At 32.1% G+C, this 125,744-nt stretch overlaps 16 protein-coding genes and 2 long non-coding RNA genes across 21 annotated transcripts; 12 read left to right on the top strand and 6 right to left on the bottom strand.

Moving 5' to 3' along the window:
- Window positions 1-3,512: 3,512 nt before the first annotated feature.
- On the bottom strand, window positions 3,513-10,237 carry LOC105127699 (probable auxin efflux carrier component 6). The gene is made up of 7 exons (XM_011029079.1): window positions 9,772-10,237; window positions 8,403-9,046; window positions 6,137-6,338; window positions 5,952-6,037; window positions 5,335-5,492; window positions 5,083-5,159; window positions 3,513-4,125 (listed from the first exon to the last, which is right to left on the bottom strand). The coding sequence occupies exons 1-7, from the start codon at window positions 10,197-10,199 to the stop codon at window positions 4,059-4,061; spliced, it is 1,662 nt and encodes a 553-aa protein (XP_011027381.1). The 5' UTR covers window positions 10,200-10,237; the 3' UTR covers window positions 3,513-4,058.
- Window positions 10,238-18,054: 7,817 nt separating this feature from the next.
- On the top strand, window positions 18,055-20,986 carry LOC105127701 (probable beta-1,4-xylosyltransferase IRX10). Of its 2 annotated transcripts, XM_011029080.1 has the most exons (8): window positions 18,057-18,514; window positions 18,583-18,729; window positions 18,836-18,900; window positions 19,005-19,074; window positions 19,185-19,403; window positions 20,035-20,178; window positions 20,268-20,403; window positions 20,485-20,986. In XM_011029080.1, exons 1-8 carry the CDS (start codon window positions 18,143-18,145, stop codon window positions 20,712-20,714), a joined length of 1,383 nt encoding a protein of 460 aa, XP_011027382.1. In that variant the 5' UTR covers window positions 18,057-18,142; the 3' UTR covers window positions 20,715-20,986. The 2 variants fall into 2 exon arrangements, with proteins under 2 accessions (XP_011027383.1, XP_011027382.1); XM_011029081.1 differs by lacking the exon at window positions 20,035-20,178 and having other exon boundaries at window positions 18,055-18,514.
- Window positions 20,987-21,486: 500 nt separating this feature from the next.
- LOC105127703 (thylakoid lumenal protein (Mog1/PsbP/DUF1795-like photosystem II reaction center PsbP family protein)) lies at window positions 21,487-23,360 on the top strand. Its single transcript, XM_011029083.1, has 5 exons — window positions 21,487-21,951; window positions 22,258-22,361; window positions 22,485-22,596; window positions 22,744-22,971; window positions 23,058-23,360. The coding sequence occupies exons 1-5, from the start codon at window positions 21,630-21,632 to the stop codon at window positions 23,120-23,122; spliced, it is 831 nt and encodes a 276-aa protein (XP_011027385.1). The 5' UTR covers window positions 21,487-21,629; the 3' UTR covers window positions 23,123-23,360.
- On the bottom strand, window positions 23,174-25,499 carry LOC105127702 (Pentatricopeptide repeat (PPR-like) superfamily protein). The gene has a single exon (XM_011029082.1). The coding sequence runs from the start codon at window positions 25,404-25,406 to the stop codon at window positions 23,736-23,738; it is 1,671 nt and encodes a 556-aa protein (XP_011027384.1). The 5' UTR covers window positions 25,407-25,499; the 3' UTR covers window positions 23,174-23,735.
- Window positions 25,500-35,175: 9,676 nt separating this feature from the next.
- On the top strand, window positions 35,176-37,716 carry LOC105127704 (bidirectional sugar transporter SWEET1-like). Its single transcript, XM_011029085.1, has 6 exons — window positions 35,176-35,274; window positions 35,460-35,496; window positions 35,607-35,702; window positions 36,214-36,493; window positions 36,949-37,068; window positions 37,208-37,716. The coding sequence occupies exons 1-6, from the start codon at window positions 35,241-35,243 to the stop codon at window positions 37,388-37,390; spliced, it is 750 nt and encodes a 249-aa protein (XP_011027387.1). The 5' UTR covers window positions 35,176-35,240; the 3' UTR covers window positions 37,391-37,716.
- A 9,252-nt stretch (window positions 37,717-46,968) lies between these two features.
- On the top strand, window positions 46,969-49,227 carry LOC105127705 (bidirectional sugar transporter SWEET1-like). The gene is made up of 6 exons (XM_011029086.1): window positions 46,969-47,074; window positions 47,252-47,288; window positions 47,387-47,482; window positions 47,995-48,274; window positions 48,730-48,849; window positions 48,989-49,227. Exons 1-6 carry the CDS (start codon window positions 47,041-47,043, stop codon window positions 49,169-49,171), a joined length of 750 nt encoding a protein of 249 aa, XP_011027388.1. The 5' UTR covers window positions 46,969-47,040; the 3' UTR covers window positions 49,172-49,227.
- Window positions 49,228-62,925: 13,698 nt separating this feature from the next.
- Window positions 62,926-71,133, top strand: LOC105127706 (transcriptional corepressor SEUSS-like). The gene is made up of 10 exons (XM_011029087.1): window positions 62,926-63,329; window positions 63,795-65,308; window positions 65,390-65,509; window positions 65,824-65,872; window positions 66,032-66,246; window positions 66,351-66,419; window positions 67,500-67,597; window positions 68,322-68,415; window positions 69,563-69,632; window positions 69,824-71,133. Exons 2-10 carry the CDS (start codon window positions 64,133-64,135, stop codon window positions 70,768-70,770), a joined length of 2,838 nt encoding a protein of 945 aa, XP_011027389.1. The 5' UTR covers window positions 62,926-63,329; window positions 63,795-64,132; the 3' UTR covers window positions 70,771-71,133.
- A 507-nt stretch (window positions 71,134-71,640) lies between these two features.
- LOC105127707 (thioredoxin M-type, chloroplastic-like) lies at window positions 71,641-72,805 on the bottom strand. The gene is made up of 2 exons (XM_011029088.1): window positions 72,420-72,805; window positions 71,641-72,095 (listed from the first exon to the last, which is right to left on the bottom strand). The coding sequence occupies exons 1-2, from the start codon at window positions 72,640-72,642 to the stop codon at window positions 71,779-71,781; spliced, it is 540 nt and encodes a 179-aa protein (XP_011027390.1). The 5' UTR covers window positions 72,643-72,805; the 3' UTR covers window positions 71,641-71,778.
- A 734-nt stretch (window positions 72,806-73,539) lies between these two features.
- LOC105127708 (mitogen-activated protein kinase kinase kinase YODA-like) lies at window positions 73,540-74,275 on the top strand. 2 transcript variants are annotated; one of them, XR_842686.1, is made up of 4 exons: window positions 73,540-73,729; window positions 73,857-73,919; window positions 73,996-74,155; window positions 74,237-74,275. XR_842686.1 is itself a non-coding variant. In XM_011029089.1 (3 exons), exons 1-3 carry the CDS (start codon window positions 73,655-73,657, stop codon window positions 74,086-74,088), a joined length of 231 nt encoding a protein of 76 aa, XP_011027391.1. In that variant the 5' UTR covers window positions 73,540-73,654; the 3' UTR covers window positions 74,089-74,263. The 2 variants fall into 2 exon arrangements, 1 of the variants encoding a protein (XP_011027391.1); XM_011029089.1 differs by having other exon boundaries at window positions 73,996-74,263.
- A 13-nt stretch (window positions 74,276-74,288) lies between these two features.
- Window positions 74,289-75,026, top strand: LOC105127709 (uncharacterized). The gene is made up of 2 exons (XR_842687.1): window positions 74,289-74,670; window positions 74,762-75,026. It is a non-coding gene; the product is annotated as an uncharacterized LOC105127709 (long non-coding RNA).
- Window positions 75,027-75,640: 614 nt separating this feature from the next.
- Window positions 75,641-78,355, bottom strand: LOC105127713 (ribosome maturation protein SBDS-like). Its single transcript, XM_011029092.1, has 5 exons — window positions 78,142-78,355; window positions 77,873-78,002; window positions 77,591-77,791; window positions 77,334-77,501; window positions 75,641-76,332 (listed from the first exon to the last, which is right to left on the bottom strand). Exons 1-5 carry the CDS (start codon window positions 78,273-78,275, stop codon window positions 75,895-75,897), a joined length of 1,071 nt encoding a protein of 356 aa, XP_011027394.1. The 5' UTR covers window positions 78,276-78,355; the 3' UTR covers window positions 75,641-75,894.
- LOC105127714 (uncharacterized) lies at window positions 75,641-87,932 on the bottom strand. Its single transcript, XR_842688.1, has 3 exons — window positions 87,922-87,932; window positions 81,600-81,602; window positions 75,641-75,789 (listed from the first exon to the last, which is right to left on the bottom strand). It is a non-coding gene; the product is annotated as an uncharacterized LOC105127714 (long non-coding RNA).
- Window positions 78,508-81,523, top strand: LOC105127712 (small RNA degrading nuclease 5-like). The gene is made up of 6 exons (XM_011029091.1): window positions 78,508-78,559; window positions 79,261-79,321; window positions 79,441-79,532; window positions 79,610-79,791; window positions 79,872-80,167; window positions 81,205-81,523. The coding sequence occupies exons 2-6, from the start codon at window positions 79,290-79,292 to the stop codon at window positions 81,341-81,343; spliced, it is 741 nt and encodes a 246-aa protein (XP_011027393.1). The 5' UTR covers window positions 78,508-78,559; window positions 79,261-79,289; the 3' UTR covers window positions 81,344-81,523.
- LOC105127710 (scarecrow-like protein 1) lies at window positions 82,284-85,161 on the bottom strand. Its single transcript, XM_011029090.1, has 3 exons — window positions 85,088-85,161; window positions 84,343-84,390; window positions 82,284-84,224 (listed from the first exon to the last, which is right to left on the bottom strand). The coding sequence occupies exon 3, from the start codon at window positions 84,170-84,172 to the stop codon at window positions 82,415-82,417; it is 1,758 nt and encodes a 585-aa protein (XP_011027392.1). The 5' UTR covers window positions 84,173-84,224; window positions 84,343-84,390; window positions 85,088-85,161; the 3' UTR covers window positions 82,284-82,414.
- Window positions 87,933-100,592: 12,660 nt separating the features above from the next.
- Window positions 100,593-102,776, top strand: LOC105127715 (transcription factor LAF1-like). The gene is made up of 2 exons (XM_011029094.1): window positions 100,593-101,053; window positions 101,624-102,776. Exons 1-2 carry the CDS (start codon window positions 100,888-100,890, stop codon window positions 102,457-102,459), a joined length of 1,002 nt encoding a protein of 333 aa, XP_011027396.1. The 5' UTR covers window positions 100,593-100,887; the 3' UTR covers window positions 102,460-102,776.
- Window positions 102,777-106,262: 3,486 nt separating this feature from the next.
- On the top strand, window positions 106,263-112,329 carry LOC105127716 (carboxyvinyl-carboxyphosphonate phosphorylmutase, chloroplastic). The gene is given in 9 exon segments (XM_011029095.1): window positions 106,263-106,546; window positions 106,637-106,710; window positions 107,206-107,288; window positions 107,393-107,417; window positions 107,563-107,582; window positions 107,807-107,903; window positions 107,906-107,961; window positions 111,469-111,640; window positions 111,912-112,329. Coding segments are annotated over 9 exon segments (870 nt in total). The 5' UTR covers window positions 106,263-106,403; the 3' UTR covers window positions 112,112-112,329.
- Window positions 112,330-117,699: 5,370 nt separating this feature from the next.
- On the top strand, window positions 117,700-123,628 carry LOC105127717 (uncharacterized). 2 transcript variants are annotated; one of them, XM_011029096.1, is made up of 2 exons: window positions 117,700-118,805; window positions 123,503-123,628. In XM_011029096.1, exon 1 carries the CDS (start codon window positions 117,760-117,762, stop codon window positions 118,792-118,794), a length of 1,035 nt encoding a protein of 344 aa, XP_011027398.1. In that variant the 5' UTR covers window positions 117,700-117,759; the 3' UTR covers window positions 118,795-118,805; window positions 123,503-123,628. The 2 variants fall into 2 exon arrangements, with proteins under 2 accessions (XP_011027398.1, XP_011027399.1); XM_011029097.1 differs by lacking the exon at window positions 123,503-123,628 and having other exon boundaries at window positions 117,700-118,471; window positions 118,658-118,923.
- LOC105127910 (uncharacterized) lies at window positions 122,483-123,345 on the top strand. The gene is made up of 2 exons (XM_011029391.1): window positions 122,483-123,179; window positions 123,245-123,345. Exons 1-2 carry the CDS (start codon window positions 122,483-122,485, stop codon window positions 123,343-123,345), a joined length of 798 nt encoding a protein of 265 aa, XP_011027693.1.
- Window positions 123,629-125,744: the final 2,116 nt, after the last annotated feature.

A 125,744-nucleotide genomic window follows, 5' to 3' on the forward strand; every position in this document is an offset into this window, starting at 1 on the left:
TTGAAAAGACAGTGGAGCACTCGAGCTGCACACTTATCATCAACAGAGATTTCGAAATTATTTATCTAAACCTAGGAGAAATAAGAATTTTTTTTTTTTATTTATTTTTACGGGGTGTCTGGTCAGCTTGTGCGCCACGACTAATTTTCATAGCCCACTAAATACCCTGTAAACCTAGTAGGCATATAAGGTATCGCGAGGGTGACAGAAGTGCATACCAGAACTCGAACCCAGATGTAGTGAAAAGAAACAAGTCCTTTCTATCGCTAGACAAGTACTGAAATACTAAAAGAAATAAGAATTAATAATGAAGGATGGTGATTAAAAAAATTACAAACACATAGAAAAATAAATCCACGAGCAGTCATTTAGAATTACAGGCCACCAGCCAGGACAACAGGCGGCGCCCCTGCTGCGCACGCATTTAATCCAGAGATACTATAGTTTTTAAACCCGGCCCGGTCCAAGGATGGGGTTCTAGATTTTGACCGGATCATCCTGATTAATTTTTATTTTTTTAAAAAAATTAAAACGATGTTGTTTTAGTAAAAAAAAAAAGTCAACAGGTTACAACTGGATTTTTAACCGGGTTTTGTCAGGTCATCCGGGTTCCGAGTCAACCCGCCGGGTCGTCCGGGTCACGCCGGGTCATGACTTACCTTATTTTTTCATCAACCCGGCCCGGTTCCAGTTCCGGGTCATCCGGGTCCCGGGTTAACCTACCGGTCCGGGCCGGGTTTTAAAACTACAGGAGATACATATGCATTTCTTTTTGGTGATCATGGGATAGCTTCTAAAAGTTTCTTGGCAGTATAATTATAGTTTTATTTAAATAATTTTTTATATAAAACTATATATAATTAATATTTTTTATTTTTTAATAATTATTTTTAACATCATTAAATTAAAACAATACAAAATATATTAAATTTTAATAAAAAATAAATAAATAAAATTAGAAATACGGTTCGCACCGCTTTCCCAAACAATGTCTAAGTTGCTATCAAATGTCGGTTATAAATTCGTTTGTTTTTATATTTTAAAAATATTTTAAAAAATATTTTTTTATTTATTTTAAATTAATAAAATTTTAGTATTTTTAAATTATTTTGATATATTAATATAAAAAGGATTTTTGTGTGCGTACATTCCCCTTCTACGATTTGTCATTGTAAAGCAGTGGATTCGCGTCTTATATTTAAATTTATTTATTTTTATGTTTTAAAAATATTTTTTTATTTTTAATATTAGTTCATTGAAATAATTAAAAAATTATTTAAAAATATAATAAACTATTTTTTATTTTTATATAAAATTAAATTAAATTTTTTAAATAAAAAATATTTTAAAAACAGAATTTTATATTAACCATTAAAAAAATCATCATTTCATGTCTTCACTGTTTAAGCACAATCCTATCCAAAAGCATATCGTAGAACAAGACACTAGTCACGCAGACACTCGAGAGCCTCAGCGCGACTATATCATAAAAATTAATTAATATGCTTGATTTTAATTTTTTGGTTACTGGCTTGTGGATTTGATTTTTCGTTCTCTTGTCAGGGTATAATTTTTGCATAATTAATTTTCTCTTCTATTTGTTTTCAGGATTATTTTTTTTATTAATTTTAGAAACGTTTTTTATATATATTTTATCCAAATCTTAAGTTTTTTTTCTTTTGTCATTAATGTAGCTGCCTTGTTAGAGGTGTGCTGGGAACTTTAGTAAAGCACAACCATTTGCTGGTTTGGTTTTCCACGTTTGGACCATCCATGTTATAGTCATAAGAAGATATCGAAGTCGAAGGACAACAGCTACGGTAATCTACATTAAAAAACATCTTCTTGTCGTTCTCAAAACAAACCAAATAATTAGTTAAGGGAGGTGAGATGATTTATTCACAGTAATTCATTTGTCGTCACAAGGATAGTTCGGTATTTTTACATTTATAGCATAGGAAAATATCTACATCACCTTCGAAACAATTTTTTTTTTAAGATTGGTATCAGACTGTTTTTATATTTTTAGTTTTTCAAGCATAGTAAAATAATTTATATAACATTAAAGTTGAATTTTCTTTAATCTACATTAAAGGTATTTTTTTGTTTTTTTAATTTTTTTTTGTGATTATCAGGTTAATAGAGAGGCATATTATAATTTTATAAATATAATATTATGAAAACATTAAAGTGGATAACGACAGTGCATGGTGGTGCTTGTGCTATTCGGGTGGTATGTACGATGTCGATCGGTCACCAAATGCCAACTTCAAATGCAGCATTTAGATTTTTTCTGTGGCCCCTCCATTCCTATACAATGCATGTGATTAATGAACCACTATTTTGGTGTTTGTGATTTTTTTTCCCTCTCTCCTGTCCTCAATTCTCGTGCCTACCTCTACAAAATCTCCAAGTGGCTATCTAATTAATTTATTTTTATATTTTATACATATTCTTTTTATTATTTATTTTATTTTAAATAGTTTGTAAGATTTTTTTATTCCATCCTCCTTTAAATTTATTGTTTGTCAAATTTAATTTTTGATATTGTAATTGTTATTTATTTTATTTAAATTAATTTTTACAATTGATTTTTTTTACACTTTTATTATTTTTAAATTTATTTTTATATCAGATTTAATTTTTAATTTTTAATTTTATTTTTTGTTGGTTTTCTTTTAAATGATATATATATATATATATATTAATCTCATCTTTTAATGTTAAATTAATTAGAATTAAATTTTTTGATTGAATTTGAGTATAAAATTTCATAAGTTCTGAGCCATGAAATTAATCTAAGTTTAGATTTTTCTATGGGTCTTTTTTTTGTTTTTTTTTCTAAATTTATATTTTTTTAGTTTTATTATTTATTTAATTGGAGATTTTTTACTGAATTTAAAAATAACCTTGATTATTTTGGTTTTTTTTCATTTTTTGTCAAAAATATCTTGTTTTTAAATTTAATTTAATTAATTAATCAAATATTAATATTAATATTTTACTCGACTAAATATAAATAAAAATTCGTATTAGGAGATTTTAGCATCAACCCATTGATTATATATAAAAAAATTCTATTCTTTTTTTTAATGAGAAAAAAAAAAGGAAAAAAGAGAGCAACCCGTGGGCCCATGACTAATGAATGTTGATACACGTTCTCTTTCCTTTTTCCTATTTTAAAATCCCTAAAAGTTGAATTAATTAATTAATAGAAAACTAAGTCCTCCAATTGTAAAGATACTTTTCATTAAGTTTATAAATTTCAAAATTAAGTTACTGCCCATCATATGCACAAATAGCTACAGAAATTCACTAAAACATGATATCAACATCATTCCCTGCTATGAAAATTAAATGCTAACGGGGGGATTACATGTATTCAATTAAACTCATGAGAATATCACTCTTCAAGAAATAATATGATTTCGTTGGCTCCTACTTAGAATCATGATCAGTCTTTGCGGGTAAGATGTGCTTTAAGGATGCCATGTGGGGGAAATAAGAACAGTAACAATAAAATCTTCTCACTAATTGATGTTAACAGGGATGCAATTGAATAAAATAAAGTGTCTTGATTTGTTGGTTAGGAACTTGAATAGAACCCTTACTACCAACAGGGACTTATTTGTAGTTACCACCCCCATGAGAAAAGTCTTACGTTTCCAGCTACTGGAATCCACGTTTATCCGCACAATCCAAATCGGCGGAGTAGTTTTTTTTGACCGGCGACAGAAGTCAAGGAGCCCTCGTTATAAAAGCACTGGATGCTCGATTTTTCCTGTGGATTTTTCCGTCGGATCGAACGAGAAGTCCACAACAGGGCCCCGGAAATTGATTAATGTATGTTTTTCCCTGGTTTTGGAATTCTGACCGTTTGATTTTGACAGCTGTATTATTAATGCACCACAGATGTGGGCGGGTTAGCATCCTGTGATGACATTACATTGTGCTGTGACATGAACGTGGAGAAATTGTTTCTTCGGGAATAATGCCTTGGATTCTCCATATATGTGAGCTTGCTTCAATGCTAATGATGACCTAACATTTCTTTATCCTCACAGCCCTATAAATATATAGTAGAGGAGGGTTACCGGTAAGGAAACTAGCATGCCGAAAATCACCCTGCAAAAGTAGAAGCACAGTTAATTCCCCATTGATTGTCAAAAGCGAGTCGAAACACCATTTCAATTCCCGACTTTCTTTTATTACAAATAGAATGAATTCGAGATCTCTTAAATAACAGTTTAGCTATGGCTTATGAATATATATTTACTTGATAATATATTAAAATAATATTTTTTTTTATTATTTTTAATATCAACCAATTAAAACGATACAAAAACAATAAAAAATTACTTTAAAAAAAAATTAAATTCTAACACAGAAAAGGGGTTAAACCTCAATACCAAATGACTATTTGAAAGAGAAGTTTTCAACTCATTAACCGGGTCGTTGTCAAGATTGCGTTCAGTGTCAAAGAACAATGTTAAAAAATCATTAGATGAGACTGCGATATGATTAAATATTATTTGCTTGAAGATAAAGAAATCAAAATTGAAAAAATCTGGATCCGGATCGATTACTGTGTATAAAATGCCAAATTCTCATATTATTTTCATTTACCACCACTTCTTGCCGCATAATTCTTGTTTGTGTTCACTTACAACAACTTTCCCATATAGTAAAATCCTGAAGGACCTCTTCTAACTCCCAAATCTTACCCTTCTGTTTACTTTAACCAGCAACACCTTAAAATTATGGCTTCCATGATTTGTTGCTCGCTGCTCAGGTGTTAAATTTTTGTTTGATCAGGACAGCACTACCTACCTTTCAGTTAGAAGGATGTCCCGAATCCTAATCCCTTTATTTCCATGTTATCACTTGATGTAAATTCTTCATATGGCATATTTTTTGCCGACACAGTTGCGTTTCCCATAAATGGCATGGAGCCACGGACAATCAACGTATGTCCTCGTAGTTGTGTAGGCATCAGCTTAATCAACAATATCAGAGTAATCATGTACAAGATATATGAACTTCATTTGGAATCTCAAAGTAAAGGTCTAGCTTCTGTCTTACCCTGTGCTCATTATATCAGGATGCAACCCGTATTCTCTTGCAAAGACAAATGGCACAATCCCTTGTGAGAGAGCTGCCTGGCATTACACGGTAACAATATTTCAGACTCTGGCTGAGAATTTCCCACAAAAAAAATTCGCTGTGTATTTAATCTTCACCGATTTTATCCATCAATCATGTATGCTCGCAGATATGAAATAATCACGAATAATGAATGCATCTGTTCTTTATTAACCAAGCGTTGCACCATACCTGCACTATGGCTGCACGGAGGCGTTCCCCTCTCATTCCAACAGCAAGCGAAGCGGTTGACATTACGATGGGTCCACAAATGAATCGGATTACCATTGCAATGGTCGCCCTCTTCTTGCCACAGACAATAATCCGAGGCTGAAGAGCCATGAACAACCCTGCAATTTTTGGAACGTGTCAATCAAAATGCTACTATTGGGGTGTCTTAAACCAAAACATCTCAAATTAATGACCTGGACGTGCATGCAATTTTGGGCCTGCCATTCATGGGCCAGTAACATGTGCTATATTAATGTTGCTCTGTTTATGATGCTAAAAATTGGATGAGTTGTTCAACTAGACTATATAGATATGTTTATAAATTAATCCTACTTGTGAAGGGAAGCTCCTTTGACTGGTAAAAATTCACATAATTAATTTCGAGAAGAATAATGCTATACAAACATATAAATATTTTACACAAAATTGATGTATCTGTTTTTCTTATGTTTAACAGTTCATTTATTATTTCTATGATCTACATCTCTAACTATCACATGCAGCATCAGAAATCAAATTGAATTGAATTCACCCGTGCATGGATAAGCATACTGGCTGGTAAAAGGGGTTCCATATACCTAAACTGAACATAGCCATCCCAAGACCTGCATCTGAAATTATTTTTATTGAATATTTCACCAAGCTGGGCATTCCCACATTCCATCTGCTCATTTACATGGAAATCTTTATCAATAAAAACTAATGTGACGAAGTTTATAGATAAAGAAAATTGGCAAGGAGAGTACTGATACGAGGAACTCACTTGAAAGAGACTAAAGACCAAAGAAGCCCCAAAACACTTGAATATGTGTTGGGATTGCGAGAGAGCTTCCTCCCTACAACAAGAAGTATTAGTCTTAGCATGACAATGGCATGTGGCATTTCTTGGCTGGTCACTGCTTCCTTCGAATTTGTTTCCTCTGGTGCTGGAATTTTACAACAGTCTCTGAAGCTGATTTCTTTTTCTGCGAGGTTAACAGATGTATGATAATCCAATATTAATAGCCCCATTTCATCCTAGAGAATATACTGGCTTAAAGTCTACCGTTCAATTGGACACGGATAAAAATAAGATCAAACAACAGAAGAAACACCAACGAACTGGAACTCCAACATTGCCTTGAGCCTTATTAGCTTTGTGGAAAAACATCAATAAAAACTACAATCCCATCGTGTCATCTATAATTAAAATTTAAGGAGTCAAAAGAATGAACTAATTTTTTTTCTATAATTTGTATTAGAAAACAGAAGGTTTAATTTATTTACAAGTTCAAACTTAAAAGTTGAATTGAGATCCAAAGTTTGTTTTTCAGTGTTATGTAGGACAATGGAACATATATAATCATCACTTTGAAAGTTTTCGTTGAGGACGATTTAGTGATAATTACACCGTATAGTTAATTAGTTTGTTTAATGGGATTTGGTGTTATCATTAGGATAAGAATAATTAGATTCTCTATTAAGAAAGACGAATCAGTTAGGCAATCAAATAGCCATTCTCTGTCATTACACACGTGCTCTCGACCTGTTGATGGTGCCTACCAATAGAGGAGATGATTCATTAGAAATTCATTGACCACTACTCCTTTTTCTTCCTTTTCTTTTTCTTGGGGTGGTGGTTAGAGCCACGGAGGGGCCACCTGCCTATTTGCGTGCTTAATCATGTGCTGGAAAAATAGGAAGAACGTTGTTTCTAAATCTAAAAAAGAAAATGGGTAAAGCTTAGATAATTAATCAACCAATGTAAGATGCGGAGATTAGTGTCGATTAGACTATAGATCAATCGGCTTTCCCATTTTTCTTCACTAAAGGTTTTGGAATAGGTTGAGTGTAGGTTATTCCTCCAGTATTAAGAGGAACTTGATGAATACAAAATAGTTCACCAATTAGGATGGAGTTCAGCTATACTCAAATCATAGTATCTGGGCACTTCATTCACAAAACCTTGTATAAAAACAAGTATCTAAACTCATACATGTAAATGAGCGTTGTAATTAAAAATTTACCTCTACTGTGCTTGTTGATGACTTCTGAGACACAGTTATCAGGTTCTAGTAACGTAACTACATAATCTCCTGGTTGTTAAAGATTGGCTGCATCCACTTGGCCAGAAGTTACCGTGCTTTGGACATTATCTATAGAGATCCTAGGCACTCGTTCTTTCTCTGTGAGGTTTGAAACCCCCTGAGGACTCCTGGCTTCCCTCCTTTCAGGGGGGAAGGCGGGGAAGCATTAGACCTCGGACCAATCCGAAGGGGAGACAAGACACATCTCTTAAGTCTTTATACGTGATACGCATTCAAGGTTTGGGAAGACAACTGATAAGTTCATTGATTTTTGTTTGTCTTTTTTAGACTTAAATTTTTTTGAAAAAAGGTAAGTTTGATAATATGCGAGAACCAATGTACTTAAATTCAGTCGATGATCGGATCCTTATATTTTTCATTGAGATATCAAACTCAATATATACTTAGATATAATTGTTAGTTAAACCCAAAGAAATGTTACCTGTTAAAATATCAAATCTAATACAACTAAATTCAGCCATAGTTAAACTAAGAAAACTTAAACCTATAATATGCTAGACCTAAATATTTGGATTCAGTCTTCAGCTATACCCAAAAAGATATAGATCAAATCTAAAATACTTAACTTCAGTAATTAACTGAACCAAAGCATTTCAAAAAAATCATCTAAATTATAAGTATTGATAAATCGCTATGCCTTTTTATTTAGATTTAATTACATCTCCAGGATAAATAAAATAATTATATGAATTATGATAATCATCTAAACACCCATATTTTTAATGACCATTTAATTTATAATATATTTTTTTATTTGATTTGATTAATTCTGGTTTTTATTTTTAAATTCTAAAATAAAAACCGAACTGATTTCTTTTTATTTTTTAATTGAAATTATCCAATAAGTTTCGTTTAATTTAATTAATTTCGAGTCAATATTTACACAAAACTCAAACGACATCGTTCACGAAAGATGAGAGAGAGGGAGTTTAATAGCCAAACCTGCAATCTCTTTGCCGCCGCCATTTGGACACATTACCGGTGACTCACCCCATACTAGCCTGAGCTCAGGAACCGCCGGAGATGGATGCCGGGATATTTTACCGGCTACTGGAGATCTGACACAGAAAGGTGTGTTGGTTGCATTAGTCAAGTCCCATTCATTAAAATTGGAAGTCCGTGGCGTGGGTTGAAGTGAGTAAGCATCTGACGACGCGTATCCTGACAACCTCGGACTCGTTCCAGACCGATGATATCCAAATCCCAAGTCACCATTACAAAGCATTATCTCATTGTTGGGTCCATGACTGAAACGACCATTATAACCATGGTATTCTTGCAATGGGGCAGGAGTGCTGACCGAAAAAACTTCGGCGCTGGAGAGGTTTGAGGGTCTAGGAGTAAGGCATATGGAGGATGATAGAGCAGAGTCGGGAGCCGATGACGTGGACCGTCTGATGCGGACGCGAAGGCGTCCGTTTCCGTCAGTTTCAGATTCTGTGCGAAGTGGATCCCTGCCGTCGAGGGAGATGACATCATTGTCGAGTTCGATTTTGGAAATGGAGGCTGCTTTGGGGCCAGGGAATTGGGTTTTGATCAGGAGGGTTGCAGCCCTGTATTCAAAGAGGAAGAGCAAAAGCGTGTACCTGCAAACCCCAAGTTATCTTCAAAATTAATTACCATTTCCAAATGTTTGTGTCTATGGAATCCTATACTATTGTTGTAAATTTCTGTCAGTGATGGATTCTTGAAATTCCAATTCTGGCTGATTCTTCACTTTTACCATTAGACAAATATTGTGGACTTCAAAGGGAAAAGATGATGTCGCAGTACTTTATCTGGTTGGTTAATAATTTTCACTCTCTTTTTCAAGAATTTTGAGACATGTGAAATGTTGTTCGTCACTTTGAATGCTTTTTGAGGTAATTAATAGAATAAACTTCCTGTGAGGAGGCATCGATGCTTTATCTTTTTGTGTTTACGAACTTTTTAGCTACAGTTTTCCTACGAAAAGAAGTAAATGAGTGGAAACCAAATGACGATTTGTGAGGGTGGAGATGAATTAGCAAACTAGAAAAAGGAATATCCATCCCACAATTTGGGATGGCTATTGAAACTTGTTTTTGAATTTTTTTATTTTTAGATTATTTTAATATATTAATATCAAAAATAAATTTTAAAAAATAAAAAAAATATATTATTTTAATATATTTCTAAATAAAAATTACTTATAAAAATCATATATATCATGACTTCTGACAGGCAGCTAGTCGATGGAATAACAAAAAAAAAAAAGGCTCGTGACGGAAAAGGATTTTTATTTAAAAAAAAAAATGAGAGGAAAATCGGAACTAGAATATGTTCACAATACCATATTATACACTGGAGAACAACCACTTGCACCATGAGGCTCTGAGTGAAATCTCCATACATGGCCTTGAGCAAAGGAATGCCCATGACAAGTGTGTTAGGCAAAGTAGCAATTGAGAAGAGAGTGATGAGCCAATCCAATCCTCCATTAAAGAAAACAACCCATGCTGACAGCAGAACAAGGACCAAGACTTTCGAAAGGGTATCAGCCAATATGAACCTAGTGTCCATCTGGTATGGATTATTTTGAGCTATGAAGTGGAAAGACAGCACCGGGACTGCAAAAACAGCAACAAATCTGTTGATCCCTGAGCACTGCTCCGGTGTGAATATCTTGTACCGTTTAACTGACCCATACGCAACCAGCATTGCAAAATACAGAGGCACCATCGCACACATGACCTTGTAGAAATCACCTGCAGTTATCATCTCTTGTTTAGCACCAAGCACTAATCTCTCAGCTTGGGTTTGTTGGGGTTTGCCTGTGTGACCATGCCTGGGCGTTTATATAGGAAATTCATGGACAGAATTGCCCATAAAAGATTTGCTAATTAACTTGGTACGGTACTGTGATTAGCGGGAATTATGGTTGGTAAGCTCAATGGTTGACTTTGTTTTGTGGTGTTTCTGTCTTTCCATGTGGCAAATATGAAGACCATTTTGACGGGAATAGCCGGATTGCTGTCTCCAGATATTTCTTCTGCTTCTCCGACGCCAGTTAGTTACGAGGAAAGATTGCGAATGTGTCTAATTATTTTATTGATTTAAATTAGATTCAACCACTTAATCCCCGCGCTTTCGGTGTGGGTTTGATATAAATTTTTTAAAACATAAAGAAAACACATGTACGTTGTTAAAGATCTTTTGGCATGGTCACTAATTCTTTAAACTTATATAATATCTATTTAACTTTCCTATTTATATTTATTAACTTTATTTAATCAAATTAATTTCTTATATAATTTTATAATAAAAAATACAAAAATTAATTTATCATCAATCCAATATTATATAATAAATTTTTAAAAAATAAAAAAAATTAAATAACACGCCTGACACAACTCGAACTCGTGATCTTACAGGTAACCTGCATGTTTCAACTAATTAACTTAAGACATCACTTTGTTCTAAAACATTTGAAATAATATATTAACATGCTTTTAGTTTTTAGTTGAGAAAAAATATATCACACCCATGTCTCAAACTAGTGATATCACATTACTTTTAAATGAACTTATAAACCCCGGTTAAGAATTAGGTAGAAAAACAATCTAAATTTTTATAAAATAGATTTATTAGAAGTGCCGAATAAACATTGAACAAACCAAGTACAAAAAAAAAAATTACCTTTGATTTAAGAGCATGTGTTAAGATTTTTTTAATGTTGATCAAATCATATAGTCGGATCTATTACAAAATTACAAAACAAAACTTGTAACATATACAAATTAACATGTTTATTATGTATATGAACAATAAAACCAACCTTCAAATTTTTTAGTTTTCATTAATAATATCATGAAGTATGTGTGAAGTATGTGTTTGCATGTATTTTGTAATGAATTTTTGTGTTTTTATAAAAGTGCTTTCAAGGTTTTTTTGAATGAACTTGGAATTTTTAACTCAAAATAATTCAAAATATTTTGTTGCATTCCCGAAGACATTTAAAATGTATTATAAAAATAATCAAATTATATAATTCAAAGGTTTTTTAGTGCATTTAAAAAAAAAGGTGAAGTAACATAATAGAAAAAATATTTAGAATATAGTACAGTTTCACAAGTTACGGATGGAAACTAAGATATGTGAGTCGTAAATACCATATTTGACTCTTATTTTGTAGTTGTTATCTATGACACATGAGTCATAAATGTATCTGCGACTTTATTTGAAATTACTATCCAAAAAGCCTTTTTACCTTTTATCTTTTTCCTTTCTCTCCCCCCTTTCTTTTCATCATGAAACACTCTCAAAATACTACAACATCACACATCTCCTCTCTCTCTCTTAGCCATAGATCATCACCCCTCATTCTCTTTTTATCACGACTTATTCAATTTCCAGCCAAAACATCCATCATTGGTCTCCACCGCCACCTATATTTTATATTTAAAGATATATTGAACACTTCATTTTATGTAATTTGTGCTAATGTATGTTAACTTGATTTCATACAATGTTAGGGTTTTTGAATTAAAGATTGTGTTAATTATATATGATTTAAGTTGATAACTAGGTTATTTTGTAAAAAAATCAATGATTTTGTATTATTGTTGATTATGAATTAACAAAATTATCATGAAAGAGTTAGCGTTAATTTAATTTAAATTATGGATTATATTGAATAACATATAAAATAAAAATATTAGCTATGAAATACATGTATTTGATTGATAATTTTGTTATGGTAGCGAAACTTGGTAAATGTAGGTTTTTGCCGATTAATTTGATGGATTTAGGTTTTAGCTAATTACATTACTATCATGGTTTTATTGATAAATTATATACTTTTCTTAACACTAAGATATTAACAAATTAGAATTGTATTTTATTGTGTTATTTGATACAATGTCTGGTAATTTATAAAGTTATGAATTCTTGGTCGCTGCATTAGACATACCTTTTAATTAGTTATCTAAAATGTTATTTGATCAACTTAGTTAAAATATATTTGAAATAGAAAATGAAATTATTTGGAAGATGTTGTAATTTGGGGTCAATAAAACTCATCGTGTTGGTGTACCAACATATAGTGACAAGAATATGAATTCATGAAATTTTAAATACTAATATATAATTGTAAATATTGATTAATATAATTCTGGTCATTAGAGTATATTCATATCAAACATTTAAAGAGTTGAGATAGTAATATATTTAACATTATCACTTAGAGACCAATATCTATTGGTTCTAGATAATAGTTAACATGTTACGAGAATTATGGATAATGTATAAATATTTTAATTTTTTTTATTTAATTTTGTTATTTATAATTAAAGATAGTATACATTACTTGTGATATTGAAAACTAGTTATTTAAATCGAGCAAGTGTGGTTTTTTTAGACATAGAGTTAATAAAAAAAAAGTTTCAATATTTTTTTTGCATGTGCAATTTTATTAATTTCTTTTTAATTGCGCTAAGTTTCCAAAATGCTATATCATTCGTCTGTATATTTTAAATATATTTGTTGGCTCTCTCTCTCTCATTATAATTAACATGGCACGATATACCTTGGTCAGAATATTGCAATCGCAGCCTTCGGACATCTGTCAAAAAGTCACACAGGAATTTGACAGGAAAAAAACCGGTTTGGATTGGAAAAGGAAGGAGAAAGTCAAACAAGGTTAAAAAGAGAGACAGCTTTACTAGCAATAATCATCTTTATGATACTGTATTGTCAGTAATCATCACCCAACAAGCCAGAACACATGGTGATACATCAATCTGGATCACACGATTGGGCGGTTTGTGCTATCGTGAATCATCACGCATGCATCACAGCAGAAAAACAGTCTGTTGAGAAGCGATCATTCTGTCTCTCAGAAATCGGGAAAACCCTTATTTTCTTGCAGAGGAAGAACAGTACATCTGATTATTCATGATAATTTCTACCCCTTGTTCAGCATGGGCATGAAAATAAACATGTTCCTTGACTGGAAGATGATCATATAGAAAAAGCCTCACAGAACCATCCATCTGGATAACTGGCCTTTAATTTCCTCAGTGATCACTCGTCGATACCACCAAATTGAGAACAGTGGCCTCAATCTCGATGAGCTTCCTGTAAGCCAAGAACTATCCTTTTTCTTGCATCAAGCAGAGCAGGATATAGAAAGAAATCCCCAAAATCTAATTCCAATGATCGCACAAAGGTGTGCTGTGGTGGGTTTAGACACGTACGTATAGCAGTGCTTGAGTTCGTCTTTCACTGTGGGGGCGGTGAAAAGCTTGTTTGTTGGGTCATCTTTCAATTCTCATAAAGCTCCCATCCTTTTCAAATTATTAGTCAATTGATGACAAGTGAAGTTTAATTACTGACTGGTTCTTTACTACAGAAGCAACAATAGTCACCGCACACACCCATGCGAGAACCCCCTGGCAAAAGATCTTGTCATGATATATAATGGATATTCTCGCGAGTGTAAAATAAAAGCAAAATGCTCTATAATTAATTCTTATATTTTTTATAAAATATTAATATTTTTTTTTGCTTAAAAAATTAGTGGGTCTGATTTTGATTAAAAACAGAGAGGAACTATGCTTTGTTTTGAAAGCAAGATACTTTTATATTTATTTGTTTTGCATCCTTTTTATGTATGTACCATGCGTTTTATTTTCAAAACAAATCATATTTTAAAAAGGATTATAAAAAGTGTTGATACGATTGTTTTTTAAAATATTTTTTATTTAAAAATATATCTAAATATTTTTTTAATTTTTAAAATTATTTTTAATATTAATATATTAAAATAATCTAAAAACACTAAAAAAATATTAATAAAATAAATAAATAATAATAATTTTTTTAAAATATACTTTTAAACGAGCATTGTTTATAACACAACAAAACTTATAGATATAGTTAGTTGTCAGATCTCGGTGAATTATTTATATAATATTTTAAAAAATTATTTTGGCATAGGTTGGTGAGTCACAAATAAATGCTATTTAAAAAAAAATTCCCAAACTCTGGAATGCACTCGTATGTCAAACAAATTCATTTTCATACGGAAAGATAATGATATAGTGATTGTTTAAGGAGCTATATGTAAGCTTTAATTATAATAGTGATGGTTTTTTAAAGTATTTTTTATTTTAAATTATATTAAAATAATATTTTTTTTAATTTTTCAAAGTATTTTTTACTTATAAATATATTAAAATAATTTTTTATATTTTTTAAAAATAATTTTTTTATGTAAGCACATAGATTAAAAAAAAAAAAAACTGCTTCCATTTGCTCTCCAGCACCACTTTATATATATATATGTGTGTGTGTGTGTGTTGACCGAGTTAAACTTCTAGTCTTCAAAAAGATTACCGAAATCACCCAGAGAACAAAATTATAGGTGCCTCTGTGCACTTAACCAAAACAAAGCGATACCGCGAGCGCTGGAAAACATGTTTTGTCATTTACGGCGACCTTTTCCTAATTTACCGCCAAAACACCATGCTTTCAAGTATGCCTGGTAACGTGGTTAATTATTATTAAAATTGCTAATATTTTTTATTTAAAAAAATTATTTTATATTTAAAAAAATAAAAAATATTTAAATATATTTATGAAAAATATTATTAAAAATAACTAGAACACACTCTACAGTTGCAAAAAGAGAGAGTTGAATTTTCGCCGCATAGGATCCGTTGTTCACAGCACTTAACGATGGATATGATTGTCATCAACCATTGACGTAACTCCTCCCACAAGGGTGATGATGACTATCCTTGACTTAATTAGCGTGTCATTATCGTATATTATAATCTGTACTAGATAGATATTAATTGCAATTCCATACGTGCTGGAGCGTGCGAATTGAAAGGAGGAATCTGATGGGGCAGGGGCCATGGGAAACTGTGAAATGAATGCCACCCCTGTACATAATCCAGCAAATTCAAGGCCTCCTCTTCCTCTTTGTTCGGTTTTAGACATGATAGCGAAACGACGTGTGGCGTGCTGTCGGCCCCACAATCTTCCTGATTGTCTTTGCCGCCCCCATCAACCAAATCTCAGTATCTGATGTATCATCCACCTGTACACTCCTCTGCGTTGCCTTGCCGGTTTCATTCCTCTGGTCTTGAATTGGGCTGTAACGCTTATATGGATATTGAAGGCTTAGATAAAATCGGTATGGGCTCCTAGAAGCCCCTGTGGCTCAACAAGTCCAGTCCACTATTAAACTAAACTTGAGATACGCAGAGGACCTAGCATGACAACACCTTTGAATAAGAGGTTTATTAACATTCCATAGACCGACTAGTCAAACCTAGTCATCGACCACGACGACAAAACACACGTGCATTGAATTAGGGCATGCCTTCTTGTTTGTCCCAGGTTCTCTGAAGATCACTCTGGTTATTGTCATCATTAGCAAACAACCCCCAGAACCCAAAACTAAGGTGTTTTTGCGGTGGTCTGTTGTCACCGCAGGTTCCCTGATGATAAACATATTGTTTATCATACCCTTGTATAGAGACATCTACGTGGATTCAAAGCTATACAAATCGTCTTAACATTAAGATAAGTTAACTTCCTTTTACAGATAAAAAAAACTATCTTTTCCATTTTACTCAAAACCTAAACTTTAAAAGAAGTAATACAAAAACTACTTAAGTTCCAAAGAACATGAAAATGAGTTATTACTTAAAAATATAACAACTCTTTTATCCATAAAGTATTTAAGATATTGTTTACTACTACTTCATATTTATAATTTATAATAATTTAATTTTAAAAAAGTTATTCAGAGTAAAAAAATATTTGATCTTTATATAATATTCACATAAACCATAAATAACTTTACATGTGTCAAACAAGATTCTTGAGATTTTTTCTTAAAAAAATATTTATTATTTTTGCTACATATATGTGTTTTGAAAAACTAAATAATTTTATTAGAGTTATTATTAGACAATAAAGTTGTTAACGAAATGTTTTAACTATTAATGACATTGATTTCAAATTAATTTTAGGTATAAAAAATATTTTTTTTACAAGTATTTTTTTCTCTTATTTTTTTTTAAAAAATAAAAATCTTGAAAAATGTTTCGTAAGATTTTGTTTGGAATCCACCACTGAAATAAAAAAAAATCATATGGCTTGGTAGAGGAGAGAGAGTAGTTGAACTCCAATAGAAGAAGAAAAAAATCTTAGTTGATATTGATTTTAACTATGAAAAAAATTAATTTTTATGTTAATAAATTTCATTTAACGAGGAAAGTTTCATCTATGTGTTTTTGATTTTTTCTCCTTATTTAAGAGGATAGATTTTAACTTATAGAAGGTTCTTTTCTTTTTCTAGATTGATTTTAAAATTTAAAATTAATTTTTTAATTATTTAAAATTATAAATAAATTTATCAAAATATTTAAAATATTTTTCATACTTTAAATTAAAAATATATTGAAATTTGATTTTTCAAGCAAAAAAAACCCAAGGCCAAAACTTCCCAAGAGTCCTCTGAACAATGGAAACTAGACTAGTCGTAGACACATTATCTACTCTATTTTTCTCTTATATACAGAGGTCTAACACTTGGACCCACCCTTTTAGGTACGGGGTAAATAAATTAAAGTTTTTTCCTTATTGTTTTTTACCCTACATTTACAACTTGGTCCATTTAAATAAATTGACTAAAATTAATTTGATTTTTTTATCATGATGTGTTGTTGAAATTCCAAGTTTTTTTTTCATTTTTTTTTATTTTTATAAAATCATATATTTTTAACATGTATGATCAAGCTCTTTTTTGTATATAAAAACTATAAAATAAGCCAGACGCGCAATCCCATGCTTGCTCCTGGCCTATTATTTATTTATTTATATATATAGTTTTTCACTATTTTTTATTTTTGTCCTATATTTTACTTTCTATTACATTCAGATAGGACATAAGAATTATTTGAAATTTTTTTATTGGGTATCATTATTGTTTATTCAATGAACTGTAAAATAATTAAAATATTCTAAAAACATAAATAAAAAATATCATACAATTCAAAATATCACAATAATAAAATTATATTTTAATTTATTTTTCTTAAAAAATTAATAAAATGCATTATTTATAAACACATTATAAACCATTCAAACTTAAAGTCATTCTTAACATTTTTAGTATCTATATTTTTAGATTCTATCTTTTTAAAATATTATTATATTTTTTTTATCTTTAAAATTTTTAGCTCAAGTATTAAGAAATTTTTATATCCATCAAAAAAAATATTCTATAAATACTAGTTATGAATTATCTTGGCTTATCAAATATTATCCACTATCAAACATTAAAATTTTTTATTTCAAGTTATCAAATATCTCAACTAAAAAAATAAATTAAACTAAAAAATTATCTAATTATCTCATCCATCTTCATTTTAAATTTCAGTACGAATGAGAATAAGATCAAATCATTTACTAATACACGATCGGAAGGTAGGAAGTTTGCCTTTCTGTTAGTTTTTTTTTTTAATGAATTTAAATTGAGCTATAAATATTATATAACCATAGAAAAAGCTTTGACAGTGGGGGCATTAATACATTGATCCAAAACGACTTCGTTTCTCTCTTTCTTCAATTTTCTTTCCTCCTCTTTATCGTCACTCGCTACACCGAAGATCCCAACTCCACTTCACAAACGCAGAAAACAAAAAATGGGAAGCCCAAACAACAAACCCGCCAGAATCTTCTCTCCTCACAACCACACTTCACCACCATGCACCCGCACACACCAGATCGGCGCTCTCCTCTTAATCGCCACCACTTTCTTCCTCACTCGCCTCTTTGATCAAGCCTTCCCTACTTGCCCTCCCTCCTCTTTGAATAACGACCATTCATCACCAAATGTCGTTCACGTATCCGACGGTGGATCCCTCTCCTGGCCCCAGCGAGGCTACGGGTCCCACCACTCCCTCAAGATCTACGTCTACGAGGAAGACGAAATTGACGGATTGAAAGAACTCTTGCGAGGCAGGGACGGAAAAATCTCAGCTGATGCTTGTCTTAAAGGCCAGTGGGGCACTCAGGTAATTTCACTCAAAAACCAAGGGCTATCTCTTGTTATTTCTCTTGCCATTTCTGATTTTCTGGACAGGTTAAGATACACGGGCTGTTGTTAGAATCAAGATTTAGAACGAGAAAGAAGGAGGAAGCTGATTTATTCTTTGTGCCTGCCTATGTTAAATGTGTACGGATGATGGGTGGTCTAAATGATAAAGAGATAAACCACACTTATGTCAAGGTAATTTTTTTTGAAGTGTCAATCTTTTCACTTATTTGATTCGGACTGAAGCAGCTACATTTTTTTGAAAGTAATTTGAATGTGTTTGTTAATGTTAATTTCTCAGGTATTAAGTCAAATGCCGTATTTTAGACGATCAGGAGGCCGTGATCACATTTTTGTCTTTCCTAGGTATAATAATTATTTGGTGTCAGCTTGAATTCGTTTCGAGATTCGTTAAAATGCTTATCACATATGCATTTTTGATCCATGTGTGTACTTTTACACGATTGCAGTGGTGCCGGAGCTCATTTATTTAGATCCTGGGCGACGTATATTAATCGTTCTATAATTCTTACTCCTGAGGTACCATTTGTACTTCTTGACATACTGAATTTATTTGTTTTAGTTGGTGATATTATTATATTGGTCTGAAGATTATTGTGTAAAGAATGTTGGGCTGTGTGTTATTGTAGGCGGACAGGACTGATAAGAAAGATACGAGTGCTTTTAATACATGGAAAGATATTATCATTCCTGGGAATGTTGAAGATGGGATGACTAAAAGAGGGCTAGCAATGGTTCAACCCCTACCTTTATCAAAGAGGAAGTATTTGGCGAATTATTTAGGTCGTGCACAAGGGAAAGTTGGTCGCCTGAAGTTAATAGAGCTTGCGAAGCAGTATCCGGATAAGGTATGTTTTCTTTTTCTTTTTTGTAACTAGATTAGGTATGTTGTCTTCTGTGAATTATTGATTACCCAAATGAGGTTGTCTCCATGCGTAGAAGGACGTCTAGGATTTTTCACTGTTGATTTAATTTTGGTTTCTGTATGGACTTGGAGAACAAATTCTGAAATATTCATATGGTTCAGTAGCGATCTTTTTAGCTTTTGAAACTGACCATGCTGAGCTGATTGGTCATATGTAGAGCATGTTTTATGTATCTGTGAGAATGGTCATAGTAGGAACACTCATGTTTTTGGTTTGGATGTCTATAGGGAGGGATGCATATTCCAGACATAGACATAGTATCGGCCTTTTCTCGTGCTCATTTCATTGCATAATTTTGCACTTTCAAGCTGAGTCCAGTCTTTATATTTCTTTTGGCAGTTTAGGTTTGTGACTGAATTGGAGACACTTGCATGTTGTTCTTATGCATGTCCTTAGGAAAAGGAACAGAGTCTTTATGACTGTTTGTGGGTTGTCAGTGCAATCTGCTTCGCATACTCAACCCTGTAACTTTGTTTCATGAGATGATGAGTGCTGTTAGTGCTCACATTTGTTTACCAGTGATATAGCATATACATAATGACATCATAAACAGTTGGAATCTCCAGAGTTGAAGCTCAGCGGCCCTGACAAATTTGGGAGGATGGAGTACTTTCAACACCTGCGCAATGCCAAGTTCTGCCTTGCTCCACGTGGAGAGTCTTCTTGGACACTTCGGTTTTATGAGTCTTTTTTTTTTGTCTCTCTCTCTCCAATTCCCCCCCCCCCCCTGTGCACACAAACACACATGGAGCCCAGTTGAAGTGATTTTATGTTTTTGCTAAACAGGAGTGTGTCCCGGTTATATTATCAGATCAAGCAGAATTTCCTTTCCAAAATGTGACTGACTATACCCAGATATCAATCAAATGGCCATCTACTCGAATAGGGCTTGAACTTTTGGAGTATTTAGAATCAATTCCAGGTCAAATTCAATGTGCTTGCTTCCTTGATCTTCTGGATGTTTTTCTTGGTTGTACAATCTAACTTCGAGTTTGTGTTTCAGATGAAAACATAGAGCAGATGATAGCTGCAGGTAGACAAATAAGATGCTTGTGGGTATATGCTCCAGAATTTGAGTCCTGTTCTGCAATGCAAGGAATAATGTGGGAACTTCAGAGAAAAGTACGGCAATTCCACCAATCAGCTGAGACATTCTGGCTGCACAATAGAACGATTGTTGATAGACACTTGGTTGAGTTCTCAAGCTGGGTTCCTCCCATGCCTTTGCCCTGATGATTTTTGAAATGCTTGTAGTTCCTTTACATCCCTGATACTTTGATTTTGGCCATTTTCTTTTGCTTTCATTTTGCCAAGTGCCACTAATTCACGCCCTGTAGAACATTTTTACCTGATACTCTTTTTTTTTTCTTTTAATTTTTTTAATTAAATATGAAATTTATGTATAGGCATTATAGACAGTGCATAGACTTGAAGAGAAATTGTTGATGATAGCGTAGACGACTGTGTTTTTGTTGAAATGATACATTGGTGGATTTTCCTTACGATGTCTATGCATCCTGTTCCATCTCTTCCATCATATGTTCATGAAATCTGGCATTTGGCTATAACATTGAAGGTGTACACGACTAAACTATAATTCAACCTGAAATTAGGTTTACGTCTGGGCGCAATAATTTCCATGGTTTCTCTTTCAAGGGTTTGGCCTTGTGCGGTTTATATAAACAAACGGCTCCGGTCACCGTCCTAAATTCCCAAGCTGCAGGTCATATGGTTCTCTTACTGTGTTCAGGTTCATGGTGATTTCTTGGCACTGAAACTTCTCGAAGGAACGGGTTTTCTTTTAAAAATACTCGGGTGTTTTTGAGGCTGTAAATATACCTTCTCAATGAGCGAAATAGTCTTATTTTTGGGTTCCAGTCCAAAAGTGAACATATGGATATGCCACGTGTGAGGCTAGAAGTGCTGATTTTTTTTTTTATCAGAAAGAATCCGAAATGTGTACAGCTATTGAACCACGTCCACAAATAGGCACTTTATTTAATTTAATTTCTTCATTCCATCAGCAACTAGGCACAGGATAAATCATTGGGGCACAACTTTTAAACAGTGAGCCCTGCACTTTAATCTTCCGGAGAGAGTACAAATCGATATCCTCATTTCTCTACCAGTTTTTAAGGTGCAGAGAAGATGGGAACCACCTTACTCACCAGCTGTGGCCTTCAATGGAGATATAATCACCAACAAATAGTTCCTGACAACCATCTGCTTAGTCATTCACAAGAAAGCTTCCCATCAAGAGCTAAAATAACAGCAGAATCCAGAAAGAATGGCTTTCCTGATGGAGAAAATGAGAAATCCGCCGGGTTTTTGAAGAGAAGGTCAGTTTTGGTTTCTGGGGTTTCTTTGGTTTCAACTTCAGTTTTGGGATCTGCAGGAGAAGGGCTGGCAGTTGTGAAACAAGGCCTTTTAGCAGGAAGAATACCTGGCTTATCTGAACCTGACGACCAAGGTCGGTTTTCTCAGTTCTGCTTCCGCATGGCCATTTGAGTTCTAGATCTCTCTCTCTCTCTCTCTCCCCCTCCCCCCATGTAAACAACAATATGCAACAGTTGGTAATAAGGCTAATTGAATTGAGCATATGTAATATAACCTGCAGTCCCAAATTCAAATTTAGCATCTCGGGTAAATTCCACACGTAGCATGAAGCCATACAAAGAATGCTAACTTAACGAAACTCCTATGAGCTGCATTTCTTCCATCCTTTCTTGATTGTGTATGAATGGTAAACTTCGTTATGCAAAACATGCTCAGACAGGTTGGAGGACATACCGCAGGCCAGATGACAAGTCTGGGGGGCATGGTGTTGGATGGAGTCCAATCATCCCTTATCTTTTTTCTGTGCCTCAAGGTTGGGAAGAGGTGACTTTCTACTCTGAAGAACTGAACGCCAGATTTCTTACTTCAAATTTAAGTCTTTCAACTGATTTAAAATTATTGTTTTTAGTTTGTATGCTTTCACTGAATCAGCTTGTTTACTAACAGGTTCCAGTATCAATAGCAGATCTTGGTGGCACAGAAATCGATTTGAGATTTGGCAGCTCTAAGGAAGGACGCCTTTTTGTCATTGTAGCTCCTGTTCTCAGATTTGCAGATAGTGAGTTCCAACCCCCTTAGCATTCATTCCACTGGGTGCTTCCTAACTTAACATCCCCCCACCCCACCCCACCCCCTTCTCTCTCAACCATGCTAGTATGCAGTCTCCATGATTTCAATTATTCCGGTTAACCTGTGATTTATACAGATCTAGGTGAAAATGCTACAATCGAACAAATTGGACCTCCAGAGAAAGTAATTAACGCTTTTGGGCCAGAAGTAATTGGAGAGAATGTAGAAGGGAAGGTTCTAAGCATGAATGTAGAAGAACATTCTGGAAGAAGATATTACCAGTACGAGCTAGAGCCACCTCATGCACTGATCACTGCAACTGCAGCGGGAAATCGCCTCTACTTGTTCAATGTCACTGGGAATGGTGAGGAGATAATACTACATTTATGCATATCTTGTTATAAAGCTTAAAAATAATGAGCTAAATTATACCCTACATAATTTTTGCAGGTCTTCAGTGGAAGAGGCACTACCAGGATCTGAAGAGGATAGCAGACTCCTTTCGAGTTGTCTAGGCATGCTCTTTTCTAGATTTAAGATAGCCAAGGAGCAGTCAGCATTTTTCACCAACATTGTAATTTTCAACAAGAAAAACAGTTACAATAGTGTATTTACAGAACAATTGAGTTCCACGTATTATCTTACGCAAAGGAACTTTGGGAAAAGCTCTGTAGAGGTTGCAACAAAAAAGAGTGCATTTAAGGCACGGCTGAATTATTTTACACAAAATAAACTATGATCTATATGATCTAATCTTCAAGAAAAGCTCTCCTGATGTTATCTGGAAGTTGATTGATGCATACACAAGCAGAATACTTAAGCAGAGAGCACTAGAGCTGCTGTGTTGCATCTTCTACTGACAACCATTTGCCAAACCTTTGCCTTCACAAGTCTATCATGAATCCAGGGGATGGGGTCCCTATCTAATCAAAAAGCAGAGCAGAAGAATCGCCATATATTGCCCACATTCTTCTTCAAGTGAACCTCCTTTTGTCCTATTTATAGTGACAAGAGGGTAGTGCAACAATGTCACTGGAAACTTCACCCGGATGCCTAACCAGTAAACCAGATATTTTATTGGTTCCTGTAAACCATGGATTCAATCTTTAATGGTAACAGTGACCTAGATCAGATATGAAACTGTTCTGTATTTTCAAGCATAAGTGAGCTGCGTCCAGAAGTCTTTTGAAGCCCCCTATCCGCCATGACCATACTCACCCTTCCAGCCTTCTCCCAGCAACCAGAACCAGCATATATGTTCAACAACAAAGCATAATGAGGATCATTTCCAGAATCAACACTAGAATCCGATGTGCAAACATCTTCTACCACCTGCTCCACCATATCATTATCCATATGAATTCGACAAGCTCCAAGGAAAGCACCCCAAACCGTATCATTTGGTTTCATTGGCATACTCTTGATCACATGATAAGCATCCTGTATTCTTCCTGCTCGCCCCAAAAGATCAACCAGACAGCCATAGTGCTTGATACTTGCTGACAACCCGTATCTCTTCATCTTAGAAAAAAATTCCAAACCACCTTCTACAAATCCCCCATGGACACAAGCCGAGAGAACAGACAGAAAGGTTATTTCGTTAGGCTTCTCATTTGACTCTTCCATTCTCCCGAAGAACTCTAGAGCCTCTTTGGTTTTCCCATGAACGGCAAAGCCTGATATCATAGAATTCCAACAGGCATTATTTTTATTGGCCATTCGTTCAAAGATCAATCGTGCACCAGTTAAATCCCCACATTTCGAATACATATCCACTAACGCATTCACAACAAACTCATTAAGCTTCATCCCTTTCGCACATATCATCTTATGCACATCTTTACCAACATCCAGTAGACTCAACTGGGCACAGGCAGATAAAACACCCACTGCTGTAACTTCATCAGGCTCATAACCCTCATCTTGCATCTTCCCAAAGGCATCCAAAGCTTCCTCACAAAACCCATTATGCGAGTAACCACAAATCAAAGAATTCCAGTTCACCAAGTTCCTAACTGGAACACGATCAAAAATAGCCCTCGCCTCCTTAACATTACCTATCCTACAATACCCTGAAATCATGGACGACCAGACAAAGAAATTCCTCTGAGGCATGCCTTCAAAAAGCAATCTTGCAGCTTCCATCTCTCCTTTGCTCGCATACCCATCAATCATCACAGTCCACGTCGCCACATTTTTCAATTCAAATGGTACCTCATTGAACGTACGCCTAGCGGCAACCATATCTCCACTTCTGGCAAACCCATCTATCATTTCAATCCAAGAAACCGCATTTCTAGTCGACATTTTGTCAAACAAAACTGATGCTGATTTCATGTCCCCATTCTTAACATACCCACTAATCATGGCATTCCATGTCACAACATTTCTCTCAGGCATATACTCAAACAGCTTACGCGAATCGGGTATATCACCACATTTTGCATACATAGAAACCAATGATGTCCCAATATGTACATTATAATCTACTCCGTGCTTTATTGCTTCACTGTGCAAAGATTTCCCACAATTCAGCACGGAAACATAAGCACAAGCTTTAAGGACTAAAGGTACTAATCCCAAAAAGTACACTCCTTTGCTGCGGATTTGATTGTATAAAACAATAGCTTCTTTGTATGATCCATTAGAGACGTGTTTTCTTATACAGGAAGACCAACTGGGGTTTGTTGTTGCAAGGCAAGGTTCAGAGTTGTGATATTTGTAGTATTGAATTTGTTTTTGAGGATACTGTATGATTTCTTGTGGTATAAAGTTGTTTTCTTCATGGCTTGTGCACATAGGGCTAGTGTAATTTTGGAGTTGTTCCAAACAGGAAATGAGAGACTTAGCACCCTTGTCTTTCCTAAGCTACTGGGACATCATTGATAAGACCTTCAAGGTTGGAAATTTTTCTCTGGGAATCCTAATTCTTTACAAAAATAAGCCTTCAAGTTTCAAAAGTTTCCAATTTGATCCCATTTCCTTACAAAATTACACCTTCAACCTTAGATTTTTCACTAATGAAATGCAAATCTTCTTACCTTAAATGACCATTTCTTTTAGTCAAGATTTTTTGTTTTACAGAATTGCTCTATCAACTGCCTCGTATGTTTTTGATTTGTTTTAATTATGCAAGTGCCGCTGATGAAGTATAATTTCCTAATAATTCTTGTTTGGAATAATTGCATTTCAAATGGATTTGATGAAATCTTTTTATTTTTATATATTTTCAAAAAATATTTTAAAAAATAATCATAATTTCAAAAATCTTTTTAAAATCCAAAAACCACCGCTTGAGGGCAGATTGCCAAATTGTAATAACTAAGATTGGAGGTTAGGCTAAGACCGCAAGCCAACTAATTTTCTTTTTACAAAAAAAATAATTCAACAAATATTGTCCATAAATTTTGCATAAAACTTTGCAACAAGCAGTTAGCCGAACCAAATCTTCTTTAACATAAAAAGGATGATGAGAAAATGCAAATATTTAAAAAAAAGAGTAAGAAAAATATGAACATGATGTTCACTCAATTGAGTTTAATCAACTTAGTTTATTTATTAATATAATTAAAAAAAGTAAAAACAGTAAATAAATTGAGTTAAATAAAAAATTTAATAATGATTTGTAAAAAATAAATATTTTTCAATATTATAGAAATATATAATATTTTTAAAAAGTTTTTATAATCTTATTTGATAACAAAATAAAAATAAATAAAAACCTGATAATTTATTATAATTGAAAATTAAAAAAATTAAAAATTTAATTTTTAATAAATTAAATATTAAAAAATAAAATTAAAATAAAAAAACTCAACTTAAATCCACTCTAGTTAATTTATTAAATTCAAACATAGTAATGATACTAAAAAATAAAAAAACTCAACTTAAATCCACTCAAGTTAATTTATTAAATTCAAACATAATGATACTAGAATAAACTGTGGCCATGGTTACGTCTTTTTGAGTAAGCATTGTGATGTTAATCTATAACAGATGTTCCAATCAAATATAGAATTGAAATGTGGAAAAGATGCAATTGGATTTCCTGTCTGGGGTTAATAATTCAACAAATATTGTCCAGAACTTTTGCATAAAATCCTGAAAATTCCTGTCGGTAATGGATTCAAGTCCACTTAGCTTTCATATTCTTCTTTACCATGAAACCTTAGGATGGGTGTTTTTCATATATCATTCATAGTTTTGATGATTAGGCCTAGATTTGTAGGCTTCCACTCTACTCGAATCGATCCAAAGGGGCCTCTCGCCAGACCTGTGCCAACCGTCAGTGCTAATTTTATTCGTCTCTTTAATTACTTCTTGAATAAACATGAAAATCCTTTCACTAAAGAGTAAAGACAAGTCCCTCGAGAGAGATTTAATCATTTCCTGAAGTCTAATATAAGGTGCTTGTTTATCGGAAGATAGTGGAGGTCATGCTCCAGTGCGAGGCGATGTCAAAATTGAAAACTGTGTGCTATATTATACGCGGCTGGCTGCTTATTTTCCAGAATAGAGCTGTGTAATTACCGACCAGTAGCGTTCAAATCACTGGATCAAATTTTAAGAAATTTAAATGAATAATAAAATTCGATCATCATGAAAGATGTAACAAGGAACTTCAAATTATCCACAAGCCAATTCTGTGAAAGAGAAAGTGGGGGTTGATTACTTGATTCGCATATGATGTGATGGATAATGGTCGTTTGCATCGATTACTCTGTTTCCCAGTTCTCGTGTAACCCTTCTACTTAAATATGGATACGGCATCTATTGGCGATGTGCGTTTGGAAATCAAAGCATCCATGGTTGGTCCTCAAAAGGAAAGCAGGAATTCCATTATCTGCCCAAAACATATGGAAATTATGTTGATATGTTTTAATTGATTTAATAAATTTAAAAATAATCTGAATAACCAAAAAAAATATAATATAATTTTCAAAAAATTTCATCTTGTTCATACTGTTGTCAAAAATAAAATTTGTGGAAGTATTTGGTGGCTCTATCAATTTGGTGGAATCAACCATGGAGTTTGAGCTGTTGGGTTTTCTTTTCTGGTCTGATCATAGGAATTGCAGTCTAGGATCATTGCTCTGATACCTTGTTAGAATTCGTAAAATTCCATATGAATTTCCTTTGAACTAAACAACAGAATATACAAGGGGATATATTTTTACAATATACATGGCTAAAATAATGGTTATTTTAGGGATTTGATGCAGGAGCATCAATATCTATATCTATATCTATATATATAATTGTTATTATTATAAAATATAAAAATAATCTCACAGTTAGGCAAGCAGGTAAAAGGATTGGTTCCATTGCATTTTGCAGAACCTCTTGTTCCAAATCTCTGACAGTAAGTACACTTAATTAACGATCTGCCAATGTCGACCGCTGGGAATGCAATGATTATCGCTTATGGAAATTAAACCTGAGAAAGTTTTTTTTTTTGAAAAGTGAATTTTTAGAAAAGTAAATTCTAAAAAAGTAAATTCCAGAAAAAATGAATTCCTGAAAAGTAAAGTATTTTTCGATATTTGGTAATATTATGAAAAATAAACTGGAAAACACTTTCCAGTGTTTGGTTATGTCATGGAAAATGAAGTGGAAAATAATTTATTAATATTTTATTTTTCTCAAGTTTATTAAAATAATAAGAAATAAATTTTACAAATTAAAAAGTTGAATAATAATGAAATTAAAAAAAAAATTCATAAATTATCTCAAATAAAATAAATAATAATCAAAATAATAAAGATCAAATCTAAAAAAAAAGATGAAGAAATTAAAATAATAATAATTAACATTTCATAAAGTATTTCAAATAAAATAAATAACAATCAAAAGAACGAGGACCAAATTTGATAGAAAAAATTTTCAATAAAAAACTAATAGGAGAAAAGCAAATAACAATTATAAAAATGAGGACCAAAGTAAATATAAAAATTAAATTTTAAGAAATGAAATTGAAAAATAAATATTCAAAACAAAATATATATATAGCAATCAAAAGTTTGAGGATCAAATTTGATATAATCAGCAAATAATGATATTTCTAAACTTTTCACAACTTCCGGAAAGTGTTTTCCTCTCAAATTTTTCAGGAAAACACTTTCCTGAAAATCAAGCCAAATTTTCCTTTGACTGGAAAGTGTTTTCTTTTTATCAACTTTCCTAACAGCAAACAAACACAAGAAAGTTTGGAAAGTGATTTCTCAGAAATCACTTTCTGCAAAATAAACACAAGAAAGTTTGGAAAGTGTTTTTCCAGAAATCACTTTCCAGAAAACAAACGCAGCTAAAAAGGAAAACACTTTCCTGAAAACTAAGTAAAAAATTTTTTTGACTAAAAAATATTTTCGTTGACCATAAAGTGTTTTCCGTTAACTAGAAAGTGTTTTTTGTTGACCGAAAAATATTTTCTATTGATCAACTTTTTTAATAACAAATAAATACAAGAAAATTTAAAAAATAATTTTTTAAAAACTGTTTTTTAAAAAATTAATGTAAAACAAATCAAGTCTCATCATGAAACTAGACATCGCCAAAATGGGTGCCGCGTGGAGCCCATTACCATTGATGTCTCAATCAATCATCAAATTGATCTCTTCCTCCAGATTTACGGTGGCTAGAGTGCTTGTAAACATTTTGTCCGTAGGAGAATGGATTTTGTTGGTGGCGCACATGGTCTGTCGTCCTCACGAGACTTCAAGTTCATTTTTTATTATTATGATCAAGAACACGTTTCTCTATACATTTTCTTTTGAATGTATAAGATTATTTAAAGTTATAGAGATAAGTTTATTTTATATTTTTATTTTTTTGAATTTTAGAGATATTATTTTTGCATATGATATTGTTGAAAAATAATAATATTAATTAGATCTTGGATCTTATATTCTAATAATTTAAATACTATGAAGGCCTGGAGGTGGATTTCTCCACCAGCTCATATTGCCCCCAAAGTAGCAACATAATCGGAGGCGACTTTGTTGCCTTCCAGTAAATTGTCTTTACTCCTAAGTTCCGAGAACGGTTTAGATAAAAGCTGATGATTAAGTTTAGCGTGCATGGTGATTTTATAACAATACTTTTTAATTAGAAAAATATCAAAATTATCTACACATATTTCATTAAAATCATAAAAACATAAAGTATAAATTATTAATTTAATATTTTTTAATTAAAAAATAATTTTAAAAAACCGAGACTAATTTGTTAGAGTGACAGTGCATTATGTGTAAATTTGCAATTGGTGGGACTGGCCGGTCCAACTATGAATCTAGCAGGTCAGGATTATTGGAACTTGCATTATCAGCCAGTCACTTTCTGGCATGACATGATTATAGTTTTTGGTGTTTCTTTTGTAGCCTAGTGTGAATTAATTAGCCCTGAAAATAACATTTTCCCATGGTTTCGTATTAAATTAATCAGAATTATGATCGTATCCTGTACATTTATGGTGAGTTATTAATTTGGATACTAATTAACGAAGGTTTTTGCTCTGAAAAAAGAGACGGTGGGTTTCTGAACCAATACAAAATTGTAGAACGAAATTGTATAAGTTACAGATCAGTTCATAAACCAGATATTTCATATTTGCAATTTATGACACAGTTGTCCTCAACTTCATCGGTGATCGCCATGCCTGGATCCGTCCAGCTAAGCAACAAATATATCATATCACAATACAAAAAAGGAAAAGAGAGAGAGAGATCTTTCGCAATGGTGATGGGTTTTTTTATGAGCCAATGGAGCTCTTTGAAACCGCAATGAAAAACAACAGGTCACCTTTCCATGTTTATTACTACATTTATTTATTGACAGATTTCAAAAGGGACAAAATCTACGCTGTGCTGTATTGTATACCCGCTTTAATTTTTGAATGAGGGTAGCCCACGCAAAATTAAGAAGAACAGTTTTAATTATCCAGTCATGGTGAGGAGCAAGTTTTTTAATCGAAAGTTGGAGTTCTTTCAGCACAAGGATAAACATTGATCTAGTACACAAGTATTCTTCATCTATCCTACATGCTATCAGGAAAGGGAACCGAAACAACCAACCATCCACTGCTGCCATCTCCCAAAATCAGTGACAGTTTAAGCCATGCCTCCGCTGGTGGCTGTCCTGATTATCTTGAATAGAGCTGCTAAAAAAGAAAAAAACATGATCAACGACTAGGAAATTTTCGGTTTCTCACAATAGAAATACGCAAGCACACAACATCACTGTTCTTGTTAATAGAAGTCATGGGACGGTGTAATAGCGAAGGTATTATGTTTTAGTATCCAGGAGATTTTCACTATATTGTAAATATTCCGCTGTATTTGTTTTGCAATATTTCCTTCTTTAGCTCTTGATCATGACGCTAATTAAACTTGTGTACACACACACACACCTGAATGAATTGAGTCGAAACCAGTCTGGACTATTTTTTTTAGTTCTTGAGTTAGCCATCCTTTGTTGTGTTCTTGTAGAATAGCAGAGGATGTTGTAAATTTGGTTTTAAAATATTACAAGTGAGTATATTTAAGGTCAAATTAAATATGAAGTCTACTTATATTTTGAGTAAAGGCTTGTTGAAAATTGCTCTCCAATTTAAGTACTTTAACATAATATATTAATATGCTTAAAACTATTTGTAAGTGAATGAAGAATTAATTTCAAAAACCCTTTGCATGCTTAACATATATGCACAAAGCATGTTCATGTTTGTCATTAATTTGAAAACTCTCAATCATTCTTGGCAATTGGCATTTAAAGCTCATATATGCACATAAGCTCAGTTTTCGTTCATTTAATAGGTTCATAACCGATTGGTTGGGTTTGCTCCTTTACAAAGACAACTCTTTTACCAAATGAAACTTCCACTATATGTATGGATCAGAGAAAAGCGATTAGTAGAATAATTAAGCTCAAGAAATGAATTGAATTAATTGTAAAACATCAAAGGGCCTCTCGTGAACCTTGACCTACACCTTATAAGCAGCAGCTAATAATTAACATACGATTGTCCACCTTTTAGTCGCATCATGAATCTATGAAAATCAGCAGCCTAGATATATTCCATCTTAAGTTTTAGGTGGTGGATTTTTACTGGCTAACTCTAAAAAAGATTTTTTAATTTGTTAAAATAAAAGGGTTGATTTTGATAAAAATTAAAAAAATATTAAAATCATCAAGTGTGGTTAAGTTGGCCAGGTAAGTTAAGTTCACCTAGTTCAATCTAGTTTAATCATATTAAATTTAAATTAATGCAAAATAAAAATGCTACGCTGCAATTCATTAATGAATTACGAGGTCAACTCAGTTGGCTTTAATAATCATATGATATTGTGGCATACTTACATGCAATTTGTTTTTTTCAACCGTTAAGATATATAAATAAATGTCTGTTTTATTAGATCTTACACATCGTATTCGCATACAAATAAGTGTATTCAATGCAAATTACTTTCATGCACATGGTTCTTGAATTTGAACAGATCCATGAATATATAAATAATAAGATAAAACACAACTAAGAAAACATATATATATTTTACTTTTTCAAATTACGTACAAAGATACGGGATATACAATAGAAGGAGCATATTTCTGCCAACTTCTATGGTCCACTAATGTGTACCCTAATTCACATGGTTTAACTGTCAACAAGCTACTATTTTCTGCTGCAATAATAATGATGACGCTAACACTCCATTGAAATGCCTCTCCAAAACAGGCTGAAAGATTGACCGGCAATTTCCACCACCTATTTCCTTTCCTATTGGCACTCAACCTTGTAATAGTATCAGTTCCCCGGTGTCGACCAAGAAGGGTAAAAAAACATTGTAGTAAAAAGAGTAGCATTTCATTTCATTTCATCAGTTAGGTCGGCAGGAGCAGAATAGCAGATAGCGCCCAGTAGACTGTGTTTAGGGGTCTTGCACATGTCATGTCTAATTGCACACAGTGGCTAACCTCCGGCTAGTTCTTGTCATGGTGGTTTCCTGGTTTTTTCTTTTTTTTTTACTTTAATCTTGCTCTGCATCTTAATTTACGAAAGCTCACTCAAGATTTTGATACGTAAGATTGCTGTCATGCATGCATCATACATGAATTAATTCATGAAAGCTCGCTCAAGATTTTGATACGTAAGATTGATGTCATGTATGCATCATTATAACAAAAGCTAAAATAATTTTAACCGTTCTCATTCATATGTTACCGTGGATTTTTTTAATAAAATTAATTTAAGTCCTATAGACTGTGTTTAGAGCATTGATGGTGATTTGTTTTTTAAGATTTTTTTATTAATTTCATTTTTTATATTTTGATTCTGGATTGACAATTATTATTATTTTTTATTTTATTTATATGATGTTGAGTTATGATTTTTTTTATTCTTTAAAATATATCATTAATGTTTAAGCATTATTTTTTTATACAGTAAAAAAATTAGTTTAGCTCACAGCAAAAAGTAGGCCAACTATTTAGTACATGAACTAACAGAGAAGAGGAATTTATTGTTCCCCTCCTAGCTCCTTTTTTTTTATTTAAGATTTGATATTTTTTTAATTTTATATTTTAATATTAGGCTTTCATATCCGAGTCTAATGACTCAAGATATAAATTTAGTGGATTAACTTAGTTTTTTAAAATTTTTAAAGTATAATAAAATGATCTTAATAGACTCTAATCAAGGTTTTTAAAACTAGAAAACATGGGTATTTATCTTTTCATTTTCTTAAAAACAGTAAAATGATAAGTTTACAATTTAAATAAAAATAAATAAATAATATCTAGTAGTCTATTGGTATTTTCACTTTGGTTTTCATGTTATTACCAGGTTCATTAAGCGTAATTTCATCTTTTTACACCAATTTTATATTATTTAAATGAAAAAAATTATTGGCGTGGGCGACTTACCTGCTGATGGTTCGCAGGGATCCACGAACTTTGGATAACACACGTGATGTCTTTTAGTGGTAAAAAAATGCATTTCTTTTATGTCATTAAATGCATCACCATGTTCTCTTTTTGTTGTGAGGTGCATGTTAACTTTGTTGAGGTGGTTTATCGTTGATGGGGACTCTCTCTTTCTCCTATCGTTGATGGGGATTCTTTCTCTCTCTCTTTCTCGTCCCTTGAATATTACAAGTGAATCCTTTTTATTGTTGATATTTTAAATTTGATCCTTATTCTTTTGATTGTTGATTTTAATTCTTGATTTTTTTGTAAAAATTATATTTGTTTTCAATTTAATCGTTCAATCCTAATTTGTTGTATGTTGTTTTTTTCAATTTAGTCTTTATTTTTTTTTATTTCTCTTCCTTATCCTTTTTGTAAAAATTTTATTGATTTTCAATTTCATCATTCAATCAAAATCTATTGTAAATTATGTCTTTCAATTTGGTTCTTATTCTTTTGATTTTTTTTTATTCAAATTGTTTTTATTTTCAATTTCACTCTCCAATAAAAAATTTATAGTAGACTTCTTCAATGGATGATAAGATAAAAATCGGTAATTTATTGGTCAATAAAATTATAATGCCATATTAAAATATTTTTAATTCCAAAACTTAACTTAGTAGACGAAGCTTTAAAAAATAATTTATATTATTAACTTTTCGTGTATACACAACGGGGACTGTTTTCATGATGAAATGAGAGGAAAATATCATTTGAGGAATCATTATTGCGTTAAAGAAACAACGCTTTAGCTGCGGAATGGACGTTGTTATTAAAAATCATTGGGGATAAGTTAATTATGCTAGTTGACTTCTACAAATATCGAAGAAACTCAAGCTGCATTGTATATATGGTGGCCGTCCTCACTGGCTCAGCAAATTAAGGAGGCCGGCTAGTTGTGGAAAGAGCTGAAGTTGCATGATTATGGCAATCGGGATAATACTGGGTGGAACTTTAAGTTTTGCTGTTTAAGACAAATTAAAGAGAAACTGTGATTAAATCTTCCAAGAATAATAATAATAATAATAATAATAATAATAAAAGAAGAAGTTCGTGTAAAATCAAATCAAATTTATGTCCTTTTTTACCATTCAGCCGCCTAATACATTAATCTTTTCTTCAAATGGTTTTTGCCTTCACGAGACAGTCACTTCTTCACCTTATCCCCACCTGCAAACACTGGCCTCAAATGTGTGATTTACTGTATAAATCCCTTATGCACAGCTAAGTATAATTAGCACAAACAGTTATTACAAACACTCGTTAAATTTTTGAAGGAGAAAGGGGTGTTAGGTTTTTTAATGCTATCATTGACACTGGCTTTTGAACCGTAATGATAAATCTATGAGTATAATTAACAGAAACAAACTCATATTCCAAAAAAAAAGAGTTGGTTTTATTGCGTATGACCTTTGTTAACCCATCTCATGTCATTTTCATCCTCCATAAGCAACGCCCATTAATTAATGTCAGCACCCGGTATTGCCCGGTCGGTAAGAGACCAACGGAGCAAAACAAAAGTACTGCCTAGCTAGCGGTTATTTTCTTGTTTCTATCCTATAAAACCCAATTGCTTCTAGCTAGCTCAAAGAATCTCATTTCCATTTCCTAACAAGTCTTCTATTTCTTTGTAACAATTGTTAGGTTTAGATAAGGTTTCGAAGATCGAAGACAATGGAGATCGCGCATTTCTTATTTGGAATCTTTGGTGGGTTCTTTTTAATTCATCAATCAACTTTCTTTTGCTCTTGGTTTTCTTCTTCTTCTTCTTCTTCTTGTTTCCTGAAGAAGTTGCAAACTTACTGTTCTTAGTGTTTTTTTTTGTTTTTTTTCTTTCCAGACGGACTAAGACTAATTAGCTGTTTCTCTCTGTTTCTTTCTCATCTGTAACAGGAAATGCCACTGCATTGTTTCTCTTCTTGGCTCCAACGTATGCACCGGACTTGTTCATTTAGCCCTCTCTCTTTCTCTCTCTCTCTCTCTCTCTCTCTATTAGGTTAAGCTAAAGCTAATGTGTATTTATGGATAATTTGTCGATAGGATCACGTTCAGGAGGATCATAAGAAGCAAGTCTACAGAGCTGTTTTCCGGCATTCCATATGTAATGACCTTGCTCAACTGCCTCCTTTCTGCCTGGTGTGTGCTTCTCGTCTCTTCAACTACTTATTTTCTTTTCGAATTGTGCTGTTTTACGCTTTCCAGGACAGTATTTTGGTTTAGCTTTAGAAGGGTAATCCTGTCAACTAATTGCTTTTGTTTATCAAGAATAACCCAAAAGGAAAAAGATCTAGCCATCTTCGGTATATCCTCAAACCAAATGATATTTGAAGCAAACCAGTGCTGATGTTTTTCTTCCTGCTATGTTTTTTAATTAATAGTCTGTTAGTACTGTTTTGCGGCTTAATTTACTATATATTCTGGTATATATTAGACACAACGAACAAAGCATCGTACTGCTGCCTTTTCTTCTATTTTCTCCCTTTGATTGATGATTTAGCTGATTTCTAGCTAATCAGGATCTATTAAGTTTGTTGGATCAACTTGAGTTTTTTGCATGTTAATTCGGGTAGGTGCATCTTTTATTTCCGGTTACGTTAATTTTGTCGCCTCGCCACCCGTTAATTGCTGATATTGTACTCTGTGGCAGGTATGGAATGCCTTTTGTGTCTAAGAACAACATTCTGGTGTCAACAATCAATGGAACTGGCGCGTTAATTGAGGCAATTTATGTCTTGACCTTCATCATCTATGCACCGAAGAAGGATAAGGCGAAGTTCATTGGCCTCCTCACGGTTGTGCTCACCACTTTTGCTGGCGTGGCCTTGGTGTCCCTTGTCGTTCTTCATGGCAAATCCAGGGAGATATTCTGTGGCTTTGCTGCTGCTATTTTCTCAATCATCATGTATGGCTCCCCTCTGTCTATTATGGTACGTCAATTTACTCTAATTTTCTTCACGGTATATTTGCTGTTCCTGGCCGAGAAAAGAGAATCATATTCCTTATAATTTGACAAGCTAGCTCCTTTATTATTATAGTTTTGAGCGTGTGCATGTGTAATTTAGTATTAATTGACTGCTGACGTTCTGTAGTGTGGGACATGGTTTACTTTCTCCAGAAAATCAGAAAACTGATGGTTTTGTTTCTCATGCCAGTCAAAGTGTATTTTATAAGCTGCGAATAATATCGCTTCTTCGTCGTTTTCTCATTTGGAAGGGGAGATACAACCTGTGTGTAGGATAATATTGTATTGTATGAAGTATAATATTTTAATTAAGCACGTGGTACCAACCCTTTATATATAAAAGGTTTTTCTACGAAGTTATACATGCAGTGCCCTTTTTTGTTAGATAATTATTTTATGTGATTTTTCTTGTACTTGCAGAGGACAGTGATTAAAACGAAGAGCGTGGAGTATATGCCATTCTTCTTGTCTCTTTTTGTCTTCTTATGTGGCACTTCCTGGTTTGTCTTTGGGCTACTTGGTAGTGACCTTTTTGTTGCTGTAAGTAAATTTTAGTTATCCCTATTAATCAAATTACTGATCACGTTAGACTAGCATGCCCAGTGGGGTTCAATGTTGCAAAAATCTCATCGTTTTATTTTACTGGAAATATGCATGTCGTGCCATATATCTGTTACAGGTCCCGAATGGAGTTGGCTGTGGTCTAGGGGCATTGCAGCTGATCTTGTACTTCATCTACCGGAACAACAAGGGAGAAGCCAAGAAGCCCGCCCTCCCTGTTCAATCAATGCAGATGGGTATCGCAAAACTCCACCAAGAGAAGCAATTGGTTTCCAATGGATCCCATGTTGATAAGGTGTAAATGACTTCAATATTGCGCGTGCAAGCTTAATTTATAAGACACTGGGACTGCCTCGATCCTAGTTTACTTGACAAGCGCGATGTTACCTAGTTTGCTGCATGCAAGTTTGATCACTTGTCTTTGTTCTCTTCGAAATCCTCTTGTATTTTCTCTCTCCAAATAATTACAACGCCAACTTAAATGTTGATGCTATAGTAACGAAAAGTAGCGCGCTTTCTGTGGGTGTTTTGATGGGTTATCATGTGCTTGAGACTACCTCTTTGTCAATTTCTGTTAATTCCGAATGGATGCAACACGCTATGGTCCCGGAAATTGCTTTAACTGCAACGGTGCAATTTCTCTCTAATATGTGTCATTTCCTGGTAAAATGGATTGGGAAAGGACCCTTTTATTCTTTTTTTGTTTGTTATCTTTGTCCGTGAATGACCAAAAGATGTGTCATTTCCTATTGTTAATCGTCATGCTCTGTGTATGTTAGGCATCCGGTTGTAGCAAAATTATTCATCGGAAATTAATAAAGAAAAAAAACACTTTGTTCCTTTGTTTCTTTTGGTTCTTATTGCTCTGTTTTTTATTTGAAATATCCTATCGATGACTTCTTTAAATTTGATAGTGTTCATAGCACCAATAAATCATCTAATATTTTACAAGAAGAACCTAATTTTAATCAACATCTAGGTTTAATATTCTTAACTAAATTTAACTATCTTCTTTGATTAAAAGCTATGACAATTGCTCTTAATAAAAAATCAAAACTTGGTTATGTCAATGGTCATATTAAACCCCTCGATTATTCTTCACAAGCCTATCAAGCTTGGTAGTGCAAGAATTAACTTGTCATGTCCTGACTATTCAGCTTGTCCTGACTATTCAGCTTTATAGAGAATCATATTGCTAACATATTCAACTACTAAGAATCCTTATTAGAACTATGTCAGGCTATGAAAGAAATATATAGAAATCAAAACAATATAGGTCGTGTTTTTCAAATTACAAGGGATCTTTCTAAGATGTTGTAAGACAACAAAACTTATGTTCATATGCTTAGGATTCTAAAAGGTATATGGAGTGAACTTATATTGTATCGTCCTTACACTATTGATGCAACAATATTGAAGAAACAAAAAAGAAGGCAAGATTTTTCAATTGTTAACTATCTTGGTCCATACTATGAAGATCTTCGTAGTTGGATTCTTATGACTTTTGATCTTCCATCTCTTGCTAATGTGTGTGCTTTAATTTTACGAGAAGAAGTTTAAAGGAAAGTCATGAATCTGAAGTCTAAAATCTCTTTGTCAGAAACCCGTGCATATGTTATTAATTATCCGATGAGAAATGATAAACCTTACAAAGGGAAATGATCAAATTTAAAGTGTCATCATTTGTCATAATCATGGCCATCCTATCTAACGATGTTGGATCCTTCATTCAGAGCTAAAGCCTAATTTTAAAAAGAAGAAGAGACATCAAAAAGGATATGAACATAAGGCTCATGTTATTGCTTACTCCATTAATTTCCTTCCTAGTAATGTTATTTTTACCAATCCATCAGTTCTTTTTAATGACTTTGCTGCCTGTCTTCAAGAGAATGGGATATTGATAACTTTTGGTTTTGATTCCATAGCTCTTATTGGTAAGTTTGTTGTTTTCCTAGAAAACTCTGCTGAGTTATCACAAGAGAACAAGAGAATATTAAAGGGGTTTTGACTGCTTTTAAAACTACATTAGTAAGGAGTACATTATAATTTTTTAGTTATTGATTTAAATGTCACTGATCATATCACTAACAAAATGACTAGTCTAAATCATTTTAAAAAACTTTTACCGTATCCCATATATAAAGCTAAAAGAGCTAAGTATTTCTCTTTTTATTTTGCAATGTAAAATTATTATTTTACCCCTGAACAACATAAGTTTTGGGGGTAGTTTAGTAATTTTATAAGGGTTCAAATATCATTCTCAAATTCATGAGTCATTATAGTAATCTCATATTTTCATGGTATAGTGAAATTACTCAGTTATCCTTGAAACTTGTTTTCATTTAATTATTTTAAGGGGTATTATTAGTTTTTTTACTTTTTTAAAATATTAGAATTACTATATTAACCCTAAAATCAAATTTTCTAAGCTTTGTAATAAGGGGTGTTTTTGTCATTTACTATTGGTTTTCAAGTTATTATTAAGTTGGATTAAGAGAGATTCGATCTTTCTCTATTTAAAAAAAAAATATGTTGGCACATAGAACGAGCAAATATGTGGAACGGCTCTCCACTCTTTGAGTGATGCATGAGTTGTCATCCGATGGAAGAACACCAACTTCAGTCATGGTGTTTGAATATACACAACGTTTTTTTTTTTTGCATGGAGAGGCATGTATGGTGTTTTGAATGATGATTTGACTCCAACTGCCCTATTTTTTTCTTTTTCTTTTTCTTTTCTTTTTTTGTCTCTCTCCTCTATAATGAATTTCATGTTGGCCATTAAAAAATCAATTTCTCTTATTTTATGAAATTCTATATTTGGCACTCAATATTTTGATTTCTAAGTTTGATTCTTATTCTTTTTATTAAATTTTAATTTATTTTTAATTTCATCTTTGGATTCATAATTTTGATTTTTAATTTCTTCAAGTTTGTTCCTTATTGTATTGATAACCATAGAGAAAGCTAATAAATAAAAAATTATGTAGCTCGATTTGTGTTTTTGTTATTTACTATTGGTTTTTCAGTTATTATTAAGTTGGATTAAGAGAGATTCGATCTTTCTCTATTTTTTAAAAAAATATGTTGGCGCATAGCACGAGCAAATGTGTGAGACGGCTCTGCACTCTTTGAGTGATGCATGAGTTGTCATCCGATGGAAGAACACCAACTTCAACCATGGTGTTTGAATATACACAGTGCCCTTTTCCACATGGAGAGGCACATGTGGTATTTTGAAAGATGATTTGACTCCAGCCGCCCCATTTATTTCATTTTTTTTCCTTTTCTCTCTCTCTCCTCTACAAAATTCCATGTTGGCCATTAAAAAATTAATTTCTCTTATTTTATGAAATTTTATACTTGACCCTCAATATTTTGATTTCTAAGTTTGATTCTTGTTCCTTTTATCAAATTTTAATTTATTTTTAATTTCTTCAAGTTTGTTCCTGTTGTATTGATAACCACAGAGAAAGCTAATAAAAAAAATTATGTAGCCTGATTTCAAATCAACTCAATGTTAAAGGATTAAGTTGAAAAAAAAAGTAAGAGAAAAATAAACCGAGTTAACTTGGGTTAATCTTCCAAACCCAGATCAGGAGACCAAGATAACATTATAGAAACAAAAACTTATATATAAAAATTATAATTTTCAATCAACTTAAAGTTGAAAAATTAAATTGAAAAAAAATAATTTAAAAAAAAAGATAATAAAAACTCAAGTCAATAAAGTTTACCTGTAAAACTCCCAACTGAGTTCATAAGGCAGTGATAACCCCATAAAGAGAAAATCAAAAAATAATCATGAAGTTCAATTCTTAATCAACTTAATTTTAAAGGATGAAGTTAAGGAAAAACAATCAAAAACTAACAAAAACTAAATTGAGTCAACATACCTAACCTGTAAAACTTGTAGCTCGAGTTATAAAACCAAGAAACTCCATATAAAAAAAAATAAAAACTAATTGTGAAGCTCAATACCTAGTAAGCCTAATGTTAGAGGATAAAATTGAAAAAACAAATAAGTTTGGTATAAATAAGTTTAAAGGGCCAAAGTAAAAAAATAATATTGGCTTTTTATTGTTGTTTGTTACAATAAAAAGCCAAGAGCTTTTAGTATATGTTAATAATAAATATAAAAAGAAACACATAATACACATGCTATTTTATGTAGTGTTTAATAAATGTTACTTTTCAGAATGCTATTTTAGCTGATGTTTAATAAATGTTACAATGAAAAGCCAAGAGCTTTTTTTTATTTTTTTAATATTTATTATTGACATCAGCATATCAAAACGATCTAAAAAAAATTTATTTGAAGAAAAAAATTAAAAGTATGGTCACGCTACAATAACAAAAAAAAAAAGTCTCTTAAACACTTAATGAGTCATGCTCACTAACTTCTGGTTTTTTCTTTCTTTATGGTGACTATAAAAGTCATATTATGTAACTTTTACTAGATATTTGACCCGTGCTTCACTACAGTTCATAATGTTTAAAAAAAGAATATGGGTAGACAAGTAATTTTGATATATTTTTTTATATAAAAAAGTTCAAAGTGTAAATTTAAAAACTTATCTGGGCATCTAATCAAATAAATCAATAGTCATAAATGTAAATAAATAAAAAATTTATCAAAAATAACTAAAAGAAAAACTGAAAAATTTAAAAGATTGATATAAATCAAGATATTTAATCTCACAAAATAGGACATTCATCCATTTGTGTTTACTAAATTTTTTTTATTATAATCAATAAAAAATCATAGAAATAGAAAAACATATGAACCTGAGTAAATAAAATAAAAGAAAAAATATATTATGTAGGGCCAAACATATAAGAAATATGATTTCAAAATAAATATTTTTAAAAAATAAAGCTTAATTATATAAAATAAAAAAAAAATCAAAAATTAAATACAAAAAAAAAATATTTTTTTATTAAAAAAACTTCAATTTAAATAAGGCCTGAAAAACTTGTGGTCTAAGCCATAAAACCGAGACATGTTTGTATCTACTAAATTTCTTATATTAAAATCAATAAAAGATAATAGAAATAAAAACATATATGAAACTGAGTGAATAAGATAAAATGAAAAAAAATATATTATATAAGATAAGACATATTAGAAATATTATTTCAAAATAATTTTTTTAAATAAAGCTTATCTGTACAAATATAAAAAGAAATTCTTTAAAAATTAAATACAAAAAAAAAATTTGTCAAAAAATATATATATTAAAAAATGGCTTGAAAAACTCATAGCCTAAGTCATGAAATTGGAATAAATCAATACAAAAAAAATTAGGATAAAAACAAAACCAATCTTTTAAAAAAATGAAGTATGATAAAATCATAAAAAAAATGTAATAAAAAAATATAATCCCTAACCGTATCAACTCTTTAAAATTAGTGACATATGTCATCAGATTTGAGGCATGGCAAATGAAAAAACCATGAAACTCAATCCCCAACAAATCAAATGCCAAGGGATGAAACTGGAAAAACATTTATCACACACAAAAATTATAATTCAAAGAATAAGGATGAAAATAAAAATAAGAAATAAAATAGAGGGTATTAAAAAAATTTAATTGAAATGTCAAATTGCTAAGAAAAAAAACTTTAAGAAAATGAAAAGGAAATCAAAAGAATAAGAGCTAAATCAAAAAAAACAACATAAACTTTGATTAAATGATAAAATTGAATACAAAAAAACTTTAATATAAGAGATAAGGGGAAAAATCATAAATTAAAAGAATAAGGATCGAATTGGAGAAAACAATATATGACAAATTATAATTTAAGGACTAAATTGGAAACATAAAAAACTTTTTTAAAAGATCTAAGAACTAAAATAAGCAATAAAAAAAGGTCTAAAATTATAAAAGAGCCAAGGACTAAAATAAACAATACAAAACTAGAGCACTAAAATTTAAAAAAAAAAAAAAGAGGACAGACATGCAGCTTTCTATAAGGGAGAAATTTTAAGCCCTTAAGAATTAAATATATATATAAATAATAATAAATCAATTGGTTATATACAAAGTGAGGGATTGTTTTGGAAATTTAATAAGGACCTATAGACTAAATTGGTTTCAATTAAGGTACCAAATGATAATAAGAGTTTGAAGAAATAGCTAAAATAATAATTTAAAAGAATGGAGGGGTAAAATTATAATAAAAAAAAATCAACTCTTTTGTCCAACACTAAAAGGCCAATTACATAACCATGGAGAAGACAAGAAGATTTTCTTAAGTTTTTGCATTTTCTCTTACAAAAATTATTAAGAAAAAGGTGCTTTGTTGGGGTAGGAACGGGTTATAAGGGAGAAAAAGACCTAAACACCAAGAATAATGATATTTATAAAGACTTGATTAGCTACCTTGAGAGTCAAGATAGCAAATGATATTAATGGATTATATTGATATCGACATCACATGAAAATTAATTGACTATTATTAACATGAAAGCTAATAATATCAAAGGATTCTTGACATCAACATCACCAATGGATAAATTAAGATGTTAAAAAGATTAGTGATTCTAGAATATCTAATGATATCAGTAGACTCCATTGATACTGACATTACCTTGATATACGATTAGTCGATTCTAGATAAGGAAAATTGATGATGCCGATGAGATGTATTGGCATCTATGTAAGAGTTTCCATTAGATTTTAAAGCAAAAAAAAGAAATGTATTAGATTAGTTGTTCTCGAAAAACTAAAGGAGAGGGAATGTCTTGATATCAATACATTTTCATAATAAGAATTTAACTTCCTAAGGGAAGGAAGCAAATGATGTTAGTGATTTAGATTGATATTTTTTTTAAACCATTTGTTCTTAAATTATCGAGCAAAGATAAGGAAAAAAGGTATAGCAATATTAATTTCATTTCATATAGAATAGATATCAATTTACTTGCTTCATTATTTATAATGTTTTATTGCATTTTCTTTCAGGCCGTCTCATTCGTAACAGGAGTAATTTGCATCCTATATTACTTTTGTTGCCATAAACTAAGCATGGGGTGCAATTTTATTTTATTTTTTATGGAAATTGTATGTATTTTGCTTAATTTTGTAATAACTTGATTAAACTTCTATTGTATGCATATATGCAAAATGGATCTTTTTATGATGATATTCCTATAAATTTATTTGTATATGTATTAGTTTTTATTCTATTAAAATGCATAATAAATCGTGAAACCATTTTTGTAGATTTTAAGGATAAGATAATAAATATTTTTATAATTTAAGATTCAAGATGATTAGATCAAATATGAGAATTGTAAATAGAAGTGTAACATGTTATAGTTAATAATGTGAAACCTCCTAATACAAGGAAGTCTGACAAAATTTTAGTAGACTAGAAGAAAAAAATTCCCACATTTTATGTACAAATATGTTTTCGTAGTTGTTCTAGTAAATGAGAATGCTATAAAAAAAAAAGAAAAAAAAAATAAATGATCACCGGTGAAAAAATACTCATCAATTGTCATAATACGCCACACTAGAAGAAAAAGAGCAATGCAGATTTAGCCACTGGAAGATGGTGTGCACAAACGCTGCTCATGTGTCAATATCGCAAGTGAGGTTCTGGCCTAGCGGTGGAAGGGGTTTATCCCCTTCCTCCGCACCTGGGTTCAAACCTCATCATGCACGCCTGTCACCCCCGCGGTGCCTTATCTATTCACTGGACTTGCAGGATGTTCAGTGGGCCGTGGGGATTAGTCGTGGTGCGCGTAAGCTGGCCCGGACACCCAACGTAAATCAAAAAAAAAAATCAATTATTAAGAGCAACTCATCCAAAACATCATTTATGATTCTAGTATTAACAAAAACACCAATATGAAAAAACAAAATCACCCCTAAACTCTTGTCTTATATTTTTCTGATTACGAGGGCATGAAAGTCATTTAATAATTTTGTAAAAAAAGAAAATATAAACATCCTTTGCCAACTATTCAATTTTTTATGGGGATAAGTGAGTAATTTCACTATTTAAAAAATTAAAAAGACAAAAATAATCCTTTACAATTCTTTAATGACCAATCAATCACCCTCGGAACCAAGACACCCCAAATTTTCATCAAAAAACAAAATTGTAATTTAACTATATTGCAGTGAATAATTCTGTGTATGAAATAGTGATTGATTTTTATAAAAAAAATATATATTTTTTCTCATTTGTTAATTTTTTATGCCCTCTCTCTTATTTCTTAAACAAAACGAATTAGCTTTATTTTTAATTGTTTTTTGTTGTTTGATACTTCAAAGAGTTTAGTTTGATTATTTCTCCTGGATTTTCTTCCTCTTGTATTTTATATGAATTAATTGTATTTAAATGAATTTTTTATAAGAATAGAAATTGTTTTCTTATTAACAACAATAATTACCCACAAAGATAAAATGAAGAAAAACATTTGAAATAAAAATTATGGTCACTGTCAGGTTGCCACCTATAAAGACCAGAAGTTTAAAATTTTATGTTGAAAAATAATACTTGAAAGGACAGAGAATGGAGATTTAAAAGGAAGAGTCAAGATATGGCTCTTTTCTAATAATTTAAAATGAGAACACGATACACCTTCTAAAAAGGGCATGAAAGAATTTTCTAAATACAGTACTGTTACTAGGTGAGGTTTTTAAATAATACACTCTTATGAAATCTAATTATTATTTTTATATAAAAAAATGAAATCAAATTTGCCGCCTAGCGCAAGCATGTAAATATATGAGAGATTCATTAAAGCTTAAATTATCTTGTTTTATTTTTTAAACATAAAATAAAAAATAATTAATTTTAAACTCGTAATGAATTAATTAATAAAATTATAATACCTTCTCAAACAATATTTTTAACCTAAAAATGTAGTTAACTTAAAAATATAAAAATATACCTTCTCCAAAAAATAATTTATATTATTAGTGCATTGTATGTATCAACGGGGACTGTTTTCATGATGAAATCGGAGGAAAATATCATTTGATAAATCATTATTGCGTTAAAGAAACAACGCTTTAGCTGCGGAATAGACGTTGTTATTAAAAATCATTGGGGATAAGTTAATTATGCTAGTTGACTTTTACAAATATATATCGAAGAAACTCAAGCTGCATTGTATATATGGTGGCCGTCCTCTCAGGCTCAGCAAATTAAGCAGGCCGGCCAGTTGTGGAAAGAGTTGAAGTTGCATGATTACGGCAATCGGGATAATACTGGGTGGAATTTTAAGTTTTGCTGTTTAAGACAAATTAAAGAGAAACTGTGATTAAATCTTCCAAGAATAATAATAATAATAATAAAAGAAGAAGTTCGTGTAAAATCAAATCAAATTTACGTCCTTTTTTACCATTCAGCCGCCTAATACATTAATCTTCTCTTCAAATGGTTTTTGCCTTCACGAGACAGTCACTTCTTCACCTTATCCCCACCTGCAAACACTGGCCTCAAATGTGTGATTTACTGTATAAATCCCTTATGCACAGCTAAGTATAATTAGCACAAACAGTTATTACAAACCCTCGTTAAATTTTTGAAGGAGAAAGGGGTGTTAGGTTTTTTAATGCTATCATGGACACTGGCTTTTGAACCGTAATGATAAATCTATGAGTATAATTAACAGAAACAAACTCATATTCCAAAAAAAAAAGAGTTGGTTTTATTGCGTATGACCTTTGTTAACCCATCTCATGTCATTTTCATCCTCCATAAGCAACGCCCATTAATTAATGTCAGCACCCGGTATTGCCCGGTCGGTAAGAGACCAACGGAGCAAAACAAAAGTACTGCCTAGCTAGCGGTTATTTTCTTGTTTCTATCCTATAAAACCCAATTGCTTCTAGCTAGCTCAACAAATCTCATTTCCATTTCCTAACAAGTCTTCTATTTCTTTGTAACAATTGTTAGGTTTAGATAAGGTTTCGAAGATCGAAGACAATGGAGATCGCGCATTTCTTATTTGGAATCTTTGGTGGGTTCTTTTTAATTCATCAATCAACTTTCTTTTGCTCTTGGTTTTCTTTTTCTTCTTCTTCTTGTTTCTTGAAGAAGTTGCTAACTTACTGTTCTTAGTGTTTTTTTTTTTTTCTTTCCAGAGGGACTAAGACTAATTAGCTGTTTCTCTCTGTTTCTTTCTCGTCTGTAACAGGAAATGCCACTGCATTGTTTCTCTTCTTGGCTCCAACGTATGCACCGGACTTGTTCATTTAGCCCTCTCTCTCTCTCTCTCTCCCTATTAGGTTAAGCTAAAGCTAATGTGTATTTATGGATAATTTGTCGATAGGATCACGTTCAGGAGGATCATAAGAAGCAAGTCTACAGAGCTGTTTTCCGGCATTCCATATGTAATGACCTTGCTCAACTGCCTCCTTTCTGCCTGGTGTGTGCTTCTTGTCTCTTCAACTACTTATTTTCTTTCCGAATTGTGCTGTTTTACGCCTTCTAGAACAGTATTTTGGTTTAGCTTTAGAAGGGTAATCCTGTCAACTAATTGCTTTTGTTTATCAAGAATAACCCAAAAGGAAAAAGATCTAGCCATCTTCGGTATATCCATAAACCACATGATATTTGAAGCAAACCAGTGCTGATGTTTTTCTTCCTGCTATGTTTTTTAATTAATAGTCTGTTAGTACTGTTTTGCGGCTTAATTTACTATATATTCTGGTATATATGAGACACAACGAACAACGCATCGTACTGCTGCCTTTTCTTCTATTTTCTCCCCTTTGATTGATGATTTAGCTGATTTCTAGCTAATCAGGATCTATTAAGTTTGTTGGATCAACTTGAGTTTTTTGCATGTTAATTCGGGTAGGTGCATCTTTTATTTCCGGTTACGTTAATTTTGTCGCCTCGCCACCCGTTAATTGCTGATGTTGTACTCTGTGGCAGGTATGGAATGCCTTTTGTGTCTAAGAACAACATTCTGGTGTCAACAATCAATGGAACTGGCGCGTTAATTGAGGCAATTTATGTCTTGACCTTCATCATCTATGCACCGAAGAAGGATAAGGCGAAGTTCATTGGCCTCCTCACGGTTGTGCTCACCACTTTTGCTGGCGTGGCCTTGGTGTCCCTTGTCGTTCTTCATGGCAAATCAAGGGAGATATTCTGTGGCTTTGCTGCTGCTATTTTCTCAATCATCATGTATGGCTCCCCTCTGTCTATTATGGTACGTCAATTTACTCTAATTTTCTTCACGGTATATTTGCTGTTCCTGGCCGAGAAAAGAGAATCATATTCCTTATAATTTGACAAGCTAGCTCCTTTATTATTATAGTTTTGAGCGTGTGCATGTGTAATTTAGTATTAATTGACTGCTGACGTTCTGTAGTTTGGGACATGGTTTACTTTCTCCAGAAAATCAGAAAACTGATGGTTTTGTTTTTCATGCCAGTCAAAGTGTATTTTATAAGCTGCGAATAATATCGCTTCTTCGTCGTTTTCTCATTTGGAATGGGAGATCCAACCTGTGTGTAGGATAATATTGTATTGTATGAAGTATAATATTTTAATTAAGCACGTGGTACCAACCCTTTATATATAAAAGGTTTTTCTACGAAGTTATACATGCAGTGCCCTTTTTTGTTAGATAATTATTTTATGTGATTTTTCTTGTACTTGCAGAGGACAGTGATTAAAACGAAGAGCGTGGAGTACATGCCATTCTTCTTGTCTCTTTTTGTCTTCTTATGTGGCACTTCCTGGTTTGTCTTTGGGCTACTTGGTAGTGACCTTTTTGTTGCTGTAAGTAAATTTTAGTTATCCCTATTAATCAAATTACTGATCACGTTAGACTAGCATGCCCAGTGGGGTTCAATGTTGCAAAAATCTCATCGTTTTATTTTACTGGAAATATGCTTGTCGTCCCATATATGTGTTACAGGTCCCGAATGGAGTTGGCTGTGGTCTAGGGGCATTGCAGCTGATCTTGTACTTCATCTACCGGAACAACAAGGGAGAAGCCAAGAAGCCCGCCCTCCCTGTTCAATCAATGCAGATGGGTATCGCAAAACTCCACCAAGAGAAGCAATTGGTTTCCAATGGATCCCCTGTTGATAAGGTGTAAATGGCTTCAATATTGTGCGTGCAAGCTTAATTTATAAGACACCGGGACTGCCTCGATCCTAGTTTACTTGACAAGTGAGGTGTTACCGTGTTCGCTGCAAGCAAGTTTGATCACTTGTTACGAGTCTTTTTTCTCTTCGAAATCCTCTTGTATTTTCTCTCTCCAAATAATGACAACGCAAACTGAGATATTGATACTATACAAACGAAAAGTAGCGTACTTTCTGTGGGTGTTTTGATGGGTTATCATGTGCTTGAGACTTACCTCTTTGTCACTTTCTGTTAATTCCAAATGGATGCAACACGCTATGGTCCCGGAAATTGCTTTAACTAAAACGGTGCAATCTCTGTCTATGCAGTTAGTTTTGTAGTTAGTTTATGTATCTTGGTAGTTAGTTTATGCATACTCCCCAGCTTTTTATTTAAGTTTTGTCAAGTGAATTATGCGCTAGTTTGGACGTGGAGTTGTTATGATTAATAATGGTTATACTCAGATAATTGTATATAATGATTCAAATTGAGTTGACGTCTAGTTATTATATATTTGTTAGTGGTAATTTGATTTCCTGACATAGCATAAATCAAAATATTATTGCACGTTGTAATGTTAAAGCTGAATATATCGTGCAATATTAATAACAGTTGCTTGTAAATTAATTTGGTTTAGAAATCTTCTGTTTGAACTGGAATATCCAAGTAGTATTTTAATGACTCTATTTTATGGTAATCAAGTTATCATATATATTTGCAGCTAATTCTATGTTTCATAAAAGAACTAAACACGTTAAATTTGATTTTTTAACAAGTTTAGTTGCAGATTATAAAAACACATTACACATGCAGTCAGATTAATTCGCTGATGTGTTTACCAAGATCTTAAATTCTGATTGTTTTCACCGTTTGCTATGCAAGTTTGAATCAATTAATCTTTTAATCCATCTTGAGGGGGAGCATTGAAGGGTAGCTGCGTTGATTCCTGCATCGTCTCCTGTATTATTGATGCTACAGTATTGACGATTCTTCCCTCTTCTTTATTCTTCTTGTTGTTGTCATGTAAATAATTAATTGATAGGATCATTATAAGTATAGATATGATTAAAATAGACTTCGAAATGTCAACATTATAAGAGATTGATCAGCACATTTTCTATTGTTAATCGTTCTGCTCTATTTGTGCAAGGCATCGGGTTGTAACCAAATTATTCATAATTAGAAATAAAAAACAAAAAAATAAACTTTATTCCTTTGTTTCTTCAAAATACCATACAGTTGTTTTATTAATCAAATGGAATTGAATTTGTGGATGTTACGAGCATTTTGCCCCAGCCAACCTCGAGTCTCAGCAGCAGGATGTAGTTTAGTATCTTGCTTCAAGAGGATTTGATAAAGACAGTAAAAATATTAATAGCATAAGCAGTGCTGACCAATATTAAAACTAAGCAGTGGTGATGAAAATGAGTTGCTAGCTTGTAGCTAACATGCAAGACTGCCAAATGCAAGCTCGTGGGCGGGAACTAAGAGATGATTTGGAGAAGCCATGGCATCCCTGAAGTTGTAAAATCTTGTAACTTGGTCCTTCAATTTTAATTTTTTTCATAATAATTATGCATTCCACATCTCCTCAAATAACGTATTAATTTGCTCTCCAGTTTTATTTTATTTTTTAATTTTCCGCATTTTCAAGTTTTGTATTTATTGTTTTTATGATGCATAATATCCTCTCAAAAAGAATTTCTCTGTTGTGACCCTAAATTAATACTGAAATAAAAGGAAAAGATAAAAAAAATATTTAGTTTTCTAAACATGAGAAATTAAGATGAGGCATACGTGTCCTTGTCCTTCCAGACTGTCTTCTTAAACTTCACCAATCAAGCTGATCTGTAAACCCTTCAGTCACATACCCCCACGTCATCAAGCCCCTCTCGTTCACCATATTTCGCCGGACGTTCTAGCTACTGTCGTCGGTGTTGGTTTCAATCTGTATGGCTTGAAAGTTGTGCTGACACTGTGAAATAATTTTGTGCTTGCGTCATGACTTTTTTGGAAGCAAGTCAATCGAAGCATCCCAGGCTCCCGTACAGGGTAGATTGGGCTCTGGCAGACTAGCCCCTAAAACAGACCCAGGATGTTCAAAGCTCGAATCCGTATGCTCAGGGTTGGAGCGAAGAAAGAACTGTGAAAGGCCCACGGCCGAAGCATGACGGAGGGAGAAACTGCAATAGAAAACATGAAAAAACAAAATTATGATGTGGTATTTGTTTTACCAAATTTTAATATTAAAGAAACTAAGTTAAAATTATAGTAAAAAATTTCAGGTTTAAATTATAAATTATAAAAATATTAAATAAAATGAATGGGTAAATTATCATTCTTTTCTCTGATTTTTTCATCAAAATGCAATCTTCAATGGTCATATAGAGGGCCAGTGCCATCACGCAGATCGGATTTTTAATATAAATTTCATTGGGTTTGCTTTGCTAATCCATTTATTTAAATAAATCTGGTTTGGTTTGTTTGATATTTGATAATAATGGTTTAGTTTTTGAGGTGATTGTTGCTTCACAAAGTTGTTGTTAGTTTTATATTTTTTTAATTCATAATTCCTAAAAAATATGGAGGAAATAATGATAAATTTCAATAGGATTTTTTTTCTAAGAATTTTAATGTTAGTTTTGTTCCTTAAAATCTTAAAAAATATATTTTTATTTATTTCCTTGACATTTTAAATGCTGTCAATGAACAATTTTTTAACATTTCCATTTATTAAAATTCAAATGATATTAAATCTCTTATTCCTCATATATTTTCTTTAAAAAATTGGTTTTCTCTTAAGAAAATAAAAAAAAAATCGAATTTTTCGGGGCTCAACATTGCAAGTACATACTACGTAGGTATGGGCCTATAGACGAGGTTGTGAATAATGTTCGGACGCCTCAGCCAAGGCCCATCCATTAGCAAAACCTGAGCATAAAAGATGGTAAATGGGCTCTCTTACTCAACCCTCTTTCATGCTTTTGAATCCAGCTACTATATATATATATTATCACGTTCTGATTCCGGACATCTACATTTTTTCATATAAATTATCACACCGAACAGTGCAACTTTCAATAAACGTGTGAACTGATCGAAAAAGAAAATGGACCGACTGAGGTCGAGGAGTTGCTCTTCGAAAAATAATATTAAATTCTCACAATATAAATAGGTTAAATTATTTCCGAGATAAAATAACGGTATGTCTAGAAGTGAGATTACTTCTGTTTCTATTTGCTTTTAAAAAAAATATTAATATTAAATTGATATTTTTTTAATATTTTTTAATGTGGTTATATTCAGTCAAAACCTTTTCTTTCTTTTTTTTTTTTTTTTGCAAACAGCAATAACAGAATCACAAAACACGAGACCTCCTTTTTTCATGTAATTTTATATCCAGCTGCTTTGCAAGTCAATTCTCGACTGGTAGAATAGTCTCAACAGTTAGATCAGTCCAAAGCCTTGCTGCTGGAGAAAAGTGAAAAGAAACGGAAAACGATAGGAAGAAGTGAGGGAAGATGGATGCACAGTAGAAGACGTGCCCTATCGCCGAAAACAAAATCAGAGAACAGAAAATCAGTACAGAGAAAGGCCGTCGTGATTCCCACCCTGGAAGCGGAATCTTGGTTCGAAAAAGTGGAAAAGAAATCTCCATCTTAGAATCAGCGTTGGTGCCACCTCAGAATTTCCCATAAAAATGCCAGAACATTTCAATCTTGACTGACAGAAGAATTTTATATTCTCCGAGCACACAGAAGAGGTCTTTTCAACATCGCAGTCAGGGAATGGAATACTATTAGCATGAAATAACCCGGTAAAAGAACCAATAAAAATAAAACACCCCAAGTAAGTATCTAACTGATCATGAGTTCACATTCATTAAGCCCAGGTTGGATTCAATCGTCACCGCTCTTAATATATTCCGGTGACGTGAACGTCAATTAACAAGTTAGGGCCCCTCTGCGTGTTAAAACACGCAGACGATTTCCTTCAAGATTATTTTTCTTGCTAGTGTTTCTGTTGGAGTATAATAATGATTTTTTTTAAAATAATTTTTATTTGAAAATAAAAACAGATACTCAATTTAAAACAATGAGTGCTCTCGCCGTGCACACCGGGATGGGTAAGTATAGCCAATGTTTTTTAAAAAATTCAAATTTTTTTTAGAAAGTAAATTTTTTTATTTTTTAAATTGTTGTGATGTGTTGATTTTAAAAATAATTTTAAAAAAATAAAAAATATTATTTTAATATATTTTAACATAAAAAATATTTTAATAAATAACTATAATTATACTTTCAAACAGAGTAAACTAATATGTAAAGCATTCTCAAGCTAACATTTCAAATGTAGGGTAGGTATTAACTTAAAAAAAAAAGGTGGATGATCTAGAGGATATATGAAATAATAAAAAAACATGTTTTTTAATAATTTTCTCACTGCCTGGAAAAAAAAGTCAAGTGGTGTAGAATTATTTTTTTTGCAAGTGTTTGCTAATTTTTTTTTTTATGATGTAAAATATTATAAAATAACATTGTGATTTACAATTCACAAATTAATTGAGGATATTTGATATTATGATAGATTTTATTTATGCTCAATCACATGGAAAAAAATAGCCTAGTCAAAAAAAAATTGTTTTTTATATTGTATCTGATATATATATATATATATAATTGTATTTTAAATCTTAGTTCTGTAAAAAGTTCAAATAACATGTTTTTTATTTATAAAAAATATTTTTTATTTATTTTAAATATATAGATTCATCTCACAACAATCCTAACTAAATTTATATTTTTCAAAATCTATATTTTAAAAACTATCAATATTTTAAAAAATTATAATTATAAAAACTACTATTACATCATCAAATACACTAAATACATTACATATTTAACGGGATCACCCCAGCGGAGTGGATTTGATATAGTAATGGAAACATAATTTATAGAATTATATAAATAATGGTATAGCATGAAGCCAAGTATCATTTTAAGCATGTGAATATTGATCGTTTTATATTTAAATATTAAAAATGCTCACATGGGATGTATTCTTAAAATTATTAAGAAAATATTTAGTATTGATTGATATGAAAATAATTATTAGGGTGGAAACCAAAAATATACAACTAGATCAGGATTATTAAACAAGTGGCGCAACATTAATTATATTGATCAACGATCAACCAAGGAAAAAAAAGGTTACGGTGAAGATTGAAAATCGAGGACATTGATATCAATATAGTACCTACGTTGGATGTGATTTGTCGGATGTAATCCCAATCTCATCACAATGTCATTTCAGAAATTATTATTTTTTTAAAAAAAAAACCAACCTTGAATTTGTCCATGCAACACGAAGAAGATCACCTTCTCTTTTATTTAACTAAAACTTTAAAACTCGACTCGAGATCGCCTTCTCATCTCGCCAGTGAGGTTTAAGATGGTAGATAGGGAAGTACTGAATCCCAGCTCAAAAAAAATCATTTAATACTTTATAATATAATTATAGTACAATAGTGAAAGAGAGAATTTTATTTTAATAGTATGTTTATAAGAATTTATTTGTTTTTTTTTTAAATTATTTTTTAATTTTTTTTATATTTATTTGTTATTAAAAAGTAGGTCAACAGAAAATATTTTCAACTCAAATAAAAATTTGACTTGATTTTCAGAAAAATATTTTTTTTATTAAGCAGAAAACACTTTATAGAAGTTATGAAAAATTAAGCAGAAAATACTTTATAGAAGTTATGAAAAATTTAAAAATATTATATTATTTACTGATTATATCAAATTTGATATTTAAACTTTTGATTGTTATATATATTTTGTTTTAAATATTTATTTTTTAATTTTATCCCTTATAACTTAATTTTTATATTAATTTTGGTTTTTATTTTTATAATTATTATTTATTTTTTCTTATTACTTTTTAATTAAAATCTTTTATCTATCAAATTTGATCCTTATTCCTTTAATTATTATTTATTTTATTTGAAATAATTTATAAAATATTAGTTATTATTATTTTAATTTTTGCATCTTTTAATTTTTTTTAGATTTTATCTCTATTATTTTGATTATTATTTATTTTATTTAAGATAATTGTTAAAATTATTTTTTTTTCAATTTCATTATCATTCAATATTTTAATTTATAAGATTTATTTTTTATTATTTTAATAAAATTTTTAAAAATAAAGCATTAATAAGTTATTTCTCAATTATTTTCCACGATATAATCAAATACTAAAAAATATTTTTTAATATTTATTTTTTATTACATTATCAAATATTAAAGAATAATGTTTTTTTTTGAAATTCACTTTAAAAAACAGATTAAGATTGTGTTTTTTTTTTAAATATATTTTTAATATAATATATCAAAACAATTTTAAAATAAAAAATAATATTTAAAAAAAAATACAATTCAGCTACTAAAGCAAACGCAACCAAGTCGCCAGGTTACAACACAGCTTTAAACGGCCGTTATGCCCTTTTCTTTCTATAACGGTGCTTTTTCCATCAAGTTTCACGTAACACGTGACCCCATAACATGCTCTCGCCATGACACATACAAAATATCACAATCATAGCATCCATACATGTCGAATTTACGCATACATGAACATGAATGTTGGGTTTCTTGTAGACCTGGAATTTAAGAAATTTCTTTCCAAATTACAATTCTATCCTCCCATGATTACCACACTACCCTTTCCATTTCTAAGCCAGCATGCAGGGCACATGTTAACTAGTATTATTAAGACCGCCCTAGCAGGTACACGTGGTTATTTGTCGACTTGGAACCAGGTTTGGACCTGGTTTCATGTCAAAACATGTTTGGTAGGAATTGACCTGTTAATTCAATGAGTTCATTAGTTAAAATCCAAGTGAAATTTAATGTGGTTTAAAAATAAAATATTTTTATTTATTTATTTTAAAAAATTAAAAATTATTTTTTAAAATTTATTTCTATAAAATTTAAAATAATAATTTATTTAATTTTAGTCACTCGACTCACAGCTAAATTTTGTACTTGTTCGATTTTTTTAGAATATGTTTGGTAATATGGTAATAATTACTTTTCAAATAAATTTTTATGTCAAAATGAATGTAAATAATTTTTTTTATTTTTTAAAAACTATTTTAAATATCAGCATATCAAAACAATCCAAAATATACAAAACATATTAAATTTTAGTAAAAAATAAAAAAATTAAATTTTTTAGAAGCACAAGTTGAACCACGTTTCCAAACAATTCCTTAACCTTGATAATAAAAATATTTTTTTAAAAAAAAAATATCATTAATAGTTAACCCACCAACCAAAACTATAATTTCAGGCAGTTACTTTGGAATGGAAGGGTGTTTAAGAGAATATAATGGTGTGTAATTAAAATAATTTAAAATATATAAAACATTAATTTTAATAAAAAAATTAATTTAAAAAAAAATATAAATTAAACTACATTTCCAAACATTGATGGGCTCTGTAAAGATTTCTCTATACGCTAAAGAGTTATTGGTGGTGATATAACTGGTATAAAATGTTTGGAGGCAAAGGATATGTATATTTATTTTTAAATAATTATTTTAATAAAAAAAATTAAATAATTAGATGAAATTTAAAATATAATTTATATTATTTTTTAATATACTATCTTAAATAGAAAAATTAAACTTGAAATCTGTACAACCCTATATAATTTATATTTAATTTTTATTAAATAAAAAAATAATTTTATTCAAACCTGATTATTAAAACTATGATATTATGTTAAAAAAGTTATTTTAATTTAAAATTTTAAGATGTTATATTATATTAAAAATATAAATTATATTATTATTTGATATATATAAAGAAAAAGCTTGTACCTGCGTGACTCACACTGGCATTAATATTTTTTGGTCCCAAAAGATTGATGGGTCTCATATATATGGTTAAGAGAATTATCAAATGTTGGTAATTGCTTCTTCGACGAGGGGATCAGTGCCGAAAAAGGAGAGTCCATAAATCCGACGAGTTAGAATTTCTTAGATCTTTATGATTTTGGGTATTCAAATAGTGTGGGGCAAGCTGAGGACTTTTTTAAGAAACATTACTCATTGCAGCTGTGATGTTTCACGATCACAAATTTGGCACTGAGAATGTTTTTATTTTCCAAAATAAAACCATAATTACAATTATTGAGAGAATGACGCCCCTTATTTTACATTATGCTCCAATATATATATATATATATATATTTGGCACGTGTATCTCTTGTATACTAGTAAATTAATCCATGCATCATATAATTTTTAAATTTTTTAAAATTTTTATTCAACCAAGTTTTTCCATATTTAAAGCTCGAATACCTTTATGTAAACTTTAATTTTGTTATTCCTACTAGTTAATATTTTAAATTGAAAAATATACTCTTTTCATCGATGTTTATCATATCCTGCCTTAATGTCCTTATGTCCATATGGATGAATAGTAAGCAGTGGAAATGAGAATTTTATATTGAATTTATCATCATTCTCAAGCAACTTCTAGATAATAATAATAAAAAAATCATTATAATCTAAATATTTACACCTCCACACATAACTTATTAAATTTAGATGTAACCTTTTTTCCTCTTTTCAACAAAAGCTACGCCTAGTACTTTAATATAAAGTTACGTATAAGAAAAAAGAAATGGAAGAGATCATCCTCCTAGCTCGATCGACATGCTCTAAGGGAAACATTCCCTTCTAAAATGAAAAATAATTTCTTTTAGATGTTTCAGTCCGTATTTCACATGCAAGGTCAATCAATCCTCGTTCTTCGAGAGCAAACGAAGTTGGTGAAGTTTGGTTTCACAAGCTATAATTCTAAAAAGAACACAAGTTTAAATTATCAAGACCGATTCTAAAGCTAATGTAATTTTTACGTTAGCCAAAACTTGACCTACTTGATCAAACCAATCATATTTATAGTTTAAAAGCACTCATCAATCTAAATTATCATTTTAAAAAGACCAAAATCATGACTAGTATTTTTTTATTATTAATATGGATATCTAGTTTAATTTATATTTACCTAAATTAATTTCAAGAATTTTAAAATTAATAATTATATTGTAAGTATTCAATAATTTTAAATTTTAAAAAATTTAAATTAATAATTTTTAAAAAATAAATTTAAAATATAACCAATTAAATTGTAATGCAGAGCTCAACTTATAAGTGGTTTTTGGTTTATCAGTTGTGGCCGACCTTATAAAGATGGGATCTTACAGTACTGCAGGACTTCCCTGCGCGCTTTATCTGCAAGGGACCTTTCTTGTTCACCGGCCCTGTCCTCCATATAGCAATGCCCATCTTAATATCCTACATTTTAGCAAGGTGTCCATGGGCATTTGTGCCATTTCAAACAACCAGCAGAGATAGAGATTTGTGGGCTTCAGTCGTCATCATCACTGGGAATGATTTCAGTTGATAGATCATAGAAGCACAAAGCTGTTGTACAGACAAGAGGGTTTTGTATTTGTCTGTTTGTAAGTATTTGACATTTTTGGGTGTATAAAGCGAAGTATGATGGATCACGATAACTCCCGAGTCCCCATGTCAAAGAGCGAGCATGGAGGAACTAAGACCGGGCTATTGCCTAACCTTAAATCAAATGTGAAGCAACGAACCGCCAAAGGATTAAATAAAAAAATGGAGGGAGTAAAATGAGAAGATGATATAATATATTAATCCAGTTTAACATATAAAATTTATAACTCAATTAATGAATACAATTATAATAAATTAACTTGATTTGATATTTTTTTTTGTTTATTCTCTTATTGATTGGGTCTTGATTGAATTTTAATTGATAATGAACTAGATTAATTTTTGAAGTAAATTGAAGAGTTATAAAAAAATTAAAAATAATTTTTTTTAAAAATATATCATATTATATAATTCTAGTAAACTTGAATTAACGAATAAAATTTATACCCCAAGTCATGAACATGATCTCAATCAGACATAACATGATCTCAATCAAACATAATTTTTTTAGTTAAATGATAAAAAAGAAAGAAACTTTATTTTTCATTTTCAATTAAATAAAAAAATAATGAAAATTAAGGGTTAAATTGTTTTATATATATATAGAGAGAGAGAGGGGGGGGGGCTAAAACACATCAAACAAAAAAGAAAAAGAAAAAAATGTCTCTAATTTTATATCTTAACCTGTAAAAAATGTGACTTGCACCAAGTATCAAACTCAATCTAATAATTTTGTTTCTTAAATTTATTTTGTGCTAGAAAGAAGAATAAAAAATTGCTAAAAAAACCCTGAAAACTAAGTTTATGTCTATGTATTTGGACCTTGTTTTTTTCTTTTGTCTTTCTAAGGGGTATTGTTTTAGAAAAAAAATTAAACAACACTTTACCTTTTAAAGTTAGTAAAAAAAATTAAACTTTTCATATAATAAAAACAATAAAAACAATCTCACTTAAATTAAACTAATAAATGCTAATAATTAAACTATTTATTTATTGTTTTCATGTTTGCAGTTTATTTCTTGCCATTGGACAACTCGTATTTAGTTTTTGCTTGTCAATATGTAAATATAAAACTAATTATTGATCGTTATAGGTGTACAATATTTCAACATTCAAACAATATAAATGTATATTTATTACTTTTTATTTGTATGCTAGTTAAAAGAAGTAAATTGATTGTCAAAGAATTACCTTAGCGTAGAAGTTTAAGTTTTTAGGTGAGATTCTGAGATATGATTTATATTAATCTCTAACATGCCCCATCAAATGAAAGCTTTTTGAGCTTGAAACTTGTACATGTCCATATTATTTTGTACTTAACTTTTTTATCAAATAAATAAAAATTATGAGATTTAAACTTGTAGTTGTTTAATCATTAAGACTCTGGTACCATGTTAAAGAATTATATCAACCCAAACACTTAAAATTTTAGATAAAATTCTAAAATATAATTTATATTATTCTTTAATATTGATTTGTTCCGAGGAGGAGTGAGAACTTTTTAATGAAAACATTAAATAGAAATACTTGTTTTTAATAGTTTTGAGATGAGAATAACAATAATTTAAATACTTCAATCATTCTACTCTAAGCATTTTTTTTCCCTTCAATTTCTCTAAAGTCAATCTTTTGACTCGATTGTAGTCTTGATCAAGTCAACATCTCGGTTATTCTATTTACAAACCTGGCCAAGTTAAATCCTACGCAGGTAGGTTTTTAGATTGATAGGTTGGGGCAAATTTGATAACTATAGTCACATAGTTTATGATGGCAAAACCAATCATCAAGCATTAATACTCAATGATACAAAGACATGCTATTTTTTCCCCTTTATTCACATGTAACTTTTAAAGGATAAGGGACCAAAGAAGAACTGAGCTTTGATTGAGGCTAACCATAAAAAAAATAACAATAAAGTAAAAATAAATATTTGTGTGGTTAAGTGTTTCAAGTAATGATTAGCTCGATATTCATTTATAATCACAGATAATTTGACACTAATATCATCACGAAATGACCATCGCAACATCAATGTCTTCTTGTAGTGAACTATTACCGTGTAAAGATTAAATAATGAATCCATACTTAAAAATGATATATTCATTGTGTTGATGTATTATTTTTTTGTTATTATTTCTAAAAATATAAAAAGTGCAGTTTAAACCATATACACCATGTTGTTCACTCTCTTATATTTTATTATAGATATATTATTTATTTATTTTTAATTTTTTCTTTGATTTTTTTTGCACAATTACATTATTTTTTAACTAAATTAAAGGATAATTACATAAAATTTATTGGGTAATGATAAAATTAAAAGATAGAAAATCAAAGTAAAAAAGACGCCACAAATGATCAATGGTTTTAAAGTTCACAAAAAAAATTAATGTAGTCTTTAAACTTTATTAATTATACATGTCTAGTCTTTCAATGCTTTTTCAAAATTCTTTCAATGCTTTTTCAATTTTGTTTGTGTATAAAAATTTGCTTTTGTTATTTTAAGTCCATGACTTAAGAGATAAGAGAGAGAGGTTGCTAAATTCTAAAAGTAAATAGAAAAAAATGATATTGACTTTGATTTTAACTATTAAAATAATTAATTTTAATGTCAAATGATTCTATTTGGTGAAAAGAGTTATATATTTTTGTGCCTTGAAATTGCATTAAAAACTAGATATGAGCTCATTTTTTTTTATTTCGAGCTGATTTTTTGTGTGTTTTTTTAAAGGTTATTTATGGATTTGTCAAGTTGTATAGACTATTTTCTAGATGTTTTGGATCAAGAATTGCTTTGGATCAAGAATTGATTAAAAAATGGGTTTGTTGCTTGTATTTAGCCTATATATATACATATTTGAAATTTATTTTAAAAAATAATATTTATTTATTTATTTATTTTTAAAAGGTATTTATAATAATTGCAACATTGCAAGATATTGTTTTTTCATTTGATTTATTCAATCAATTTTACTTGCATGTTTATTTTTTATATCATTTCATTAAATAAAAAAATAATTTTAACAAACAAGGTTTTTGAACACAATTGAACAAATAGACTGTGTAATAAAATTAAATGTATTAATTTATATGAATTCCTTGTTTTTGAACACAACTGAACAAATAGACTGTGTAACAAGATTAAATGTATTAATTTATATGAATTCCTTGGCTTTTTAATATAAGTATTTAGTTATCGTCAATGATTTTTATATTTATTCATTGACATTGATAATTATTTATTTATTTAATTATATATATAATTTATTTATTTGATATTTTAAGATAAAAAATATTGAAAAAACTAACATGTTCAATTTCTTTTGGTAAAAAAAAATAAAAAAAATCTAACCAGCATAAAGGCACGGGTAAAATAACTAGTGTCCCTCTGTAACATGTTTATGGCTCCCTGTACCATTAATTTAAGAAGTCAGCTAATCATAATTAATTTCGAACATGTAACATATTTTTTTATTATTTTCCTTGTATTTCAGCACTGTATCAACTGCATTAATTATATCATTTACTACATTGTCTGGGTTATTTTATTTATACAGTAAATTTGTGAACACATATCATTGTAAGAACACGCCACATGTTCACAACTAATCATGATTAATTTATATTTTTAACTAAAAAAATATAAGAGCCACGAGCATATGATAATATCGCAGAGACACCTCACAACCCATTTTTATTTATTTATTTAATAAGAATATAATAAACCGAATCAATGTAATGCATAATTACTATTTTTTTAGTTTGAACTCGTAAAATAATTCCTTATCTGAAAATGACATGACATTCTTATTAGAAAGAAATATCGCTTTCTAAAGATAATCAATCTCCACCAATCACTTAATTACAGGCATTATTAGCATAAAATTCCACACACACTTAAAATCTCGTGATCACGTCGTGAGAAACAACAAAACAAATCCACAGCACACATGGCAAAACGATCAATAGCATAGCAACAAAATATGGTCCAAGTACTCACACGGAATTCATCACGGCACCAACCCTAATTGGGCGTCTCTGTAAATACCAACTAATCCAATGTCATTTTCAAAACCTAATAATACATGCAACATGACTAATGCATGATGGCATGTATTGTAACGACCCATAGAACTATGTTAAACCATGCATACATGCAATGCTCACATAAAAAGACACAAGCGAAGGAAGAGAGAAAGAATAGCATTTGACTTCACTTGCTAGAGAGAGAAAAAGAATGAGAAGAAAAAATTGAATCCGATCGAATACAAATTTGACGTCCGCAAGGACACACTCTCTCTCTAAAATAACCCCCCTCTCTCTCTAGATTCAGCAGCAAAGAAACAAGGCACACAGCACCACTTCCTCAATAGAGAGAGAAATAAAAACAACAGCAACAGAAAAAAGAACCTAAATATTAGATTTTTGAAGAGTTTGAGCGAAACAAAATAAAACCCTAGACTCCTGTGTGCTTCTAAAACAGCTCAGTTGTGTTCTCTCTCTCTCTCTCTCTTTCAGCCTGTAGTTTCATTGAAAGAGAAATCTTGTTCAGAGACTATCAGCCTCACTACTGTTTGAGAATTGTATTGTGGTAAGTTGTTTTTAAGTTTTTTAGCTCACAAACTTTTTCAACTTTTATCATTTCCTTGAAAAACCCATTTTCCCTTTATATCCCTCGAGTTTGTTGAAGCTTGATCAAGGTTGTTTTAGCTGTGTTCTAAACCTTGTTAGTTACTGTTTGTAGTATATACTGGTTTCTTTTGAAAGTTACAGTTACAATCTTGAATTCTTTCTGGATTGTGAGATTTGAATTTGAGCCTTTGGATGCTGTGAAAAAGGTTGGTTTTTTTTATAAATATTCTTTTGTGAGTCTTCGAGTTGGGTGACATGGTTCTTCTTGGCTAAGTTGTTGTGATTTTGATATGGATTTTTTTCTTTTGAGTTTATTTTAAAGCTGTATTTAGTAGTGAAAATTGGTATTTTTGGTTTTTGAAATATTTAGCTTTGTACATACTATCCTGATTCAAATAGATCTGAAACTCCTCATGACATACAGAGATTCATGCGAGAACCATTTAAAGATTGCTGTTCGTGTCAAGATACCGTGACTGTAGAATGTTCAGAATTGAAGATTCTTCTTTGCTTTTGGTTTTTTTTGGCGTGTGCCTCGTGTTTCATAGAACGCAGCACCATTTGCTCAGGCACAAAACCTATTTGGTGCGCAGTAAGGATTTTGAGGTCTGCAGGATTTGGGTGTGTACTTGAAGTGGTGACCGAGTCCAGTTGTCTAAGTGCTTTATCTTGCTCTGTTATGTAATTTTAGGCTATTCAATTTATGTTGGTTTAGATAGTTTTATACTTCAAAGAGTTTTTTTGACTGTGATTCTTGATAAGATGGTACCCTCGGGGCCGCCTACTCCAATTGGTGGTGCCCAGTCTGTCTCTCCTTCACTTCTGAGATCGAATTCAGGGATGCTGGGAGCTCAAGGTGGCCCTTTGGGTTCTCAAACAGCATTCCCGTCCCTAGTGGCCCCCCGTACTCAGTTTAATAACATGAGCATGCTTGGAAATGTGCCCAACATGTCCTCCCTGCTGAACCAATCTTTTGGCAATGGAGGTCCAAATCCTGGACTTCCTGGCCCTGGGAGTAGTCAGTGTGGAAATATTGATAGTGGGGCAGAGTCCGATCCACTTTCAAATGGTGGTAATGGAATGGGTTTCAATGCTCCTTCATCGTCATTTGTACCATCAAATATGGTTAACCCTGGTCCTTCTTGTCAAGTTCAGGGACATCAGTTTTCAAACCCTTCTGGCAACCAGTTGTTGCCAGATCAACAGATGTCCCAACATCTTGAAGCACAAAATTTCCAGCATGGTCAGCAATCAATGCAACAGTTCTCTGGCGCTCATAACACTCAGCAGGTGCAGCAGCAGCAATTTCAATCAATAAGAGGTGGGTTGGCTGGTGTTGGACCTGTTAAGTTGGAGCCACATGTGACTAACGATCAACATGGAGCACGGCAGCAGCAACAACCTCAGCCACTGAGAAACATGGGTCCAGTTAAGTTGGAGCAACAGCAAATTCAGACGATGCGAAGTTTGCCAACTGTGAAGTTGGAACCTCAACATTCAGATCAATCTTTGTTTTTACATCAACAGCAACAACAGCAGCAGCAGCAGCAGCAGCAGCAGCATCAGCATCAACAGCAGCAGCAGCAGCATCAGCATCAACAGCAGCAGCAGCAGCATCAGCATCAACAGCAGCAGCAGCAGCATCAGCATCAACAGCAGCAGCAGCAGCAGTTCCTTCACATGTCAAGGCAGTCTTCTCAACAGGCTGTTGCACAGCTAAATCTTTTGCACCAGCAAAGGCTGCTGCAATTACAGCAGCAGCAGCAGCAGCAGCAGCAGCAACTTTTGAAGGCAATGCCACAGCAAAGGTCTCAATTACCGCAACAATTTCAACAACAGAATATACCTTTGAGGTCTCCTGTAAAACCAGTGTATGAACCTGGGATGTGTGCCCGTCGTCTCACAAATTACATGCATCAACAGCAGCGCAGACCTGAAGTAAGATTTCCTTGTGAAGATTTTGTTCTAAATGTTTCCTTTGGCTACTTTGATTCGTAATAGCTCCTACTTTCCTTTTAGGACAATAACATTGAATTCTGGAGGAAGTTTGTTGCCGAGTTCTTTGCTCCCCATGCAAAAAAGAAGTGGTGTGTTTCTATGTATGGAAGTGGCCGGCAAACAGCTGGTGTTTTCCCTCAGGTCTGCTGCTAGAGAAAACTTGGTGATTTTAAAAGACTATTATTGTGCTGTAAATTCAATCAAAACACTTTTATACTGGTGTCGTAGGTGAAAGTAGACAAGTTAGGAATATCATTTCAAAGATACATGCGTATTCATAGTATCTTCTAAATGTTCTCTTTGGATGCTTTGTTTCAAATCCAGAGAACTAAAAGACGCTTCCATGATACACATGCTAGAAAAGTTAATTATAAGTGTTCGGTAGAACTGCCTTTTTAATTTCTTGTAGAGCCAATTATGAATGCAAATTGTAACAATTTGTGCAAGTGTTGCAGGACGTATGGCATTGTGAGATTTGCAATCGCAAGCCAGGCCGTGGTTTTGGTATGCTTTTAGATCTTCAAATTCTTTGTTGTTCTTTGCATGTTGTTTTTGGTCACAGATGATACTGACCTTGGTGCTAGTTTGAATTGGTTTGTCTCTTTGTTTTGCTGCTGCCTCCTGGATCATGTTATATCTAATTTTGGTATTCTGTACTTTCAGAGGCAACTGTTGAGGTTCTTCCTAGGCTTTTCAAAATCAAATATGAAAGTGGCACTTTGGAAGAACTTCTTTATGTTGATATGCCACGTGAATATCAAAACTCATCTGGTCAAATTGTCCTGGATTATGCAAAAGCAATACAAGAGAGTGTTTTTGAGCAACTTCGCGTTGTTCGTGATGGTCAGTTGCGGATAGTCTTCTCCCCAGACTTGAAGGTTGCACATTAAGAGAAATTCCCTTTTGCTTTTATAAACTTCTATATTCTTCAGGGAGTGTTAGCTAATTTTTTATGTGTCCTGTTCATCCATTATTTTGCCAGATATGCTCTTGGGAGTTTTGTGCTCGGCGCCATGAAGAGCTAATACCTCGAAGATTGTTGATACCACAGGTTAGCTGTGCTTCACTTAATTAGGCGAGAAGTTCTTTGTTACTTTTATTTTCTGTTGGAAACTATTATTAACCCACACTATGCTGGCTGATTGACACTATGATATGTTCAACATGAGGTAACATGTGCTTTTTTGTTATAAGTTATTAATTCTGATGATGGGTTCAGTAGGTTCGAAATTATCATCTTGAAATCCATGCATATTACTCTCTGTATTACAGGATCTTGTTGCTCTTTCCATGACTATCTGATATTACATCACTGTTTGTTTATAAATTTATGAGATTGTGATCTTAAGAGCCAAACCATGTCTGAACTTGTGTAATTGTACTAATTTCTGCTCACCTGTCTCAGCTTCTCTCTCTCTCTATTGTAATAAATCTTTTTCAAACAACATGCTTGATGCATGAGAAATAACATCTATTGGAGCAATCCATGTATGTTGTTCATTGGAAGTGAAATTAATTGAATTTGTTTGGTTCGAAGTGCCATCATTTTTAGCTGTGTTTGTTATCATTAAATGTTATGCATCTTCTGGGTACTGGTGTTTGTTTAACCCACAGCAGTTGGAAGATTTGTGCTTCCATTGAGATGGTTGGTGGATCAGGATCATATAAATGAATTAAATTGAGGCTTGATATCGGTGAATGTTTGATATTTTGACGTGTTTGAATGTATATTTGTAGATTTTGTATGGACTTGCTGTTAGCAGAGTCTGGTTCGGGGCCCTGTTCTTATCTTTAGAAGGGCTAAAGAACCTTAAATATCCAGTTTATCACAAACAAACATTGATGTTAAGTAATGCCTAGCAGAAGTGTTTTGTTTGTTCTGCTTTTTATGTTCTGCTATTTTCTACGTGGTTTACGGCCCTGTTGATTTTTGTGAAATAACCTTAGTATCCTTAACTTCCAGTTCACTACCCATACTGATGCTCAGTTCATCACTGAAGAAACCTCTATGTTAAGTGATTAATGATAAGGATTAAGGTCTTTGCTACGTGATATGGTATCTAGGAGCTAGAACATAATTCCTGCTCACAACTGCAACTCAAGTATTCAGTGTTTTTCTTTATATTTGTAGGTAAGTCAGCTTGGTGCTGCAGCTCAAAGGTACCAGGCTGCTACTCAAAATGCATCATCCAATTTATCTGTCCCAGAGTTGCAAAATAATTGTAACTTGTAAGTTGTCTTGCTGCATTATGTTTTGACTAACCGTGAACTTTTGGTTGAGCATGCACTTTATGTTTATACCTTTTGTGGTTACTAGGATCTGTTTGCAGTATTAATTACAACAAAGTTGTTGCAACTATTCGAGTACCATTGCTGTGTCAATCAAGATCAATTTTTTAAAATATTTCCTATATATGTGCATGACAATCTGTCATTCATTTGTTAAGTTGAATTTATGTTTTGTGTACATGCTTCTGAATGTAAATGTAACTAATACTTGGTTATTATGTATCATCTTTGCTTAGCATGTCCATGAGGGAGATGAGATTACTGTCACTCCATTTCAACACAGTTTTTCTATTCTTCATTGGATAATTTAAGAGATGAATGTCTGAGGAATATTTTTTGTTGAGACTGGAGCAAATTTTTATTACTTGGATTTAGGGCACATCAGGAATGCAATTTACATGACCACAAAGTGAGAAAAGTCACACACCCTCCAATGCATCCTTTATGGTTGGCCATGTTTTATAGTGTAGTTTGTTTGACTTATTGTCTCAACAACTGCAGAAATTTGCGTTTTTACAAGTTCTTTATCCTTGTATTATATGAACTGTTCTTCATGAGCGCAGTGAGAAATTTGTCATTTTTGTGATACATGTATGGTGCTGTCCATGCCTTCTATCTTTTATTGACGAATTATATCTATTATTGATGAGTTATCTTTCTCTAGGTTTGTTGCATCAGCTCGGCAACTGGCAAAAGCCTTGGAAGTGCCATTAGTAAATGATCTAGGATATACAAAGAGATATGTGCGGTGCCTTCAGGTGACATTCCAACTCCTATTAGAGTCATTGTGGTTCGTGAATGTCCTTGTTGTTTGCTAAGGGCTAAAAGTCACTGGTAGCGCGCATTTTCTACATTTAGTAGTGTGACTGGATGCATGTCTTGAACTCTGAGCTCACTACAAATGTTGGTGATGAGATCCTTTGGGTTTGAAATATTAGTGCCTTCAATTTCAGCTTTACAAGTTCGAGTTCATATGCACTTTGTTTTTCTGGAGGAAAGCGATCATACTTCATTCTTATTTGCAGTTAAGATCGAAATTGTTTTCTGGTATTCAATGCATGTGCTTTCCAGTGTTGTCCTTTTGCTCACTGCAGTGAATTTGTTCAAAGTTATGCCTAGAAAAATTGTCTTCTCAACTACATCTTTCAGGATATGTTAATGTGTCTGTTAGGTTTGGCTTGATTTTCGTTGAGGACCTGTAACATAATGAATATGGATGGCTCAATTTCATATAAGATTTGGTAGTTGCTTTGCTTTTACGTCTACTTCCATTATGCTTGCTCTCTTATAGCAAATTCAATGGTTTAAGAGCTGATGTTGAACTAGAATATCATGATTTCTGTATACTTCTAGCCTCCATGCAAATATGTACTCTTTTTTACCCAGTAGCTCGTTGTACCCCCTCATCCTCTATCTTTTATAGATTAATCAACATTTGTATAATATATTGTGGCATTGATTTGCCCCTGTAATTGTAAATTCCATTTCTACCATGGTGTTTGAAATTGTGACTTGGAAATATCTCAAGGTCTGAACTGCTTGTTTTATTGCAATAAACTGTATATCCATTTAAACTCACATTGAAACTCTTGCAATGATGCGGGTTTGAAGATTTTTTTGATAACCAATGAATGCTGTTTGAAGTCAGACTGCCTCTGCCTGCTTATCCTATCCTTTTAACAAATCTTTCACAAACAGCTGAAAATGATCTTAATTATTTTGTTAACATCATTTGCATATTATTCCTTGAAGTCTGGATATGGCATCTGAAAAGATTTTTATCTGTAAAAATGTCCAGTGAAAAATGGTGATTTTCAAGGATGTTACATGATATTTTGCTGAAGTTATATGCAGTCTGATTGAATTTTTTTTTCTGTCATAATAATTTGTTCAATATCATTGCAGATATCAGAAGTGGTAAATAGTATGAAAGACTTGATTGATTATAGCCGAGAAACAGGAACTGGACCAATGGGTAAGTTTGACAGGTTCTTGATTGGGCTATTATTTTAACTTTCTTGCTTGTAATTTTCTGATGTGGTCCTAACGAAATGATCCCTGAAAAAGTTCATGCTGATACTTATGTGGTAGTGATGGTCATGCATATCACCAACGTACCTTTTTGTCAATCTGGGCTCAATTATCCATCTATTTTTTTGTTTTCAGAGAGTTTGTCCAAGTTCCCTAGGAGGACAGGTGCTTCAATTGGGTTCCATAGTCAAGCTCAACAGACTGAGGAACAGCAACAACAACAGCAAACAATAACTGCCAACTCAAATAGTGATCAAAGTTCTGCCCAAGCCACAATGCAAATTACTGCTAGCAATGGTATGGCTAGTGTAAATAACTCACTCAACACAGCTTCTGCAACTAACTATGCCAGCGCTATTGTTGGGCTTCTCCACCAAAATTCTATGAATTCAAGACAACAAAATTCTATCAATAATGCAAGCAGTCCCTTTGGTGGAAACTCTGTTCAGATTCCATCTCCTGGTTCCTCCAGTACAATTCCACAGGCACAACCTAACCCTTCTCCTTTCCAGTCGCCAACACCGTCCTCGTCTAATAATCCTCAAGCATCTCATAGTGCCTTGACAGCTGTGAATCACATTAGTTCCACAAATTCACCAGCAACTATTCCATTGCAACAGCCTACTCTTTCTGGCGAGGTTGACCATGGTGATTCTCAAAGCTCTGTCCAGAAATTATTTCATGAAATGATGTTAACCAACCAACTTAATGGAACTGGTGGCATGGCTGGGGTTGGTTCGTTGGGGAATGATGTGAAAAATGTGAATGGAATTTTGCCAACAGGTAATAATACGGTTCTTAATGGTGGAAATGGCCTGGTGGGAAATGGGGCAGTCAATAGTTCTGGAAGAGGGGGTGCTGGATATGGGACTATGGGTGGACTTGCGCAGTCTGTAATGGTCAATGGGATCAGAGCTGCAATGGGTAATAACTCAATGATGAATGGTCGGATGGGCATGCCATCGATGGTACGAGACCAGAGCATGAATCATCAACAGGATTTGGGGAACCAACTGCTTAGTGGGCTAGGAGCAGTTAATGGGTTTAGCAATCTTCAGTTTGATTGGAAACCATCTCCTTGAAGGTTCTGTTAATTATATTGATGTCTCAGCAGCTGCTTGTGCGGTACAAGTGTGGGCAGAATTTCATAAAAGCCTTGCGAAGATGGCATTGCATTACACCAAGGAATAGCTTAAAGGCGTGCTTCCCACTTTGTACTAATTTTCGAGGAAAAGTAAACATATAGCATAGTGTTTTATCAAAGAAATATTAAATCCTCCTTGAGTTGCCTCATTTACTTCTAATTGTTTTCCTAATTATGATTCAATGCAGCCTCTTTTCTAACTAACAGTCTTGGAATGGGAATTCAGGGAGGGATAGCTGTCTGGTTGAGAGCCCCTTTCACGTGTAGTTCCTGCTCATTTTCAAGTCATCATTCATGAAAATACATCAAGTGTTGATGGATATGCTCATCTGTTCCATTTTTAGGGTTATCTCAGAGCCCATATGTATTTTATTGCGTTGTATTCTTTTCAGTTTCCTCTCTGCCTATAGATTCGGCGTCATTGAATTTTGTTGACCTGGTGGTTAAACTCAAGAATGGTGAGGCTCGATAAGTGATTCCCTGATTTGAAACACTAGGCTGAAATTAAATGGTGAGGTAGGGAGGCTAGTGAAGTGTTAAATCTTGTCTGTCTTCAGATCTTGCCAATTGGCAACTAGTTTTTCTATTATTGGTCAGCATTGATTAATCAAGTTATTATAATGGTGACATCTCACTTAAAACCTGAAAGCACGAGTAGGAGCTGTGGCAAATCAGAGAAGAACATGGTCCAATCTTTAGGTGAATGGGGATGCATGTGATTTCCAAATTTAAAAAGAGCCTTCCAAGGCGCTGCATGATAGGCTTAAATGGATTTCTGTGCATTTACAAATGTAGGAAAGACAGTTCATAAGCTGAAGAAATAGAGATGCTCATTGCGTTATCAATTTGAACAAGACTGAATTCGTAGTGACATTTACATTATGCAAGAGAGTTTTGGTGGCTATGCACTTATAGCTCCGTCATAGCTCTACATAATTTGATGTTTTCAAACATCAATATACTTCTCTATGGAGCTAGACAGGGTGGTCTTTGGCACTGCTCCAATTACGCTTTCTTTCTTCTCTCCTTTCTTGAAAAACAGCACGGTTGGTATGCTTCTTATTCCGTACTTTGTGGCAATGCTAGGGCAGTCATCGGTGTTTACTTTGTAACAAGCTATCTTTCCTGCATATTCTTGTGCCAATTCCTCGATTACTGGTGCTATCATTTTACAAGGTCCGCACCATGGTGCCCAAAACTCCACCAGAACAGGGGTGTCACCTCCAATCACAGCATCCCAGCTTGCATCTGTCGCTACTTGAACTGCACTTTTCAAGCATTTGCATGTATCAGATTCCAGGAATATTCATCCTCAAGGAAAAAAGGGAAGAAAACTGATGAATTTGTTGAAGATTTTATCCTTCCATTTAATAGTCTAATGCGATTAAATAAGGAGATATATGGAGAGGAAAATATCAGGGGCTATCTAATTTTAACTCAATTTAGTTTCGTTTACTTCCTTCAAGAAGTACGTAGCCTAAGCCCACGGACTAAGAAGGGATTAGTAACTATATACTTCCATTCCTTGCATGATGTTCTAGCAAACAAGAGACGCATAAAAAGCTGCCAGGGTATAATTTGGCAAACCTGCATCTACAGCTTCACGAGCTTTGCAGACAATGCGGGATTCTTGGCATCTGCTTCTCAATGAGGGAGGAAAGGACGAAGAAGGTGAAGATAATAACAAATTGGATGTGTTCAGTCCCTTAGATGTTGGCAATTGAAGCTTTTCCACAGGAGCAAATGGACGACAAACACCAGCTCTGGTGGTGCTCACCGAACTAACTTGGAAACAATTCTTCATAGCCATTCCCTCTCTCTCTGTCTCTCTGTGGAGTGATGATATATCTTTTTACAGGTTATGGAGTTTGGAAAGAATCATGAAAAGGAGGTTGTGGCTTTGGTCTCTCGGACAAGAGTTTTACAAGATCTTTATTTTATTTTTATTTTTTCTATTTTTTTCTTTTTAATCCTTTAAATTGCTTATCTCTAACTTTTCAGCGGGGATATGCTCTCAAAATCGTGAGGCGGTAAAGGGTTTGGTTTTCATGTGGACGACATTTTATGAAGTGAGCTCACAGAGAAAAATCTAAAAGATCCAATTATGAGACATAGTTTCCCATCCTTTAAGAGAAGGAAAAATCGTGAGGTGGTAAAGGGCTGCAAGAAATATCAAATGTTTCTTGTGGCCAAGGTTATTGACCAGGGAATAATCTCACGACACAAATTACATTGCTCGAGAAAGACATGCATACGAGGCATTTAAATCGGTCGATTAATTTTGAATGTTAATTGTTAAAATGATTTTTTTTGATTTTTTTAAAAATCTTTTTAATGTTATCACATTAAAATCATATAAAAATACTATAATATTTTTTCAAATAAAAATTAATTTAATTAAAAAAAAACCCTCTCTACCACGAGCAAAAGTTGTGAGCCACGAGGCCCTTATCCATACTCCCATTGATGATAATTCAACATCAATCACCCTTAAGAGCCCCCCTGTAATTAGGTCTAATCACTTCTGCCAAGAGGGCCGCTTCTTATCATGGAAGTCTCGTCCGGATGTTCGAGGCCCGGCACGTTGTTGGTCTGGCTTGAGGCTGCTCTGGGCTAATTTGCTTTTGTGCTTTCGTTGTTTGTTGCCTTTTCACCGGGTCTCTGGCCCACCTTCCTTTGCCTTCTTAGCTTTGTTGTGTTCCGGAGAGAGAGAGAGAGAGAGCAAATACTTCATAAAATATTTATCAAGTGAGCGAAAATGAAGGCTATTGGCACTGAAATTTGATGGCATAGTTTCTGCTTACAACAGCGAAAATGGACAAATGTGTGCAATGAAGGAAATGAGGGTTATTTCTGATGATCAGAACTCAAATGAATGTCTCAAACAGCTGAATCAGGTTTCCCTCTCATTTTCTCCTCCTTCAACCAAGCACTTATATTTGCATTTTTTTCTTATGGAATAGCCTCTGAAATCAGCAAAATGAGGAGTAATATGTTGAATCGTTCTGTTTTTGGTATGAGCAGGAGATAGCATTGCTTAGTGAACTGTCACATCCTAATATCGTTCAATATTATGGAAGCAAACTGGTATAAGCTCCTTCGCATATTTCAGCATCCCTACATCATTCGTAATATCGGATTCTGACAATGATACTTAATGTAGGTGTGGATAATCTCTCAGTATACTTGGAGTTCGTTTCTGGGGGTTCAATCCATAAATTGCAAAGGGAGTATGGTCCGTTCTCAGAACCGCTAATACAAAATTACACCAAGCAGATTCTTTCAGGGTTAGCTTACTTGCATGGAAGGAAGACAATGCACAGGTATTTGGCAATTTTAATAATTTCAGGTTCTCATCTTGTTGTAAGTGCTTAGATTGATGAGGAATAATGTTCACTTGACAGAGACAACAAAGGTGCAAACATACTGGTCGGTCCAAACAGAGAGATTAAGCCTGCTGACTTTGGCATGGCTAGACATGTGAAGTTTCTAAATGATTTCCATAATTAATTCCACTTAACATTTCTCTTATTCCACAAGACTTTTCTGATCTCCTTTTAATTGAATCCAGATGACAACTTGTTCTTGATGCTTTCTTTTAAAGGAAGTGCTTACTGGATGGCACGAGATGTACCCTTTCCAGTCATGTTTTCTTTCTTTACGTTCATAATGTCAATATTTTTCTGAATCCTGTAAGTTCATATATCTATTAAGATTACTTATATGCAGGTGATAGAGAACACTAGTGGCTACAGTCTTGCTGTCGATATATGGAGCTTAGGGTGCACAATTCTTGAAATGGCGACTTCAAAACCTCCATGGAGCCAGTATGAGGGGGGTATGATATTTTACACATGTGAAATGCTTTGCCTTTCATCGTGAGCCAAGAATTTAGGACCCAATCTTATTATCTTCTTGTTCTCCAACAGGTAGCTGCAATATTTAAGATTGCACAGAGCAAAAATTATCCTGAAATCCCTAGTCACCTATCAGAAGATGCAGAGAGTTCTGTAAAACTATGCCTGCTGAGGGATCCATCAATACGGGCCCCAGCTTCACAACTGCTAAAACCACCCCTTCATCGAAAACTAAAGACAGGAAAAACTGCTAGTGCCGATTTTGTGGACAACCCCTTTCCTTCCCTAACATGGAGATATCCTCCGGTAGTATTAACAATGCTTTGATCTCATGGCACTTGCAGAATTCCTTTTCACTCGAGTTCAGAATCTCTATGCTAAATTTTTACCATACAAACAAGTTCATTTCAAAGAATCAGAAAAGATTAAAAATTCTTACTGCCCCTCTTGGGCCTTTCCAGCGGACAGCCTGCTAAAATAATGTCGACTGATGTTGAGAAAATGTACCACATGACGGATGATGAAAGACTTCTCTGTAAAATATACATACATGTGGATATATAACAAAATAAGTATTCCTTCGTTTTTCTGGGTACAGCAATCCTTCGGTGTAGCAGAACATGGGTTTTTCATTTTTTCCAAGGTACAAACCAACATCATTGTGGCGTGGTCGCATTTTGATCACCAAGGAGAAAATGACAACCACGTAAGTGTTTCAAATGTCAGAAGCAAGCGATGGAAGCTTTGGCTTAAGTGATCATAGGATCTAACTTATATGATTCGGAAACACCCAGTTGCAAAATGTTCGGACATAATTATGTAACAGGCTTGAGCTTTACCTAGAGCCAGTTCGATAGTGTATATGGAATTCCTAGATAAACAAGCATCGACACCATGCGGCTGTGCCACCCAGGTGACATCCCCACGTTATTCATCCAAATAAATAGGTAAGAGAAAGTATGGTATCATTTCCATGTCAGAATTTCTATAATTTTTATACGAGGAAAAACATACTCGGTCTTTTTGCGTACATACCTAAGGTATCACCAGGCAAACCCGATGCAATTCAGATCTTCTCAATTCAATCGGTTCAAACCAGACTGATTATGCATTTTTTTTTTCACGGGCAAGAATCCCCATTTGTAACTTTTAAAATCTAACTCGAGCAACACACAGACAACAATCGCAAATTGATCAGTCGCATCTCAAAACGAGTATTCTTTTAAATCTGCTTTGGTGTCATTCAGGTCCATGTCAGCCAAACACTCTTCTGCAGTAAGCGGAGGGAGCTGCATGGTCTTGCGCTTCAAATTATGTTTGTGCCAGTCACTCTTGAAGTGATCCCTGAACTGCTTTGCATCCCCAACAAATGCATTGCATGTGCTGCACTTGTTTTGCTTTGCCTGCGTGTCAGCTTTCTTCTCCTCAGAGATGGTCTGTTTTTGGATTTTCTCACTCAGTTGTACTTCAGAATCAGCAGAGTCCTTGGGTAGGGCTGGTGTCACATCTTCATAATCATCAAAATCATCTACATGGGTGTCCCCCTCAAAATGAACAGACACTGCAAGAATTTCCAGCCTGCCCTGCAGATTCCTCACGAAGGCATCACAGTCCCTGAAGAAACCTGGGTCCATTTCACAAATCTGCAGAAAATCCAATAAAAACTCAGATCCAAAACATGTGCAGATTTCTAGACCAAATAGACACCTGAGCCGACATGAATCACCATGTCAAATGGTCCACCTAATAAAATTGTATTTAGTCCTGTTTTCTCTTCTTCTTCTTTTTTGTTTTGCTTTGTGTGTGGGTGTGGGTTGGGGGGGGTTCAACATAGAATTACAGCCCAAGTACAACTTAACTACTATGGTTGCTGCATTTTATTAGTAAGAATTAAAAGCAAAGTGCCTATTGATATTACACAACCCATCACAATACTTGTTGTATACACATGGAGAAACAACATACATAGAAGCCAAGTAAAAGAATCAACAGCAGCAGTTGACACTACAAATAAGTATCATTTCTGTACTACAACATAAAATCCTACATGATCAGATCAAGAAAAACACTGGTAAGAGTTAAATGTCACAATTATGACTTTTATGAGAGAATTTTAACTGTCTAGTTTTACATAACGTTAGGCGTGCTCAAAAGCAGCCATGACATTAGAAAAATCCAGTTAATCCAGTGAACTTGAAAAAATGTGTTCAGAATTTGTTTACAATATCAGTGTAGTTTTATTATTTTTTTATTGATAGGAAACGTTTCCATTGTAGGGGATCAACCAGGACACTAAATGGGTGCCTACCATCATGTAATGCAATGGGTAATGAAACTTCCTGTAGCTTCACTCTGCTTCAGGGATCCGCAATCACCAGCAACTAACCTAGTAGAATTTTAGAAATAGACAAGTGCCTTGAAAGTTTGATGCCTAACTTATTTCACATGTTCTGGTGCATACTAGTCCAGTGGCGATACATAAGACAAGCACATTCAGAGGATGAATGCAAGAAACAAAGCCACTAAACCTTTTGTAGCCAACATTTAAAAGTTGCCAACAAAAAAAAAGAGAGGAAAACTTAACCCTGGGAGAGGCATTGTGGAGTTAAAAAGTTTACACTAAAAAGGAATGAGTGAAACTTACAACAGATTGATGGCTTCCAGATTCATCTTTAGAAACAACGTTAGCATCCCAGGCATTGAGCTTTTCCAATAGATTAGGAAAATTCTGTCCAATAACAGTAAGCCGAAGTCTCATTGGAGACCGTTTGATTGGAAAATGCTTTTGAAGCTCACGAATAACATCTAGCGCCTGAACAAAATACACAATTAGCAAGAATGATGTGCCAAAATTCCAACAAACATGACCTTTTGAAGAATTTAAAAAGGCCACCAAAAAACCTGCTTCTTAGAGCTGCTATGCGGGTCAACAGCAAAGTGAATTTCATGCATCAATCTCTCAACCATACTGATAGTGTAAGGACGTTGCGTCTCGGGATTAATAGTTTTCTGCATAACAATAGTTGCTATATCCCGAAACTGACTAGACAACTGAGATTCCCTCTCTTTCCCAGCCACTTGAAGCTCCCCTTTCTCCAATATCTATTAATAATAATAGTAATAGTAAACCAATCATGATAATAAAAAAAGGTTGTACAAATACAGTAGGTATTTTCCTTTTACCTCTAGGCAGATCTTGGTATGATCATCGTGTCCAAAAGCTTTACCCAAATCTGAAGACTTTGCAAGAACTCCTTTTGAAACATTTGAATAAACTGTGTGGGACTGCAACACTTCATCCAAATCTTTCTCTCTGTTTTTTTTTTCCAAAACAAGAAAATGAGGACATGACCCTTCTTCTTCGTTCTAAAAATAAACTTAATACTACAAATAATAATCTATTTAAAATAATAATGATAATAATTAAAAAAAAAAAAAACAGAGACACCTACACGCCAGAGCGCCAAGAGAGGACCTTGTTCTTGAAACAAGCAATCTCGAAACGCATACCATGCTTCTTTAATCGAACCACAGCTACGTTCGTCAGCCGTTTTTGCCCTACCGGCTGCTGCAACTTCACCGACATCTCTCTCTCTCTCTCTCTAGCAGGACCTTCTCGATTACTTGTTTCCCTGCTGTTTTATTTCATTATTAGCCAGGAGCAAGAGGAGAAGGTCTCCTGGTTCCTTTTCAATATATATATGGGCTTGAGACATTGAGTCCAGTATATCTTTTTAATTGGGTTTTATTTAGGCCCGGCATAAGAGCATATAAATGGACCAAGACCAGCCTTGTTTACACACACACACACCCACACACACACACACACACACCTTCCTGAATAAGTTTCACGATAACCATGGACCACAGGTTAGTTTCACTTTCTCTATTTTTTCATGTTTAATTATTATTATTATTATTATTATAATTTTAATTATATATATTTGAGTTTTAATCTTTTAAGATCATAAAATTAGTAACCACATAAATTTCTAGTAATGATGAATATTTAATTAATTTTACATGTTATTGTGCTTGCTTTGTTCATTCATTCATTCATTTTTTTTCATGAATTGGTTTTGGTATTTTTCTTAAGTCTAAAATCAGGATGCATGTAAACTATTGCTCCTGCTAACCACGATGATTAATTATAATCTAGGTTGAAAGTGGGAGAAGTCGAAGCTTTAATTTTTGAATTATTAGCTAAATAAATCTCCAAATGGGTATCTAATTAATTAAGTTTTTTGTTTATTTGGAGCTCACTGCGTAATAAAGCCATCATGATAAGTTTGTCAGCATGATTATAAAATGATGCTGATCAACTCCATTTTCAAGATTCTGCGTGCTACAACAGATTCTATATAATAAATACTCCGATTCTCGATCCTCCTTGCAAAAAGAAATGCTTATCCCCTCAGCCTATGAGCTCTGACAAATCCATCATAGGATATCCCCTCAGCCTATGAGGAAGACTCCTCCCAGCTTGGATTAGGGAAAATGTCCCTGGAACCCCCTCTCCTGCAAAAAACGACTAATATTTTTAATTTAACAACACTTCGTTCATTTTCCAGGTTTAGTGGGATTACGTGTGCAATGCTGAATGGGGAAACCACAAGTCTTAAGGATGTTCAGGTTTGCTGCTCCAATCAAGACCCCCCCGATTTTATGCTTCATGCAGTTTCTACTGGTGGTGTAATGTTAATTTACTGATTGATTTTTTCTTAAGATATTATCTTCTCATTTTTTTGCAGTTGCTTACTGTATTCAGGGAGGCTCACTAAAGCTGGTTTACAAAGAGACCATCCTTGTCGGGCAAGCGGATTCTTTACTAGCATTTACTTAGGTAGTTTTTTGTTTTCTGTTGTATGAATGCATTTCCAGATGCTTATCTATATTCTATGCTTCTGACTCTTCTGCCAGGGCCTGATTTTGGGTCTTCCCCATCATTTGTCCGTAGAAAGCTCCTCATAGTTTTGAGTAAGTGTGGTAAAACCTCCTCATTAATTGATGATATTTCCATAGTAAATCGGTATGCTTCTGGTTCATCCCATTCATTTCCTGTGTCTTCTGGTGAGGAAGCACTTTTGAAGGTTAGAAAGGAGGTATGTTTTGGAATTGACTGTGGATATATATATTTTTTCTTTGATCAGTGATATGCTTATTTGAATAGTGGTGGTTGGAGGTTATGAATGATGGAGTACATTTTGTCTGGACCCAATTTTCAGAATTGAATTCCTATTTGAAGAAACAAGTAGATGATGAAGGGAAGTTAAATGGAAAACTTGCAGAGATAATAACATTAGTTACATGTGAAAAGAAGTCGGCCCACAGAAAAGGCATGAAATACAGTTTGACTTCCGAACTGAAGGTAATTCTTACTCAGATGGATGCTTGGGGGCGTTGCCTCTACTCCACGCTACCAACTAATACCATGCTCATAATTTGCACCGGACATGGAGATAAAGCAAGGGTGCATAGGTATATAATTTTTAAGTGTTATAGAACATTTTGTTTCATCTACTATGCCTATTTATTTCTTTGCTTTCAGAAATCACTTAAGTTCATGCTTTAGATATTGAATAAATAAAACTGAAATGTAAACAAGCAAATGCATCTGATAGTAATTAAATCCTCGTATTTTGAAAGACAGACAATTAAAGTATGTAGTTGCAATAAGTGAAAAAATATATACAGGAGCGTGAAGGGGGCTGCACCCATATTGAAAACTGATACATTCATTAATTACATATTACAAAATCCATAACATAAGGAGCATCAAGCAAATATTGTTTCCTATAAAAGATTAGCATGGATAGGTTATTCCTTTCCACTAAATGCCCTCTTTTTATGCTGCCTCAACACCACACAAAAAAATGGTTAGGGTGATTAGGATGAGCACCGTTCTGCTCTCCTTTTGTTTTAGGAAAAATCTGTTGACCATGATCTGCCCTGTTGGGAGATGACAATTATTGGACTTTGAAGACTGATCACAAACTCTCAGAAATGTTCCATGCACATATGTCAGCGAGTAGGCATCCTGATAGGTTTGGAAATGCATACAGTTCTACATATTTCATTGCTGGGACGAGGAAAAATTATCTTGATGCTCTCATCTCTTGCATTAAGCTCTGGCTTGCATAAGTTTGAAAAGATAGGTGTATCTTTAGTTGTACACATGATGGGATTTTTTTCTCCCTTGAATGTTTCACTTGTATGTTTTGAATAGCCATTTTAAGTCATCGGCTAGTCTAATATCCTTCACTTAGCTCTCTATATGTAGTGCTTGTATTGAACAGAGCTACTCACTTTCAATGCCTGTTTTAGTACTTCCAATGCCTGTTTAGAAGCCATTTTAAGTTAATGGTTTGCGACAAAGCTAACTTGATTACTCAGTGGTTTGTTTGAAGTGTATCTGTGACACAGCCTGTTTCTAATAGTTCAACCTTTCATCTTGAATTTTCAAATTGTTCCATTATCTTCACTGTTCTTTCTCCTTGTCGTTTGTGTGGATGAAGGATAAGGAGAATGCTTGTCCAGCAGAAAGAAACTGCAGTATCTCTTGAGAAGATTGTAAAGGTCTTAGAAGAGCTCCAGGCTCAAGCTGAAGTAGCTTTGTGTTTTGTGGATGTGAAGAACCGAGGACATGCCAGATAGGTATTTGGTCCTTGTTTTTTCACCTTTCAATCTGGTGCTGCTTACATTTGTAGCAAGCTTTTCACAATTTGGTGTAGAAACAGTCAATTAGCGGATTTTCCTTAAACATCACTCATTGAATAGTAAGCAAATTGTGTAAATGAATACAGAAAGCTAATGCACTGATTTCTTTTTGTGTAACTGGGTTTCTTTGGCATCTCCTCTGTTGCTTCACCTCCCTTTTCTCATCATCTCGAGCCAGTAATTCTGGCTTAACCAGCTGCGTTACTTCTTAAAATTTTAAATAATTAGCTCGGAAAATTTAGAGATAGAGGTCTAGTGAACAAAAGGAAAGGAAGAATTCAATGAGCTTTGGTTCAATGGTCGAGCCTTTCGCCCTGTCCTTGATAAAAACAGAACAAAAAGAATGGAAAACCAATTATTTCGGTAGATTGAGATGAGAGACGGACCCGGTCGGTGATGGTTGTTTGTCTATAATTCTTTTAGGGTTCTTCTAGAAAGACAGGACCATTGCTCTGTTGGCCGTTTGCATTTAGGGGAATAAAGAATAATTTCGGACTAATATTCTACCAAGGTAATAGTCAGTCCAAAGCCAGGTTATCCAATGACATAATTCAAATTCACAGTAAAAGAAACTGCTTTCGCAAACTGCAATTTCTGTATTTTGAAGGTCAGTTTTCCATGCTTAATTGTGTTAGGGGTTGGACGTTGACTGCCAGATTTTGCTAGGAAAAAAAAAATTGAGGATATGGAAAATTTTGAAGAAAAGAACCCTGATTGTGTCCAACGTGAAATCTGAAAGTAAGCAGGATACCTGGGAGATTTGCAAATTGATATAGCAAAAATTAAAATGAAGACGAGTACGCAAAGCAGGGAGTAAAGGAGAAGTGGATAATGTTAGATAATTAGCAAACCTGATACATCACCTCTGGCAAAGAACTTTGCACAACATCAGAGAGTCATTGTGGCTAATAACATCACATCTCGGTACGCATTTTCATCAAACAAAAATATTAGCACAGGCAGACCTAACCAACTTTCTACTTACCCCAATTAACCAAATAGTAGCTGTTACTTCCATGCTGAAGCAACGATCAAACTTTTGTCCTCCCACCCAAAATGAAGCGCACCTACTTCCTGCTTCAACATGTATCTATCGCAGTACTCCTTAATGAGTTTCCGGATCATATCAACCACATTAGGAGTGATTGAACATGAAGTGAAGCCAGCCATCATCATCCTTGCTCTCCATTTCCCTGCAACTTCATACCGCTCAATCCTTTCCTCTCCCTCACATGCGACTATGTTCACTATGTCCCTTGCCAGGCACTGTTTCTCAACATTCAGTCTATCCTGGCTCTCCCGTGGGAGAGTTGCATCAAGAGAGTCAAACACAGCAGAGTAATAGTTGTAAGCTTCGGTAAATCTCGGGAAAAAAGGGGCAGTATTAGTATTCACATCTTGCTCAACAACAGTTACTAGTTTTGGATTCAAGCTCTTAGCCATCCGAAGAAGCTGGTCTCTCTCGTTTACTGTTGAAACACTCTCATCAGGCATGTGGTGGAGTTGGAAAGCAAAATTAACTATAAGTGCTTCCCCAGGCTTGCAGTTCAGCATTGATGGATTGACAAGTGAAGTCTTGGAGGCCACTGCATGAAACTCAAACGAGACCTTAAGTGCTTCTGCTAGCTTTTCAAGCCTTTGCCCAATGATCCTCAGGCCACCAACAGGTCGTTGAACTGACTCAGGGTCATCGACCCCAGTTAACCTCAAGTGTGGTAGCTTACCTTGCTGGTTGGCGAGTGTTTGTATCAGTGTTATGTACTGACTCCCTTGGTTTATGTCAAAATCTATTATATGAACTCTCCTTTCACCTTTAAATGCCTCGATCATTGCACCATTTGCTGCCATAAATCCAAATTTAAAACAAGGGCAAATCTCAAAAAGGATCTGCATAGCTGCAAGCCTATCAGAAGAAGGAGGTTCCTTGCATTTCAGAGCTTTATAGAGATATTTTCCAGATTCAGCCATACGGGCTGCAAGACCTTCCACCATGTAGGCTGCAATCCTCTGCGGAGGATCTCCTTGAATTGACACCAATTGACGGAGCTCGTTTATTAAAGTCGATGCTTTCTCAATGTTTCCCTCTGAGATTGCATTAGCACATTCAAAAAGCAATCGCCTGGGAGTTCGAGGAGATAACTGTGATACTTCTTTATTGCTGCTGATGCTACTTAGGCTAGAATCTGAAGATGATGACTCCTTGGGAGAATCATGGTGCATCCCATTCTGGATTGGATCAGACCACTCTCCATCCATTTCCATGCTCTGACTATTTCCAAACATGCCATCCTCATCATTATCATTTAGAAGCGCTCTCTCAAGTTCCTGAAGCTTTAATTTCATCTTATATTCATCATAGTTTAGTGGATCAGGGCTCTCGATGTCCAAGTAATCTGACTCGGAATTGAATTGATAGCCATCACAGGGTGTCGTCAATGTGAAATAAGCGTCGTATGGATCATCTTGAGGGGACATGGATGAAACTAAATTCTTTCTTAGCTGAAGCGAAGATGTGCCTTGAGGTGGAGCTGAATTCCCTGAAATGCCAGAACTTGATGGTTGTATTAGCTCTTCTGTTGGGGAATCAAGGAAGTACTTCTCATAACTCTCAATGGAGTAAGAATCGGTCATATACATGTTCTGACGTTTATCAGGGCAGAATATTTGGGCAGACAAGCCAGAGTTGTCATTGCTCCCCTTCAGTGAGTACAGCTTATGATTTCCGTATGGTGTTGCAGAAAGTTCTGCAGGTCCAACTAAAGACATGATTTTCTCCAAATTAACTCAGTTTTGAAGAGAGATGGTTGTATCATATATCCTATGTTCGGAGTCACAGTCATCAAATTGGCAGGAAAAAAAACTTGTTAATGTTTGTCAAACATGGGAACTAGCAAACAGCACTAAAAATTTCTTCGAAAGAAGTGAGAAATAATCACCTGGAGTAGCCCCTTAAAGTTGAAATCCAGATGAAATTTATAGGGTGTCTGCATTCAGCGACAAGCGATGTCAAGGAAAACACGAGGTGGAAAACCAAAATATTATAAGCTTATCTACATAACTTGAGCCAGTCATGAGACAGAAAGTGAACCGAATATCTAAATTATAGACAGAGAGGATAATTATTCCGTACAAAGAGCCATCCCAGCATCGGAGGTTTGGGGGGCAAAATAATAATATTAGAGAAGAGTGAAGTCGCATGCCTGCATATTCTTTTAAACTGGAGAGAGCCCTAAACTCTATGACGATGGATCTAATTCTTAGATTGCTTTTACTGATCAGCTTCAGTTTCCTTAAAAGAAAGATATAGTTGATATTGAAGAGACAAATTTAGTAAAAAAGGTGGCTTCAGTTTCCTTGAAAGATATAATTGACATCAAAGGGCAAGTCCGGTTTGTTCAATTAGAAATGGAATCAAGCATAGAATAAACTTGGAGTTCTTGTTATGACAGACGAGGATTCAGTGATAAGCAACACTGCAGAGAAGGCAAGGATCCAGATTTCGAGGGAGCGACAGAGAGTCTTCTCAAGAAAAAAATGAGATCCATTGAGAATCCAAGAAAACATAGAAAAACAACTACAAATGATAAAAACATAGATCAAATGAAGGAAAGCAATCAGCAGTAGAGGGTCATACAAGTAGCTAGTCCTGAATTCTTATGTTCTTACAAACAAGGCATGTACCTGAAGTAGGAGAAAGAACTCAAGAGGAAGTAGCGAAGCTCAAAGCAGTCAGCCCCGCAATTTAGTAGATAACCAGACCTCAGGCGGAGTTTCCTTAGTTATGTCTTTTGGGTTTGGAGCATTTTTCTTTTTCAGCGTGTCTTTACCAACTCTGTCATTCATTCAATCTTAAATCTGGTCCAAATACACCAGCAACATGTGACTCCAATTTCATCACTCAATCCTCACCGTTTAATTTGTATACCATTAATTTGGTGTGCTTTATTAGAATTGTTTACTTCTCTTGAGTCCTGCATTAATTCCGGAATGAACGTAGGCATAAAGCATGAAACTGTTTGAAGCCATCCATGGAGTATTTGACTGGATTTTCTTATGAAAAGTGGTGATCAGTGGATGAGTAAAAGTGGGGAGAATTAATTGCAGGTTCCGGAATATACAAAGATGGAAAGGTCAAAGTATTTTATTTTTGTTTTATTCTTTTTCATGGAGGTGGCTTTGATTTTTTCCATGTTTTTCCATCTCATAGCACTTCCGTTTTTGGGAGCCAAAACATTTCTGCACCGTCAAGCTTTATCTTTCTTGAATTTCAGAGAGGCAATCCACTTTTGCCGTGTAACCTAATCTTGAATACGCGTAAGCGGGGAAGAAGACAAACGAGTCTCTGTAGTTCATGACAACCTTGTGTCATTTCATAGTGGCATGCATGCGCAAACCCCCCACCCACCCACACACACACACATATATATGTAAACTATATGTTTTGGCTACGACGACGATGTTGTTACAAGGAACTTGATTATTTAATTATTTTCTAGTTGCATCTTTTTTTTTCTTTTTTTTTTTTGCATACGAGAGAAGAATAGAATGCATACTGAGTTATAAGTGATCTCTTCTAGTAGTAAAGTAACTTAGATTCAAGAATATAAGTGTTTACAAGGATGCGAATTATATTTTCAGTTTTATATCCTTAATTAAGATGAAATACATACTTATAACTATTAGTGATATTTTTATAATACTGCTAAGTGCTAAATATTACTGTAGGTCTCGTCACGCTATCATATATCACCCTTTACAAAATACTTCAATTTGTTTTGAAAAAAAAAAAAAAGAGTCTGCTGACTACGCGTTTTTGACTGCGTAAACCATGATTCCCGCATGGAGCATGTCATAGGTTCGACGTTAAGAGGGGTAGGTTGGGGTTAGCAGCTTGGCAGCAGCGTTTGGAAGACCTGTATTTTTAAAAAGTTTTAATTTTTTCATTAAAAATTAAAATTGTTTGTTTTGAATTTTTTTATATGTTAATTTTAAAAATAATTTTAAAAAATATTATTTTAATATATTTCAATACAAAAAATATTTTAAAAAATAATTACAATCATACAGATTTTTTTAGAGATACAACTTTTTATAGTATTTAATGTTCAATGACAGATCAAATATGCAAGAAAATGCAAATACAAGCAATAGATAAAACTACTGAATTAGAAAAGAAATAAAATTCAATGATCAAACTGCAAAATTGAAACTTCAAGAGCCTAGAAAGGAAAACTTGGCTGCGAATAGCTGGTGAATAGGCATACATGAGAGGATGAACAGTGTTTACACGGTATAATTTGCAACTTGAGGGAAAAAATTGATGTTTTTTTTTTTTTGTTTTTAAAATCTATGTTTATTTTTTGGTTAATTTTGGTCTTTTGTTAATTTTGTGAAAAAATAACCAAAAATTCTATTATATAAAATCAAACTTGAATGTAGCATGAATTCAATGCTAAAATATTCTGCGAAGCATATGCAAGGGTAAATAAATAGAAACAAATCATATCGGATAAATAATACTGATATAATTTATAAAAATGAAATTAAAAATAAATAAAGTTTGATAATAAAAAACAAAAAACTTTAGGGTATAAAAAGAGAAATTAGCTGGGATAAATAAAAAAATATGAGAGAGTACAGAATGCTTAGACAATAAAACCATGTTTTATTTTATTTGTTAATATTAATATTTAGTTTTCCTTTATATTTACTTGCACGAAATGTCAATCTAACCCACTGACCATTTAGAAAGTGAAATGAATCCAGCATGACATCAATCATATAAGATAAGAATCTGTAGAATTAGGCATTGAAAATTTTTGCATGATCCAAGGATTCATTTTGAGCAGCCATATTCGGTTTTTCTATTGGTATTAAGTCTCTGTCGTCCTTCCTTATCTTATCCAACCACTGGCGTTGGAAATTAATCCTTGTAAATGCATAAACAATTAACGAGATAAGAGGAAAGTCTATGGTTTGCAATTAGCTGTCAATCATGCCTTCGATCAAAATAAATTGAGTAATGTGGGCTACAATGAATGAGTTGAACTCGTGACTCTTGCTGGTGGAATGATTACTCGTTTTCTTTTTACCGGTAAGATGACAAGTGTGACATTGAAGAGGAGAAACTATTTTAGTGAAATTACTAGACAATTCTTTTCTGAAAACCCTAAATCCTTCCAGCATATATAAATTCTGGAGAATTATTTTGATACATACACCTCTTTTGCTATTTCATTATGAAATTTGGAGGAGGACTTATTGCCAGATGAAAATGATTAGAGCCTATTTCGAGTTAATTTGATTAATATATACTTGGGATAACAAAAAAAAAAACACATAACTTAAAGATAATTTAATGTCAAAATATAATTTGATACACAACATACGAGATCATGATAAATCAACTTAAAAAAACACAGCAAACAAGCTAAAGATTTAATATTTAAATGACAAATGATTATTTTTTTTAAAAAATAAATTTTTAATAAAAAACTATTTTGTTGGAAGATAACTACAAAAAAATACATTTTTTTAGGGAATAAAAAAGAAAAAAAATCTTCATCACAATCTAATTAAACTTCTTTCATGAACATGCACTGTTAGAAAGAGGATGACATGCTACTTCTAAAAATACAAAGAAAATAAAATTTTAGTATTTCAGTGCTTGGCCTAGCGGAGAAAAAAAATCTTCATCACAGCACTGTTAGAAAGAGGATGACACGCTACTTCTAAAAATACAAAGAAAATAGAATTTTAGTATTTCAGTGCTTGGCCTAGCGGTGGAAGGGGCTTGTCTCCTTCCACTGCATCTGGGTTCGAGCCCTGACATGCACGCCTGTCACCCCTGCGGTGCCTTACATGCCTACTGGGTTTGCAGGGTATTCAGTGGACCGTGGAGATTAGTCGTGGTGCGTGTAAGCGGACCCGGACACTCCACGTAAATCAAAAAAAAAAATTAATTGTTATATGGGTTCTCACACGCCACTTAAATAATATAACAACCATAACATATTGACACACGAGTAGCTTTTAAAAAAAATAATATTCTTAAATTAAAATTATGAAGACGCCGTTATTAAAATTCAAGGATAAAAAAAAAATATAATAAAATCAAAACACCCCCGCAATTAATCTGGATTTTTTGAATTTCAAGAATAATTCTATTATTTAACTTTTTTTAATTAAAAGAAGCACGAATGAGCCTCTCAATGCATGGATGCTTTTTCCCCTCCCAAGGGTATGACTGCTAATTCTTTGTGCTTTAACAACAAGATAGTATTTATACTATAACAAAAAGAAATTGACGTTTCATTTTGCCTCTAATTAAATATGCAATGCCAAATAGATTTTTATTTCTATCCCCAATTACATGTTTAGTCAGTTTTTTTTAACAATTAAAAAATCATCCTTACATGGCTTCATTCCATAATAATCCTAGACTTTATTAACACTGTAAGACTAACGTCTTTTAATTTATTTTTTTTGGTAACACACGCACGGGCATGTGTGAAGTATATATATGCAGCCAGCCACCATGACGAGTGTTAGATTGGAAATGGTTAACGTCGTTCATTAAAGATTAAATTTTGAACAAGTCAAGTAATAGTGGATAAGATCAATCAGGTCAATAACTGAACTCCTCTTTGTGTTGCTGTTGTCTTCTAGATTCCTTCTCTTTGATTATTGTGAGTTTTGTTTGGAGGTGCCTGAAGGGCCACAGCCGGGCAGGTCAACCTTTGTCTGTCTTTCTTCGCCGAAAAACCGAGGCGACCACAGAGTTCGAAAAGTCGCAGTATTTACCATGGGAAGTTTGGTCCCCAGCAACTGGGTTTCGCCTAACAAAGGAGGAAAAGGAAGAGCAAATGCAAGATAATATTTTATATAACTTTTTCTGTTTTTTTCAGCTCAAACACTTCCGAGGTGTGGCATGGTTTCCTCCATTATTCCAATATATTAAACACTTTCGAGGTGTGGCATGGTTTCCTCCATTATTCAAAGCTCAATCGAATTTTTCTCGAAGAATCTTTTTAGCCGATGCACTGCTTCCGCTCCTACTACCGAAGGCCCATATGTAAAAAATAGAAAAGAATATTTATGGGCTCGTAAGTAGCCCGACTGAGGTGTAAGAGTAGGAGCTGCTAACGAGGCCCAAATCCGTTTAATAATCCCAATATCTGGGCAAAACTACACCTCCTGCCTCAGAAATTTTCCTTGCATTAACTTTTCCAATCTAATTAGTCCCATGAGCATCGTAAAAGTTACATATGCTCATTGTAAAGTCACATCCGTTGAAACCTTAGAGGTAGGTAATGCGGTGGAGATGATTTCTTCTTCTTCTTCTTCAAGATTTTTTCTTGTTTATCCATATAATATTTTTTAATTTGGATGCCGACGTATTTGGCTCAATTGCATGTTTTGTTCATCCCATTTCTTCCTTATCATGATAATTGATTCTGACTTGTACTCGCGAAACACCACTGAGTGATTTTTTGGGGGATCAAATTATAAAAACCCTCTAATTTTATTCTCAACCCTTTTTTTTTATAGTAATGAATCAATAATAGTTTGAGAGATAATGTTTTTTTTTTTTAAAAAAAAAAATGAATGTATACATCCGTGCTAGTAATATTTATCAAATAAAGTTACGATAAACACACAGAAAAGGATGGCACAACGCCACTTGAAGGGATGGACGAAGATGTCTGTTGTTAATTATAGTATATTTAATTTGATTCAGAGTCTAAGCTGGAGCTTCTAATTATTAACTAAATCGATCTTAATACATACATTAATATGAGTATGTTCGGAAAAAAAAAAGTATATATGTTGGTTGGGGTTAGGTAGAATGTCGTTCTTGAAGTATATATATGGTAACTGTCTCAACATCCAATATATAAAATTCAAAGCCCTGCTGCAGATGCACAAGGCACACATTGCTAGTTCTAGCAAGCAATTAAGACATGGGATATTGTATTAACATCAGCATTAATTGCTCACTGAAATTTAAGCGGCTAATAGAACAATGTCCAACTACCTTGAGTTTTTAATGCTTGAGGTGATATCTGCTCACTGTATAAACATGAAGTGGAGATTAGCGGCGTGAAGCAGCCACTATATATCTAGCCTGCAAGTAAATGGGGCTGAATTTTTAATTTAATTAACCAAGTTGCAGCTTCAGCATATAGCCACTAATTAATGGAGTCTTTAACTTTTCTAGAAACAATCACTGTATGATTACCAAGGGTTAGATATCATAACGCAAACAGTTATATATGTGTGTTTGTGTGTGTGTGTGTGTGTGTGTGGAGAGAGAGAGAGAGAGAGAGAGGAGTCGAGTGCAAATCAAGTGCTAAAACTGATATTGACCGTATAGATTAAAAGTGAACAACGAAGCTAGGGTAGCTAAAATGTCATAATCATGCACCATTATTAAATACTTAAGATGTCGTAATGGGATTGAGAATGATTAGTACTGGATGATGGGGATGTCGTTGTTTGCTAACGAGAGAGATGGTATGTGTGTGTCTATATCTATATATATATAGAGAGAGAGAGAGAACAAGGGGAATCAACCAACTAATTACTGCTGTTTACAATATTTAATGAAAACAATCTTTCTGCGTGGGCCTAAATGCATATTTGGGTCAAGATAAAATGAAGCTTGTTTTAAAAATTTAATCATGGAATGCAAGAAAAGTTTGACAAACAAATACTTGCAGGTTACTTCACTTCGCCTTCATCGTGCTGGATATCACGTCATATAATGTTCTAAGAACCTGAAGAGACAGATTAAAAAGGTCTGCTTGGGGAACTGTTAAGGCTGCTGCTGATATTAAAATTATTGAGATAATCAATAAAAGCACTCTTTGTGATAATGTTTTATAATATGATTTGCGTTTTCATATATATATATATATATATATGAGTACAGTTTTTTTCTTTTTTCTTGAGAATCACTTCATTATTAGAGTTAAATTTACAATACCTTCGTATAATTAAGTTGAGTAACCTATTTCTAATAAATACAATGGTGATATATGTTATATGTATTAAATACTTTGAACTTTTTTTAAATTACTATCAGAACACGTTATGAAGAGGAACCTCACTTTACAATCACATTATAATACTATTAAAGAAATCTATTAATATAAATAAAATCTATTAATATAAATATTCAATTCAATTTAAATACACTTTAACTAATTTTAAAATTAATTATTATATAAATTTTCAATAATTTTAAATTTATAATTATTAAAATATAAATTCAGGTACTGACTAGTTAAATTATTCGATTGCTTACTTGCATTAAAATTAAAAAATGTAAATTTAGTAGCCGTTAGAAATAGAAATAGGACACAAACTCAATTCTCAACGGTTAAAAAATTTAGTTTCAAAAATCAATTATTTTAGTCTTTATGCTACTTGAAAGAATCAAAATGCTATAATGTCATATATAAAAACTTGAAATGACATCAACTATTAATGGATATTAACTTGTCGGAGGAGACTTTGGGACTATAAAAAGGTTAAGAAAAGAGGATTACTGCAAATATTATCTAAGATTTCTTTAAATTTAAATATTGTACGTGGAGAAAAAAATTTGGAAGCCAGATCCAAAATATCCTTTTTATTAAAAGTTGTTCAACTATTCTAGAGACAATTCTTTTGCAAGGTGATAAAACATTTCAATAATATATCCAGTCCTCTTTAATTTTCTCATTCAAAGGTAGAGCTTAATATTTGATTGATTATTTTAAATAAATTACCCACAAAAGATATTCTCTAAAGAAAAAGGTCTGCTGAAAAGAAATGATTTAAGTTGTCATTTTTGTAATCAAGGGATGAAACCATAAAATATTTTCTATTTTATTATGAATTGGTATGAAAATTATGGTCACGTGTGGAGGCATGGATAGGACAACCACGAATTTTTCTAGAGACTTTAAATGCTTTTTTCCTACAATGGCATGGAATGATAATGAGTTCCATGCAAATACAGCTCTGGTGTTCTTTTATGGTATAGTAATTTGGTCCATTTAGAATACTCATAATAATTTGGTTTTCAATGAGGTAGTTTCTGATTAGAATGATATTTATTATCTTTTTTTTTCTCAAAGGGCTGCAACATGGGCATTTTGCCATACTGAAATAGATTTGCTTCGATCACCCAATAATCTTCTTTTATGGATCAACATTTCAGTATGGATACACCTCCAACGGGGTGATTGAAGTGTAACATAAATGCTTCTTCAAATGACAAATCAGGACCTTTAGGAATTGCTGATGTTTTAAGAGATCATGAAGGGAATTTTCTATGCATTTTCTCTTGTCCTACACATATAAAAGAATCAAATATGGATGGAGTTTTGGCAATTTGAAAAGCTTTTCAATTGAGTATAGTTTGTTTCTATGCAGATTATAAGAACGAGATTATGAAGTATGGTTCTTATAATATCATTACTTGGATTAATGGCAACAATATTATAAACCACCATGTTTACAAGCTGGTCGGTCCAATGACATTACAAATGCTTGTACTATCCTTTCTTCAATGAATTATATATATATATGAATCATTTAGTCAAATAAAAAGTTAATTTAATTATAGGGAAATGAATTTAGTTGCAGGGTCTTAATTTTTTTCAATTTCATGTTTTTGATTATACTTTGATTTTCTGGGTTAATAAAGAAGTTTTTTAAAAAAGTTTTGTTAGGTTCGTTTTTTGTTTGTAAAAGTATGTGATGCTATGCTTATTCTTCTCTCTGCTGTTTAGCCATTTACTTTATAATGGCTATAAATGAAGTTTAATTTCTTGTCTTTGATTTTTTTAAAAAAAGTGGACGAATCTGATTTTAAAAATTAAAGAGTGTAAATCCAACTGGCTATGTGTTTAATTATTAGAGGGTTCTTCTAAATTGCGTTTTATTAAATAATATTCAAAATATATAGAATTCTTACATCACATCCTGTATACAATGGAATAACTAAGTCATCTTTCCTGTATAATCAAACCATCAAATAAACTTGTGTTTAAAGTCTATAAATATTAATTTAAATATCCTTCTATGCCATAACTTTTTTCTGTTTCGAAAAAGCAATAGAGATCATTCGTTTCTTCTTTTTGGATGGATTTTCCGATGCATAACAAATTAAAGACTTAGCTATTAGTAATTTAGATTAAGGGTTTAACATATATGCATAGCATAACGACATTTTTGCTTAATATATGAACTCTTTTCCTTCTTTTTTTTCTCTTTTTCTAAAAAAAGCCAATTAAACGTTGAACTATATGCAGTGTATGATTGAAAGCACAAGTTGGTAATAAGCAAGTTGAAGAGCAAAAGAAGTGCAAGTAGCGGCTAGAAGGTAAAAACAAGAAAAATAGAACATCACATGACAGGACAAAAGAGCACCCTACTTCGAAAGAAAGCCACAAGCTCTGAAGGCTGACCTCATGCTTAAGACTAGAACAATAATTAATTTTAAAAATATACCTAATTAAACACCGGTCCCAACGTGTTTTAGGGCTTGAGTACGGGGTTTAGTTATAATTAGGGCTTACAATTTGGAGTTTAGTTAAGGTTTAGAGATTAATTATAGAATTTAAAGTTACTGTTTGGGGTTTATATTTAGGATATGATATATTTTATATAAAATGTTGTTGGGTTCAGTGTTTTTTCAAAAAATGCTCTGGTTTCAACAATATTACAACATTTTCTTAGGAGCTTTGCTACTTTTTTTTTTAATTTCACACGTGTTATTTTTTTTAAAAAAATTTCACTTGTATTATTTTAAGGAAAAAAACCTTTTTTTTAATTTGTGTAAATAGAAATTTAATATGTTTTAACAATTAATAGAAATTCACCATTAAAATTTTCCTTATCACTTCGTTTCTCTGTGTAGTTTCTTTTCTTATTTTTTTTAAATTAAGATGCAAATGACAATCTTATTAAAAGTTTGGAATACAATCTTATTAAAAAAATGTTATTCTTTTGTAAAACCAAATTCCTCCTCCTCCTCCTCCTCCTCTTGTTTTTTTTTTTTTAGTACTCTCTTATCTAAAGGATTCTCTTGCATCGTCTTTTCCTATTATATATACTCTGTAATTAAGTGGAGAGGTGTAGCGAGATTAGGATTCTAAAATTTGCAAGTGTTTCTTGTTTAGAAGGATTTAATAATTATTTAAATAATTAGAAATTTAAAATAATATAATTTAAAGCCTTAAAAGTAATAAGGGTATTATAGTCTTCACAATTGTTAACATCCCTAAGAGGGGCGTAAAAAGTATAGATTAATAATCATACCATTCTTGATATTGAATCTTTTTATTAAAGAGCAGGAAAGTCGCGGATAACTAATTAATAATGTAAGATCAAGCTGGTTTTAAATTTCCAAATTTAAATGGATTTTTTTATCATAAAAAATAACTCTATTGACCCAAAAATCCTAGATACATCAGAAAGAGAGATGGGATTTAGCCGAAAAGGCACATAGTCATGCGCACTTGCATATAAAATAACAATTTTCTTTTCTCTGAAACATTTAATAAGCCATTTGCGCTGAAATTTAATTAAATGCCTGTTAGGCCGTGCTCTAGAAGCACATTTTAGATTTTACCTTACAATACATCTATATATAATTTATATTTCAGATGTCAATCATGCCATCCAACAAAATTCAGGAGGATAACTAGATCCATCCTCAATCTTTTACCATAACCACACGCTTTCCATCTCATGTACCATCATTACAAATTCCGTAGACGGTCCTCGTTAGAAATTAGACATCAAATATAGCATGCGTGAATCATTTGCAGGGTTAAACTAGAAAATGACCCGAGGTTTGTAATATAATCCAAATTATATATTCTTACAGACAATTCAAAAAAGAATTATCTCCGATAGCGCAGCACGTAATGATTTCGATCTTCATACTCCTTAATTATAATAAATGAAGTTAGCATCATTATCAACTACCACGTAACAAAAAGCTTTTGTTGAGAGTAAGAAGATGGGTAACCATTGGAAATTTAGCTGGTGTTCATACATGCAAATGGTAGGGTTAGAAAGGGAATTGGATAGGATGGAGTCAAAGTAGTTTGTTGATGATTTTCAAGGGTCCTTTTGATGTTAAAATGGAGTGTGGTTGGGGAAGGTGGGGTTGCTTGTATAGTTTTCTAGGGAAGGTGAGAGGAAATGGTATATATTTCATACAAGGACATTTGAAGAAAATCCGACATTTGAGGAAATGGTAACTTGAAGTGCTCTGCATTTACTGTTTGACAGCTATCTCAAACCCTTCTGTATATTTATGCTTCTTATTACGGACACTCCATACACACACACACACACACACACACACACAGAAACAACCTGCAGGGAGAGAGTGAGAGAGAGAAGTGAAGAGGGACAATCGGTCGGTGTGTGTTGATAACAGTTGTGCAGGGTTCTATGTATATATAGACACACACACACACACGCGCACATATATATATATATATATATATATATATATATCTATATATGCCGATGATACGTTGTCAGATACTAGGGTGATCAGTTGCCCTAAGATAGCATATGATATAATTTAAGGAATTAGGCCAACGAATTTATCCATTTTGCATGGCATTGGCCCGTGGAGCTACTTGAGTAAATGTTGCTGTGGCTTCTATAAGTGGCCATTTCCCCAGTTGACTCCACAAAACTACATTTTATCAGTCGCTTTATTGATAAGAGACCCGATGTAGTAAACCTCGTATGTGCTGTCAAATCTGGACTGGGTACTAAGAAAACCATCCCATGTGTCGTTCCGATCGAGTGCATCTTGGTTTTAAACATATAACATCTAAGTTAACGTTTTCCCTATACTTTTGGTGGTCTATCTAAGATTATATTTCAACGTAAAAAATTATATCAACCACACTAGGGCACTTTAACATTGCACGTTTACTTGATGAAGTTATTATCTTCGATCCCTCCCAGTAACTTGAAGAATGATTTGAAGACCAAGGGCGTGCAAACTAGACAATCTTTCTTATTTTATTTTTAAAAAATAAAAAATAATTGGATCCATGAATTTCCTCATTACTCTAAGTTGGCATTGGTTAAAAGCTACGTTTGATATATATATATATATATATATATATATAGAAACACATATATATGTTATCTGTGTGTGTGTGTGTGTGTGTAGCACTAACATCAAAATATTTTGGCACATATCATTAGTTATTTTATTTTTAAAAAAAAAATATTAAGATTTAGAAGCTGATTACTTGGTCAAGCATGCATGAGATTAATTGAAAACTGATTTAGTTACATGATTATAATTTTATTACATCTTTTATGTTTGATCTTTGGTCATGTTTTGGTCTAGTGAGTTAATAGGGAAGCCATTTTAGATGATTGATTCTAGTTTGTTTATAAAAAGCTTGGAACTCTAACTTTGTTTATAAAAAGCAATGTACTTCCACATCTATATGAATACATCTTTTAAGAGTAACAAATAATTGAAACATTTAATTAATTTATATCTTATTAAGCTCATACACAATCAAATTGCAGGTACCAGCCAGAAAAGGAAAAGAAATACTTGTTAATTGAATGATGCCACTGTAAGCCCTGTAAACAGAACAGTAAAGTAGCTCTTGAGAAATCAAACCTAGCTGCTTTATACCAGATCGTGTTTGAACAAGTCAAAGCAATCAGTGTACTTTTTCATCAATTAATTTCTGTTATAAGTTTGAGAAGAATAAAAACAATTTAATCAGAAAATTTATATATAGGATATAAGAACCTGATGAACTGGCACATCAACCAATTCCAGCTAGATATTGATTTTATACCCGCCAAATCTTGATGTTTAGTTTACTTGATTAGTGCATATATATGATGGTGTGATGGATTGCTATTAATTTTGAAGTACGTTTAGATGGGCTAGCTCTCATCAAGAGTTTGATTTCGTGGGGTATAATATCTCAATCAGTTAAGAAACAATTATATAATGATTAGTGCACAAAATCTTTCAACGTTTGTATTTGACTTGCCATCTGCATGGAAAGTACGGGACATGGCAGACGACGGGTTACCCATACTTTTCTTTACGCTGTCCTTACACGGCATTTGATTATTAACCCTTGAGACTACCCTCTTGAAAATTCAATTAAAAGATCCTAGTTTCTTTCCATGATATTGGTCACAGCCAGCAAAACTATTCTCAACATCGATTCAGCTAAACTGTCATTGTGTCCCTATTTCCATGGTACCATGTTTTATTCTAGCCTTTTCTTCCCATGTTTTATTTTAATTTTCCATGCTATGTTACGTGGAATTGGAGATACATGTCTCGTTTTTTGGTCACGAGCATGAACACAAATATACATATGCGCTCCTGTGCAATCACCCATATATAATAATGATAACTTTATTTTTTATTATTTTATTTTATTTATTAACTGTTTTATTTATAAATTTCATAATAATAAAAATAAAATACATTTATATCCTTCCAGATACGTAAGCCTTGAAATAAAAAACAATTTTGAATCAATTTTGCCACCGAATAAGAAAACTATAAGTAATACAACTACAAATCTTATGGAGAGTTTGATCCTGACTTAGGATATACATTGGTGGCATGCTTAACACATGCAAAATGGTATTTTTAATGATGAAGAAGTGAATAACATGTAAGAATCTGCTCTTGAGAGCAGAACAATAATTAGAAATAACTATACTTAGGATATACACTGGTGGCATGCTTAACACATGCGAAATGATATTTTTAATGGTGAACAAGTGAATAACATGTAAGAACCTGCTGAGAGCAGAACAATAATTAGAAATAACTATTAATAGCCTATAAGTTAAGGAGAAAAAAAGAGGAATTTGCATGTGGAGAGGCTTATGTCTGATTAGATAGTCTATGAGGTAATGACTTATTAAGGCGATGATAAGCGGGTGGTTCAGGAGGATGATCCCATATTAAGATTACGACATGACCCAAACTCCTATATGAGGCAATAATGCGGAGTTTTTTGCAATGAGTGAAAGCTTGACGAAGTAATTTCACGTTGAGGTAAAAGGCCTAAGAGTTGTAAACTTCTTTTCCCTAAAAAAAAGCAATGATGATATCTAGGGAATAACTATCAGCTAACTTTGTGCCAACAATTATGATAATATAAAAGATGTAAGAGTTATCTAGATTGCATAAAGCATAAATAGGTGGCTTTTTAAGTTTGTTGTCAAATATTGGGCATAAAGCATATATAGGTGGCTTTTTAAGTTTGTTGTCAAATCCCAAGGCTCAAACCTGGACAAGAGGTGGAAACTGCTAAACTGGAGTGCGGTAAGGGCAAAGAGAATTTAGTAAAGCAGTGAAAAGCATAAAGATCAAAAATAATATCAACGATAAAAGCACTCTACTAGACCAACATTGACATTGAGAGATAAAAACTAAAGGAGAGAATATGATTAGATATCCTAGTAGTCTTAGTCATAAATAATGGATACTAGGTATTGTGTTTATTGACCTATGCAGTGTTATAGCTAACTCATTAAGTATCTTGTCTAAGGAATATGTTTGCAAGAATAAAACACAAAGGAATTGATGGAGCATGTGATTTAATTCATTGCAATGATAGGAACCTTATTAGAGCTTGACATACTGTGAATTCTCTTAAAAAAGATGGGTGTCTTTTGGGATATAGGTGGCGTAAGGCTCTTATCAACTCATATCATAAGGTGTTGGGTTAAGTCCCACAATGAATGAGACGGGAAAGTGAGGACACAGTCAAGGTAAAAAAAATAGATTAGTAAGTAAAATCATTCATAGACTTCTTAATATAAGACCTGATTCTAAAAAGATTAAAAAAAAATCATATATTGATCGAATTAAATTCATTGGATGTAAATAAAAGATAAAAAATAAAATTCTTATTAGAACATTTTAATTTTTTTAAGTATGTTACTCCTTTTCATCCTGATGATCTGAAACATAAAATATAATATGCATATAAATCACTATATAAAAAAATCAATTTACAATACTTGTTGATATAAAATTAATAAACTTGAAGATGTTATTACCAAAACAAAAAAAAAAAGACTTGAAGACATATATTGAGGCAATGATCAACTATTTGGCATCAAAGCAATTTATTGTATACTATCTATGCTAGCAGAATGATTGTAGTATTATTTTTGAACACTTTCTTAATCTCCAGTTCATGATAATATAAACAAGAACAAACAATAAACTAAAATTTATATTTTATTCTCTGGAAGAAGAAGTAGTGGAAAATTTTTGACAGGAGAGTATTGAAGAAACCTTAGTTCTCTTCTTAGTGGAAAATTTTTGACAGAAGAGTATTGAAGAAACCTTAGTTCTCTTCTACTAAAATTGAAAACTTTGTTAGAATTTTCTCTTTACATAAACAATTATGACAATTAATTTAACATTAACTTTTAAAACCAAAAAACATATACTTTTTAAAAGGGAATTATATATTTAAAAGAAAACAACTTTTTATGCACGCCACAATATATATAATCAACCCTTTGATTATATATTTTTCGTTTCGTGGTAACATTTATATTTCTGCCATTTCAGGGCATGACAACTTTGACATTGTCAGCTTGCTTCGACACTAATTTATACAGGCTTACCTATATTCAACCACTATGGCAATTGCTTTCAAAAAGAATTCTGACGTGCCAAAAACAGAAAACTTCAATCAATGGCTATTAATTTGTATTCATATATGTGGACCTCTATTTTACTAATTATGTGCTTGCAAATTAAATTAATGAGTACCCAGATATCGCCTCCTGTTTCGCCAGCCAATTAGACCAATGTTCATCGCTTGCTAAACCCTAAGATGGACTCATTTGTCGCCGTAGTCACACATTGTCATGCCAGGCCAGTTTTCGGTTGCATCTAGAAATGACCAATCGGATTAAGATCATCATTTCTCGTGTTTCCGCTAATTAACTTTCATGAAAGACAATGGGAAAGAAGTCTTTGCAAATAGGGAGAGCTGTCTCTTTAACCAGTATTCAAACTATTATCAAGATACCCAATAATTAATCAATGGGGTTTGTTTGATTTAACGTGGTACCATGGCTTAAAATGGTGTGTGTGTGTGTCTCAAGAAAATAGAGAGAGAGAAATAAAGGAGACGACAAAAAAGAAAAAGAATATAGGTGAGAAGAAGATTTTGGGCTAAGAGCATGTAATAACAAGAAACGGTCATTGGTTCTACAGTATACTAGGGCTAAAAATGTCGTGTAAAACCAACAAAAGTGACTTGCCATCCTAACCCTAAACCAACACCCCGCTTTCTTATTCTGTTGGTGCTCGTTTCTTATGCAACTATATATCTTCTTGTGGACTTCTTTCTGTTGTATTTGATGGTAAAGAATTCATAGATAGATAGGGGTTCGACATTAAAAGTACTGTTGGCCATCGATCCATGGAGCAATATTCTTTGGCCGGTAATTCAAGTGATGATGCAAAGAGTGCTGCTTGCCCTAGAGGTCACTGGAGACCTGCTGAGGATGACAAACTCAGGCAACTGGTTGAACAATACGGTGCACAAAACTGGAATGATATTGCAGAGAAGCTCCAAGGAAGATCAGGTTAGTTATATTTAACTTCTAAATTATTTTTTTTATAAATCAGGTGAATATCATTAAGATCAAACACGTTAGATAATCGGAAATTGATGCTTAATTTAGAGATAGCATATATCCACAGATTATCGTAGGAAAAATATTGCAAGAAGGTATTAGCTCATACAGTATACGCATATCTGAAATTTTAATTTGTTACTTGAAACGGGTTTTCAAGAATTAAGATTAATTGCAGATGGATTCTTATCTTAATTAAGCATTAATTAACAGATATATCAATGTTATTATGTCTCTCTAAATGTGTGTAGGACTTCTGGATCATGCTAGACGTAATTTTACCAGATATTTTTATTTTCTCATGGAGGTAATTTTACCAGCTTATGATTGGATCTATAATGTCTCATATATGTGGGTGCCAGCTTGAGTAACTTCCAAAATTCCTATCGTGCGATAAGGGAGATAAAATTATACCAAGTATATTAATGACGCCAGTCTCTCTCTCTAAATATTACAAGGACACACACATGCACACACTTTGATCACTTAATTGGTTCCTGATTTTCTCTCTTTATGCAGGGAAGAGTTGCAGATTGAGGTGGGTTAATCAACTTGATCCTAGAATCAACAGGAGACCCTTCAGTGAAGAGGAAGAAGAGAGACTACTAGCAGCTCATCATGTTCATGGAAACAAGTGGGCATTAATAGCCAGACTATTTCCAGGTCGAACGGATAATGCTGTGAAAAATCATTGGCATGTAATAATGGCGAGAAAGCAAAGGGAACTATCCAAGCTATGTGGAAAGCGGAGTTATCAAGATCGTGTAAGTGACTCCAATCCCCCCTTCAGTAATTCGCATGCAAGGAAATCTAGGACTCAAGAGATGTTCAGTACGAGAATTGGATTTGAGGGCTCTAGAGAGTGCGAATTTCGAAACGCCAGTAAAGATAGGACATTCTCAATATCTCCTTCTAGTTCTTCACCTTCTTGGAATTCCCTCCCATCAACTTTAGCAGCTTCAAACAATTCTTGTTTGGTGGATTTATCGAGAAGGAAAGGAAGAGATAATTACTTCAACTCAAGTTTATTATGCACCACCGAGAGCTCCAAAGTCTCCGATCAATCTATTTATAGATACCATATGAATTCTTCAGTGCGTAGCAGCAACTGGAGTTCCAGTAAATTCGGGCTTCCAAACTGTAGAAAGGTTGTTCCAAGTCCATTAGGATCCATTAAACTTGGAGATGATAATGGAAACCATGGAATGATCAAGAAAGAGTTGTGTTGTCATAATTCATCCACATTAAAGAATATGAGAGCGACGAGTAACCATCAAGAGCAAGGAGATCATGAATCTATCAGACACAAGGATGTTCCTTTTATAGATTTTCTTGGTGTGGGTATATCTTCTTGATCACCCCCAAAAACTCCAATTATATTTTATCACATGCATTATAGTGTAGGGCTTACACTTTCTTTTGATCCTGTGAAAAATGTTGATGGCATGAAAATTAAGTAACAACAGTATCGTAGCTTTCATGTAATTTATACTTGGTAACAATTCCTATATATATTGAAAGATTCAAGCGTAATAACGTATGATGTAGACGACCTTCATGTGAATCTCAAGACATTCTTGATCTTCTCTAGGTCAGAGATGCCAAGATCATACATATAGTACGTTTTTTTGATGCATCCTTAAGCATTGATTTTGTTTACTTTGTCATATTTTTATCGATGAATCCATTTGTTTAATAAAAAAAAACCTATTTACATGGTTTATCTGTCACACTCCCAAGCTAGCTATGGCTCACTGGTTTCTTTTTCGATCCCCTATATATATTTTTGGTTATTGTGTGATGAATCGGAAGTGGGAATTCGAAAAACCTTCCTCTCAGAGAACTCTCACCCATCATCTTAAATTAATATTTCTAAATCTGAGCTCTACTCCATATAATTTATTTTTTTTGAAAAATAATTTACTTTGACAATGGTGATGCCAATTAGACTAAGTGCGTCGTTCGTTGAGACCCCAAAGAAAATAAAATCAATTGTATTCGCATCCAGTTCACAAACTTGTGGCATAATGATCTGATTTATCACTGAATCCATGCCATGAAGATTAATGATGATTCTTTAATGATACTTGTACTTTGTACATATATAAACTAAGTTAATTATGACAGGAATCCAAATAAACGATATTATCCAACCAAAGACTTGCAATGATTTCACTCTCTTAGATTCTTAACAACCTCAACAAAGACATTATGGCCGATCCCCTTTTTTGTCATAATTTGAGAATTCTAACAAAAATATTGAAAATGTCAGGTTGGCATGAGTAGTTTCCATTTTCGTCATATATATGTTCTGTACTATTGCAGCTATATTAATTTCTCGTATGTGAAGAATTTCGAAGGTGTTATGAATCCCATGCATGAATAGTTGAATATACAATTACAAGCTCTTTTGTAAAACAAAAAAAAAGAAGAAGAAGCGATTTGTAACTCTTTAAGCACAAAAAATCGACTCGTGTGTGTGTGTATAGCTGTTGTCGGTGATTTTCAAACCAACTCACCGACAAAGTTCTTTTTATCTCATTTTCTTTTTCTTTTATATTAAATCAATTTAGATCTTATAATCCATTATGAATCTAGCTCTAATTTTGATTTTTATTTACTTATTTTTCTATCAGTATTTAGTTTTATTTACCTGCTTGTGGGGTTTTTATGTTCTTTGGATAAATGTATGATTATTTTAATTGGCAATTCGTATTAATTCAGAGCACTTTTAATTGAGGATAAATTAGATCGCATGTACTACACTATAGGGAAACTAAAATTTCTTTAAACATAAAAAAAAAATTCATATCTCAAAAAACAATTTGACACTATTATTAAATTAAAAAATACAATTTTTTTGAATTGCTTTTCAATCAAGATAATTTTTTATTATTGTATCTCTTATTTATATTAGCGAACTCATTGTTTTTAACTGGAATTAATATTTTTGCTGAAAAATTATTTTGTAATTGTTAAAGCAGCTTTTTAAATATTAAAATAGCATCTTCATATTTTATGTGTGATTAAAAGCTAAAAACACCATAAATATGATAAAATCATGTTAAAAATCTATTTAAAAATTTTAAGAATAAAACAAAGATTTGAATTGAATTTCATGTACAATTTATTATTAGTATTATTATTTTTATATGAGATACTTAATAATGAAAGTGAATATAGTAAGTGAATCTAGTAAATAATATAGTAAGATTAAGAGTAAGTGAATATAGTAAGATTCAAATAAAAAATTTAAAATAATATTTTAAAACCTTGTTCAAATTAAGAGTAAGTGAATCTAGTAAATATTTTTTGGAATGCTAAGAAAACCTAAGAAAAAAATAAAAAAAATAATATGTTCATATTTTATGTGTGATTAAAAGCTAAAAACATGATAAAATCATGTATCAAATATTTTTTAAAAAATAAATTAATTTTCCAAGAACAATTTATTATTATTTTTATGTCAGTTCAAATAAAATATTATCATAAGATGAAATCAAATAAAAATATAATCCAATAGAATACTCCGTGGATTTGATGAAAATTATCATCATCCCTGGATGAGAGCCTTGATTGTAATTTTGACTCATGCTTTGATTAATTAGGAAGTGGCCAAAAACCATAATCTGGAGATAATAGAGATCTTTTGCGCTGATTGGACAAAAATCGCGATATGACATTAATTTAGGCCAATGTATTAAGAAGAAAAAGGCATATAACCCTACGAGGATTTAGACCCAAGAATTGTAACAATGCAGGAAAAACAAGATGATAAATTGTAAATTAATCATCTTTTTTTTAAGGTTCATAAGATATTTTTAAGTGTTTGAAGTAAAAGGAAACTGGTTTTTGGGTCTTAAGGATTTAAAATTTGATTTTCTAGTAGTTTCTAGATGCTTGAGATGCTTAGAGATCATCCATGTAATGAATTAAACAAAATAGACAAAGCATCATATTTTTTAAAAAATATATATTATTTTATTTATAAAAAAATTTAAAATCAAGTGCGTGGACTTGGCTTTGTAAACTCATGTGACTGGCTTGCTTTTAAATGTCCCAAAAAAATATTGTTTTATTTATGAAAAAAATAAAATCAAGTATGTGGGCTTGGCTTTGCAAACTCTTGTGACTGGCTAGCTTTTAATTGTCCCAACCACCTAGCCTCTTTAGTATTATTCTCTCCATCTTTTTAAAATTAATTTATTAAACACGTATTTAGGTTGTTACTTCATTAAAAGCCATCCAATTTCTACTTAGTTTTCCAATAAGCTTACAGTATTTTTTATTTTTTTAATATTAGCATGTGCTAGTCTTACACGGCTCTTCATGGTTATTTTAAAAATTATTAAATTTAATTGGATTTATAATCTAAATTATAAAATAATCTGAATTAACTTGAATTGATAAAAAAAAAAATTATTATTTTAATATTTAAATAAAAATCAAAACAAGTGGTTTTTACATGGTTGACAAAGTGGTGTTCAAAACTAAAAAATAATTAAAATATATCAAATAAACTCTAATAAAATTTTATTTAAAACTTGGATTAAGTAATGATATCAGCTAAGAGACATCAACGTTGATCCACTAAAAAAAATTCCTTACATAAACATGCAAATAATATATAGTCTTATATTTTTATATCTATTTCTGTCAAAATTATTAAAATAGAATTTTTTAATATTTAAAACTTGCTTTTATTATTTGTATAAAACTTGCTTTTACTCAATGCAATTCAAATTATTTATCTTTTTATATAAAAAAATATTTTCATATAATTAAAATAAGAAATAAATTGAAAGGCTCACTTCAGTACAAAATTATATTTTTTCAATACACATTTATCTTTTAATTTTTTAACTTGCTATTTGATCAGTATTAATAATTTTTTAAAATTTATTTACATATATAACCTTTGTTATTTTATTAAACATACTCAAAAAAATTATATTTTATAATTAATTTTTTTTATCTGGTGTTAAAAATGCGTCCGCGCGTTCTTTTTATGGTGTAAAAAAAACCTTTTGCATCAGTAGGTCCTTGTCCAAAACGACAACAACAAGAAGCAGAAAAATCATCCACCCAACCACACACGTGCCTTACTGGCGCGTATACCCCAACATATTATTATTTAGCCCTCTAAAAACACAAAATCATCTGTTCATCGTCTCTCTCTAAATTTAAAATGTCGATGACGCCAATGGCTACTAAAACTGCACTCCCGAACCATTCGGCATGACGGTCAAACTCAAAGTCAAAGGCAAACTTAAAGTACTCTGGGTATCCAACGGTGAGAATGCAGAGAAAGAAGACGACGACGACGACGAGGATATACCGTCTGATTGAAAACGAAGACGATACCGGATTCATTGCCGGTTTTATTTCGGGTTATCCTCTCTCTGCTTCTCTACTCGGCAAACCCGACTTTGACCTCCTGACGTACGTGGGCCACCACTCCTCTCTCTACTCATTTGATGAGTACTTGCATTTGTTTAAGATTTTTAATATTGCTTGGATTGGTTTTTGCAGGCCACCGGAAATGGCTGCTACGGCTAGGACGGTTTGTGCGCCGGCTCCGCTCATACCCATCATAGCTGATGCTGGTAAATTTTTATTTTTTTAAGAAAAACTTTTTTTCTTCAATTTGGGTGTAATTATTTTTTCTTAAGATGTAATTTTGTTGTATAGTGATTATTATTTCTGATTATAGATAATTAGCCTGTTTTAACATTGTAAAAAAAATATGGGCTTGTTGTAGCTTGATACCGCCGTGAATATATTATTATCGAAAACAATTTAAGAAGCTATTTCGCTGATTATCAAAAAGAAAGAAGTTATTTTATTATCAACGACCTTAACTTGTAAATTGTAATTGTAAATGGCGTGCTGGAAAATACTATAACTTTCCGTTGGGGTGTAGAAATCAGAGGAACCAGACTTGCTTTCAAGTACATTTTCATCTATGTCATCTTGCATTACTTGGAAGCATAAACTGGTTAATTAAATCTCTTCATGTCGACTTGAATGTCTTATATTAATAATACACATTTCTTTTTATATGAACCTCGGGATTTCTCCTCTGTTTCTGCTCAGTTCAGACACTAGTGGTGGCTATGCTCTCAATGTTCAGAGGACTGTCAAAGACTTGATTGCAGCTGGTGCAGCTGGATGCTTTCTAGAGGTGCTCCTTCTTTAGCTTTCTTTTGCAAATGATGATGGCAACACGGAGTTGTTCCTTCCTTTCATGGCTATACACCAACTGATTGAAATTGATTTTTCTTCCAGGATCAAGCATGGCCAAAGAAGTGTGGTTAGAATCACCACCCTTTCGTTGATGTTCGTTTTGACTGTATTTTTCTGAAAAACTGGAAAAATTTCCACAAGTAAACGTAAGCTTATGTTTTCAGTAAGCTGCCTCCAATTCTGATTATCTTTCTTCATGTGTTCAATTGCAGGGCATGTGCGTGGCAAACAGGTATTCATTTCGATTTCTAGTCTTGTAGTATAAGAGATTCTGCTGATTTTTCCTTAGACACCAGCTTTTTGATTGGAATAGCGCATGCAAGGAAGCTAGATGTCTCATTTCTGTAGATCCCTTTGTTAAATTGATGTAATTGTTCCTTCTGGTAAAAAACTTTGAGGATTTAGTGTCTTTACATTCTCCTTTTCTTTGCTTCCTCATTTTCTTCTTCTTTTTAGGTTATACCTGCAGAAGAGCATGCTGCCAAAATAGCATCTGCCAGAGATGCTGCTGGGGATTCTGATTTCTTCCTTGTGGCTAGGACTGATGCACGTGCACATCAGCAAAACCTGGTCACTCAGATGCCATTTCAAGGGCTAATCTATACATGGAGGTATGCATCTTGTGTTATTTTAAATTCTTCTTCTGTTGATAGGATGTTCGACTTTTTATCACCATTAAAGTGGCATTCAGCTGGTTTGATGCTAGTATGTTGCTTTGGATTGGAAGCAGGAAAGGTCTTCATTCACGAGTCACACTGACCACAGTTTTGAAATTTCTTTACTACTGGCCTACGCCAGTGTTGGCTGAACTATTCTTAATAAACTTATTGCAAGTTCTACATCCATGGAGGAAGAACATGAGAAAATGTGTGTTATTCCCAGACTTAGAGAAGCATTTTATTCTAAAATTTCTCTCCTTTTGTATCCCGCACTGTGATTTGACCACTGTCATTATGTCCTCAAGGTTGAGGCCTTTAATCTGTTTGCAACCAACAGCAGGTGATGAGACCATATAAAGCCATTTAAATTGAACTATATATCAACATCTGATTTTCTAATTTCTTAGTCTTTTTATTGCAATGCTTCCTGTTCCAATATTCTGTGGACCTATTCCTAGAAAAACTCAGTATCCTCCAAATAACGGATCCTTTAGCTTAAGAGAACATAGTTTGGATATTTTAGTTCTATATTTCCTTTCTATTTGATAAGTAAATGTGTTTTTGTGAGCTCCATAGTGGATGACTGCTGCATTGAAGCAGAACAACTCTACTTTATTTTTATTCTTTTTGCTCCATTTACTTTCGAGTATCAAAATCTAGGGTCTGTTTGTCAAAAAGAATGGATTGGGGGAGGATGAATATGATAAAATGAAAGTGTAGCTAGGGAAAAGGATGGGATGTGAACCCATCTATGTAGTTGTTTGGCTAACATGGGATGGAGGGTTTAAAGTTATTCCGCCCAAATTATGAGGATTGGAAATTACAAATCAGGAAGAATAGGAGAGGTCCTTCCACTTCTTCTTTAGGTCCTTATCATTCTTCCTAAAATAAGGAAATAACCGAGCCTTCACAATTCATCCCTCCCCTTTCATCCATCACTTCCTCAATCCCCCTTGACAAACACAACCTTAGACGTTTCAACTAGCCATGTACTTCATTTTATCTGGTATTATCTCTGCAGCTGATGGATGTTTTGTACACTCAATCCTCATCTAATTTCGTAATAATTTAGTTATGTTTTTTTAGTTTACTTTTAGTTTTTTTTTTTACTCTAAACCTAATTTCTAATCAATTAAAGAATAAAATTAAAAAAAAAATGAATTAAAAAAAAATTAAGGCAACCGGGTTAACTTGTAACACGGGTCAAGAGATTAAAATAACCATATAGAAAGCAAATCACAACAAAACATAAAGTTAAATCTCCCAAATATTGAAGAATAAAATAAATTTTAAATTTTAAAGAAAAAATATAAAATAAATAAATATTACAATAAATAATTTTTTGTGAGATGATGTATACTAAAACCAATATGTCTTCTACTTTTAGTTAATTAACATTTGCTAAAATTATGGTTGTGTAATACATCAAGCAAAGTTTCTAACAATAGCCATAAGTATCAAAGATTTAATATTTATTATATTCATATGTTATTCATTGCTAAATTTATATATTTATATTTTATTTATTGGTTTTGATTATTAATTATCCAAGTATAATTTATTATTTAATAAAAAGTAAAAGAGTAATGCGTGTTGATGATACACACTATATCATTGCCTGCACTATAACACTTCGGGTAAAATTAAATTTTTTTATTTAAAAAAATATTTGAGTATTGGCAATGTATTTTTTTAGCCAAAAAAACTTAAATTATATGAGAATTGATCTAATATAACATGCTTAACTTGACATGTCTAGAAACAACTTAAATGATAATAATGTAGTATGACTAAAAAAAAATCAAGATAATATTTTAAAAAAATATTAATACAACAACATATTAGATCAACTTATATCAACTTACGTTAATATGTCAAATCTACTATCTCAGTCATAAGGCCCTGATAATTCTATATAAAGCAAACTATTTTTTTTTTAAACTTAATTCTCAATTAACCCAATATTGAAGGATGAAACGAAAACAAAATTGAACTAAAAAAATAAGTTGAGTTAACACGAGTTAACTTGTCAAACTTGTATCATGAGATTGAAATAATCTCATATAAAGTAAATCAAAACAAATTATAAATCTCAATTCTCAAACAACTTAATGTTGAATGATAAAATTAAAAAAAAATGACACAAAAAACCAAGCGACTCAACTAACTAAATTCATGATCTAAGTCAAAAGACTGAAATAACCTCATAGAACACAAATCAAAACAAATTATGAATTTTAATTTCCAATCAACCTAATATTAAGGATAAATTTGAAAAAAAAATCACCAAGAAAAAACCTCAAATCAACTGGTTTAACCTGTGATCAAGATCATAAGATCGAGATAACCACACAAAAAGCAAGTAAAAAAACATAAAGCTCAATTACCAATCAACTCAATATTTAAGGTTTAGATTGAAACAAATAAATAAATAAATAATGATATAAGTTAACTTGGATTAACCTACCAAACTTTGATCAAGAGATCGAAATAACTTCATAGAAAAAAAATAAATTATAAATTTTAATTCTCAATCAACCTAATATTAAAATATAAAATTGAGAAAATAAAAGTATTTAATTAAAAGGAAAAAAAACTTGAGTTAACCCAACTAACTCGCAAATCAGGTTATGAGGCTGTGATAGCTTTGTTAAAAGCAAATAAAAAATAATTATAAAGTTCAATTATCAACTCAATATTGAAGGACAAAACTGAGAAAAAATAATTAAAAAAATAGTATAAGTTAACATGGTTAACTTATAAAATTCTTGTTTCTAGTTATCAAACTGGAATAACTCTATAGAAAATAAATCAAAACAAAGAATGAAATTTAATATCTAGTAAATTTAATATTAAAAAATAAAATTAAAAAAAATCCTTAAATACCAAAACCTTTTGTGTGTGATCATTGTAAAAAAAGAAAAATCCATTCCCTACGTCCTTCACGGCAAAGCAACCTTAAATTTAAGTGGATGGAGGTACACAGGTCCGTTCACGGTTCACGGGTGGCCAACTGATCATACCCGTGAAATTCTTTTTGTCACCTTTTTATTTAGTGCAACCACCACGCTACAATTTCACTGGCCAAAACTTTTTCTACTTGTAGCTGCTCATGCTATGTAATCGAGTGTCCTTGTACAGTCCAAAGGACACCCTTTATAGTCCCACCAGCTTCATGTTCTTTAATGGCAGGTTATCATATCCTCAACACTGAAAGCCCAAGTTAGTGCCTATAATGGAGTTGTTGGCGTCACCTTTAATCAATGCAGGTCTTTTGTAGTCACCGTTTTGTCTTCATGTTTTGCCATTTTTCAAAAATAGATAGTACCCCTCAAATTCTTTATTTCAGTAAATCTTTTATAAAAGGCTATGTTTTTTCTTGCTTTGTATCCTCACATCAATCTTCTCACTCAAAACTTCAGCTTTCTTTTTTACAAGCAATAGTTAAACATGGTTCAGGGAAGGGGCAGTGCAGATCTAGTGATGGTTAATGTGGCTGCACTCCTGTGCTTAATGGTTCTCACTGGGCACGTTCACGCAGCAACTTACATAGTCGGCGGCTCTGGTGGTTGGACCCTTAATATGGATAGTTGGCCGAAAGGCAAGCGCTTTAAAGCTGGTGACACCCTAGGTAAGTTCCGTCACATTCTTTTTTCTACTAGTTAAAGTCATGCAGGAAATGGTCATAAAGAAAACTGGAAAATGCCACGTAGTAGTTGTTAATAATGTTAATAGACACAGACACATGAAAAAGAATATTGATGGACGAAAATTTGTTGAGAACTGGTAAATTAAGGGAATCAAGAAACAAAGCCTGTGCATTTGCTATGTATCATGTTCAAGAGGTGTTCAAGCTAAATAACAAGGCTGTTTTATGTACATTCTCTGGTGAGATTTTTCAGTATTCACTTATGATCCAACGATCCACAATGTGGTGGCCGTGAACAGAGGAGGGTACAGCAGTTGCATCACTCCAGCGGGTGCAAAAGTTTATAAATCAGGAAAAGATCTGATAAAATTATCAAAGGGACAAAACTTATTCATTTGCAATGTTGCAGGACACTGTGAATCTGGGATGAAGATTGCTGTTAATGCTGCTTGAACCTTTGGCTTAAGGTTATCTTTCTTGTAATATATACCTGTATTAGTAGATTGTGCCACGTGTTCATGTGAGGCTAGCGTTTTCTAGAGTGATGATGGGACTGGAAATAAAACCTTGATGTTTGTTGTCCTGGAAAAATCTCGAGTGCTGTCAAACCTTGTTCAAGGTGGAGTCGCCATCACCAATGTTCAAGATTTAAACACAATTTATTTGGACTATTTTAGATCTAGAGTAACCCAATATTTCAACATTTAATTTTCCGCAGACATCGAAATTTCTCATTTCTAAATTCAGAGAAACTATAGTATCCTCACCTTCAAGATGCATATATCCAGGGGTTGTGTAAATTCTGTATTTTACACGGAAAATATATTTTAATGCTAACACATTTTACACGTTTTATACGTCTTTAAATGGAGTCTTGGATTTTCGTTATTTCATAACTTGTTTAATAATGAGATAGAGGATTTTGTATGCATCCCTCGCTATTATGCAGCTATTATGGCGTCCAATATTTTAAATTTTTTTTAACTTTTATGCTACTTACTGTAAATGTTTCTAAATTTATGTTGAGCGCTCACCATTAGTAGTTTTATATTGATTAGTTTATATAAATATCAACCTTACTATATTAATTGATTTATTTAGTTGTTATATATATATGAAAACAAAGCTCATGAGGTAAATTAATGTGATTAAAGTCCCATAAAAAGATGAAGAACAAAAATTAAAAAACAAAAATTGAAATTAAAATATCAATAATCACGAGAGTCAAATTGTAATTTTTAAGAGAGAAAAAAAAATAAAAAAATTCATCAACAACAAACTAAATTATCAATATTAACATGAACCACTTCAAATGAAAAAGGTTATAGTGATGCATCTAACAACACAGTAAAAAAACATTTCTTGACATTGGGAGGTGCTACTCCTGTCGCTCAAATTATGAGGACACCTCTCATATACCTCCTAGTATTGTATGTTAACGCCCATCTTTTATTTATGAAATTGCTTCTAATATGACTTAATTAATAGGAAAAGTTATTGTAAATCATTGTAGAAAGTTGAAAATGCACATCGGCTCTATGTTTAAATTTTTTAATCTTAAAGGTATTTTGGTTATTTCACCATGTATTTTACTTGTTTATTATTTTTTAAATTTATAAAAATACCAAATTTCCCCTTAAATGATATTATAATAACTAAAAAACAATTATGAAAATATAAAAATGCTCTTGTCATGACATGTTTAAATTTTTTGCTTCCAAAGATATTTTAGTCACTTCACTATAAAATTAATATAAGAAAGAACTTATTTACCCATGCTCAATTTGGTATTGACAAATAGACCATGTAAAATGACTTTAATGCCCCCAATAACTAATGTTAAGCTTTGTAGATAGAGAAGTAAAGTTATCATTACATTGTTCTAATTAATAATACTTTTTAGTGTGAAGTTCCAATGTTTTCTTAGGGTTTTAGCTTCTTCTATTTTTTTTAATAAAAATCTATGAATTAAATAATATTTTCTAAAATTTAGAGAGCTAATTATTTATTTTCACTGGAATATAGAGATAAAAAATTATAACCGTAGAGTATACTAAAATAAAATAGAAAAACATTGCGCATAATTGCTCATTCTCTCTCATTTTATCATGGGCAACATTATTCAAGCTGTTTTTTTTTATTGTAGTCATCAAACTTTGTTTGTTTGATATTATATTTTTGCAAGTCATGTTGACTTCGTTTTATATATTGGGATTTTTTTTTTTCATTCTAATGTGTACATGGAGTGTTTGAGATTGTGTTGGTATTAAATGTAAAATCAATATTACAAAATAAAATTTTAGATTTATAGTTTCAAAACTAAATTTAAAAAACAAGAGCAGAGTCTAATTTTTTGTTTTCATTTTATTGTTAAAATGCATGGAAAACTTCACTCAAGTCCCTAAAATTTTATTTTTTACATTCTGGTCCCTATTGTTTTATGTTTTTATATTTCATTTCTAAACTTTGTTTTTTCATATTAATCTCTGGATATCAAAAGATGAGACAAAAAGTCATTGGAAAAGGGAAAAAAAAAGAGAAAAAATCTAAATGAACATATTTTAATTATGAAAATACAAATCTCCTTGTTAATGAATTGATCATAGTTTTATTGAGGGAGTTTGGAACTTTAAGCTTGTAAAAAAAAAAAGTAGAATGTGATTCATGAAGTTTTTTTTATTTGATTTAATTTTGAATTTTTTGATCAATTATAGGGATTTTGAGATTAAAAATAAATTTATTGAATTTTGTGAGATTTTTTTTTTTGTTTTTTATTCCATAAAAAAGGTTAAAAGATAGGGTTTAAAGGTCTAAAAAGTCATATTTTTTGGCATTGAAGATGGCCGGAAACTGCAACCGTTGACGACACATCATTGGCCCTTATCTTATCTTTAACGGACAACGTGTCATTTGCCTATTAAGAAAAAGCCATTTGCAAGATCCTGACCTTTGAAATCCAGGTGTGTTTGACCTTCAGGGGGGGCTAGGCTTGTGGGTCCATCCTTCTAGAACCAAGGCACTTGGTTTCTTTTAAATTGATCATTCAATTTTTAGGAGCATGTTTGGAAGTGTGGTTGCTATTGCTTTTTAAATAGCTTTTCGTGCCAAAATGCATGCCAACGATATTTTTTTATTTTTTAAAAATCATTTTTGACATCAGCATATTAAAATATTATATTTTTATGATAATATTAAAAATTACTTTGTAAATTATTATATACAAAGCTTATATAATTTGTTTTTTAAAAGAACTTTACTTATGAATATTCAGAACCAAGGCAATTGGTTTCTTTTAAATTGATCATTCAATTTTTTTAGTTTAGAATAAAACTAACTATTAATAAAATAATTAAAATAATATTTAAAAAGCTATTCCGTTTTTAATAGTTTTTAAATAATCTTATATTTTTATGATAATATATACAAAGCTTATATAATTTGTTTTTTAAAAGAACTTTACTTATGAATATTCAATGAGAATAAAAATATATTTTTTATTATAATTTTTTAAATGATTTTTTTAGATTAATTATTTTTTTATATAATTGTGTAATAATTATCAAGTCATTTTTTTTAAATTTCTTTTTTAAGTTTTTATTGACAAGGAACTATTTATTTTAAAAAAAAAATCATGTTTCTTTTAGAATAAAAAAGAATGACATGAATAAGGTAAGGGGGTTTGATTGAAAATATATTTTTTATGTTAAATTAAAATAATTTAAATTTTCATGAGTATTTATTTTAATTGACCTTATTTTTTATTAAAAACATCTTGTTAATTAAAAAACCTGATTTTTAAAATCAAAACATAAAATAATACAAGAATAAGAAAAGGAAAATAAACCTCTAAGTTAAAACCAAGATTCATTCTAATAAAGCCACTTTAAGAGATGAGACCTGAAAGCAATTTCTGAATAAAATACTACCGATCACGGTGGTTGCTATATGTAATAATTTCTTTTATTTTATTTTATTTTCAAAAAAGTCGATAAAGAATAATCTAGCCCACTACTTCTTTGTGCTTATCTATCCTAAGATGCGAACAAGACAAAGATGCAATGATGTCTGCCTGACCAAGAATACTATTAACTACATAATTTGTAAGGATAAGTTATTTTTTTAATATAAATAATATCTAGATGTTGTAAATGTGTTTTTAGTAAAAAAAAATTATATAAGATTTATTTGATATGATTTAATTGATTTAATAGGTCCAACAAAAATCAGATGAATAATAAAAATATAGTTTAATTTTAAAAAATCAAATATATAATTTTTTAAGTATTGAAATGACAACATATTAAATTGTTTGGGATTAACTCAAGTTAACTTGTCAAATTTATTGTTCAGATTATAAAAACCTGATAAATCTATAAAAATCAAATAAAAAAAATATTCAACTCAAAACTCAATATTATTAGATGAAATTAAAAACAAAATTCAACTAAAAACATAAATTGAGTTGACTAAAGTTAATCTTTTAAACCTGGATTATAAGAATTAGATAAAAAAATAAATTAAAATAAATTATAAAACTCAATTTACTATCAATCTAATTTTAAATAATAATTTTTTCAAGAAAAAACATAAATATCACCTAAAATAACCAAACAAACTTGCAATTTGATTCATAAAAATATAATAACCTCATATAACTCAAACTGAAATAAATTATAAATTCTAATTTTTATTCAATCTAATATTAAAATATGAGATTGGAAAAAAAAATCAACTTAAAAAACAGAGAAAAAAATCAAGTCAGTCAATTTAACTTGTTACTAAGGTTATAAGACTGTGATAATTCTATAGAAAATAAGTACAAATAAATTATGAATCTCAATTCTCAATCAATATAGTATTGAATTATTAAAATAAAAATAAATTTAAATAAAAAACAATAACCTGAGTCCATATAGGTTAACATGTCAAACTCAAGCAAGGAGTTCAGTATAACTTTATAAAAAATAAATTGAAAAAATATTATAAAGTTCAATTCTTAATCAACTCAATATTAAAAAATAAAATTAATAAAAAAACAAGTCAGCCTGATTAACTCATAAAACTTATAATTCAGGTCATAAGATCATAAGAACTTTGTATAAAGAAAATGAAAAATTAATTATGATTATGAAGCATAATCCTCAACCAAACTAATATTGAAAGATAAAATCAAGAAAAATATAAAAATTAAAAAAAAACTCAAGTCGACACAATTAACCTGCAAAACTTGTAACCCGGATCACTAAATCGAGATAACTTTTAAATAATTTTTTTAGCCATTAAAATTAACGACATGTGTCTTTCAAAGATAATGAATTAGTTAACTCTTGCACAACAAGCATCAATTTTTTTAATTCTTATTTAATTATTAAAACACTCAAATTACCCCACCCAACCAATTAATTAGCAAAACCAATAACAAAATAATACAAATACCCTTTAACTTAAGTAATTAAATTATGTGCCACCAATACTTTTTTAATATGAAACAATATTGAAAATAACAAAAAAAATCCTCTATTTGTCCATTATTTTTATTTATTTTAAAGATTAAAAAGTTATTTTATTGTGTATTTAAAAAAACTAAAGAATGGTATTATAAACTCATTGTAGAATTCAAACACAAAATACTTGTTCTTTCCGCCAAGTAATTTTAGAACACCAAAATTATTCAAGGACAAACATTACTTAACCTTTAAACACATGATAAATAGTTTTTTTTTAAAAAAAGAAAGGCTAAGAAAGAGAAAACATTGTTCCCGTCTGGTAAATTATATCTGGGCTAACAATATTTTCTTCATCTCTTTTTTCTTTTAATAATATAGTAATTTTTCCAGTGTACGTCTTTTCTACTACATAATTAATTGACTTGGTATTAATCGAAGAAGAATTAGTAGCAGCAGGTTAGTTTTTTACCGCTGAAAAGTCAAGCATTGACTTGGTATTAATCGGAAGAAGAAATAGTAGCAGCAGGTTAGTTTCTTACCGCTGAAAAGTCACGCGTGCGCATATATATATATATATATATCACCGAAACACAACCTTCACACTTGTCCCTCATCGTTTCCTCCTTCCATTTATTCACCCGCGCCAAAAATTCAATGAAGACAATAGTCATGGAGAGAGAACAAGAAGAGATGCAATTTCTTGGGGTCTTTGGCATATACAAAGAAGCCTACAAGATTATCTTCTCATGGAGAAAGATCTTCAGTCAGATAGCTCTTGCCTTGATTCTTCCCCTATCGTTCATCTCCCTAGCTCACATCGAGGTATCCAATGTTCTCTCCGGAAAGATTATCAATAACCAAGTAGAGTTACTTGGGACAGAAGCTGGCACGAAGAGATACAATAAACTATCCGATCATGTCTCCTCGGAATTAGCCTATTTTTGGCTCTTCGAAGCTGCATATCTCATCCTTAGTCTCATTTTCTCTCTTCTTTCATCCGCGGCTGTTGTTTACACCATAGCTAGTATCTATACTAACCGAGAAGTGAGTTTCAAGAAGGTTATGAGTGTTGTCCCCAAGGTTTGGAAGAGGCTGATGGTCACCTTTCTGTCTGTCTCTGTAGCTTTTTTCGCATACACTGTAGTTGCCATCCTGGTTTCTTCGTTAGTGTTGATCATTGCATGGTTTGTTTTTACCGGATTTCACTATCTCAAAGTCTTCTATTCGTTTGGGATCGTTCTGTTGGTTCTGTACTTCATGGGGTTTGTGTATATGATCATCGTTTGGCAATTGGCTAGCTCCGTGTCTGTGTTGGAGGAGGCTTGTGGGTTTAAAGCCATGACCAAGAGCAGGGCCCTGATCAAAGGTAAGATGTGGACTGCTATAATTATATTTTTCGAGCTGAATTTATTTTCTGCAGTGATACTCATGGCATTCCAGAATCTAGTTGTTCATGGGGTGTCGATGAACATGGCGACAAGAGTATTATATGGGGTAATTTGCTTATCGTTGTTTCTTGGTTTGCTTTTGTTTGGACTTGTTACCCAAACAGTGATCTATTTTGTTTGCAAATCGAACCACCATGAAAATATTGAAAAGTCAGCGCTGTCGGATCACCTTGATGTTTACCATGGAGAGCATGTGCCATTGAATTCCAAGGATGTCCAGTTAGAGGAATCTTATGTTTGAATTTGTACGAGGTAGAGTAATAATACTATGATATTGTATCAAAATATGACACGGTTTTCATAAATCAGTGTCATCTGTAACTCTAATTTGTTGAATCAGTGTCATCTTTAATTCTAAAAAATTACTGTTTTTCTTCCCTCGATCAATTTCTTTCTCGATTAAATATTGCCGTGGAAAATTGAAGCCCTCGGCAGCTTTATGTGTTTGATCAAAAGGCCTCATAGAGCGGAGAAAATTGAAATTACAAGTGGGCTTGTGCTCTGAAACTTCCAAGTAATAAATCCCATCATATAGTTTCTGGGTCTCCATCTTCTTATTCCATGCTGTAAATATATTATATTGGTGCATAATGATATTTAGTTTATCAAAATATAAATATATAAATTATTAAAAAATATTAAAAAAAAGCTTAGAATGTTTATAATTTTAAATTTTTACACGGTCAAAAATAAAATTCAAGAGAAACATGCATGTTTTTAATAAAAATATAATTAAAAAAATATTAGCATGCATATTAAACATATATTTGAACTTGTAATTGATATAAAAACAAAGTTTTATTGTGCATACTAATAATAAAATTAACTATATTTTAAATTAAAATAAAAAATAGTAGTTACTTGTTAAAATAATTTAAAATAATAAATATTTTGTTGTTATCTATTATAAAATTATTTATTCTTAGATTTTATTGTTCATTACTTGTACAATTGGGATGCTTACAATATGTTTTTAAAAATTGTAATAACATCATTTTGATTTAGATGCAATTTGAAACTAAAATTTTTAAATCAAAATAAAATGGCTGAATTTTCTCTAAACAAAGTAAATCTAAATTTTATATTTTTTAAAATAAAATTAAAGTATAAAAAGGAGAATAAAAACAGCAAAAATGAGTTGAGGAAGAGTCCAAAAAAATCTAAAAAAACTTTATATTAAGTTATAATAAATTTTAAAAGGTTAAAAAATTAATTCTCACCATTCAATCATTCAGTCTTTAATGAGCTACCATGACTCAAGAAATAAATTTAAACATAATGATTATAAATCTAATTTTTTTAATAAAAAAACTATTAATGTTTGTATAAAATACTTTTGGAAAATACTGTTAATATTCATTGGTTAGATTAGACAAGCAATAAGCTGAAAAAAATAGTTATTCATGAACTAGACTTATATCTAAATTTCACTTGGTAAAAAATAAATTTTTATGATTTAAATATTATTTTATTATAAAATCAAGTCCAAAAGAGTTAAAACTCAAAACTTACTTTAACTAGAATCTTTGCAAATTTTAAGCGCCTTTTAAACTAATTTTAACTCTTCACCTATTCAATTTATAAATACTAGAAATTTTTTTATTTTTTTAATTGCAAGTTATAATTTTATAAAAAGTTTTGGGTTTTACCAAAATATGCCAACTAATAATTATTTAAAATTATGATGATGTATTACATTTTAATAAATTTTTAACCTATAAAGTAAATAAATTTTACTTTTAATTTAACTTCAAATATACCTATTAGCCATATTTTAACAAATTTCCCGACACATAAACAAGAAAAAGCTTAGATGCGCTCAGAAAATGCAACCGAGAGCTCGAGGACAAGCCAACGCTAAGGCAGCCTGGCTCAGTTTGGACTGCTCTTTCTTTCTTTTTCCAGCCACGGTTGTGTTGGTTCCTGACCCATTAAATGCAATAGATGGAGAGCTCGACGACGAATCACTGGGGTGGAAATATTTTATATCTTGGTTTGATTGAAAATATTTTTTTCTATTAAATTAAAATAATTTAAATTTTCTTGAATATTTTTTTAATTGACCTTATTTTTTATTAGAAAAAAAATCTTGTTAATAAAAAAAACATTTTATATCAAAATATAAAAAAATACGAGAATAAGAAAAGGAAAATAAGTTAAAACCAAGATTCATTCTAATAAAGCCACTTTAAGCCAGAGATGAGACCTGCAAGCAATTTAATAGACAGTACAAAGGGCTAATAGAAAAAAAATAAAAAAAATAATTATGATTACGAAGCATATTTCTTCTCATAATTTTTTATTTTCAAGGGCTAAAATGTAAAATACTTTGGCATTTCACTGTTCACAACTACTGTGATATGCAAAGGAGACGTTTTATTATATTACAATCTGACTTGAAACATGAACAACTCACCATCTAGAATGCTTCAAGTTAAAGAAAAAAATATATAATAAAAAACCCAGCTAGTCCAGTAAAGAATCTGGACAAGTCAACTAGGTTTTTATTATTATTATTTCTTGTTTAATCAGCATCAGTCCAGAATTAACCAGGTCTGGAACAACTCTCTGGACCGGTTCTATTTTAAAAGCAATAGTCAAAGACTAAATTCACAATTCGCGTTGCAGGCTGATAAAAAAATTTGATTACGCGGAAAGGATGTTTAGATGATAATAATATTTATAAAAAAATAAGAATAATGTCTACATTGAGTAATTAACACAACTAAATCTAATAATATTGAAAAGTCTAGTAATATAATTAAAACTAGGACAACAACGATGACAGATGAATTGTAAAAAATATTTGATAACAATCAATTAAAACAAGTAAATTACTAATATTATATTTTTAAAAAATAAAATAAATTATCATTAGCAATTCACTGTAACTTCATCGTGGACATCACCTATCACATAAAAAAATTACTTGTTGAGATGGTTGAAACCTGAACACAAAATTTTGGACAACAACATAAGAATTTGTAGCATGAATCGTTAGAGTAACGTCCCAGAAAAAAAAATAAAAAATAAAAAAAAATATTCACTTATATTCAATAAATTAATTTAATTTAATTTAAAAATAAAATTTTCTTTAAAAATAAACTTCATGAAACGAAACTCAAGCCACCCTAAAATAGCTTTCTAGATTATTGAAATTAGTCACATATATCATTTAAAAATGACAAATAGATGGTACTTATATAACACGTGTCAAATTTTTTAAACTTTATTTATTTATTAAAATACTCAAATGACCCCACCTAACTAATTAATTAAAAACCAACAACAACAAAATAACACAAATACGTTTTAACTTAAGAATTAAATTATTGGACACCACTATTTATTTTTAACCATGCAACAATATTGAAAATAACAAAAAATCCTATATTTTTCCTCTATTTTTTATTTTATTTTAAAGGTTAAAAAGTTATTTTAATATTTTTAATTGAAAATACAAAACTAAAAAAATAGTATTATAAAATACTAGTTTTACAACCCCCCCCCCCACGTTAATGTTAGAACACCACAATTATCTACAAAGAAAGAGAGAACATTGTTCCCGTCTGTTAAATTATATCTGGGCTAACAATATTTTCTTCATCTCTTTTAATTTTGTTTTCTAATAATATAATAATTTTTCCATTGGACGTCTTTTCTACTACATAATCAATCTTGACACTGACTTGGTATTAATCGGAAGAACAAGTAGCAGCAACAGGTTCTTACCCTGAAAAGTCACTCGAGCGAGAATATATATATATATATATAGCATTGACTTTTCTTACCGCTGAAAAGTCACGCGAGCGCATCACACTCACACACATACATTTGTTTCACCAAAACACAACCTTCACACTTCTCCCTCATCATTTCCTCCCTCTATTTCTTCACCCTGCGCCAAAAATTCAATTAAGACAATAGTCATGGAGAGAAAACAAGAAGAGATGCAATTTCTTGGGGTCTTTGGCATATACAAAGAAGCCTACAAGATTATCTTCTCATGGAGAAAGATCTTCAGTCAGATAGCTCTTGCCTTGATTCTTCCCCTATCGTTCATCTCCCTAGCTCACATCGAGGTATCCAATGTTCTCTCCGGAAAGATTATCAATAACCAAGTAGAGTTACTTGGGACAGAAGCTGGCACGAAGAGATACAATAAACTATCCGATCATGTCTCCTCGGAATTAGCCTATTTTTGGCTCTTCGAAGCTGCATATCTCATCCTTAGTCTCATTTTCTCTCTTCTTTCATCCGCGGCTGTTGTTTACACCATAGCTAGTATCTATACTAACCGAGAAGTGAGTTTCAAGAAGGTTATGAGTGTTGTCCCCAAGGTTTGGAAGAGGCTGATGGTCACCTTTCTGTCTGTCTCTGTAGCTTTTTTCGCATACACTGTAGTTGCCATCCTGGTTTCTTCGTTAGTGTTGATCATTGCATGGTTTGTTTTTACCGGATTTCACTATCTCAAAGTCTTCTATTCGTTTGGGATCGTTCTGTTGGTTCTGTACTTCATGGGGTTTGTGTATATGATCATCGTTTGGCAATTGGCTAGCTCCGTGTCTGTGTTGGAGGAGGCTTGTGGGTTTAAAGCCATGACCAAGAGCAGGGCCCTGATCAAAGGTAAGATGTGGACTGCTATAATTATATTGTTTAAGCTGAAATTATCTTTTGCAGTAATACACAAGGCATTCCAGAATCTAGTTGTTCATGGGGTGTCGATGAACACGGCGACAAGATTATTATATGGGGTAATTTGCTTATCGTTGTTTCTTGGTTTTTTCAATAACCAAGTAGAGTTACTTGGGACAGAAGCTGGCACGAAGAGATACAATAAACTATCCAATCGTATCTCCTCGGAATTAGCCTATTTTTGGCCCTTCGAAGTTGCATATCTCATCCTTAGCCTATTTTTATATTAATTTTTATGTTTGAATTTGTACGAGGTAGAGTAATAATACTTTGATATTGTATCAAAATATGGCATGATTTTCATAAATCAGCGTTATCTGTAATTCTAATTTGTTGATTCAGTATCATCTGTAATTCTAAAAAATTACTACTTTTCTTCTCTCAATCAATATCTTTATCGATTAAATGCCGTAAGAAAATTAAAAGTCTTCGGCAGCTTTATGTGTTGACCAAAAGGGCTCGTAGAGCAAAGAAAATTGAAATTACAAGTGGGCTTATGCTCTGAAACTTCCAAGTAATAAATCCCACTGTGTCAACAAAATTTCATCATATAGCTTCTGGATCACCATCTCATTATTCCATGTTGTAAATATATTGTATCGGTGCATAACATTTAATTTATCAAAATATTAATATATAAATTATTAAAAAAAGCTTAGAATATTTATAATTTTAAATTTATACACAAACAAAAATAAAATTCAAAAGAAACTTGCATGTTTTTAACACAAATATAATTAAAAAAAATATTAGCATGCATGCTAAACATATATTTAAATTTGTAATTGATATAAAAACAAAGTTCTATTATGCATATTAATAATAAAATGAACCATGCTTAAATTAAAAAAAAAAAGTATTTACTTGTTGTAACACTTTAAAATAATGAATATTTTACTTTTATTAATAATAAAATCATTTATTCTTTTGTTATTAATAATAAAATTATTTATTCTTAAGGTTTTATTGTTTGTTATTTCTGCAGCTAAAATGTTTGTAACATGCTTCTCAAAATTTCAATAACGCCACTTTGATTTAGATGTTTTTTCAAACTAAGGTTTTTGAACTAAAGTAAAATAATTGAATTATCTCTTAACAATGTAAATCTAAACTTTAGATATTTAAAAATAAAATTAAAGCATAACAAAGAGAATAAAAACACCAAGAATGAGTCGAGGAAGAGTTCACAAAAATCTATATAAAAAAATAAAACATTGTATTACACTCTTCCTTCACCTTTTTTTATAGTGAATTTTTAAAGTTAAAAAGTTAGAAGAATTAATTCCCACCATTCAACCTTTAATTAGCCACCATGACTCAATAATTAAATGTGAACATAACGATCATAAATCTAATTTTTTTAAATAAAAAAATCTACTCATGTTTGTATAAAATGCTTTTGAAAAATACTGTTAATATTCATTGGTTGGACTAGACAAGCAATGGGCTGAAAAAAATAGTTATTCATGAACTAGACCTATGTCCAAATTTCAATTGATAAAAAATAATTTTTATGATTTAAAATATTATTTTACAATAAAATCAAGCCTAGATCCATTATTCAAGTGGCTTTAAACTCAAAACTCACTTTTACTAGAATTTCTCATTTCTTAAAATTTTTGAGTGATTTTTAGACAAATTTTAACTTTTCACCTATTTAATTTATAAACAATTTTTTTTTTTTGTTTTTTCAATGCTAGATATAATTCTGTAAAAGGTTTTGAGTTTTGTCAAAACATTTCAACCAATAATTATTTAAGATTAATTTTTTATTTATCTATAATTCATTTAAATGTTGATGTTTTGTGTTAAACAATAAATATTCAAAATTAAAATTTAATAATTTTTTATACCTATTAACCATATTTTAACAAACTTCCCAACACATAAACAAGGAAAAGCTTAGATGGGCTCAGAAAATGCAACCGAGAGCTCGAGGACAAGACAATGCTAAGGCAGACTGGCCCAGTTGGCCTGCTTTTTCTTTCTTTTTCCAGCCACGGTTGTGTTGGTTCCTAACCCATTAAAATGCTGTCGATGGAGAGCTCGACGACGAATCACTGGGTTGGAAATAGTGGGTTTAGCCTATAATCAATGCTTGATATACTCATGGCTGACATCTTAAATTCCCAGTTACCTAGGAAGCATCATCAATTTGACCAGCTCGATCAAGAAGGGAATTTTGATGATCCAATCCAAAGCAATAATCTCAAGATTCCAAGTTCTAACAGATAGGATTAACTACGAAAATATCATCAATCTGTCATTTTCAATGTTGGCTTTATCAATATATATAGCCAATTTTATCATCTACATTATCTGCTTACAGTTCCGACGTTTCCATCCAAATTTCAGTCAGATTAGCTAATGAGTCTCAATAAATGGTAGGAAAAAATTGAAACAAAGAAAATGAAATAAAAAAAAAGGTGTTCTGAACATTAAAAAAAGAAGGTAAAAATTATGACAAAAATGTAGGTTTTTGGTTTTAGATTCTTC

This window comes from Populus euphratica, unplaced genomic scaffold (genome assembly GCF_000495115.2).
Source record: "Populus euphratica unplaced genomic scaffold, PopEup_1.0 scaffold93.1, whole genome shotgun sequence".
Lineage (NCBI taxonomy): Eukaryota > Viridiplantae > Streptophyta > Magnoliopsida > Malpighiales > Salicaceae > Populus > Populus euphratica.

What these genes read in the sequence shown, in the direction of transcription:
- LOC105127699 (XM_011029079.1), bottom strand. Translation starts at nt 10,199, where the DNA reads ATGATAACTGCAGGTGATTTCTACAAGGTCATGTGTGCGATGGTGCCT. An exon ending in TGGTCTTTAGTCTCTTTCAA is followed by an intron (nt 6,038 to 6,136) that starts GTGAGTTCCTCG and finishes GTAAATGAGCAG; the next exon opens with ATGGAATGTGGGAATGCCCA. An exon ending in GATGGCTATGTTCAGTTTAG is followed by an intron (nt 5,493 to 5,951) that starts GTATATGGAACC and finishes CAAAAATTGCAG; the next exon opens with GGTTGTTCATGGCTCTTCAG.
- LOC105127701 (XM_011029080.1), top strand. Translation starts at nt 18,143, where the DNA reads ATGGGAAGCCCAAACAACAAACCCGCCAGAATCTTCTCTCCTCACAAC. An exon ending in TAAACCACACTTATGTCAAG is followed by an intron (nt 18,730 to 18,835) that starts GTAATTTTTTTT and finishes TTAATTTCTCAG; the next exon opens with GTATTAAGTCAAATGCCGTA. An exon ending in CGAAGCAGTATCCGGATAAG is followed by an intron (nt 19,404 to 20,034) that starts GTATGTTTTCTT and finishes CATCATAAACAG; the next exon opens with TTGGAATCTCCAGAGTTGAA.
- LOC105127703 (XM_011029083.1), top strand. Translation starts at nt 21,630, where the DNA reads ATGGGAACCACCTTACTCACCAGCTGTGGCCTTCAATGGAGATATAAT. An exon ending in TGCCTCAAGGTTGGGAAGAG is followed by an intron (nt 22,362 to 22,484) that starts GTGACTTTCTAC and finishes GTTTACTAACAG; the next exon opens with GTTCCAGTATCAATAGCAGA. An exon ending in TGTTCTCAGATTTGCAGATA is followed by an intron (nt 22,597 to 22,743) that starts GTGAGTTCCAAC and finishes TGATTTATACAG; the next exon opens with ATCTAGGTGAAAATGCTACA.
- LOC105127702 (XM_011029082.1), bottom strand. Translation starts at nt 25,406, where the DNA reads ATGTGCACAAGCCATGAAGAAAACAACTTTATACCACAAGAAATCATA.
- LOC105127704 (XM_011029085.1), top strand. Translation starts at nt 35,241, where the DNA reads ATGGAGATCGCGCATTTCTTATTTGGAATCTTTG. An exon ending in TTTCTTATTTGGAATCTTTG is followed by an intron (nt 35,275 to 35,459) that starts GTGGGTTCTTTT and finishes CATCTGTAACAG; the next exon opens with GAAATGCCACTGCATTGTTT. An exon ending in AACTGCCTCCTTTCTGCCTG is followed by an intron (nt 35,703 to 36,213) that starts GTGTGTGCTTCT and finishes ACTCTGTGGCAG; the next exon opens with GTATGGAATGCCTTTTGTGT.
- LOC105127705 (XM_011029086.1), top strand. Translation starts at nt 47,041, where the DNA reads ATGGAGATCGCGCATTTCTTATTTGGAATCTTTG. An exon ending in GCTCCCCTCTGTCTATTATG is followed by an intron (nt 48,275 to 48,729) that starts GTACGTCAATTT and finishes TTGTACTTGCAG; the next exon opens with AGGACAGTGATTAAAACGAA. An exon ending in GTAGTGACCTTTTTGTTGCT is followed by an intron (nt 48,850 to 48,988) that starts GTAAGTAAATTT and finishes TATGTGTTACAG; the next exon opens with GTCCCGAATGGAGTTGGCTG.
- LOC105127706 (XM_011029087.1), top strand. Translation starts at nt 64,133, where the DNA reads ATGGTACCCTCGGGGCCGCCTACTCCAATTGGTGGTGCCCAGTCTGTC. An exon ending in TTGCAAAATAATTGTAACTT is followed by an intron (nt 67,598 to 68,321) that starts GTAAGTTGTCTT and finishes ATCTTTCTCTAG; the next exon opens with GTTTGTTGCATCAGCTCGGC. An exon ending in GATATGTGCGGTGCCTTCAG is followed by an intron (nt 68,416 to 69,562) that starts GTGACATTCCAA and finishes ATATCATTGCAG; the next exon opens with ATATCAGAAGTGGTAAATAG.
- LOC105127707 (XM_011029088.1), bottom strand. Translation starts at nt 72,642, where the DNA reads ATGGCTATGAAGAATTGTTTCCAAGTTAGTTCGGTGAGCACCACCAGA. An exon ending in TCGTGAAGCTGTAGATGCAG is followed by an intron (nt 72,096 to 72,419) that starts GTTTGCCAAATT and finishes TGAAAAGTGCAG; the next exon opens with TTCAAGTAGCGACAGATGCA.
- LOC105127708 (XM_011029089.1), top strand. Translation starts at nt 73,655, where the DNA reads ATGTGTGCAATGAAGGAAATGAGGGTTATTTCTGATGATCAGAACTCA. An exon ending in GTCTCAAACAGCTGAATCAG is followed by an intron (nt 73,730 to 73,856) that starts GTTTCCCTCTCA and finishes TGGTATGAGCAG; the next exon opens with GAGATAGCATTGCTTAGTGA. An exon ending in AATATTATGGAAGCAAACTG is followed by an intron (nt 73,920 to 73,995) that starts GTATAAGCTCCT and finishes TACTTAATGTAG; the next exon opens with GTGTGGATAATCTCTCAGTA.
- LOC105127713 (XM_011029092.1), bottom strand. Translation starts at nt 78,275, where the DNA reads ATGTCGGTGAAGTTGCAGCAGCCGGTAGGGCAAAAACGGCTGACGAAC. An exon ending in ATAGCAGCTCTAAGAAGCAG is followed by an intron (nt 77,502 to 77,590) that starts GTTTTTTGGTGG and finishes TATTTTGTTCAG; the next exon opens with GCGCTAGATGTTATTCGTGA. An exon ending in CTGGAAGCCATCAATCTGTT is followed by an intron (nt 76,333 to 77,333) that starts GTAAGTTTCACT and finishes GATTTTCTGCAG; the next exon opens with ATTTGTGAAATGGACCCAGG.
- LOC105127712 (XM_011029091.1), top strand. Translation starts at nt 79,290, where the DNA reads ATGGGGAAACCACAAGTCTTAAGGATGTTCAG. An exon ending in CAAGTCTTAAGGATGTTCAG is followed by an intron (nt 79,322 to 79,440) that starts GTTTGCTGCTCC and finishes ATTTTTTTGCAG; the next exon opens with TTGCTTACTGTATTCAGGGA. An exon ending in CTTTACTAGCATTTACTTAG is followed by an intron (nt 79,533 to 79,609) that starts GTAGTTTTTTGT and finishes CTCTTCTGCCAG; the next exon opens with GGCCTGATTTTGGGTCTTCC.
- LOC105127710 (XM_011029090.1), bottom strand. Translation starts at nt 84,172, where the DNA reads ATGTCTTTAGTTGGACCTGCAGAACTTTCTGCAACACCATACGGAAAT.
- LOC105127715 (XM_011029094.1), top strand. Translation starts at nt 100,888, where the DNA reads ATGGAGCAATATTCTTTGGCCGGTAATTCAAGTGATGATGCAAAGAGT. An exon ending in GAAGCTCCAAGGAAGATCAG is followed by an intron (nt 101,054 to 101,623) that starts GTTAGTTATATT and finishes CTCTTTATGCAG; the next exon opens with GGAAGAGTTGCAGATTGAGG.
- LOC105127717 (XM_011029096.1), top strand. Translation starts at nt 117,760, where the DNA reads ATGAAGACAATAGTCATGGAGAGAGAACAAGAAGAGATGCAATTTCTT.
- LOC105127910 (XM_011029391.1), top strand. Translation starts at nt 122,483, where the DNA reads ATGGAGAGAAAACAAGAAGAGATGCAATTTCTTGGGGTCTTTGGCATA. An exon ending in GAGCAGGGCCCTGATCAAAG is followed by an intron (nt 123,180 to 123,244) that starts GTAAGATGTGGA and finishes GTAATACACAAG; the next exon opens with GCATTCCAGAATCTAGTTGT.